This window comes from Coptis chinensis, chromosome 3 (assembly GCF_015680905.1).
Source record: "Coptis chinensis isolate HL-2020 chromosome 3, ASM1568090v1, whole genome shotgun sequence".
NCBI lineage: Eukaryota > Viridiplantae > Streptophyta > Magnoliopsida > Ranunculales > Ranunculaceae > Coptis > Coptis chinensis.
Window position 1 is genome coordinate 65217809 of NC_141458.1, and position 144179 is coordinate 65361987.

General features: G+C 36.9%; 6 protein-coding genes across 8 annotated transcripts; 5 read left to right on the forward strand and 1 right to left on the reverse strand.

Annotated features, from left to right (window-relative positions):
- The first annotated feature begins 20079 nt into the window (after positions 1-20079).
- LOC147510424 (Ribosomal protein L1p/L10e family) lies at positions 20080-25314 on the forward strand. Its single transcript, XM_086602400.1, has 10 exons — positions 20080-20703; positions 22133-22210; positions 23108-23149; positions 23228-23333; positions 23563-23624; positions 23712-23756; positions 23843-23950; positions 24091-24178; positions 24613-24659; positions 24755-25314. Exons 1-10 carry the CDS (start codon positions 20179-20181, stop codon positions 24830-24832), a joined length of 1179 nt encoding a protein of 392 aa, XP_086458526.1. The 5' UTR covers positions 20080-20178; the 3' UTR covers positions 24833-25314.
- A 7221-nt stretch (positions 25315-32535) lies between these two features.
- On the forward strand, positions 32536-35731 carry LOC147510425 (cytochrome P450 CYP736A12-like). Its single transcript, XM_086602402.1, is given in 3 exon segments — positions 32536-33267; positions 34626-34893; positions 34896-35731. Coding segments are annotated over 3 exon segments (1338 nt in total). The 5' UTR covers positions 32536-32751; the 3' UTR covers positions 35450-35731.
- Positions 35732-35856: 125 nt separating this feature from the next.
- On the forward strand, positions 35857-39896 carry LOC147510426 (uncharacterized). Its single transcript, XM_086602403.1, has 2 exons — positions 35857-38574; positions 38657-39896. Exon 2 carries the CDS (start codon positions 38816-38818, stop codon positions 39182-39184), a length of 369 nt encoding a protein of 122 aa, XP_086458529.1. The 5' UTR covers positions 35857-38574; positions 38657-38815; the 3' UTR covers positions 39185-39896.
- Positions 39897-45881: 5985 nt separating this feature from the next.
- On the forward strand, positions 45882-64809 carry LOC147510427 (Vps51/Vps67 family (components of vesicular transport) protein). 2 transcript variants are annotated; one of them, XM_086602404.1, is made up of 20 exons: positions 45882-46156; positions 46229-46368; positions 46450-46504; positions 46572-46679; positions 46758-46856; positions 46944-47021; positions 48611-48688; positions 49439-49606; positions 56358-56458; positions 56613-56680; positions 57674-57747; positions 58900-58966; positions 60097-60215; positions 60743-61009; positions 61140-61256; positions 62589-62660; positions 62759-62809; positions 63033-63263; positions 63366-63542; positions 64483-64809. In XM_086602404.1, the coding sequence occupies exons 1-20, from the start codon at positions 45914-45916 to the stop codon at positions 64597-64599; spliced, it is 2430 nt and encodes an 809-aa protein (XP_086458530.1). In that variant the 5' UTR covers positions 45882-45913; the 3' UTR covers positions 64600-64809. The 2 variants fall into 2 exon arrangements, with proteins under 2 accessions (XP_086458530.1, XP_086458531.1); XM_086602405.1 differs by having other exon boundaries at positions 49439-49513.
- A 2252-nt stretch (positions 64810-67061) lies between these two features.
- LOC147510428 (Cyclophilin-like peptidyl-prolyl cis-trans isomerase family protein) lies at positions 67062-78224 on the reverse strand. Of its 2 annotated transcripts, XM_086602406.1 has the most exons (14): positions 78098-78224; positions 77360-77485; positions 77077-77131; positions 76201-76289; positions 75858-75882; positions 74836-74874; positions 73266-73383; positions 72706-72833; positions 72249-72552; positions 70740-70855; positions 69969-70158; positions 69021-69878; positions 68845-68919; positions 67062-67901 (listed from the first exon to the last, which is right to left on the reverse strand). In XM_086602406.1, exons 2-14 carry the CDS (start codon positions 77435-77437, stop codon positions 67547-67549), a joined length of 2430 nt encoding a protein of 809 aa, XP_086458532.1. In that variant the 5' UTR covers positions 77438-77485; positions 78098-78224; the 3' UTR covers positions 67062-67546. The 2 variants fall into 2 exon arrangements, with proteins under 2 accessions (XP_086458532.1, XP_086458533.1); XM_086602407.1 differs by lacking the exons at positions 76201-76289; positions 77077-77131; positions 77360-77485; positions 78098-78224 and adding an exon at positions 76001-76044.
- Positions 77496-80785, forward strand: LOC147510429 (importin subunit alpha-1b-like). Its single transcript, XM_086598128.1, has 3 exons — positions 77496-77513; positions 80072-80199; positions 80283-80785. The coding sequence occupies exons 1-3, from the start codon at positions 77496-77498 to the stop codon at positions 80659-80661; spliced, it is 525 nt and encodes a 174-aa protein (XP_086454254.1). The 3' UTR covers positions 80662-80785.
- The last annotated feature ends 63394 nt before the right edge of the window (positions 80786-144179 follow it).

Consider the following 144179-nt stretch of genomic DNA (forward strand, 5'->3'; position numbering starts at 1 on the left):
GAACCAGCTTGTATAAAGAAATTTAATGTCTTGTTCATATAACAGAAAATACATCTTCCTTATCCCAAGGCTTTGCCATCCTTGCTTCCCCATCCAAACTAAATATGAAAACTGGACGTTGTAGTCCATGTTCAGTTAATCACAGTAATTTGGCTGACGGGGGTCATTCATGGCTTTACAAACTATCTATCACTGCATATGTACTCTTTGGGATGAACCCCTTCTTGTTTACCATACCAGGAATTTCCTCCACAGACAAAGACCGCTGCTTTCCAAACAACTGGTGTTCTTGCTCTGGGTAGGCAGAAGCCACACCAGCCACAAGTATTTGAATTGAAAGTGGATCAGAACACTGGGCATGCATCAAGTGGTAATGAACTTATAATACCCTGGGTTGCAATACCTTGCATTGGGTAATCAATTTTAATGTACTTGACATGCATCTGAGACCTTGATTTGCTTATGCTACATCAACTGATGTCGTGGCATATTTTGTGGAATTCCACATGCATTTGTGTCCGTTTGAAGTGCATGCAGTATTTGGCTCTGGTGGGGGTCTGGTATTATATTCTTTAGAACCACAACATTCGAAATTTGTTGCTAAGCATACCTTACAGGATGTGAGGAAACTGGACGATGGAAAGCTTGACCAAATTGAAGCTCTTGAGAGGCAAGCATATGTCCCACTGGTTCAGATGGGTGTGTAGCAGTGGATACAAGTGCACATCCCTCAAAACGGGCCAGCGGCATTGAATCTGGAGGACGGCTATCTTAGTTGCTAATAAACTAAGATCCTTGCTCAAAAGTTATAGCCCGCTCATTTCATAAACATAATAACTATGTAAGTTATTATGTGGCGGACGACAAATATGATAAGTTCTTTGATTCATTCCATACTCTTGCTGATTAATTGTCTTCTTCTTCAATAAACTATGGTTAATTTGAGAATGAGTATATGGCTTATGGATCGGCAATTAAAACGACCGGCAATTCAAAAGAGCGGCATCGGCAGTTCAAAGAATCGGCAATTGCAATTCATAGGATTGGCAATGCAACCGATGCGAGTGGGTTCTATGGGATCGGCAAAGCGAGCGCTGCGAGCGGCATTATGGGCTCGGCAATGCGACGATGCGAGCGGCATTATGGGATCGGCCATGCAAGCGGCATTTATGGGATTGCGATTGGCAACTCAAGCAGCAATTCAAATGATCGGCAACTTGAGCGGCAATTCTTTCCAGCGGTAATTCAAATACTAGAACATATTTTCTTGTGCTTTTATTGTTGAATAGGGTCGGCAAATGCTATATTATTGTTGGGTTGTAATATATAAGAGGATTGGAATTTGGTTCAAAATAAGAGCAGATAAATATTTATAATAAGGATCATTGAATATACACAAGTAGAAATCGGTTTTCACCAATAAAAGGCGAACTAGGAAACCAAGTGTTGGATATATTGGGCTTCAGTAGAGAGTAGAGAGTCCTATTGGTTTATTATTCTTTATTTAGAATCTTATAAATAAAAGGAACCTTGCGGGCTGGAATACTTATCAAACTTAAAAGATACAGATAGTTAGGTTTGAAAAGAGAAGAAATAAAAGTTCATATCTTCTGGTTCATGTTCTTGTTTTACTTGTGCAGTAAGGTATGTTTCTATTCACGTTAACACCTTTTTTTGTTTTATTCATTATTATCACAAAAAGTATGTTGCAATGTGTGCAGTAATGTTTTGTTGTTTTTGAGGAATGTATATTAGGATTTGGATCTCATTAAGTGATCGCGAGACAGTAAACCATGTTTAGATCTTATAATTCTGCAAAGAAATTCATCTTTGCTTTTAAGTGAAGGGTTAATTTGATATTATTCTATGTTTTTGATAGTATTAAAAATATTTGTTTAATGGAGAGGAATTATAACTTGAAAATGAGATGGGGTGATAAGGGGGATTTAGGGGTGCAAGTGGATATCCAAATATTCAAATCCGATTCGAATTCGTATTCGAAAAATCGGATATTATCCAAAAATTTCATATTCGGATTCGGATACGAATATTTTTTTTATGTCCGAACTGGTTTCGGATACTGACATATCCGCATCTGATAATATCCGATCCGATTTAAAAAATTAATAGTTATTATATATAATTTATTTATTTATTTTTTATTGTACAAAATATTATATAAAATCATAAACTAATAATATAAAACTATAATAACAAAATAATAATAATAAATGACAAATATAATATTTATACTAGTTTTTATAGTGGTAAAATGAATTATTCAAAACAAATAAAATTTTAATTAATTTTAATTTTTGGATCAGATATTATCCGATATCCGTTTCGGATATCTGAAATTGGATTCGGATAATTTTTTTAATATCCGTCGAATTCGGATTCGGATTCGGATATCGGTATAAATTTTCGGATTCGGATACAGCCATATCCGCATCCGAACCTATCCGTTTGCACCCCTAGGGGATTTTAATATGAATAGGGTGGCGAAGGGTATTGATGCAGATAGTTTGAAAGCACAATATGATATTGGAGATGATGTTTCTATTGAGTATGTTGGAAGTGATATCGACCAAAAGTGTGAAAATGATGAGATAATTTTATTGTTTTCACATTTTTGGCTTGGTTGTAATGTTCCATTTCAAAAATCAGTTTCCGAGTTATTAGCTCGATGGAGATTACATCCTTTACAATTATCTCCTGGCTATTGGGCTATCTTTGCCCGTATAGCGAGGATTTGTAAGGTTTATCAAAGGAGTACGTCTTCAGACCTTTTGTTTGAGTTATTGAAGCCTCTGCGTCAAAACAAGGCTTCTTTTAAAAGTTATGCGTTATGATATCATAACCATCACAACCAGAATTATCGGTTTTATGAGATGCCTTCAAACTACAAGAATGCAAAATTGTATCAGGTAATTGGAGGTTCGAAAATATTGATCAAAGGCAATTGGAGGTTTGAAAATATTGATTATCCTAACAATATATCAGGTAAGATGCTAACTCAATATTCTTATAATTATTATTTTAAATAGTTGGCATCACATTATGATTATTCTGTTCTTTTTTTTATAGGGGATATTCTGAAGTTTCCAAATATATCATTGTTTAGCAGTGAGAAGATAAAAAAAGAAATTTGTTAGTTTGTTTAGTCATAATGCATATGTCTATGATCTGTCATTTCCAGACGATATTGTAGATTATTATCATGATATAGAAACTGAGCTGCTTAATGAGCCTAGGAAATTAGCACCTTATTGTGGCTCAAAGAAGAGAAAAAATGTTATTGTAGATGATAGTAGTGAAGAAGATGAAGAAGTAGAAGGAGATGACTCTGAGGATAGTGGACAAGAAAATGTTAGAAAGAAGAAAAGAAACGTATGTCCAAAAAAGAAGGAAAAGAAAACAAGGGATAACTTAAGTAAAATTGAGGAAGGGATTGAGAGTCGAGAAATGGTATGTTATATAATATTTCTTTTAAAATAGCATATATGGTAATACCTTTAATATGTTTGGAATGACGTTTCATTATGACAGATTTTTTGTCTTCCTGCAAATAAAACTACTGATGTGCATGATATTGATGATGATGATGATATCGGTGGGGAAGCGATGACTAATAGTATATCTGAACTTGATGTTAGTGTTGATCTTGTTTCTGTGATTTAGATTTATATTCGTTATTGATTGTTTAATGGTTATTTTGGTAATGTAGATGGAAAAAGTTGACGATGGTGGAGATATAATGGGTTTAATTTCTGTTGTCAGGATCAATTTTGGAGTGCCAACTCCTTTTGGTGGAAGTAGTTTTGGAGTTCCAACACCTGTTGTTGGCACCAATACTGGTGTAGCAATTTATGCCGATGGCACCATTGCTGGTGTGTCGAGTTTAGTGTTTACTATTGTTTGCACTAATGCTGGATTGCCGACTTCTGTTGACACCGATGCAGGTGTGTCCACAGAAGTGTCAACGATTGTTGGTACAAATTCTGAAGTGTTTACTATTGTTGGTACTAATCTTTGGATTGCCGACTTACATTGTTGACAATGCGAGTGTGTCAACGAAGTGTCAATCGTGGTTAGTACCAACATCATTGTTGGCTCAACCTACCTTCTTCATTGCAGCCGAGGATGGCGGCGCTTCTGAACTTGTGCTTATCACTCGCACGTGCAAGCATTGGCAATTGAAGGTTAGATGTTGAATAGTTATTTTTATAGTATTTACTTATTATTATATATTATTATTTTAAATCATTTTGTCTAATATTTCAGATCCAGAGTTATTGTGTTTAGATTATCAACGAAGTGTAGATTTTGTAAAAACCGTTAATATGTTGAATTCAAAGCTTGCAGAGGTAATTTTGTGTGTCTGTGTGTGGCTTCTTTTTTTTTAGTAACACATTATTTTTGTTCTCTTAGGCGTCGAAGCTTGGGGATTGTGCTAAAGAAATCTTAGAAGCAAAAGAAAATTATAAGATTAAAATCAGTGAATATGCGAGATTGAGAAATATTTGGAAGGAGAGAGAGCTCATCTTTCAGGAGAATGAATGTATGAGAGGAGTACTTATGAGAAATGAAGTAGTTTTGCACGACTATAAGATGAAAATGAATATCATGAAAGCTGAATTGTAGAAACAGAATCAAGAAATTGTTGTTCTCAGGGAGTAGAAGGTTTTGAGTGATGAAGTTGAGATTTTAAAATGTGAGAAATTGGAATTGGCTAAACAAGTTTGCGAGGCTGAGGGGATTAGAGGAGACTACAAGGTACTATTGGAAGAGAATGCATTTTTGAAGAAGGAGTTAGATGAATATCATGAGAGGGTGGAAAATTTTAAGGTTGGGTGTGAAGAGAAGGATGATATAATTAAGAAGCATGCAGTTGAAACTAAGAAATCTGGGGCGTTGTTGCGTGAAGCATCAGCAAGTGTTGGACTTGGGAAATCGAGAGATTCTGAAGAATGGGAAAAATTGCAATAGCTGTCAGATTATTATACTATGTGTTATAGGAAGTTGGAAGATGTATCACCGTCGGATCTAAAAGGTGTTCCAGTTCCAGTGGAGGATAGCATTATGCCGCAACTTCTTGAGTGAAGTTTTTGTTTTTTTATTGTTAGGATGATGTGAGGTTAGGTTACGATTTTTTCTTTCTCGATTATGTTTATTTATTCTAGTGTCTTCATGATATTTGGATTTTATCTATTTTTTATTAGATTGGTAATCAGAATAGATCGAAATATATAAGAGTTGGGTAATCTAGCCTTGAGGTATAGTAGGTCGGCAAAATAGATATAAGTATTAAGGATAACGTAATTGGGGTGTCGCTGCCCCCATAATATAATGATAACGTAATGAAATTTGGGGAGTCGCCGCCCCCAAAGTGTAATGATAACATAATGAAATTTGGGGTGTTGCCGCCCCCATAACATAATAAAATTTGCGGTGTCGCCGCCCCCATAACATAATGAAATTTGGGGTGTCGCCGCCCCCAAAGTGTAATGATAATATAATTAAATTTGGGGTGTCGCCACCCCCAAAGTGTAATGATAACGTAATGAAATTTGGGGTGTCGCCGCCCCCATAGTTTAATAATAACATAATGAAATTTGGGGTGTCGCCGCCCCCATAGTATAATGATAACGTAATGAAATTTGGGGTGTTGCCGCCCCCAAAGTGTAATGATAATAAAATTTGGGATATTTGATACCTAATTAAAACGAAAGATGGATTGAATTTTATTGAATTATGAAATGATTACAATGAATGAAAAACAAAACATTCAACGATAAAACTTTTTCAAATGAAAAGCATTCCATGGATTGGCAAATTTTTCTCCGGTGATTCGACGAAGAAAATAAGACCCTTTTGATGCTGGGCTATCAATGATGAACGGTCCTTCCCAATTCTCTGACAGCTTATCAGATTCAATGAGCTTCTGTTTTCGGCTAAGTACCCAATCTTCTGGTTCAAAATTCTTGAGGCAAAACTTTCTATCATATTTGCGTTTCATGTCTGCCTGATATTTTATTAGACATTGTAAAGCTTCTTCTCGAGTTTTATCAATTGAGTCTGCCACCAAATTAAGTTAGAGCAGCATCATTGTTTCCAGTTTGTACTGCTTCTGTCCTTGTAGTTGGTGCAATTAATTCTGTCGGGAGGACAGCATCCATGCCATAAGCTAGGTTGAAAGGGGAAAGATTGGTAGAATGCTTTGGAGTGGTGCAATAAGCCCAAAGCACTGCTGGCAACTCTTTAACCCAATTTCCTTTTGCTTCATTAAGCTTCTTCTTCAAAGTCGAGAGAATTGTCTTATTGGTTGCTTTTGCTTGTCCATTTGCCTGTGGATAATATGGTGCGGAAAAATTATGCTGAATTTTTAGTGAGGCACAAAATTTGTGAATTTCTTCCGCATCAAATTGTTTACCATTGTCAGAGACGATGTTAGATGGAATTCCAAAGCGACAAACAATGTCTTTCCATAAGAAACAACGTACATCTGTTGTTGAGATGTTGACAAGCGGTTGAGCTTCTACCCATTTAGTGAAATAATCAGTCGCAACCAATAAGAATCGTACACTTCCAGGAGCCTTTGGTAAGGGTCCCACAATATCCAAGCCCCATTTTGCAAAAGGCCAAGGGCTTAGAATTGGATGGAGTTCCGTTGCTGGAAGTTTGCCTATATTTGCATGTTTTTGACATGGTATGCATTTTTGGGCAAATTCTGCTGAGTGTCTTTGCATGCTAGGCCACCAATATCCTTGAGTCATGACTTTATGTGCAAGATTACGTCCCCCAGAATGGTTTCCACGAAGTTCGGAGTGTATCTCTTTGAGAACTAGATGACCTTGATCTTTGGAAAGACATCTAAGAAGAGGACTGAAATTATTTGCTTTCCTATAAAGTAGGAGATTTCCTTTAGAATTTGGAATTATGACAAATTTCCAGGCATCTCTCGTAATTTTGTATGAAATCGACGAATCCTCAGGTAGAGTTCCATGTTGCAAAAATTATAAATAAGTAGGTCTCCAATCATCTGGTGAAGAATCACCGTCGATAGATTGGAGATCCAAATGTGGTACTTCTGGAAAATTATCTGCTTCGTGGGACTCATCTTCCATATCAACATTGCTTTGGTCGGCATCATGTGTGAGTGGAGAATCACTATCAACACGATGATCGACCAAACCTTGATGGTCGGCTAAATCTTCTTGAGCTGCTTCCTCTGAGTGAGATTCTGAACTTGTGCCGGCCGATTGAGCTAGCTCTTCTCTCTTTCTTTTCCTTGTTGTTACGGCATTGACTTGCTTGAATTCGAAATTCCAAGATGTCGTCTGGAAATAGCATAGATGAGCAATATATAAGTTTTGAACATGTTCTACTATGACAGTTATGCTTGGAAAAGGTTGGAAATCAATATAGATTTTCTTTCATTGTTAACAACAACTGCGGCAGAGAGATAGGCTAAGGCATCGGCGTGACGATTATCATTGCGAGAGCGCTGGTGAACTGCAATGGATAGCTCATGCATTTTTTTGACATATGCAGCCATCCTATCATTTCGAGCAACAAAAAATCCGCCAAATTGATTCGCAATAAGCTTTGAGTCAGTGAATAACTCGATCTTTGTTGCCCCCAGGTCAAGTGTTGTTCGCATTGCATAAAGAACCGCTTCATATTCAGCTTCATTGTTTGATGCGCAAAATCCGAGGCGAACAGATTTTTCAATTTTCTCACCATCAGGTCGGATCAAAACATAACCAAGGCCTGAACCTGATTTGTTCTTGGAGTCGTCCGTGTGTAAAATCCATAAGGAAGGGTCAGCACTTGTAGAAGGATCGGCTGATCCTTGTTGTGGATTAAGAGGAAGTTCCTCAAACTGCTCTTCCATGGTCGGTATGTCATCGACAGGGAAATTGGCCATAAGTGATGCCATTACGTGGCCTTTCTCAGATGATCGGGCTTTGTAGATAATTTCATAGGCACTCAAATATGTTTCCCATTCTGCTAATCAGCTCGAATCAGCATATCGAAAAACTTTTCTCAAGGGGTATTCAATGTAGACATTGGTGATATGCCCTTGGAAATAAGGCTTCAATCTTCGTGCACTATGAACAAGTGAGAGAGCTATTTTCTCAATCTATGAATACCTTGCTTCTAGAGCTGTAAGGGTCTTACTTATGAAGAATATTGGTTGTTTATTTTCATCATCAATTAATAAGACAGCACTCACAGCTATTTCTGATGCTGCCAAATAGATGCCAATTGTTAGTCCGGTGGTCGGACTAGCAAGAATTGGTGGCTGTACTAGGTATTCTTTCATTTTTTGAAAAGCTACGTCACACTCATCTGTCCATTGTGAGGATCCCTTAATGGCTTAAAAAGAAGGGTGGAGCCAATCTGAATATTTTGAGATAAATCTACCCAAAGCGACTATCTTACCCGTAAGTTGCTGGATTTGCTTCTTGGTTTTTGGCGAGGGCATTTCGGTAATTGCACGGATTTGATCAGGATTAGCTTCAATGCCTCGTTTGGTCATAAGAATCCAAGAAATTTACCCGATGCTAACCCAAATGCGCATTTTGATGGATTTAGACGCATTCGAATATACATTAGCCGATCAAAATATTTTTGCAAGTGATGAAGGTGTGAAGACTCTTCATGTGACTTGATGACCATATCATTAATATAAGCTTCCATAGACTTGCCTAAGAAGTCTGAAAATTATGTGTTTATGAATTTCTGATATGTTGTCGGTGCATTTTTTAGGCCGAAAGGCATTACCTTATAGCAAAATAAGCCTTGGTCTGTTATGAAAGTTGCAAGTTCTTCTTCATCTTTGGCTAATGCAATTTGATAAAATCCCATTGAGGCATCCATAAAAGAAATTTGTTTAAACCCTGAAGTGGCATCAACCATTTCATAAATACGAGGCAAGGGATACGGGTGAACAGGACATTTTTTTATTGACATCAGTAAAATTAACACAGATTCTAAGTTTCCCATTTTTCTTAGGGACTGCTACTACATTGGATATCCATTTCGGATATAGTATAGAGCTAATAAAATTAACACTTAGAAGTTTGTCGATCTCTTCTTTCACTTTGAGCTTTCGACCGGGAGCCATTTGGCGAGACTTCTGGTGCACTGGCTTTTGTGTTTTGTCGATATATAGCCTGTGACATGCAAGTGAAGGATCAATTCCAAGCATTTGTTCAACCGTCCACGCAAACACTGTGCAATTTTTCTTCAAAAGCTCAATGAGTTCATCCTGTTCCTTCTTGGAAATTTCTGCATAAATAAAAGTGGTTTCTTCTTCCTTGTTCCCGATCTGTACTTCGAGGAGCCTGTCAATTGTCGGGGGGCCACCTAAACGCTGCTCCATAGCGTTTACCCGACCAATGGAATTATGTAATTGTTATTTAACCCCATCGACATTTAGGATGGTGTTGCCCTTGACTTCCGAATCTTTATAATTTTCAAGTACATACTCATGGCACTTCAAAGCTGTTATCGGATCACTTCGAACTTTGCATACCATACCATCACACCAGAACTTGATAGCCTGATGGAAAGTAGAAACGACAGCTCCCATTGAGTGGATCCAATCTCTTCCCAAAATGACATTGTAGGAGGAGTTACAATCCATGAGAAGAAAATCAATTGTAACTTCCTTGTTCATTAATGTCACCGGAAGAGAGCATCTACCAATTGATTTTGCTACTGTCCCATCGAAGCCAATGATAGGATTTGGATCGGGAACTATTATTTTCTCGGGGAGATTGAGTCCTTTGTAACAACACTTGTAGATCACACTTGTCAAACTACCTATATCGATCATGATTTTCTGCGCACGATGAATTCCAACAAAAGCTTGTATTACAATAGCATCATAATGAGGATGGTGCACTCCTATCAGATCATTATCAGTCCAACAGAGATATAACACCCCGTCTTTTTTTTTTCATTTTCTATAATAATATTAATAGAAATAATAATAATAATAATGTAAATAGAAAACAGAAATATGATATCCAGTAGTTTTGGAAAAAAAAGCCCGTAAGTAAGTAGATAGGTTTAAAACCCTGGTTTTTCGGAGAGGTTTGAAAAACTAGAAAATAAGGGTTTCTCACGTAGAGTTTTAGGAAAGAAAAAAAAAAAGGTGAGAGTTTTACTTGAGAGAAAAAAAAAAAAGGGGTTTGAACAAGAAAGATCGCTGTGGACTTGATCTTTGGAGGTTTTCGATTTGGGGAGCTCGTTCGGATTATAACGGTGAGTAGATATTTTATCTTTCACGAACCAATATTTCCAAGTCCGTGTAAAAAAACTTTCTTGTTTGATATCCGCTAATCAGAAATTTCTTTACGCTCAATTATTAAATTGGTGTTATTCTAAATATTTTTATTCTACATATCGTGTTAGTTAGTTGCTCTTTGTGATCGACTTAGTCCAGATGCTTGTGTAAACAAACTTAAGTAATAAAAAGACGATGTTGAATCAAATTTAATTGTTGATATACGTTGGATATAAGCTTGTCCTGTTGGAGTTGGGTAAGCCGATTCTATTGGGTTTTGGATTAAGGTGGTGATGTAGATCAAGTTGGTATGGACTGTTGATTGAATTGGAGATTTGAACATAAGATGCATTTGAAGACAGTGATGCAGACGTTCCGGGAACATAAGTTGTATGCTAAGTTTAGCAAGTGCCATTTTTGGGAAGAAGAAATTCGTTTCTTGGGACATGTAGTATCTAGTGAAGGGATTGTTGTAGACCCTGAAAAGGTTGCTGCAGTGAAAGAATGGAAACAACCAACCACTGTCACAGAGATTAGAAGTTTCTTGGGGTTAATTTGGATATTATCGGAGATTTATTGAGAAGTTCTCACTTATTGCAGCTCGGCTCACCAAGTTAACTAGGAAAGATGTGAAGTTTATGTGGACTAATGATTGTGAGAAAAGCTTTCCTAGAATTGAAACAGAGGTTGACTCTGACTCAATTCTAGTAATCCCGACTAGAGGCGGAAAGCTAGTGGTTTTACAGATGCTAGTGGAACCTGGTTTGGGTTGCGTGTTAATGCAAGACCGGAAAGGTGGTGTCGTATGCTTCATGACGGTTGAAGATACACGAGAGGCGTTATCCTACTCATGACACGGAGTTAGCGGCGGTGGTTTTGCTTTGAAGGTGTGGAGACATTATTTATATGGTGAGAAGTTCGAGCTTTACACGGATCACAAGAGTTTGAAGTATCTTTATTCACGAAGGAGTTGAATATGAGACAAAGAGAGATGGATGGAGTTCATAAGTAGTTATGACTTGAGATTGATATCACCCGTGGCAAAGGGGCAATGTAGTTGCGGATGCACTTAGTCGATTATGCAGTGTTTTGACCACTCTTATGGTGCAAGAGTGGAAGAGTTTAGAGACTATAGCAGCTTATGATGTCCGGACTACACCAGATCTGAGATGAGGGGTATATATGCAGTTTGGAGGTTAGGCGGTGATTTTCAGTAGAGTGATAGCCATGCAACCACGAGAGACCGATTTCTTTTGAGTCGGTTGGATGATCCGGTCATTGATATTTTAGATGATTGTCCGTCTGATTGGGCGTGGATTCTGATGGAGGATTGAGATTCCATGAGAGATTATGTGTACGGATGATCAGAGTTAAAGAAGGAAATATTATATGAAGCTCATCGTTCTCGGTTTACAATTCATCCCGAGGAACGAAGATGTACCAAGACTTGAAGAGGACCTTTTGGTGGGAAGGAATGAAAAGAGATGTCGGAGAATATATTTCTCGTGTTTAACTTGTCGGCCGGGTTAAAGCGCAGAGCATCGAGGCCTTACGGATTATTGCGACCATTAGAGATACCGATGTGGAAATGGGAGCATATTTCTATGGATTTCATTGATGGTTTGCCTAAGTCTCGGAGGTAATGAATCTATTTGGGTTATTGTTGATCGCCTAACGAAATCTGCTCATTTCATCCCTATTGACGTGCGTAGAAATACTGAGATAAGTTAGTTTCCTTGTACATTAGGGAAGTGGTCGGGTTACATGGGATTCCAAAGGAGTATTGTTTGGATCGAGATCCTTTGTTCACTTCGAAGTTTTGGAAGAGTTTTCAGCGTGCTATGGGCACTAGTTTGGCGATGAGTACTGCTTATCATCCTCGCACGATGGACCATCGGGAGAGGGTGAATCGGATATTAGAAGATATGTTACGGTCTTGTGTAATGGATTTTGGTGGAGGATGGGAGGAGCATTTACCTTTGGTGGAGTTTGCATATAATAACAGTTTCCAGTCGAGCATCGGTATGGCACCCTTTGAGGCTTTGTATGGGCATCCATGTCGATCACCTGCTTGTTGGGCAGATGTGGGAGATCGAGTGTTGCTTGGGCCTGAGATAGTGAGAGAGACATCTGAACAGATTAAAGTCATTAGAGAAAGGATTAAGACAACCGCAGTAGTAGGCGAGAAAAAGTTATGCAGATTTGAAGAGAAAAACGGGTAGAGTTTTCTCAGAGGCGATTTTGTGTTTTTGAAGGTTTCCCCTATGAGAGGAGTTATGAGGTTTGGCATGAAAGGGAAGTTGAGTCCACGATATATTGGACCATATGAGATAGTAGCCTCCGTTGGTAGTTTGGCGTATCGTCTTGCTTTGCCGCCTAACTTAGCGATGATTCATGATGTCTTCCACGTGTCTATGCTACGGAAATGTGTGAAAGATCCTACTGAGGTTGTCCAGCCAGCAGAGCTAGAGTTGAACGATGATGTAACTTTTACAGTGAGGCCTATCATGATAGTAGATAGGGATGTGAAACACCTTAGGAGGAGGATTGTAAACTTGGTAAAAGTGCAGTGGAGTGAAAGGGAAAATGACGTGACCTGGGAACTTGAAGATAAGATAAGACAGATGCACCCTGAGCTCTTCTCTGACACTCTACCTTGAATCTCGGGACGAGATCCTTTTAAGGAGTGTATATTATAACACCCCGTCTTTTTATTTCATTTCCTATAATAATATTAATAGAAATAATAATAATAATAATAATGTAAATAGAAAACAGAAATATGATATCCAGTAGTTTTGGGAAAAAAAAAAACGTAAGTAGATAGGTTTAAAACCCTGGTTTTTCGGAGAGGTTTGAAAAACTAGAAAATAAGGGTTTCTCACGTAGAGTTTTTAGGAAAGAAAAAAAAAAGGTGAGAGTTTTACTGAGAGAAAAAAAAAGGGGGGGTTTGAACAAGAAAGATCGTTGTCGACTTCAGTCTTTGGAGGTTTTCGATTTCGGGGAGCTGTTCGGATTATAACGGTGAGTAGATATTTTATCTTTCACAGAACCAATATTTCCAAGTCTGTGTAAAAAAACTTTACTGTTTGATATCTGCTAATCTGTAAATTTCTTTCTGTTCAATTATTAAATCGGTGTTATTCTAAATACTTTTATTCTACATCTTGTTAGTTAGTTGCTACTGTGATCGACTTAGTCTGGGTACTGTGTAAACAAACTTAAGTAATAAAAAGACGATGTTGAATCAAATTTAATTGTTGATATACGTTGGATATAAGCTTGTCCTGTTGGAGTTGGGTAAGCCAATTCTATTGGGTTTTGGATTAAGGTGGTGATGTAGATCAAGTTGGTATGGACTGTTGATTGAATTGGAGATTTGAAACTGTGAGGGTGATAATTGATGTTAGAAGGGTTGTGTGTTGAGTGGAGGTGGGCTGCTGAAGCTCCTAATGGCGCCCAAATCAGCACCAAACCGTTCTGTCTCTGGATCGTTTGGATTAATGTTTTGATTAGTTTTGTTGTGAGTTTATGGTTGGAATTGAACATGGAGGATGTGGGGTAAGGTGTTGAGGGTTGTGTGTTGAGTGGAGGTGGCTCAGTGGTGCCGAGCGATACCTGTGGAAGCTCTGAGAGAGCTTTAATGGCGTCGGTCGTTTTTTTTCAGTATAACAGAATCATGCTTTGTTGATATGGGTAGATAGGGTTTTTCTCCCTGAACCAAACCGCTGGGTTTGTTTTACTGATGGGTGGCCGGTGGTGGCTACATCGGTGGTGGAGGGGCTGTAGAAGTTGAATGAGGGAAGGAGATGAACAGTGTTTCACGATTTGGGCTTGGGCCAAATCGTGATGGGCTTATGTTTTAACTGTTGGATTTTTAGTTTTTGGGCTTAATTTAGACTATGGGCCTTAGGATTTGAGCTTTTGGATTTTTGGAGTTTAGGCCGGGTTGACCAGAGTTGACTGTTGACTTTGACCAGAGTTGACTGTTGACTTTGACCAGGGTTGACTTTTACCAGTTGACCCGAAAATTTGACTTTTTCCTAAAATTACAATTCGGTCTAATAGGATAAGTCTAGGACTATTAACGTGTTTGATTTTAGGCTAAGACTTTTATAAATATACTTGTGTACGTGTATTTACTGCTTTGTGATTTTTCAGTCTTTTACGCTACACAACGTTATGACCCTTATACATTCATGAAATTAATAACGCGTAAACCAAAATTTATTGAATCAAGATATTCCTACGTTCTCTGAAATAATCTATTCAATAAAATACAATAATGCGTAAACAAAACTTACCGCACCCTTTTAGAACTCTCCACGCCTCAAGTTTTGGAACTGAGTTTTATGACTGATGATGTCATATGTTAGGTGGGCATTTATTGAATGTGCCATAAATGGCCCGTTAGTGTTATATAAGGGTATTCATTGAATGTGCTATGAATGACCAGATGGTTTGGACTGCCCTAAAGAGGAACTAAGGTATTCGCCTTGCGGGTTAGTTGTATTCCTTGAATGTACGGGAATGTAGGATTTGGGTATTCCTTGAATGTGGCAGGAATGACCCAGGGCATTCATTGAATGTGCCATGAATGGCCCGTTAATGATATGATAGGTATTCATTGAATGTGCCATGAATGACCTGAGTTTTGTGCCCAAAGAGGATGTGAAATATGTGTATGAAAGCCCAGAGATGGCTATGATATTGTGGTATTCGGTGGGAGAGAGGCACACAGGAATGTGTGATTTGGCAAATGTGTGGAGTGCAAATCGTGGAGTAGGTACTAAAGGGTGGGTGTACAAGAAAAGTAATCGAGTAATTGACAAGAGAAATTGATTTGTTTATACGAGCGTGCTTGGGTTTACTTTTGAATACATATAGAATATCTACATCTGTTATATATACAAGTTCTAACTTTCTTTTTTGGGAGGGTAGGACTTAATAATATTTTGTCTTGGAGGGGCGGTCCTACCCTTATCTGGCCGGATATCGGTAAGTGTAATTCAATTATTTAGATATTAAAAGGAGTTATTAGAATGAGTTAATACAATGGAAGTTAATAAAATGAAAGTTTTGCTTGGGAAGAAACTATGACCGGTTGAGATGACTGAACTAAGCGTCTTCCAAGCCGAGAATGATTAGGTTATGATAGATTTAAGGTGTTAGTTGAATAAGTAAAGTATGAAATGATTATATGTATTTAGTCTACTCATATACCAAAGAATTCAATTCTTGACCCATGTTTGCTTTGTTTTGGCAGCGTGGGTGTGTTCTTAGGGAACATAGGTGGAAGGCGATGGAACGCCAAGGCGTGTGATTAGGATTAGTGCGAGGCCCGTCCGTTAGTTTTCTTTTAGGTTTGATTTTCTTGGTTGGAAGAATGTAATAACGTAGTTTATTTTTTTCATGGCATAAGGACATGGTAGTGATGAATTTTATTTGGAGAGTTTGTTTTGATGTTTTATTTGGAAGGATGTTATCTTAATAAAGAGATTGCGGATAATTGTTGGGATTATTGTTATTTAAGTTGTTTCTTTTATGACATGGATATTAGGGTTTGTATGTGTAGTATTCTCCGTCATAGCATGGGTTTTAAACAAGTGAACCTAGTGATGTTTGAGATATTTATATTTCAAATATTCACTTTTGTTATTGTTTAGAAATTCGGGCTGTGACATTTTGGTATCAGAGCCAGGTTTGGTGCTGATTTGGGCGCCATTAGGAGCTTCAGCAGCCCACCTCCACTCAACACACAACCCTTCTAACATCAATTATCACCCTCACAGTTTCAAATCTCCAATTCAATCAACAGTCCATACCAACTTGATCTACATCACCACCTTAATCCAAAACCCAATAGAATTGGCTTACCCAACTCCAACAGGACAAGCTTATATCCAACGTATATCAACAATTAAATTTGATTCAACATCGTCTTTTTATTACTTAAGTTTGTTTACCGGTATTACCCGGACTAAGTCGATCACATGAGAGCAACTAACGAGCGGTATGTAGAATAAACGATATTTAGAATAACACCGGAATAATAATTGAACGAAAGAAATTCTGATTAGCAGATATCAAACAGTAAAGTTTTTTTACACAGACTTGGAAATATTGGTTCTGTGAAAGATAAAATATCTACTCACCGTTATAATCCGAACAGCTCCCCGAAATCGAAAACCTCCAAAGACTGAAGTCGACAACGATCTTTCTTGTTCAAACCCCTTTTTTTTTCTCTCAGTAAAACTCTCACCTTTTTTTTTTCTTTCCTAAAAACTCTACGTGAGAAACCCTTATTTTCTAGTTTTTCAAACCTCTCCGAAAAACCAGGGTTTTAAACCTATCTACTTACTTACGGGCTTTTTTTTCCAAAACTACTGGATATCATATTTCTGTTTTCTATTTACATTATTATTATTATTATTTCTATTAATATTATTATAGGAAATGAAATAAAAAGACGGGGTGTTATAAGAGAGGTCCTTCCTCATAAGTCTTAGTACCCATACCGTGGAGAAAATCGTATCCACTATAAATATAGTGGTGGCTGAGATCAGTGATCTTGGAGTGATTGAAATTCTTGCACTGGGTGTTAGATATTGAATCAACTCTGGCATGACCGACTTTGATTACATTGTGTGCGGTCACGACTATTTCGTTTTACCCAGCACGTAATCCTGGAGCATACCCTTCTCGATCAAACCTTGGATTCTACCCCTTAGAGATCGGCATTGTTCAGTTTCATAACCAAAATCATCGTGGAATTTGCACCACAGTGATTTGTCACGTGTAGCCTTGGTATCTTTGGAGAGAGGAAAAGGTGGAGATAAGATATTCTTTCCTTTAATCTTCTCATAGATAACAGCATACTTTTCGTGAAGGGTGGTAAGCTTTAACTCGGGAAGTTTCTTTTGTTCTTTGTCGTTCCATTGTTGTGGTCTACCATCACTCTTGGACTTTGGATCGGTTGTTTGTTGAAACTTCGGTTTTTGACTTTGTTCCTGCGGCTTGCTTATTCGATCCCTATCTCTGTGAACTCGTGCCGATGCATCATCCTTAACTCGAATAAACTGTTGAGTTCGAGCAAAAAGTTCATAACGAGTTGTTGGGACGTCTTTTACTATAGAGTTGTAAACGTCGTCCCTATCATAATTAATGCCTTCCTTGAAAGCATAAATGACAAGAATATCAGATGCATCTGAAATTTCAACAGCCGCTTTCCAAAATCTCGCAACAAACTTACTAAGCTTTTCGTCCTTTTATTGTTTAATGCTGAATAGAGAATCAATATTTTTCGGTTCTTTCCCGGTTATTTCCAGTTATGACGAAAATGCTTAGCAAACTTGTAAGCAAGATCAGTAAAATTGTGGATGGATCTTTCTGGAAGCATGTTAAACCATCTCATCGACTTAATTCCAATGAGTGTGGACGGGAATAACTTGCAAAGAAGAGCATCGTCGAAAGTCCATAAGATCATCTTGTTTCTGTAATTAACAAGATACATCAAAGGATCTCTATTAATCTCATCATACTTTTCGAATTCTGGCTACTTAAAGTCATTGTGATGAACGGTTGTTTGGATTTGGAGAGAGAAGGGAGAATCAATACCACTCTCTATAGCGAGATTTCAAATTTTGTTTTCTCGTGACTCCTTATCATTAACAGCCTTCAGTATCATCTCATGGAGACGTCGTTCAAAAAATGGAACATTCTCTCGACGATGGTCACGACCGAATTGTGGACGTTTTGGTCAAGATTTCTTCGGAGGAGGTGGAGTGAGTTCTCGTCGACCCGTCCATGCAGGTGAAGGTGACCGAGCTAGTAGTGGAGATCAATTCCTTCATCTCCTATGGTGAACATCGGGAGAATACGGACGGAGTGCTGGATTGTCACAACCATTTTCTTGACTTGTTGCAAGTGAGTCTCCATCTTCATCGCTACCATTGTCAACATACTTCGACCGACAATGAGCTCTTGGATTGAGACTATAACTTGAGCGATTAGGTTGTGAACTGGAACTGCTTGGTGAATAGTGTTGCTGTCGAGATTGGCGCATACTGCTGTTGCGACGAGGACTTACAGTAGCTTGCCTACCCCTTCTAGAGCTTGGGGTAGGAACTTCATTGGTTTTTCATTGGTTGGGTAGTCTACCTTGCCGACTTATATGGATATTTTGCCGATCTCCCTTAGTATGGTTCGAATCGGCTAAACCTATTTTCGTCATGAGATCTTTTGTGAGTTGGTGATCTCTCATAGGGTGGTCAGCATCAAGATTGGCAGAGGAGCTTGTGGATTCGCTTACGATTACACTGAAAAGTGTTGGCTTTTGGCGTTGCACATTCTGTTTGTGCGAAACCTTTCGTAAGCGACTCGCATACGATTTCTCTTGGTGCGGGTGCTTGTACTCAGAGTCTTTGACAGAGATGCTTCAGTGTTCAAACGATCCCAAACACTTTTTGCCATGGACCCTGAATCATCTTGAAGTTTGACGAATTGTTTCTTGATTGTTATTCTTGCTCTCCAATTGTCGAGAGGCGACGGTCGACTGAGTTGATGGATCGGTTACATGGATACCCACTCTCGATCACGGATGGCGAGGACCATCGGACTTGAAAAGTGAATTCCCAAATGAAGGGAGTCTTGAACTTGTCGCGGTAAAAGGGATACTTTCACCGTTGTTTGTTTTTCGAGAAGCCATTGGCGTAACTTTTGTTTTGTGGTTGAGGAAGGAGCACTGACGGCAATAAAATATGTTTCACAAAGATTTGCCAAAACACACCAGTTGAGGGTCGGAAGTAATGTTTTTGGAGATGGTGAAGGAGATGGTTGTTAGGGAAAGATGAGACTGGACTTCAGTGTGAAGTTGCCTACGTACCCAAATGTATTGCTTGGGATCAAGTCTCGATGGCGTAGTTCTGGAAAAATGACGAAAGTTATATTTTATAGGTAGGATTGGTGATAGTTACTTCCTCGTTCTCCAATATTCTAATCGTAGGATGAAGTTAGAGAATTAACGGGAGAACTGTCAAATCGTGGGATGAAGTTGGAGAACTAACGGGAAAACTGTCAAATCGTGGGATGAAGTTGGAGAATTGGCGGGAGAACTGTCCAATCGTGGGATGAAGTTGGAGAACTGGCGGGAGAACTGTCAAATCGTGAGACGAAGTTGGAGAACTGGCGGAAGAACTGTCTAATCGTGGAATGAAGTTGGAGAACTGGCGGGAGAACTGTCAAATCGTGAGATGAAGTTGGAGAACTAGCGGGAGAACTGTCAAATCGTGGGATGAAGTTGGAGAACTAGCAGAAGAACGTCTGTTACACAATATGAAGTTGATGGAAGTGAATCTTGAATGTGGACGAGGTTGTGAACGAAGTTGTGGAAGTTGTTTGACTCGCAAAATATGTGCGCAATTGATATTGATTTTACGTGTAGGTATGTAGGCTTTGAGCATGGGCTCTGAGCGTGGGATTTATTGTAGATAAGCTCTGAGCGTGGGCTTTTTGGTAAATAAACTCTGAGCGTGGGCTTTTTTGTAGATAAGCTCGCATGGGCTCTGAGCGTGGATTTGTATTGAATTAGGTTTTTATTGGGCTACATTTGTGGGGGGCGGAACAGTATTTATAGAGGACGTGGGGTGCAATTGGTTCACAAATGGGAGGGTCCAGAATGTTAATCGTTTAATTAAGCTATATATATCGTTTCTGATGGATCAGACTTTTGTTTGGGCTTTCTTATATTATATTATTATTAATCGGACTAGGCAAAGCCCACCAACTCACTCACTGAAACAGTATTTTGCCGACAGTGATACTCTCCTAAAACCCTTTCTCCTCCCCCTTCTCTAAAATCTCATTCCATTCCAATAATAATGGCGGCCTTTCTCATTAAACATTCCATCCATCCTCGCTCATTTTCCCACCTTGTTCAAAATCCACCACCTTTGACAGTTGGCACCTTCCAGAAACTTCTTTTCTCTTCCTCTTCACAAACCACCCCACCTCCACTAAATGAAGACCAAAATTCTCAATCTCGTATTCATATACCGATTATCAAACCAGTTTCTTACGCACCCAAACCCAAAATAATAAATCCCCACGAACCAACACAAAATGTGGAGCCGACTCAGCAGTCGTCGGCTTCGGCTTGGACACGTGAAGATTTTCGATATGTTAAAGGCGTGCCATCGATGCATCCAGTTAGAGTAGCCCCGCTTCCAGAGGATAAAGAAGAAGAAGAAGGTGAAAATGATGCGAATAAGATACAAATGAGAAGAAGAGTTATTAGTAGAACAGAACCGCTTCAGCCGGTACTTCCTTTTCCAACACTGATTAAAGTTGAAAAGAAGAAACCTAAGACGGTTCTTGATTTGCAAGAAGCTATTAAGGAAGTTAAGGTAACAATGGTTACATTTCTACTGATATTTTCTGCAAAAGTGGCCTTGCGATGTATTTGTTTTCTGCAAGTATGTAGGATTTTAGAAGCAAGGATAACTTGAAAATTCTATAGGGCAACAAGTAGACTAGTTGAGGGCGATCCACCTCTGATGGTGACCCTCGTTTTCTAAGAACCCTAATTTGCAATAATGTTCTTTTAATAACCAATAACATTATCTTCTAGAATGGTCTCATGGTCGCTGCCTTCTGGGTGTTGAGTTACGGGCATTCTAGACACACAGTTCAGCAACTTCCTGACTTTCATAACTTAAAATCAAAGAAGTTAGTTCGGTGATCCTATTACACTTAAGTGAAGTTATATTTTTACTCAAATGAGAAAATATCTTTTTTTCTTTCTCGACCTCAGAAGATTCTGATGTTAAAAGGCAAAATTATGTATTCTTTCTCTTTCTCTTTTGTTTAACTCAAATCATTGTGGCATTGTCATTGTCGCTCATGACAACCACAAGCCTCAATGGCTCTTATCTTCTACTCCAAAGGTGATTGGCACACCAAACTCACTGTGGTGGGTTCTGCTGATACACATTATCTTATCCTCGTGCTCCTTGAACTCATCTGTAACCTTTCCCAAAGATTTGCATAAAGTTTTTAAGACACTAGATGAGTTTTAACAAAATAGTCAATTTTTTTTACTTTCCGTAGTTGTTGAAATGCTTTCTGTTTTGAACCTGGATCTTCAAAAGCTATTTAAAGTTCAGTGACAAGCATTAGACCGTTCTGTTTCACGTATGCGTTGTTTGTATGAATATCCTTCTCAGGGCTTGTGCTTTCTATTTTGTTCTAAAAGGGGTGCTTCTTACCACCCCAATTCCCAGAGTGGGAGGCACTTCCTCTTGGAAAATACATTGATGCTTTGAGAGATTTATAAAGAGGCGGTTTCCATTTTTGCCGGTTTCTCATGCTCTGAGTGTGATGTCACCCAGGATAGGTATTCTGGTGATGATTTAAGTATAAACTTCTCATTAAACTTTCCAAACTACCTTTTCTACTCTAACTCTGTACTTCCAAAATTTTAGTAGTTTAGCGACCAAAGCATGAAAGGACCTGTGGTCAACCATGTTTTCTCAAAACGAGCCTTTAACCTCATTCTACTGTTTCCTTGGTTGTCCTTTTTGTATTGTGAGCTCATATGTCTGGGTAAAATGAAACTACATGTGCTACTTTGTGTCCTTAATGATATAGTATTTATCTTTTTGTATCTATCTTGTTTTGAATTTGAAATTTATGTGTCGATAGATTACAGTATACAAAAGAATCATCTGTGGACTTGTCAAAAGATATATTTGGCTATATTATTGTCCAGTCTTTATCTAATTTTGCAAAACTATAGACACCGTTAATTTCGTATCATTTCTTGTTATTGTTCAGGCCAATGCCGAGCGAAAATTTGATGAAACTGTTGAAGCACATGTGATCTTGGGTGTTGATCCACGTCGAGGTGATCAGGTATACTTTGGTATTCCTTTCTTTTATCACACCAGAAGTTTTTGTGGTGTGTAAACACTACTCAGTTTTGGCACTATAGGTAACGTGTGTGTGTGATTTTCTTTTTGTGAACCTAACTTACTGTAGGGTATAAGTGTATAACATACACTGATCTCATTGCTTCCTACTTTTGGTCTTCAAATCATTCGTTCGAATAAGGTTATTATTAGAACTGCCAACATCATGTAGGCAATGTGATGGCATCACTTCCATATAGGGCCTAAAATATCCATATCGGACGATATATTGGACCTCCCATTCTCCGATATATATCGGATATATCGGATATAGAAATATTGAGGATACATATCTTTTTGGTCACCAGTCAAAATATCTTTAGTTATTCAAAATATCACTATATATCGTCATTTATCCAAAATATCGAGGTATTAATAAAAAATATCGGTGAAAGGCCAAAGGATATACATTGAAAATATCGGCGATATAAAGATATATACCCAAAAATGGGATATATATCGCCTTGAAAAAGGTTCAATATTAGGCACCGATATATCGAAAATATCCATATCGGACCTCTCATTTTCCGATATATATCACGATATGTTCGGCCTTGTTTCCTTAAAGGTCAATGTAGCCAAGTAATCTTTTGTAACAAGTGAAATTAGTTAAAATCTGAGACTAAAGTGCACTTACTAACCATACACATTCACTGGTTGACAACTTAACATCACAGCCTCTGCAAAAAGCAATCTTATGTCATTCATAACTTACCAAAATTTTATCTGATGACCGTGATAATTGAAGTCTGATGATGAGACAGAACAGATCTGAAATGTATGGTACTGTTGGTTTATAACTTTAAATCTGTAATACTGTTGAAATGTGTCTGGATTGCAGATGGTGCGTGGTGCAGCGACTCTTCCTCATGGCACTGGAAAGGTAACATTGCTTAGTATTTGCAGCTCATGCATTTGCTATGCTTTTCAGGACTGATCATAATGTGTTACCATTTGTCAGACTGTCAGGATTGCCGTCTTTGCTGAAGGGGCAGCTGCAGAAGAAGCTCGAGCTGCAGGAGCTGATATCATTGGAGGAGATGAGCTTATTGAGGAAATCCGGAAGGGTAATCTGCTTAAATCTGTTACAGTTGACATGTAATTTGAGATGCAAAGTGATTATGGCTCACTGATCACAACTTCATACATTACAAACACTGAAAATATATTTCTGCATTTTCTTTAAATTTTAATTTGTTGTGGTGTTTATCTTAGGCTTTATTGTAAGCTGCTTCTTTATTAAGCATTAAGGTAAATCATGAATTTACTAGAACGCGTGGATTTGAAAACATGCAGGTGGGAAACTCAATTTTGACAAGTGCATATCGACCCCTATTTTCATGCCTCGTCTATCAAAGGTTTGACTAGAAAGAAATTTCTAAAGCATGATGGTTGATCTATACAGGGTTATTTGTATAAGTAGTTACTGTTTTGGCTTTTGTCAGATTGCGAGGATTCTTGGACCTCGTGGTTTGATGCCTAACAATAAGGTGATTTTGTTTTGCTTGCTTTCATTTTTGGCTTACTTATGTGAATGAACTTCTTTCCTCTGATAATTTTCGTACAACTTATATAGCTAGGTTCCTTGACCAATGATGTTGGTGGGGCAGTGCGAGCCGCTAAACGTGGACGTGTTGATTTTAAAATTGACAAAACTGCCATTGTACATGTTGGTTTAGGGAAGGTAAATTTGTTATTTCTCAAAATCTTGTGTAATGTGGAAATTGTGCTAGTTCATTTTTCGAATGAACGTGTATAAATTGATAGATTATCAATTTGAACGTTATATGTGACTACTTTCTTACATAAGATGTCAATTTATAGGTAAGTTTTACAGAGGATACTCTACGCGAAAATGTTGGTGCATTCGTGAATGCTCTTTTACTTGCAAAGCCTGTGGGCCTAAAGAAGAGTAAGTATTTAATTTATGTCTGTTTCTGGAAGAAGAAAAAATCATGTGTACACTAACAAAGGCATTCATGTACAGATGTACTAGCATAATTATTTTTGGCTATGTTGCATGGACACACCATATTTTAAAAATAATCCGTGTAAAGATAAACATAATAATAATCAATGAAAGTAGAACAAGTATATTAGCTTTAATTTTGGCCTCTATATTGCCGTTGTTGTGGGTGTTTATGTGCATAGAAGATGATGTACGTACACCTGAATAATCGTTGGAATTATTAGGGGGACTTTAGCTGTATTTGGTCCTAGCTCTTGGCTTCATATATATATATATATAACTACTGTAGGTTGTTATATGTAAAATCTACGAGAAGGAAGATGAGTTGCCAATCCATAGATTTCATTCAGTGCTTCTAACCATTCTGTTTGGTGCAGCTTCCAAATATGTTGGCTATGTAAAATCCTTCTCGTTATGTAGCACGGTAAGGTTGTGCATATATGTGTCTTTTTAATTCGATTTTTGTGATTATATTTTTGAAGAAAGTTTGTGTTCACGTTTGATGTTGTTCACCTGCAGATGGGTCCTGCTTTTCCAGTTTCAATACAGTCACTATCTTTGGCTGCAGATCATTACAACAAGATGCAACTAAAATAATATGGTGCTGTGAGTTGTGAGATCAATGATGCATGAGACTGCGTGTGAATTCACTGATATTAACGAAGCAGAGGTCAATGACAGAAAACATATCGCCTTCATTAAGTAGTCATTGCCATTTTTTTTTAGGTGGATAGTTGATTGATGCTTCTCCAAGGAACTTAATGCATTCTAAGATGCTATACTCATCTCCAAGATGGTAGAGGATCGTATGCGGTAGAGGATTCGGCACAAATTATTATTGTTTTCACAAGATTGGTGCCTTCTTGCTGCATTTTAAACCTTATGTAGGGAGAACATATAGCAGTCAGAAGTGGGTACAAACTTCCTTAACTATTTTCCGTTTGAAGACTTGCAGATTATTGCAACTTACATTGCTACAGTTGTTGAAATTAGCAGGCCGTGTTGCTCTGTTGCCTGAGTTTGTTTGTAATTTTTGGATGGATAATTTATATGAAGACTTCTTAAAGCGACTTCTTCCAGGATTAGTTGTCAATTGCGTTTGCAGCTACTCGTTTTGGCCCCGTTCTTACCCGAGAAAACTGCCAGCTATAGTTGCATTTCATTATTTTTACATTGATATATTAGTGGCTACTGACTAGCGAACATGACAAATGTTGGAGCTCTATGATCTCACTCATGAGTAACACATTAAGCTTGTTTAAAATATTGGGTTAAGGTCCATCTAGAGTGACCTCTTTGGTTGTGATTTATGTTGGGATAGCCCAGTGCAACTCTAAAGGTGTTACTTCACAGCAATTTTGTTTGGTTAATTGGAATATGTATGGTAACACATTTAGTTTGCCATGTGTATCCCCCCCTGTAGACTTTTACACATACAAATGCTGAATACCATCCGTTAGGCTTTCTCCAGTTGCAACATAATCACGGTTGTGTTCCTGTCCTGGAAGTTTTCGGTGAGCATCATGTCCTGTTTCGATTGACAAGAGATGTGATCGCTGGATTCTGGCAATGACACTTGGTGTTCATAAGAAAAGAACGTTTGCTTGTCATCTGCAAGGGTATTAGCGCTATGAATGATGGTTGCAAAGAAACCATGCATTCAAGAAGGTGTGAGGTTTGCAGGTGAAGGTTATTTCCGTCCTACTACTGCCGGACTCCAATTTGTTTTGGGCAGACTCCTAAAAAAAACAATTATTACAAGTGTCCATTGGTTTCAAAAAATCTAAAAAAAAAACAATTATTACAATTATCCCATTGCCCCAAAAAAAGTTGGATTCGAAAACTCCAAACTTAAACGACCCGGCTAGGTCGTTTGAACTAAGTCCAAACGACTTGGCCACACCGTTAAGAGCCTAAAAAACAGAATTTTATATTTTTCAAGTCCAAATCCCAAATGACACCGTTTGGACCGAGTCTAAAACGATGTGGCCATATCGTTAGGGATTTTTCTAAGTTCAAATCCCAAACGACATGGTCACATCGTTTTGGACTCAGTCCAAACGGTGTGGTTATATATTGTTTGACTTCATCCAAACAAACAGCCAGTATGCCGTTTGGGATTTGGATTTTGAAAAATATAAAGTTCTGTTTTTTAGGCTCTCGACCGGTGTGGGCACATCATTTGGACTAAGTCCCAAACGATATGGTCAAGTCGTTTGGAACTTAATCCAAACGACCTAGCCGGATCATTTAAGTTTGGGGTTTTCGAATCCAATTTTTTGTGACCAATGACATACTTTGAATAATTGTTTTTTTTTAGATTTTTTGAAACTAATAGCATATTTGTAATAATTTTTTTTAGTCTGCCCAATACAAATTGGAGTCTGTTAGTAACAAATACCTATTTCCATTTAGCCGATTCTTTATATCAACTTGGAGCACTTGATCTTCAGGTAATTTCTCCTCCCACATTTCCTGGGAGGCTTGATTGCTTGAACATGCAAGAACTAAAACATTATCTGAGGTTACTTCATGGAATAATCTAGCATGCCTATAAAGTGAACAGATAATGATGGCTGGCAAACTTATGAGACAGGGTAGCTGAATTCATGTCATATAGTCATACGTCATATGTAAGGATCAAATTTAGTAACTGGTTAGGAATTAAGCTCGAATTATTACGTATCTAACACTGTTTGCCTTAGCAGTCCAATAAAAAAAAAATTTGGCAACTAGCAGTCCAATAATTGCTCAGTCGTTTGGAGACTGGAATTTGTTTGGGGTCCGTGCGATAATGAGAGAAGAGTTGGTCAAGACCAAAGACTACGTAAGTAACGGACTGAAATTAATGTAGCGCTAAGGTCGAATCAAAATCTGCTCATCCAATAGGTTGTGAGTTTAGCTGGGCTTTAAATGTGTCGGTTTTTTTTTTTTTTTTTGGATTTCGTTTGGGTGTTGTTGACTTTTATTCTGGCCGAAATCTAATAGCGCGGAGGTTAACATTTGAACCTACGTGTTGTTTATATCTATATCTCTTAGTTGGAAACTTGGAATAACACATTATTATTATTATTATTAATTACCAAAAAAAAACTCATTATTATTATTGCATCATTACATGCGCAGAATATATGACTATATGTCCATACTAGCTTTCGAACCCGTCCTACGAACAGCTGTCGTTATATTAAATTATTATAAATAATATTAGGAACTATGCACAGCTATAAGATATGGAAATTATATTAATTACTCATTCAATTTTCTTACGCCACTCTCTATAAAAAGAAAGTACCAAATATTGACAAAACTCATCGATATATTTTTGTTATTGGGTTATTTAATAATATAAATTTTATTGAAATTTTATGAGAATGCATAATATGACGAAGATGATATTGAAGCTACTTGAATAGCAAGACATTCTCAATCATAATAAAATAATTGTAATAAACACTACTTAAAATGTAAAACTATACTTATCGAGATATTATATTCTCCCTACATATAATACAACTATGTTTCGGGATTAGTTCAATACATTTGCATCAAGTTTTCGATTTTACGTTAATTATTCTTTGATGCTAGTTCAATGTAGTTGCATCTAGTTTTCTATTTTCCATTAATTATTCTTTGAGGTTAATTAAATGTAATTGTATCAAGTTTTTGATTCCCCATTAATTATTAATTAAGGTTAATTCAGTGCAGTTGCATTTAGTTTTCATTGTTTCGTTATCACTATTTGAGGTTAATTCAATGTAGTTGTATCAAGTTTCTGATTTCCCGTTAATTATTCATTAAAGTTAATTCAGTGCAGTTGCATCTAGTTTTCAATGTTTCGTTAATTACTTTTTGAGATTAGTTCATTGCATTTGCATATATGTTTCAATTTTCCGTTAATTACTCTTTGAGGTTAGTTCAATACATCTGCAACCAGTTTCTGATTTTCCATTAATTATTTCTCGAGGTTAGTTCGCATCTAGCTTCCAATTTTTGATTATTTATGCTTTGAGGGTAGTTCGATGTAGTTACATCCGGTTTCTGATTTCCAGTTAACTATTCTTTGAGGTTATTTCAATACATTTGCATCCAGTTCTCGATTTTTCGTTAAATATTCATTAAGGATATTGTATCCAATTTTTGATTTATCAGCTTATTAGTTAATATATGATTTTAGTTTAATGCAGTTGCATCCAGTTTCCGATTTTTCGTTAATTATTCTTTGAGGTTAGTTCAATGCAGTTGCATCCAATTTTTGATTTTCCGTTAATTGTTCTTTGAGGTTAGTTCAATGCATTTGTAGCAAGTTTTCGATCTACCGTTAATTAGTTTTTTGAGGTTTGTTTATTAAATGCAGTTGTATCAAATTTATGATTTCCCGTTAATTATTCATTGAGGTTATTTCAGTGTAGTTGCATCTATTTTTCGATGTTTCGTTAATTAGTCTTTAGATTAGTTTATTATATTTGCATCTAATTTCCAATTTCTCATTAATAACTCTTTGAGGTTAGTTCAATACATCTGCATGTAGTTTATAATTTCTTATTATTTATGTTTTGAGGATAGTTCGATGTAATTTCATCTCGGTTTCTAATTTCCCGTTAACTATTCTTTGAGGTTATTTCAATGCATTTGTATTTAGTTTTTTAATTTCCCGCCAATTATTCTATGAGGTTAGTTCAATGCAGTTGCATTCCGTTTTTTATTTTCTGTTAATTATTTTTTGAGGTTAATTCAATGAATTTGCATCCAGTTTCTGATTCTCTGTTAATTATTATTTGAGGTTTGTTTGATGCATTTTTGCATATTGTTTCTGATTTTCCGTTAAATATTTTTCAAAAATTTGCATCCAATTTCTAATTTCCCGTTAGTTATTCTCTGACGTTAGTTTAATGTAGTTACAGTCAGTTTCCGGTTTATAATTAATTACTTTTTAAGTTGAGTTTATTGTATTTGCATAAAGTTTCCGATTTTCCGTTAATTACTCTTTGAGCTCAGTTCAATGTATTTGAATCCAGTTTTCAATTTCCTTTTAACTATCCAATGTGGTGTATAATATCAACTTTCTACTGATCCATCTATAGTGTATTTGCAAACATAACATAAAAATAAATTATGTTTGATTTACTATATGAGATCATCAAAGATTATTTAGTTATTGATTTTCCATTAATTATTTTTTAAATTACACCTAACTCACTATGTAAGATCTTCAAAGATTATCTATGAACGGGTCCTGTCACATTAATTATTCTGAAAAATATATGCAACTATATATGCAGAACTATTATATACAAATATTGTATTGATCACTCATCCAAATTTCTTATAACATGAAACCCCCACGAACTCTCTAGTAAAAAAAAAAAACTCGCCATTGATAAAACCTTTCAATTTTATTTTGTTATTTAATAATAGAAGTTTGATTGAAGGTTTGTGAGATTGTCTAATAAGACGAAGTTCATATTGAAGTTACTCGAATAGCAAGGTGTTCCCAATCATAAGAAGAAAGATAAGATAAACATTATTTTAAATGCAAAACTATATATGCTTATCGAGACATCCTCACAACATATAACACAACTATATTTTGAGGTTAGTTCAATGTATTTGCATCCAATTTTTGATTTTCTGTTATTTATTTTTTGAGGTTAGTTAGTTCAATGCAGTTGCATCCAGTTTTCGATTTATTGATAATTATTCTTTGCAGTTAGTTCAATGCATTTACATCCAATTTCCAATTTCATGTTAATTGTTATTTGAGGTCAGTTCAATGCATTTACATTCAGTCTTCGATTTCCTAACATTTTTTTTTTTTTTTTTTTTTTTTTATGTTAGTTTGATGTATTTACATCCAAGTTTTGATTTCCCGTTAATTATTCTTTGAGGTTAGTTTAATGCAGTTGTATCCATATTCCGATTGTCCATTAATTACTTTTTAAGATTAGTTTAATACTTGCATGTGCATCCAATTTCTGATTTCCCGTTAAATATTATTTGAGGTTAGTTCGATGCATTTATATCTAGTTTTATATTTCCCGTTAATTGTTCTTTGACGTTAGTTTCATGCAATATTATATATATTTTAAAATATTTGTCATTATTGGTTTGATGTTATTTTTTTTTCATTTTCTATTATATATTTTGTGATGTTATTTTTTGTATAATTTAGTTTTCCACATGTAATTTGTTTTAGTTTGGTTTGGTATATAATTTATTTAAGCCCAACGTCCACTTTAACTAAATCAATAGTTATATAATTTATTTAAGTCAACGTCCGCTTTAATTGAATCTCGTTATTACGCTAAAATTGAAAATTATAAAATTCATAAATTTAATTAGAATATGTCGTAATTATTGTTGCTGGAATTGTAGTTTTTGAAATTCTTAACTATGACTAAATGTCTAAATCTCACCGTGGATGATACATCAAATTGATCCAACTTTATTTGTTAGGCCCATATATATAGTGCATATAATACAATTTTATATGTTTTGGGTGTACACCCGTACTGTTACTTATTTTATTATTAGTTTAATTTTTTTTTCCTTTTTTCTCATTCACATGTGTGGTTAACAAATGCATAAAATAAATGTTCAAGCAACTTCATTTATTTTTTCCTTTGTTCTTTCATAGTTTTATTGTCATTTTCTATAAAGAAATTTTATTATGTTAAACTTCACATGAGATTAGTATGAAAACTACTCTTTGTGGCTTAAGAGTTTTAAGAAAATCGTTTTTGGCTAAAACTATTATTTTTAGCAATTTAGTTTTTTGTTTTTTTTTTTTTTTTTTTTTTTCGTAATTAGCTATATTGTTTAGGAAAAATTGAAGACTTTGTGAAACTCTAGATATAATTGGTTCTTTATTTATATCCTACTTGTTCGTAATTAGTAATAGAATTTAGAAAAAAAACTTGAATCTATATGAGTGCTTAGATTGGTGAGAGTATAACTATAATATATATCTAAGGATTTGATTTTTTTTTTTTCGTAATTAGTATTAGAATTTACAACAAATTGGAGACTATGTGAAGCCTTAAAAAATAGAGCCAAGAGGGTATAGCTATAATATATATCTAAAGATCTGTTATAAACTTATAGGGAGGAGAGGATAATCCTTTGATATAGTCAGATACTAAAGGCTATTTGTTTTTTAGGGTTAAGTTATAAGAGGGTCTTATAAGACCATGTGTTATAAGAGGGTCTTATAAAGTGGTTTGTTTTTCATTTTAAGTTCATTTTATAAGCACTTATAAAAATAGAAAAAACAAATACATAACATCTTATAGATGGTTATTTGACAAATATAATCCTACTTTACATCACATTTAACATGAATAGATTAATTTGAAACAAAGATATAGTTTGATTTTCGATTTCAAATCAATTTTGATAATTAGAATATCGATTTTAGGAAACTACTTTAATTGGCAGTGGTGGTAGTGGTCAACATGAATAGATTAATTTGAAACAAAGATATAGTTTGATTTTCGATTTCAAATCAATTTTGATAATTAGAATATCGATTTTAGGAAACTACTTTAATTGGCAGTGGTGGTAGTGGTCTTAATAGCACGGTGGTGGTGGTAGTGGAAGTGATGATATTGGTCTTAATAACACGGTGGTGGTAGTGGTAGTAGTAGTAGTAGAAGTAGTGGATATTTTAATAGCACGGTGGTGGTGGTGGTGATAGTCTTAATAGTACGGTGGTAGTAGTGATGCTGGTAGCGATAGTGGATGTAATGATATTGGTCTTAATAACACGGTGGTAGTAATGGTGGTGGTTGTGATAGTCTTAATAGTACGGTGATAGTGGTGGTGGAGATGATGATGGTGGTGGTAGTGGTGGTGGTGATGATGGTGGTGGTAGTGGCGGTAGTGGTGGTGGTGGTTTTAACAGTTTGGTGGTGGTGGTGATGGTAGTGGTAGTGGTGGTGATAATGGTGGTGGTAGTGGCGGCAGTGGTGGTGGTGGTTTTAATAGTTTGGTAGTGGTAGCCGGTGGTGGCTAGGGCAATGGAGTTATTTGGAGAAGAAGATAATGAAAAAGAAATAAGAGATAAATGAGGTTAGGGGTATATAGACAAGGGTGTTTGAGTCAATTTTCAAGTTATAAGACTTATAGAATTGAAATAGATTCAATTTTGGTACTTATAGAATTAGAGCATCTTATAAGACATTTCTAGTAGAATGCCTCTTATAAGAGGCAAAAAACAAACAAAAAAAATGTCAAAAATCACTGGACCACATCTTATAAGAGGTTATAAGACCTCAAGGTCTTATAAGAGGCAAAAACAAATGGCCCCTAACTTGTTTAAGTTTCCTCAACGTCTCCCTCGCCAGATGTATGAATGTATCAAATAATGGGATTTGAGATTCCTGCTCTCTTTTTTGGCTTTCTTTGCTTGTTTATGGTCTCTATCATATCTCTTTAGCTCATTAAGAGCTAAGAGAAATGGTTCATTGGGTTTTCCCCCTGGTCCATTTGGACTACCTCTACTTGGCCATCTTCATATGTTGGGTGATCTCCCTCACCATAGCCTACATAAGCTGGCTAAGAAATATGGTCCAATTGTGTTCATACGCCTTGGTCTTGTCCCAGTAATTGTTGCCTCATCTCCTGAATGGGCCGAATCAATCCTTAAGACTCACGATTCAGTTTTTGCTAGTCGGCCTAAAATACAAGCGTCTGAGTGCATGTCATATGGACAGAAAAATTTGGCGTTTGCGCAATATGGCCCGTACTGGCGAAATATTCGCAAACTATGCACCTTGGAACTGCTTAGGCCCATTAGGAGAGAAGAGTTGGTTATATTTGTTGAAACCATAAAGACTGCAGCTATATCACGCTCTGTGATTGATGTTAGTTCCAACGTTGAATCACTCATTGAAGACGTGACAGATCGAATGATTTTTGGACTTAAGGATGATAAGTTTAACCTCAGGTCAAGCCTCCAACAAGCTGTCATTATCATTGGAGCTTTCAATCTGGCTGATTTTATCCCTTACCTTAGAGCATTTGATCTTCAAGTAAGTATATCTTCATCAAATTAGAACAATACGTGAGATCTATTTTTCTTTGTTGTGGTAATGGTGGTCCTCTTCTCGATACTTATGAAGTATGAATTTGATTATGTACAGTTTCGCGATTTGTTAGTGAAACCAAGGCCCAAAATATAATATTTTGATTGGTGTGCCTGTTTTTAATTTATTGAGATCAGTAACTCATTGATGCTGGCGGGGTTTGAGCCCCCAGACCTCTGGTATCATCAGCGTTAACATATTGGTGGATACATATTGAAAATATATGTTTCTGTTATCCGGTGATATGGTCGTATTTGTAGGGCAGTGGTCCATGAACTTGTGCCTTCATCATTACAGAGGCACTGCTAAATGTACTTAATATCTTCCTGGTCCGTGGGAACTCCTTCTATTTGGCCACCTTCACCATTTGGGTGATCTACTGATCTCCCTCACCAAAATTTTCAAAAGTGGCCAAGAAATATGGACCTATTCTGTCTATATGCAACTTGGTTGTGTTCCAACCATCGATGTCTTATCCCTTGAATTGGCCATGTTGTTTGACTTGTTTCTCAAGACTCATCATTTGCTGTTCCCTAGTAGACCAAGGATCCATGCCACTGAGTACAAGCCTATGGGCGAGAAAACTTGGTGTTTGCAGTTTATGGTCCATACTGATCAAATGTACGCAAACTGAGCACCTTTTAGTTACTTAGTTACTCAAAGATCGAGTTGTTAAATCCCATGAGAAGAGACTAACTGATTACTATTGTATAGTCATTAAAAATCACAGCTCAGTCACTGTCCTTGATTCAATTGATTGATATTAGTATTGAGGTTGAAACGCTTTTCGAAGTCATGACCTATCGAATGATATTTGGAGTCAAGGAAGATAGATTCAACTTTAAACAATATCTTCAAGAAGAGGTGAGGTTGGCAGGTCTTTTTAACTTTGCTTATTATATACCTTATTTGGGAGTAAGGCTTCCAATTTTTCCCCTTTCAGTCAAGCAGAGATGCGGTTTCAGGTCTGAACTCTCGAAATGTTGCTTTAAAACCGGGTAACTTGACTGGAAGTTCCTGAATTTTGTAATGCAGTATTCTCAGTTAAAGGAACGCTAACTGTAGCATGTGATGCAAGTTTTTTAGCAATTGCCTGTTCAAATACGTTTGTGTTTTTATCCCATGAAAGATAGATGATACATGTATAGACATTTACATGTATAGATGTTATAACCATTTGTGCGATCCTTGAGCCAAAAAATGCCTCTAAACACCACAATATATCATCAAATTTGTGTTAGTGAGGTAATTAATATGGTTCAAATAAAAAAAACTTAATAAGAAGTACGTGTTCCTTCTTCCAGGGTTTTGGTCGCCGCATGAAGGCTATTAATATGGTGTTGGATGGAGTTTTGGAGAAGATCATCGATGACTATGTACAAGATGCTAAAGAACTACATGGAAGGCATAGGGACTTCATCGACGTGATGCTATCCTTGATGGAATCTAATAATAGATGGGAGTTGCACTTAGGGCGAGACTATATCAAAGCAATCATGTTGGACATGCTTGGCGCATCAATGGATACTTCAAGTACCACAATTGAATGGGTCATTACCGAACTTCTAAAGCACCGGGTGTGATGAAACAAGTTCAAGAAGAATTACAAAGTGTCATTGCCTTGGATAGAATGGTTGAGGAAGCAGATTTAATTAAATTGGACTATCTGAAAATGGTGATCAAGGAAAGCATGAGGCTTCATCCAGTAACCCCATTGCTTCTTCCTCATGAGTTCATTGAAGACATAACAATCAAAGGATACTTTATACCAAAGAGTTCTAGAGTGCTTGTAAATACTTGGGCAATTGGAAGGGACCCCAATGTATGGTCAAGTAATGCTGAAGAGTTCTTTCCTGAGAGGTTCATCGGTACCAACATTGATTTTCAAGGACATGATTTTCGTTTTCTACCGTTTGGATCAGGTCGTAGGAAATGCCCAGGGATGCAATTAGGATTAATGATGGTTGAATTAGTACTTGCTCAACTGGTTCATTGCTTTAATTTAGAGCTTCCGGATGGTATGTCACCTAATGATCTAGAGATGACTGAAAAATTTGGTCTAACATTGCCAAGAGCAAACCATCTTTTTGCAGTCCCAACTTATCGCCTATACGTACGTCAACTTTAGAGCCTAGGCCAGTCAAGTATGGCCTACAGAGTATACACTCTCACTCTGTTTTGACTCTTGTATATGAACTTGGTTACTTGGCTTCTAGATTCTGTTTCTGCATGTAATGTTTTATACAGACTATTGGTCAGAAGCCAAAATCATGTTGCTTTGATGTCTAAGAACACCTTTCTTAAATGTTCTAATATCACACAATCTTACTAATGAATTAGAATGAATGAAAAGAATGAAGAAGATGAATTGAATCAAAGTTTTATTGATTGGCGATATAAGTTTATAATCTCTCTTTCTCTCTATTTCTCTCTCCTGTTTTTACAATTTTTTTGTAATCTGGATTGAATGAAAACATGATCCTCTTTCTGATGCTCTTCCAGTCTTTATATAGTGTCCTGATTTGGCTTGGACCTTGTCAATCTTTGACACGTGTCTCTTGTCTTTCTTTCTCATTTCCCGCCTTCTATCTGCAACACAATTCAAACATCCATGAGATTTACCGAGATATTAGCCTTTATGCCAATATCTCGAGTTTTAAAATACTGAAATGAACATATTTACAGGTACGATATTTGCCCACTATATCGCCCACTCTCGAAATCTTGAAATTTTTATTTGAAATTTTAACTTTTCAAGAATGAACTATATCAGATAACGAATATGAAAAACTATCGAGCCCAGATAACAACCCGACCCAATTTTTCAATATTATAAATTTAAACCTGAATCGTTTTTTTCTCTTTAGCTTCTCCAATACGCTTCCCAACAAAAACCCTCTTTAGCTTCTTCAGTACACTTTCAAAGCAAAGAACACTGGTTTTCTTCTTCTTCTTTAACCTTCCCGAAAGTTAATCTCGTATTCTTGAAAACCCATAAGGTATGTTCTTTCACCCTGCACTTCGTTAATCTTTCTAAAACATGCATTGATATACTCATTTTAGCAATACTAGATAAGATATTTTATCTTAACTTTAGTTGTTTACATTTGAAACCCTTAATTCTGCATAAATTCTCGTGCTAGTGCTTGTGTACTGACATACATTACTACTTTAAGCTTCAAAACATGTAAAAGTTCGAATCTTTTTATTCATAACTTTGTTTTCATCTTTTTGTTTGTTCTGGTTTTACTATCGGCATGTATTACAATATTCCCGATATAAAAATATCCATTGGTATTTCCAATGATTCAACTTTTACATCGACATTGCCGATACTCTAATATCATGCTACTAATAAAACTTTATAAATATTGAATTGCCGATATTAAAAATACCTTTGTCATTTCTTCTTTGTGTTAGTCATTTCAATAGCCAGTGACGATACCTTTTCTGCTGCAAGGCTCCATTTTAAGGACACCATATCGGATGATATCCTTTCTGACAATATAATTCCTGACGATAGACCTTTCAGCCAAAATTTTGCTTCGACTTCGACCAATAAATCTCGGCCCCAGATTTCGTGAGACCTATCTTATGTTGTAAAAGGCGTTCCCTGCCATCTTTTTGAAACCACTGACTCTGAATCTGAGCGTGATACTATAGAAGACACCAGCCGATGGTGTGACGGTCTTTGCGGTTTTTTCATTAAACGACCCAACCTAGCTTTAGTTCAAATTGCCTATCAAATTCCCTCCACACTTTATTTACAACATTATGCTGGTACTCGGGATTTTACTCAATGTCAGAGTGGTACCAAGAATGGAATCATTGTTACTGTCGGCCAACTCGCCGCTGGACTGAGATTTCCTTTATCTAACCTCGATCATGAAGTACTAAACCATCTGAACATTTCCCCTGGTCAAGGTACAGATAACTTATGGAGATTACTGTTTGTCTGTAATTACTATAATAGTCACCTCGCTCCAAATAGATATGAAGCTAATCGAATTAGGCTATCCGATATTCTTATGCACAATAGATTTTGCGAAAAGATTATCGGATATTTTTATCCCAAAAATATACCCATAGAAACATTAAGGGTATTATTCGGAAAAACCGTAATAGTGACAAACAGTGGACCCAGTATCCAATTGTTGTTATAGGCCCATGGGAAAGTGCTGATAACCCAGCAAATCCTCCTTTGAAACATCAAGTCTTCAACACCACAGGTATGTCCTCCCTTTGATTTGTTTTCACTCTTTAGATCTCGGAAATCCCATATCTGATTTCACTCTCCTTTGCGTCTTTTCAGTACTTCTCGCTCATTTTGCCAAGGCTCGTGCGAATTCAAACAGAGTATTGAGGTTTTTAGAAGGGACTGAAGCCGATGTCAATATTAAAACGGGTGCCGATAAATAAGGGAATCCCAAAGTCACTGTTCCTCTTCCTGATATCTCAAACTATCGCGCACCTCTTTACGTTCTCAAACATTGAGCTCTTTAAAAAATGGGTCAACCGCCAACTCCCCCTCAATCTCCTTTAGACAATTCCTCAAACGATCTTCCCTTTCTCATATTCTCCTTTGCCTTGCATGGCTTGCCTCCTAAACTTCCCAAAAGTTTCTATGACTATCTAGATGACAATTGTACCATGACTCCCAATCTTTTCCCTGATATTAAAAAAGAGGTTCCTGATTTTTATGAATATCCGATATTGCAAAGTATATTTAATGAGCATCTTTTATTGTATACAGATATGGCTCCTCGAATGTCGATGAATGCAAACGCTGGTCGCTACTTATCTGAGAAAGGGAAAAAGAAAGCCTTGAATCCCTCCTTAACACCCACTGCTGCTGATAAACCACCTGCTCCTTCTTCCATTCCTACTAATCCTCCTAATGCTCCTAAAGATAAGCCTTTTTCTGCTTCTCAGCACAACACCACCATTCCCCCTCCAACTACTACTGTCCCTTCTAAAAGAAGAAAAGCTCACTCATAGGGTGAAAGTGGCCTTCCCGATGGTCAAAACCTTAACTTCGTCTCGTCAGCCGATGCCAATGAAGTCTTCAGACCTGAGTTTCGCCTTACTGATGGTAGTGATATCCCTTTAACAGCCTTGCTTTTCGAAAATACTCATAAAGATGAGTTAGGTGTTGCCTTAGCTAGCAGCTGTGTTCTTCCTAAAGACAAAATTGATGCTCTCAACATCAGCCCAACTTAGCGCCTTATCGAGTTTTACGATCATATGGAGAAGGTACTCTTGTCTTCTCTTTTCTCCTTTCATATCACTTTTGTCTTTTTACTTTGTGCTTATATGCCTTTTGATATTTTTATAGGCGAAAGTACTTGCCATGGCTCAATTCGATCTACTTCATAAGCAAGAATGTGAGATCGAGCATATTAGAAAAACTCTGACCACTCAGCAATCAGAATTCAACAAACTAACCTGAGAAAATAGCAACTTCAAGAAGGAAATCCATCAATTGAAAACTGATATGAAGCAGCAATCTGAAAAAGCCGAAAAGACTTTATCAGATAAAGAGGCTGAACATGCCGAACTCGTGAAGAAGATGCTTGAAGATTTTGCTGTCGAAAGACAGAAAAGTGTAGAAGCCTCTGAAGCTGCCGATGCTGAATTCAATACTGTCATGGCAGCTGTAAATTCTCTAGGTGATAAGTTGGATATCTGCAAGCCTTTTGTTCCACGTAACATTCTTGTGGAAAACAATATGATTTCTAATGATGAAGAAGGAGATACAACTATTGTGGCTGACACCACCTCGCAGTTTCCTCCTGATGCTGCTCAAAATACTGAGGCTACCCTATCTAATGTTGATGCCCTTCTCAACAATCCTCCTCTTTAAACTATCATATTTTTACTCCAAAGTTGTAATTTCCGAACAAGTTATATTTTTTGATTGCTATAAGTTCTAACTTCCATTGGTGTTTTGCTAGGACTATTTGTCATTATTTGTACTTTTCCCTTATTTACATTTACCACCATTGAAAATCAAAATTTTCGATCCCCTAAACAAGGAGAGAGTATCGCTGATACTTAGACTTGTATCAAAAAGAAAATATAATTTTTTATATCCTCAACCAAAAAGAGAGTATCTGCGTTACTTAGACTTGTATTAAAAAAAAAAAATCAGAAATCATTGCAACATACCTTTATTATCGAATGATCTCTACTGTCTCACCCTTTGTTGATATCTCGCCTAATATTATTTCTTATGTAATGCCTCCTCACCGATAGATTAATAATACGCCTAAGATCAACTTCTACGTCAATCTAAGGACTTTTTATGCCTGATATCTTCCACTATTTTTGATATCAGGACTTTTTGACAATATGTCTGATATCAACATCTTTGTTAACCTCAGGACTTTTTATGCCTGATATCTGTCACTGTTTTTGATATCAGGACTTTTTGACAATATGCATGATATCGACATCTCTGTTAACCTCAGGACTTTTTATGCCTGATATCTGCCACTGTTTTTTATATCATGACTTTTTGACAATATGCCTGATATCAACATCTCTGTTAACCTCAGGACTTTTGATGCCTGATATCTGCCACTGTTTTTTATATCAGGACTTTTTGACAATGTGCCCGATATCAACACGTCTATCGATATCAGGACTTCTTACGCCTAATATCAACATTTCTGCCAATACTAGGACTTTTGACAATATGCCTGATACCAACACGTCTGTTGATACCAGGACTTCTTAGGCCTGATATCTGCCATTGTTTATGATATCAGGACTTTTTGACGATACGCCTAATATCAATATTTATATCGATACCAGGACTTTTTATATCTGATATCTGCCACTGTTTCTGACATCAGGACTTTTTGACAATATGCCTGATATCAATATTTCTATCGATACCAGGACTTTTTATGTCCATCCCCCACAATGCAAATGGCCATGGGTTTGAGACACAATGTAACTCCTCTGCTGGCACATGAATGGCATGTCCATGCTTCTGACATTGGATACACTTCTTTGCATATCGCAAACAGTCCCTCCGCATTTGTGGCCAGAAATATCCCTACCTTGCAATCTTACTTGCCAACAATCTTCCTGTCAAATGATTCCCACATTCCCCTTCATGCATTTCTGCGATAATTTTTTGAGATTCTTCTGTCGATATACATTTTAAATGTAGTCCTCTTGGATTTTTCCGATACAGTTGATCGTTAATTAATAGATATCATTCAGCTCCTCTTTTTATCCTTCTAACCTCATTCTTATCTGATGACAATTTTCCTTCTAACAAAAACAACACATAATCATTCAACCATGACGCCCCCAACGTGTCTATTTCTATCACTTATGTATGTTTTGTATTAATACTTGGAGTTTGCTGAACACCGATATGCAACAGACGACTTTCCTCATTTTCAAGCATTGCCGCTACATATGCCAATGCATCGGCATGTCGGTTTTCTCCCCTGTCGAGATGCTGAAAAATAATCTTCCTGAAATCCTTGAGATTCATTCTTACCAAATTTAGATAATCTATCATGTTATCGCATTTTGCAGCATATCCTCTATTGATCTGGCTTATCACCAACTGTGAATCACTGAAGACCGATAAGTCTTTGACATTTAATGATTTAGCCATCTCCAAGCCTGTTATTAGAGCCTCATATTCAGCTTCATTGTTAGAAGCGTGAAAACCTAAAGTAATTGCTGTCTCGAGTTTTTGGTTTTCTGGAGTTATCAGAACAGCACCAATACCACATCCCTTTTGCCCTGATGATCTATCTACAAAAAGCCTCCATCCATTTGTACCAACCCAAGGATCATCCTCATCCATTGCATTATCCAGCTCTTGTAACAATAGAAGATTATCTTCTTCAGCTTTCCAATCTTCATCTTCAGCAGGAAAATCTACTAAGAAGTCAGCTAGAACTTGGCTTTTCTCCGATACTCTATTTTTATATTCAATCCCAAACTCATCAATAAGAACCGACCACTTCGCCATTCTCCCCGACTTAGCTGTCTTAGCTAAAGTTTGCTTCAAAGGAAGATTTGTCATTACTACTACTGAATGGGATTGAAAATAAGGCTTTAACCTTTGAGTAGAATATAGGAGAGCTAATGCATATTTATCTAATATTAAGTATTGAGTTTCAGCTTCGAGCATTGTTTTAGATTGAAAATACACAGGTCGCTCAGCTCCATCTTCCACTTTGACGAGTACTAAACTTATAGCGAAATCGAAGATGGCGAGGTATAAGAATAGCGTATCGCCTTCTTCTGGTTTTATCAGAGTTGGTACTTCTTGCAGATACTTTTTTAACTCGGTGAACGCGAGTTCACATTTCTCACCCCATACAAATTTTGTATTCTTCTTCAACAGCTTGAATAAAGGTTTATATCTATAAGAAGTTCGAGATATAAACCTATTCAACGTTGCAATTCTGCCTGTAAGCTTTTGAATTTGCTTCCTTGTACTGGGTGAAGGCATCTGTTGGATAGCTCGAATATGATCTGGGTTAACATCAATTCCTTGCTTTGTGACAATATATCCGAGGAATTTTCCTGAACTTACCCCAAAAGTATATTTTTCAGGGTTAAGTTTCATATTGAACTGTCGGAATGTTCGAAACACCGTATCTAAATCTTGTACATGATTACACGTCTTCTTTGATTTGATGACCATATCATCTATGTACACCTCCACAATATGCTTAATCAGATGTTTGAACATCTTTTCCACTAGTCGGTGATAGGTTGCCCATGCATTTTTCAAACCGAATGACATTCTAATGAAACAATAAAGACCCCCTTCAACCACAAATACTATCTTCAATTGATCTAATATTGACATAACTATCTGGAAATACCCGGAATGACCATCGCAGAAACTCAACAATTCGAATCTAGTTGTTCTATCCACCAGTTCATCAATTCTAGGCATCGGATAGTAGTCCTTCGGGCATTGTTTGTTAACGTCTGTGAAATCAACACATATCTTAACCTTATCATTCTTTTTCGGGACAACCACTATGTTTGCAACCCATTCTGAATTATCGATTTCTTTGATGATTTCACATTCTAGCATTTTCTGAATTTCATTTTGTACTGCTTACGCGTATATCGGCCTTACCCTTTTATGACGCTGTTGGACTGGGGTTGCTCCTTCTCACATATTCAACTTATGGGAACATATTTGAGGGTCGATACCAGGAAGATCAGCTATCGACCAAGCAAATACATCTTTATTTTTCTTTAGAAACTCGATTAAATCGCTCTTGATTTCTAAACTCATCTCTGTTCCAATGAAAGTGAAGCAATTTTCATTGTCTTGTCCGATATTGATCTTTTGAACTTCTTCCATTGTCTTACTTAAGATTATCTCGGGATCTAACTTCATCTCCGATGTGAATCTAACATCCTCCTGATGGTTTTTGCTATCGAATTTTGGAGATGAACTTTCCATTAATTGCTATCTGGTGACTTCCGAGACGCCCCCAGTGTCCCCTTTCTTCTCTTTCATCATACCCTTCACGGTAACAAAATTGCACTTTTCAGATTCTGACTGGTCGCCTCTTATCTCATGTGGCCCATACGCTGTTAGAAATCTTATAACTTGATAAAAAGTACTCGGAACTGCTCTCATAGTATGAATCCATTTTCTTCCCAAAATAGCATTATGATTTGAATGGTGCTTTATGACTATAAACTTAGTCATAATAGTCTATGGGCCTGCCCTTACTGGCAACTTGATTTTCCCCGCTGGCCTTGTTGAGGTTCCATTAAAACCATACAAATTAAACTGTGGTTCTTTTAAATGGGACTCATCAAATCCGATACCTATATATGTTTTCCAAAACAGAACCGAACTACCACAATCGACCAAAATCTTATGCACATCATATCATGATATTCTTAACGTAATCAACAGAGCATTATCATGAGGCAACATTACCTTTGACAAATCGTTAGGTACAAACATAATAGCTCCAAGTATACTTGCCGATATGAGAGCCAGGTCTACTGGTATCGGCTCCACATTTACTTCCAACACCTCCTTGATTGTCGATATCTTTCGAATTTTATCCCTTGTGATTTTCTTCTGTGGGATAACCCCCCTTATATATCACATTAATCACCCCTAACGGCTTATCATTCATCACCGCCGCTACTTTTAGTCTGGCATCAGCTTTAAACTCCCTGAGCTTTCTATCTTTCATTAATCGATCTACTTCCCTGAGCAATTGAAGACATTTGTTTGTCTCATGATTATTTACCTTGTGAAAATTACATAAGAGTTTTTATCTTCTATCTCCTGAGACTTATGAGTCGAATGTTGGAAATAAGACTCTTTCCCAACCCTTCTCAAGATGTCTTCCAATGTAATATTAATAGCGATATAATTGGATGGATCCAACTCCTCTCTTAACGACCTTTCGAATTTCTTCTTTTGTGAAGGTTGACCTTTGGATTTCGAATAAGAATCATTCGCCTTTTGCTTATCGGATTTATGATGGGTCTCTTCTTTGGCTAAGTTGCTTGCCTCAAACACTTGTAACATAGGTTGAACTAAAGCTGATAGAATACCCTCTTCAACTTGTACGTCTTTCTCGGCTTTATCATAGAGCTCTCTCAAAGTCTTAATATCATTTCGAGGCATATACTTGTGCATATCAGACGCAGGAATGAGCCCCGTTTGAAATGCCATTACTGCTGTCATCTCAGACTCATCCAAATGTTATACTAACTGCGCTTCTGCCTTGAATCGCGATAAGAAACCTTTCAGAGATTCTTTCTTTCCTTACTTCAGTTGGAACAAAGCCGACACCTGCTTTGGTTTCACTCGCTAATGCCCATAATTGGTCAGAAATTTTTCTTCAATCTCCCTATAACCTGATATTGATCTCTCTTGTAAAGAACATAACCATTTTAATGCCTCCCCCTTTAGACTTGAAGAAAAAGATTTGCATAGCAATGAATCCAGATATGCAGTTCCCTTATATATCGAAAACTGATGGCGGTATGCGAAGAGATGGTCCATCGGATCCGATGACCCATCATATTGAGTGAACTTAGGCAGTTTAAACTTCGACGGAACGGGCATCATCTCGATACTTTGATGTATCGGATTTCTACTAACATCATCCGCCAATTTTCTTATTAACGCTTAAGTCTTCTCGAGCACTTGATTTCCCATTTACTTTATCATCATTTCTTGTATCATCTCCTTGGTTATGGGTTGTGGTATCAGCATTTCAGCTACTGGCGATACTTTTGCCCCTTTCTCATTTCTTATGGATGCCTTGCCCATATGACGACTACCCAATTTGGAACTACATTCCTCCTCTTCTTCCTCCTGAAAATCCATAACTACATTATTTGGACCACCTTTCTTCATCTCTTGATTCTCCTTTAATAAAATAGCATTCTACCTCTCTAACTCTTTCAATTTTTTCAACACTTCCTGAAACGATACTTCCACATTTGTTTCCAACTCCCTTCGACTTACTGAAGCTCTTGTGTTTCTTGTATTCGACTGATTATCATTCTCCATTCTCTTATTATTTGTTTTCTTCCTCGGAGCCATTGTAGCCGAACTCAGATTCTTCTAACGCATTTCCTTCACTCAAATCTGTAGAAACCCTATGAATTCTTGATCTTAGAAGAAGAAAATCAAAAAAATTCTTGTTCTAGATACATAGACGGCGCCAATGTGATGTCTAAGAACACATTTCTTAAATGTTCTAAGATCACACAATCTTACTGATGAATCAGAATGAATGAAAAGAATGAATAAATGGAAAGAATGAAGAAGATGAATTGAATCAAAGTTTTATTGATTGGCGATAGAAGTTTACAATCTCTTTTTCTCTCTCCTATTTTTACAATTTTTTTGTAATCTGGATTGAATGAAAACATGATCCTCTTTCTAATGTTCTTCCAGTCTTTATATAGTGTCCTGATTTGGTTTGGACCCAGTCAGTCTTTGACACATGTCCCTTATATTTCTTTCTCATTTTCCGCCTTCTATCTGCAACACAATTCAAACACCCACGAGTTTATGCTAATATCTCGAGTTTTAAAATACTAAAATGAACATATTTACAGGTACCATATTTGCCCACTACAGTTGCTATTGGCGTTTTAATCATATATCTCACAAAATACTAAAAATAATTTAATAATTTTGAGATCAGTGTAGATATTTTGAATCATATATCATGCTTTTCTTGTGAAGTATGTTGGTATCAGTTTCTAAACGACTTAGGGAAGCAAGGTGTTTGCAGGGGGCGATCCAGGATTCCAGGATATATATCAAAGTGAATTCATTCATTCAATTTCAGATCAATCAATCAATTCACAAAGATGGGAGTAGAGAATGACCCAGTCACAAAATTTTCATGCATATACGTCGTAAAAGTCAACAGTCCGACCCTACTAACGAAGAATTACCTCCACATAGGCCCCACCACTTTTTCCAATAAACATAAAAATCACGGGTCTCATTTATAACTGGCGGGATCTCGGTCGTTATATATATATATATCGGACTATCGGTTAAAAGCCAAATTGATTCTTTCATTTTTGATTTCATATGAAAATGGGAGTAGCAGCGGAGAATGAGGTCGCGACTGGCGAAGTAATGGACGATAAAGCTAAAAGAATGAGAGATCTACTCTCCAGTTTCTACACTCCCGATCCTTCTTCAACTTCAACTTCTAACAATAATTACAACAACTCTTCTTCTTCTTTTAATTCCAACTCTGTCAAGTCTATTTCCTCTTTAGACTCCATCAACACTACTTCTTTCGATCCAGATCAATACATGAACCTTCTCGTGCGTATTTTTTTTTTTTTTTTTTAAAATTATTAATTATTATTAATTTATTGTTCTTTAAATAATATGCAGATTCATAGGTCTAATTTGGAAGGACTTCTTCAGAAACATGTTGAAATGGCTGCTGAGATTAAAAATCTTGATACGGATTTGCAAATGCTTGTTTACGAGAATTATAATAAGTTTATTAGTGCCACTGATACAATTAAAAGGTGAAGCAAATAATAAAATAATAATGAATTAGATATGACGAGCTTATTTATTCATGCTTTCATTTACCAAACTGCTGACAGGATGAATAATAAGATTGTGGGTATGGAGGCAAACATGGAGCAGCTCCTAGAGAAGGTGTTTATTTAATAAATCTTGGTTTTCTTGGTAAATGCATTCAGCTTATTATAATTTATTATTGCAGATTATGTCTGTGCAATCTAAAAGTGACGTGGTTAACACATCCCTTTTTGAGAAGAGAGAGCATGTAGAGAAATTGCATAGGACCCGAAACCTTCTACGTAAAGTTCAGGTATAAACCTTCTAGTGTTTGTGTTCCGGTGGCTGTGTTTTACCTTAACACAGATGTATCTGTTGTGGAAAAGAGCAGTTTATATATGATCTTCCTACTCGACTTGGAAAGTGTATCAAGACAGAAGCTTATGCTGATGCGGTCAGATATTTTACTGGAGCAATGCCAATTTTTAAGGTTATTTTGTTACTTGATTGTTCTTCTTTTTGACTGTATAGCATTCTTATTAAGATGAAGCCATGTTTCTTATGCTTCTACTTTTAGGCATATGGAGACTCATCCTTCCAGGACTGTAAACGTGAATCTGAAGAAGCAATTGCTATAATCATCAAAAACCTTCAGGTCAACTCTCTAATTTTTTAAACTCGTTCGTAATTAAAACAAATCCTTAATCCTTCTCTTGGATTAAAGTTTTCCAATCTCAAAGTTCGGCTCTCTAGTAAGCCATATCACTCCTTTTGCAAAGAGATCTGCAACTCATTGTATCTAATTTGAAAGTGAAATGGAGAGTTATTTCTCTTCCTACTTAGCAGATTTTGTATGTCAGTGACTCACTGTCAATTTCATGGTCGTTATGGACCAAAATCCTGTGATCTTAATTATCATTTTCGGACCATCTAGTTCACTAGTTGTGTACTTTTAAGTGTCTACTAGCATAACAGCATTCCCACTGTAAGGTGGGAAAACCCACCTTCAATTGGGCAACACGTAGTAACCACATCTGCGAAAATCACCCTCAATGCACCTCAGTGCTCTAGAAGGCGCTAGATAGAAGGTGGGCTATGGGCCACCTAGCCCCTAGGCACGCGATCGTTTGTCTAATCTATCTAATATAGAAGGTTGTTGTGTACCCTACCATCCCTTGAACTCATGGCTCCCATCTGTTCTTGCATCTTATGATGTGGTGCATCCGACTCCGTCTGGGTTGTATGTTTCTTACATTACTTAGATACATCCCCATGGCATCTCATTCAACACACCCATCTTATCTAAAAGTTTACAAAAACTCCAATTACTTATCTTTATTTTCTTTTTCAATGCTTGAATACTTGAATAAAGACAACAATGTCAAAACATTTCAAATAAAGATTAAGGGCCACAGCATAATCATATTTTTGTGTTTGCGACATTCTCTTTTGATTCGTAAGTCGGTGTCGGGGTTTTTTTTTTTTTTTTTTTTTATAACGAGACGTTCCCAATGAGACTACACGCAAACACCGAATTATGAGAGTCCAAAAACTTAAACTGTGGTGCTTTACAAGTGAGGCAGATTGCACTGAAGCACAACTTTGTAGGCAAGCCGGAGGCATGACAAGTTGTTCATAGTCATGGCTTTAGTAGGCATGGTGCCATCAAATAAATTGGAGTCCCATGATTCTAGTAGAAAAATAAATAGTTTTAATTAAAATATTTCTCAAATAGGAAAGATGGATTCACTCCCACACATTTTAGATGTTTACTATTTTGTTTACTTATTGAACTAATGATTAAAGTGTAAGGACTCCAAATGGGGATTAACTTTTGGCAGAAGCAACAATTGTATCAAAATCCACACTTTAATTGAACAAATCAATAACCCCAAATATCTCTCATTTAATCTCTATCAATATCATAATAAACATCAACCAACTGAAAAACATGATAAAAGCCTATGGGCTCACACAATGTACATCATGTGCTGCATGCTCCGCATCAACTCCTACCACAAATTTTGAAGTAGGAGATTAAACCTCACCCGTCACTTGTCCTGTGTGGGATATCTTAGGCTCAGTGACTAGTTTAACCAAACATTGCTCGAGATACTAACCATTTATTTTACTACACACACTACTGGCTTTATTGTGGAAAGTGCTCATAGTACTTGATTTTAATCAGTCAAGAAGGTATATCATATTTTCCTTTTTTTTAGTATTACTAAATACCCTTTTCAGGCAAAGCTTTTTTCAGATTCTGAACACATAGAAACAAGAGCAGAAGCAGCAAAGCTTCTTAAGCAATTGGATGTCCCGGTCAGTACTGCAACTTTTCACCTTTTCTTCTTCTTTCACCTTATTAACAATGCTTTCTTGTTTGCTTTTTGGTTTCTTATTAACATGTTAAAGTTGTACATAGGTTGTGCAAAGTTTTCAAAACGCTACAATCTATCGATTTGTAATAGGGGAGGGTTATTATGACACACTAAAATGACACTTTAAGATGGCACACGCTTTTTGTCGCTCATATGGAGAAGACTTAAGTGCTGTTTTTTGTGGGTATGTTATCCACATCATGGAGATCATCCTCACAAAAAGTTAACCCATTTCGATGTGTCTAACATTGCCAAAGGCTGTATTTATGTTTAGGATTTATCTAACGTCTCACCATTATTCGCTTTTGCAACGCTCTTTAGGCAACTTATTCAAACGGGCTGAATTTTTGTGAAGATCATCATGAGAACATCCTCACAGATAATCAGCCCTTAACTCATCTCCATATGCACCCAACAACGCTGGTCATTTTTGCCAAGAATTTTGCCAAGAATTTATTGGAAATTCTTTAAAGTCATATCACAAGATATGATTTATTCTTTATATCAACGAAATATTCTTATGCACTTTCTTTTGAGTTGCCTATATTTTCTTCTACTATCCTACGTTTAATTTTATCTGCTCAAGGGTGGAATCTACTAAGTGTTAGTACGTGTGTGAAACTCTGCAGTCTAATTACTTAGTTTGTGATTTTTTGTTGTGTAATATGAATGTGCTATGTGTTGTTTACAGGTGGATTCATTAAAGGATAAGCTACTTGAGAATTTAGAGCACTTCCTTGTGGACCTTCAGATAAAAGATAGTAAGGTAGAAGCCGATTCTGATGAACTTACTAAACAAGGAAGATTTTCCAATTCAGTTCCAGTTATACCATCTGAAACAGAAAGTAGTAAAAACATGGTAGGTTTCGCACTAATTTATTTTTAAGCTTCACTTAAGGCCCAGAATTTGGTTTGATCTCTTGGATATCTAGCTACCATTTCTTACCCCCTTAGATTTCGTTATTATTACTTTACATTCTGTTTGTATGTAAAACTGGAAATGGCAAGAGGTGGAATTAGAAGGCCTGTAGCGAAAAAAAAATACTAACGTGAAGGACCTCGTGAAAAGGGGGACCTAACAAAGACTCAGTAATGCATTCTAGGGTTTACAAATCCTCAGTTTCCAGTCCAAAGAAGTTACTATTCTTATTTTATTCTTATGGATTTTAATTAATAATTTTAGGTTATTTAGACTAATTATTTTTCTAGGTTATTTTTAAATTTGGAATTCATGTTTATATTTTCATTAGAATCTTTTATGTTTAGGCTTATAGTTTCAAAGCTGTCGGGGATGTTTATGGCCAAATTTAGAGTTGTTGATAGCTTTTCTCTTAGAGTTCTTGTGTGAGAAACTCTGAATTTTGATCTTCCTTCTTGGTTTTGGTATTTTGTCCTGTTTCTAGTTGAACTTTTTTGGCTTCTTTCAGGCCTTTTTGGGCTACTTAAAATTCTCCTTTTTCTTGCTTCTTCCTTGTTTTGGCATGGGTTGATCGGGTGCACTTGGGTATTTTGGGTTTGGTCCTTGACCGATAGTTGTTGATGTAATGTTAAAAATTACATTTATTCATCTCTTATATATGTGTATATATTTAAAGTTGTCAAAACCTCAAAACCGAGATAGATATCTGGAATTAGGTCCCAAGATCATATCTTTGCTTATTTGTGCATCATTCATATTTAGATTTAGGTCACACAAAGGGGAAAGATCGTTCGCCTACAAAAAAAAATCTAACAAAAGTTGCAGGCTCACCAAACAGACCATGCAGGCATAACTGCTCATCTGAATCAATATACTCACGCTGTCTTCAACAACAAAGTGAGGGAAATTTAGTCTTTTCAAAGGCTCATCCATGAATATGATGGAGTTGCCACAAGACTGATATTCTTCCTCAATCTGAGATCTTTGCTCTTGTGGTTGCTCTTTTCCCTTTTTCCCACTTTCAGACACGGTCTACCCTATTGTTCAAGTCCGACCACTTTGGCGCCACATCCAAAAGTCCTTATTCAGTTGTAGTTAATGTTCCAACAACACTGTGATGTTAGAAGAGAACTAAGGCTTGGTGAAAGAGATGCGAGGGACATGCAGCTAATGTGGTTCGCAGACCCTAAGCTACTCGACAGAAGCAGAGAATGGTGGTGATAGGGTGAGTATTTGTTTTCCCACTAAGTTACGACATCTGAAAGATAGAATCAAGGATAAAATAAACATGAATTTGGGAGGCAAAAAGAAAAGCTTCTGAGTGAGATAAGAACCCTAGATTTGAAGGAAGAAGAGGGTATTCTTGCAAGGGAGGACAGGTTTCATCCTCAGGAGTTGAAAGGGAAATTTGAGAAGGTTTCTTATCTCGAGGAAATGTCTTGGAGATGTAAGTCTGGAGTTGGGGCATCACCAATGTAGGCCCTCAAAATAGAGGGTCATGTCAGCATTTTAGAGGTTAGGTTGAAGGAGAATGTGATATGAAGGACCTCTAAATGAGGGGTGCTACAATGCAACCTCTAAAATCAAGAATTAAGCCCTGAGATGGTTAACAATCCAAGAGGCATTGGACTGGTGGTAATGGTCGAGACTTGGATTAGCTTGAGGCTATGATGCACGGATACAGGTACAGGTACCGATACGGCGACACCAGTACGGGGTACGATATGACTTTTCTGAAATATTAGGATACGGGTACGGCTAATTATTAGGAATATTTTAAAATGTGTATTCTAAAAAATCTCTTAGTAGTTCTTTGAGTAAAGTAAGTCAGGAACATGCGAAAAATTATTATAACACATGCCAAATTCAATACAGCTTGAAGCCTCAAGAAACAATTTACATTTTCAATAGAGCAGAACTATCGGATCAGGTCTATTTCAGGGATTCTAGCTGGAATCCATTTAGAGAGGTTCAATCTCTTTCGAGAAAGAAGAGAGATTTGGAAATTTTGGTCATTCAAGTGAAAGAATTTTGCTAAATCTCCTCCGCCAGCCTCTCTCTCAAAATTTATTGGGATTCTTTTTTGTTTTTGGGTAAGGAACAAGTATCCTAGAAGTATCCGGTACCCGTATCGGTATCGTACAGGACCGATACGAGTGCAATGATATTTTAGGAGTATCCGTGCATCATAGGCTTGAGGAATGGTAGGTTGCATGTTCGAGTCTCCCAAATAACAAAGTTTTAAAATTATGATTTCAGTGTTTTATATCATAAACAGTTTTCAAAAATTGCAAATTGTTGGGGTGGGGCCTCGAACCCAGGATATTGGCCATCTTAAGTACGTCCTTGACCAACTAAACTAGTTTCTAGTCGGTTGAAATCTATATGGGTATATTTTTCCTTATTTCGTGAAACGGCCCGGGTACTTCAAAATTGTAATAGAAATGAAGATCATTTTCAAGGATGGTAACTATAGAGGTTCATATAGGGACTGCATTGGAAGCCCATTTTTGTATTTGGTCCCTCAATTTTGAAGATAGAGGGCCATATAAAGGCCCCATTGGTGATGCCCTTAGATGGCTTAAAGAGAGAGAACATAACACTAATTTTTTTCATAATTGTGCCAAAGCCTAATGAGAGAATCATCTTGATAGATTTGTTATAGAGGAGGAGGAGATGATCAGGGAAGATGATCGCAGAGATAAGGTTGTTGATTACTAATCAAAATTGTATACTAAACCAAATCCCATCAGACCGCTTGTTGATAGCCCTGACGTTGTTCGTACTTCGGATGAGGAAAGAGGTTTTTTGGAGGATAGCATGGAGGAAGAGGTTTGGGGAGCCATAAAAAGTTTCAAAAGTGATAGATCCCTAGGTCTTGATGGCTTTCCCATTGAGTTCTTTAGAAAAGTTTGGGATGTGGTGCTTGTTGACTTTATGGTGATGGTAATGGATTTTCATGAAACCAGTCTTTTAGCTTATAGTCCTAACATTATTTTTGTGAAACTTATCCCTAAAAAGAAAGGTGTTGAACATATCGGTGATTTGCGCCCTTTTAGTCTCTTTGGTAGTACCTATAAGGTAATTTCTAAGGTACTCTAGATTCGGTTAAAGAAAGTGTTATCCCGGGTGATTGGGAACAAAGGGCTTTTGTTTTGGGTGGCAAATTTTGGATGTGGTGTTAGATGGCAAATGAAGCTTGATGATAGAGTTACAAGTAAAATTCATTGGATGTTAGTTGGGACTTTCTTAATTATATCATGAAGCGTATGGCTTTTGGAGCGCGTTGGAGGGGTTGGGTGAGAAGGTGTGTCCGATTGGCTTGGTTGCAAGCCTTAGAGCAGTATGATTTCTTTCAATTCTTATTATTGTTCTCCTGCTTTTTTCCAAAAGTTCCAAAGGTAGAGGTACCATACAAAAAAATTCCATTATCTATGTTCCTTCCGGTTGTGGAAGTTTTTGGTAAGAGGATTGATAGAGTGACTCAACTGGGTCTTATGGATGGTTTTTAAGCTGGTGAGGGGCAAGTTTTAATTTTTCATCTCTAGTTTGTGGACGATACAATGGTTTTTTTCATGGATCAACTTAGATTATGAGGGGTATCTTGTGTTGTTTTGAAACAGTGTCTAGTGTTAAGGTGAACATGGTAAGAGTACGATCTGTGGTGTTAGTAAGAGGTACAATCTGAATCATCTTGCTTTCTCTGTTGATTGTGTTGTGGGCACCTTGCCTTCTAGACACCTAGATCCTCCTCCCTTGGGGCATAGTATAGGGAGAGAGGCATTTTGGGTGACGCAATTGAGAGATATAGCAACAAACTAGTGGGGTGGAAAGTGTGTTTTCTTTCCTATAGTGGTAACTGGTAAGATCATTTGGATCAAGAGCACGATGTCTAGCCTTACTGTTTACTCTATGTCTCTCTTTCATATGCCAATTAGTGTAGCTCATAGGGTGGCGGCTATCATCATATCTTTTCTTTGGGATGATACCGAGGAAAGGCATAGATACCACATTGTTGCTTGGAACTCAATGTGTCAATCTAAAAGGAATGGAGGCCTAGGTATCAGGAGCTTCCATGAGTTTAACATGCCGCTGTTAGGTTTGGTGAGAGCCATCTATGGTGGTTGAATTGCCCGGTTACTAGTCTATACGGGATCGGGGTTTGGAAAGGCATTTTAAAAGTTTGGGAAGAGTTTTATAAGGATTGATAATGCTAAAATTGTTTGGAACATGGGTATTGATACAACTCTCCCCAACAAGGATATAGTGAGTGTGGTAGCTCTAACAAACGTGCTGGATTCCATCACACTTGTGAGACCGGTCAAAGATAAATGTCTCTGGTCAATCGACAATAAGGGGAAATCTTTTACTAGCTCTTGGTATTATGTCCTTTGTGTTTGAGAGAAGGCGAGTCGATGAATCATATCCTCCTTCGTTGTCCTTTTCTTGGCGAATTTTGTGCTCTCTCATTCAGGGTTATAAATTATTTGGGCTGGTCAAGATTCGGTGAGAGGTGTGTTAACCTCATGGTCTTTGTATTTGCAGTCTAAAATTGGAAGACACATGCATATGGAGTATGATACCCTGTGCAGTCGTTGGGGCCTATGGCTGGAAAGGAATAATGGGGTTTTGAGGGGAGGTTAATGCTTCTTTGGAGGAAGTGATAATATCCATTAAAGACCTATTCTTCAATGCCAAAGTTCATGAGGAAACTAGTAGCATTCCATTTTAGCCCTTTGTATGTAGATGGAAAGACACTTTGACTTGAGGCTTTTATCTTTCGGATAGCTCAGGGAATTGCAGGATAGCTCTAGCTGCAGGCACTAGCCATAAAGATTTTACCATAAAACCATTTATCGTGCCAAAAATTAGTACTTGCACCATCGGCAATTATGCATCTTATGAACTTGCTACTTTGTCTCCAGTTCTATCCTCCATGTAGATGTAAAGAGACAAGTGCTTTACAAGAGAAGTTCCTCATAAATGAGATGAACTTTATTCTTTTGTAAGTCTGGTCTTCCATTTTAGACGAGTTAAGGTCGTGTTAAACAATTCTCAAAGCTGGGAAAAAAACTCTAAAACAAACATAAAGTGATAATCTCCATTATTACTAATAATAATTATTTAAGAGAGTTGGATAGTCTTAAGAGTCCTGATCAGAATAAAAAATGATCTTAAGGGTACCTTTGAGGGGTGAAAAAGCAACAAAGGCATGCCATGCTGAGCCCTTAGTCTGTGCGCCATTATCTAAGGTGGTTGCGCTTATCCAGCGCATTGCAATAGTGTTCTCCATGGAGATCGCCATGACAACACTGTTCAGAAGAAGTTCCACATAATGATAACAACGTTTATTGTTGTTTGTGCTGGTCAATTAGTTAGATAGTTCTATACTGGTATTACTTTGTTTCTTTCCCTTTATAGTAAGACACTCCCCTTATAGCTGCCTTACTGTTCATACACATATATGAACCCATCGTGATTCTCAACAATGACCATAATAACATGTAGTTGTTGTGACATTGTATTCATAGACTTCCAACAGAAGTGACTTTCGGAACAGGATTGCTGTAACAACAAACTCCACAAACTTTTGGTTGAATTGTTATACAACCGTGGGTTTGTTGCAAAAAGTTATGTTTTCAAATTTTGGTGTATGTGAATATTTCTCTACTAATTCTATGGAAAAAACAAAACATACTTACCAATCAAAAAAAAAGAAAGAAAAACAGTTCGTAGAGACAACAGCTAATCTTTTGGGCATTTGGGTGGTCTAAGTTTAATCTTTCTAGTCAAGTTGCATTGTTTGATGGATTTGATAAATTAGTTACATCCTGTGATAATGTTGGTCAACTACTTGGATTATGGTTCACCAATTTCACCCCCTTATTGAGCTAACATCTTAGAGATTTTGCAATCTATGGATGTTTTCAAATTTTGGTGTATGTGAATATTTCTCTTACTAATTCTCTGGAAAAACAAAACATACTTATCAATCACAAAAACAAGGAAGAAAAACAGTTCATAGAGGCAACAGCTAATCTTTTGGGCATTTGGGTGGTCTAAGTTTAATCTTTCTAGTCAAGTTGCACTGTTTGATGGATTTGATAAATTAGTTCCATCCTGTGCTAATGGTGGTCGACTATTTGGATTATGGTTCACCCATTTCACCCCCTTATTGAGCTAACATCTTAGAGATTTTGCGATCTATGCACGCCTCTCCCATGTATTATTATTATTATTATTATTATTTTTCGATAAATATCTCCCCTGTATTTGATATGGCTAATGGACTAGTGGTGCTTTCTGCTTCTACTTTTGCTGACTTGTATTGGTACTTCTCTGGTTTCCATACAATTAAATTATTAAATAGGTAACATTGCTACATTTTGTTTGAGAACCTTCAATCTTTCTCAGTTGCATGAGCAAATAGTTTCTTCCTCAATTGCTTGAAGAATAGTTTGCTAAATCTTTTCCTGTTTGTAGCATTGATAGGGAATGATAACGACTCTTGGATGCCAATTTTTTGCTCGGTATTCAAAAGGTTTCTTGATATCTTATTATGGGTCGCAGATAACTCCTTTACGCTCGATGGCTATTTTGTGATTATGCTTGCTGCCACCTTATAATTTCACATAGTTAAATATTATATTGATCAGACTAATGAACCATAGTGTTTTTAAAAATTACCTAGGCTTCCGTTCGTAATTTCGTGGAGGCTGTACGTGCTTATCGAGTAATATTTCCTGAATCAGAAAAACAGCTCGTTGAACTTGCGGTAGTCCTGTTTACCAAGTATGTGTGCAACTCGATTCTTTTCACCGTGTTGACTTTAGTAAAGTTTTTTTTCCCCCAAGCATCTGAAAAGATGTACCATTGTATTTTTATTTTTATTTATTTGCTGGAATACCATTGTATTTATTACTATTATTTGATTGTTTTATTGAAGGCATTTTGAAACAATTCAGCAGCACATTAAGGAAAAAGTTTCTGCTGGAAGTCTTTTGGAAATGCTCCGTAAGCCTCTGTTTTTTACCATATAGTTGTTTCCACTGAAGTTGCTCTTCCAACTATAATTTGGTGGCTCTGTTCTCATCTTATGCTGTTGTCATTCGCCTAATCCTTGCATGCACATGATTTTGACATCATCTACATTTTTGAAAACTTTTAAAAACTTGTTTTTCATCTCTGCTTTATGTTAAGAATCGATATGTGATTCGTATAAGCTATATATATGCCTATACGTGCTTGATTACTGGATCTATGGGCTGGACCTTTGTACTAGTTGGAAAGTTCAACTTTGTTATCCATATTTGTTTGTTAACTTGTAACTAGCTGTTGAGATAGGGCATAAGCAGTAGTAATAAAACACTTGAGATGTATTTGATATAGTTTCTCTCGGAAACTGCTAGGAAGGCCTTCAATAAAATAAAATAAAAAAATAAATAATAAGGCGAGATGCAAAAATGTGGTAGGCTTGGTCTTCAGCTTGGATTCCACGCTGGCCTACACTTGGCTTGCAACTACAAGCACATTGAGTATGCAAACCAACTCCTGAAAATGGTATTTTGTGTACCCTTTTCCCTACCTCCTATACTGACTTTTCCTACTCGTACAAACATGCCACACTTTCTGAGAAGAATAATAATTAGAGATTTGGAGAACAACAATAATATACTGGAAGTAACTTATGGAAGGGTATAAAAGATGTCAAATAGATCATGACATGTCAATAAAAATTGATTACTTAATGGCTTGACGCACTAGTATGTACTTGTTATTTAACAAAAAAGTAGTCTAGCCAAGTGTGACCAAGAAAATGCTACCGTCTCTGTTAATTTGAAGATATAATTGAAGGTTGTCATTATTTGTAAAAAATCTTCGTTAATCAGATCTTTCGTTTTAATAAGACCTAATAATATGGAATTACTATTTCTTTTCCCTTTTTAAGGGCTTGGATTTTCTGTACGGTTTCTTGAAAGTACAAATGTCTATTTGGACTCATTGCAGGAGTTACTTGGAAAGACGTAAAAGCAATGGACGAGGTGTTGCCTGAGGCTGCTCTCCCTAGTTTTTCTCTTGAGGTATTCCCCTTTGTTTCAGTTGATATGATCTATAACTGATGGCACTGTCATGATGAATTTCAGAATGTAATTGTTATGAAAAAAGGAGGATAATTTTTTTTTGTTATGCTAGCTGTAGGCTAGTATTATGTTTTCCCTTCCCTTTTAGTAGACGGTCTTACAAGGGCAAGGAGGTGGTGGCCACAATTCAGATTTAAGTTAGCAAGTTAACCAAGAATGCAAAAAAATTCAATTATATGGAGGAGGAGCAATTTCTGGACTTTGGTAAATGTGGGTGCACAAGTTGATACTTCTAGGGGCAAGATATTGAGGTTTCGGATGAAAGAGACGCAAGAAACTAACAAAAGAACTAGTAAGTGGAGGTGGACAGATCATAGTAGATACAGTAAAATTATATGTTTGCTAATGAAGAAGAAAGTTTAGAGAGAAAGGAGAGAGTCCGGCTTAATTAGTTTCGGCCTTCTCTTACACTTCTTATATAGGAAAATTACAATAAGGAAAACCTCAAAAAAATCCAGGCTGTGGGGATTAAGGGACCCCAGACGACCTGGGGAACACTTCCCCATGAAGTGTCCCACCTATCTAATGACTCACGCAAATCTCTCACAGATACTACGATGATCTAATTGATGTCGAGGATGAAGTACACATCCAACCCTAACCTTTGGGGGCGGGGGTTCTCCTGAGTTCCCGGGAAAATGGGGATGAACAAGTCTTCATTGCAAGTGGATGGGACAGGGTGGTGCCACTTCTAGATTGGGACTTTGGTAGTTCCACCATGGTGGTGGTGCTTGAGTTTCTGCCTTTTTTTTTTTTTTTTTTTTTAACCTTTTCTATATTTGCTTTTGGTTTTGCTTTCCGTTGTCTCTGTTTTGCTTTTCCCTTCTTTTGTTTTTGGTCTGCTTGGTTGGGGTACATGGGTGTATTGTGATCTTAGGATCGTTCCTTGGCGTAGTCAGTGGCCATTTTCTTTGGTGTTGATGTCATCTTTTAGTTATATCACTATATTACCTTTTACCAATAAAATCTAAATTTTAATAGAAAATAAACGGTCTTACACTCTTACGTGCACATTTCTTTTGCAGTAAATTACAAATCTTCATGTGGAAGTATGAAGTACGAAAATAATGTTACTTTCTTACGTGGTTTCAGGCTGCACATGGTTCTATGAAGCAGTATATTGCAAACACATTCTCTCATCTACTACACGATGTCTCAGGTGATTAAATTGCTAAGTGTACCAAATAATTTGCTGATTGCCTTGATGCATATATACTTTGAGTGAGATTTTGGTAGCGTCTAATAATTATTTTTAGGTTATTGCTAGAGAAAGCAGAAGTCATTTAGAATTGAAGATTTAAGTACAAGCATGGATACCCAAAATGAGGGAGATCCTCACATAACCTAACAAAGAACATCAATCAAGTGATAAAAGAAAAATAATATCATAATCAACATTGTTGTACAACCAGATCTCCTTCAGCATATTAAACCAGTTGACAGTTAATCTTAAAACTGTCTGCCTCTTCTCTTTACCCTAGGAGCCGTGCGGTCTTTTCCTTAAGCTCGAAATTACTAGTTCTTGATTTGAAAAGATAACCTGGTTTGTGTATTTCATAATCATCGAGGATTCGAAAGTCAAGATAAACAAAAATATAACACGACACATAAAAGAACAATGTTTTCTTATAGTAAATGGAAGTAAATGTAAATCCAATAAAATATACACAAAGTGTGTGACTCAAATTAAAAGCAAATCCTATGTTTCGTGTATATGGTGGGATTCTTTGTATGAAATCTTTAGGAAGCAGCGATAGCATAAGTCAACAAGAGTTATCTTGATTCAAAATCTAGAGATTTCGGGCTTGAGAGGTCAAAAGCTACAGGACTGAAGTGTTTAAAGAGCACCTTCTAGAGATTTTGGCATATACTATATTGGAGTGGCAAACACTGAGAAGAAGTTAGTAAAGCAAAATAAAACACAATAAAAATCAAGAAAATCCCTCACAAGGTTTCGTTTCTAGCACGGGATAAGGAGGCGTACACCTCGACTCTTTGAGGCGTTGGCCTCGTGGAGCTCTTCAAAAACTGTAAGCCTCGAGCCGTACTCTGATTGCACTTCGAGGTTAATGGCGCCTCACACTGCCTTTTTAAATGTGGATGCTCAAAAAAATCATTTTAGACTAATGGCATAGTTTGAATTGAAGAAGCATGCCTACTTATTTATAAATGATTTGCATGAAAACACTTTTGCCAATTATCCAATTCCACTCCAGCATGTCTGCAAGTTACCCTCTTGTTCCTAAATTGGCTTTATGTTCTGAGGTGGATTTGTTGTGGAATTGACAGAAACCCTCATTAGAGCCCAAAAGAAGCCAAAGGAAGCGGGGGAAGGAGAAAGTTCTTTGCAGGTTGCTTTGGAGGGCAGTAAAAAAGCAGTGATTCAAGGAAGCATGGATGTCTTACTGGTAAGATAAGCAATGCCATAGATTATATTGGTATGTTGGAGTATCTAATTAAGACTATGATTGTAGGAGCCAATCCCCCTCTCCATTACCATTTTCTTGCTTCGCATGCAATATCTCATGAAATGCAACACTAGTATCAAGTTCAACTGATATTCTTTCTCCTCAACAAACCTATGAGACAAGGGGTCAAGGGCATTCCATATTCTAGGTAGCCTGAGTTGAACAACACGTTTGTACCCCGTTACTGCCACTTGCAATTATATTTCAATAGCATTTATGCATTAGTTTTATGTTGTGAAATGTGTATTAGTATGACATTTCTACATAATTATTTGACGGCTTAGAACATTAATTCCAAAACTCTTATGTTTAACTGCTGTCATAACTTCAGGGCCTTCTGGTTCATTTTATTCACCTTCAGACAGGAAGTGCTTGTTCAAATATCTTAAAGTTATTTTTCGTATATTTCTTATTGATGTTTGTGCTATCCTTTGCTTTTCCTTTATTTACTCTCCTGCCCGTTCCAGGACTTCCGCAAGCTTCTAGATGATAATCTAGGGCTATTAGTGAAGATAAGAGACTTCATTATTGATTGGGTGCAAGAAGGTTTCCAGAACTTCTTCAGGACACTTGACGATCACTTCAATTTGCTTACGGGAAGCAGTAGTGTGACTAGTCAAGATCAACGTGTGCTGGAAGGGATACAAGGGGAAAAAGTTTCTGCTGGACTTGTTCTTGTGCTCGCCCAGCTTTCTGTTTTCATTGAACAAAGTGCCATTCCTAGAATTACTGAGGTATAAGACTGCTGGGTAGTTGAAGTTTAAGTTACTCTGAGTTATCATTGCCAGTGTATTTCTGATGAAAGATCCCTTGGTACTGATTTCTCTGGTACTTTTTACAATAATTTAAGTTTTCAATGTGTAGGAAATAGCCACTTCCTTTTCTGGTGGTGGGGTCCGTGGCTATGAATATGGACCTGCATTTGTTCCGGGGGAGATATGTCGAATGTTCCGGTCAGCTGGTGAAAAGTTTCTCCAACTTGTATGTGTACATACAAATTCCTAACACTCTTTGCTAATCTTTGACTCATTAAATTATAAGGTGTCTACAGCAGGGAGGAGGATTAACACTCCACTCCCCCCCCTTTTTTTTATTATATGGCACACAAACGTCTGACAGTAGTTGTCACCTTACTTGCCATTCGTTGATTATTAGGGGCATCCTGAAAACAAAATACAGAAGAAAATTGCTGATTTTTAGGAGGAAGGGCCACAAATTGCCTAAGGAGGTGTCGAAATTGGCCCTCTGCCTGGCCTGACCCACCTGACACATTTGTCGAAAAAGCCCTCAAATTCAAGCCATCATGAATTTCAGGGCTGGGCCCGGCACTCAAAAGCTTGAGGGACCTAGAGAAGCTTCAGCCCGGCCCTCTAAGGCCCACATTAAAGCCCTTATAGTTTAGTTATTTTATACCAAAATACATGCAATGCCCTTAGGATTTCGAAGCTTTACTTATATGATGATAGGGTAAAATATGTATATTCAATGCTGGTTCTTACTGACACTAATTTTAGTACTGCCCTTTTGTTATTTTGGAAACATGTTATCTTGTAATGAATGTTAGTTGAGACCAACAGATTGTAGCCTTGTAGGACCTTTTGCATTATGTGTTTCTTTACCTTCTTCGAATTCAGTTGTCATCAGTGAGACGGTGACTGTTGGGTAAGGCATGGTGCTGATATATAGCATAAAGGTTGAACTTTTGTTTTGTCAAATGTCAAGTTATGTGTTAATGTATGGGATTCTTGTTCTTCCAGAGAGAACTTATCTAAAATAAAATATAATAAACAAAATGAAATGAAGAATAATAAATATATTTTTGCAATGTAAACTAAACAGAGGGTAATCAAATAAAGTAGGCCCGGGTCTCGTACCCAACCCTCAGTCCTAAAAAGAGGGCTGAGGGGGTGAGTAACGGCTTCACATTTTCAGTACTGGCCCGGCCCTCAGTGTACATAAGGGTAGGCCTAGCCTGTCCCTCAATTGTGAGGCTCTATGGTTTGGGGGCCAGGCTAGCCCAACCCGGCCCATTTGACATCACTATAAGAGGGCTCAAAGATTTCTCCTCTCTGGTATAGGGGGGAACACCCATGGCTTATTTGACTAAAAGAGTCTCGTACTTTTCTGGGAATAGGAAGAGTTGTGTCCTGTTAGTGCATTTCATGTAGACAGTAGAACTCTTTATCCAGTTTGCATTTGTTTGGAATTGTATTTGTTAATCTGATTTCGGTTATTGAGTCTCTGGTCGTAGTTTGCAGCACCTTTACCCAAATTTTAGTCAGAAACTCATTTGAAAGGACCATTTCAATGCAGTATGTAAATATGAAAAGTCAAAAACTATCCAATCTTCTCAGAAAGAGGTTTACAGCACCTAATTGGGTCAAGGTTAGTGACTAACTCTATATTTATTTGGATTTTAAAGAAGGATTTAGGAGAAGATGGTGAGAGGCCTGGTCTGACTACTTTACTGAATGATTTAACAGCACAAGGAGCCAAGAGAAGTTCATATGTCTGTTGATATACTTCTTCAAGAGGTATGTAAATCTTTAAATCTTGCTCTTCTATCTTGACGAGGAGAGGTATGGGTGGAGAGAGAGGGACAAGAAAGGAGGGGGGAGGGGGTTACTGCTGCATTTGTATTACTTTTAGTTTCTTCGAATTTAATGTTCCACCATGGTTTAAAAACCATAACAATACTAGGTTAATTCAATGCAAGTGTCAATAACACGACCCTTCTGATTCTCATGTTTTTTATAGCTAGAAGCCGTAGGAACAGAAGCAAAGCAGATTTTACCCCGTGGAGTTCTCAGGAAGCATCGTCGATCTGACAGCAATGGGAGCACCACTTCCTCCCGAAGCAATCCAATGCGTGAAGATAAAAGTAGTCGTTCCAATACTCAACGTGCCAGGAGCCAACTTTTAGAGAACCACCTTGCAAAACTGTTTGAGCAAAAAATGGAGATTTTTACCAAAATAGAATACACACAGGTATTTATTTTCCTGCTATTGGTAAATTTAATTGTTTTATGAACTATAAATTACTGTGTGATTTGTGGGGTTTGAATTCACAAGTGATATAATAATTTCCAGGAATCGGTGATATCGACTATCGTAAAACTTTGCCTTAAGAGCATGCAAGAATTTGTTCGTCTCCAAACATTTAATCGGAGTGGATTTCAGCAAATTCAGTTGGATATCCAATTTCTTCGGACTCCTTTAAAAGAAATTGCTGAAGATGAAGCTGCCATCGACTTCTTGTTGGATGAGGTAAAAAAACCAGATTGTTTTCACTGGGGAGGGAGGGGTTTAGCTGTCAAATGAATCAAGGTGTATATAGGACCATTTTTCAATGGGTTCTGGTATGCATGGTCGAAAGTAGACGATGATGCTAACTTGGTTACAAATACCGTGAGTCGCAGCTCGATCTCTGTGGAGCCAAGAAAACCAGAAATATTATAGCAAGGAAGAAAGTAAAACTGGACTAGGAACAGCGAGATTAGGAAATCGAACCCCTTGACTTAAAGTATGAGGTTACGGCGAGATTCAAATATATCAAGTGATATGAGTGTTACCGTTGCCATCTTCTTGCATTTCTCCCAGCAACTCTGTTTGGTTACTTAATCTGGTTTTCCACTCGGTTGGCGCATAACTCGAGTAAAGAAGTGAACCAGAAGGTGCACTGTGTCTACTTCTATACTCTATGGCCTTACATCATATACCTCTTCCAAACTTTCGTGGGGTGGGGTTCATCTTTTTTAATCATACTGGCTGATCTTGTAATTGCTGCTGATCTTGTCCTTGTGGTGGTAAATATTCCAGTATATAGGGAAATTTGACAATATATAGCAGAATCTTAGGAGATTGATTCTGATATTTCCAATCTGTATCAATCAATATTATCTCCAGATTGTGCTAATATTTGTTAATATCTATATTACAGGACACGTCATATTTTGAAAATAATCCGCGTCAGATACATATCCAAGTGTCTGTCGGACAGTGTATATGATATACCTCAATTTTTGATAGTTCGTTGTGTCAAACACTTTGTATATGTGTTGGGTACGAACACGCCTCGATGTAAATTAGGTTAAACATATAGAGGAGCTTCATGGTCAGACGTATTGGACTATATGGATACTTTGGCTTTTTTTGCCCCTGCGTTATGCAACTGTAAATTTTTACTCTAATTTTTGTTTGTTTGCAGGTAATTATTACATGTGCGGAGCGGTGTCTTGATCCTATTCCATTGGAGCCTGCCATCTTGGACAAATTGATACAACTGAAGTTCACCAAGAGTAGGGAGCAGGATCCAAGCTCGTAAAAGTATGGACTCTGGAGGTGATGTGTTTTAAATGCTCCACCCAATTCTTCAATTTGATTAATGATTATGTTATTGATATGTGCTGATCACTTGTAAATTACAAGCTTGATTACAAAGCTACTTTGGTTACCCAAAGGACACGCACACCAAAACTTATCCTACGATTGTTTATCTTGGATAAGTCTCAGTTGCACGCACATCATTTCACAATGACGCTTCCCTTGTCCATATTTGCTTCTCCCGTTAAATGCAAGCCCACAGCTTAATACATATGTTTTATCAAGCACTGGTGTCCATAACATAAGACCTGACAAGATGATGCCCAATTCGACTCTAAAAATTTGTGATTACTGCGTGTATGGTACCACTTACTAAGCAAAAGTGGCGTGGTGGGACTTGCAAATACCAGCAGTCCAGCACCTTCGGATGTTCATGACCAACCTAAAACCCCCTACCTACCAGTAGGAATTAGTAAGATGGTTTCCGTATCAAAGAAATGCAACGAAAGTGTTTGGACCATTGTTCAATGTCCTAAACTCCTAATCAGTTACCTATTGGCATGATCAAAGTCGATGATAGTAAGCTTTGTCTTTAATCACAATGTTGGTATGAAACCATCCCTGGAATTGTGCATTGCGAAATGTTTAAGAGGGTTAAGCTCTCCCTCTGAAACTCTCGGGTTAGGAGTAATAAAGCTGTCTCGATCCGTTGGGTAAGGATTAGAGCATATTATTGAGGTTGGTGCATATCGTTGGGCATAAGAATAAGCATTTGGGAACCCAGGCTTCTTTCTTTCGAGCTGTTTCTTTCTTCGTCACGCCAGCATGGTTCTGAAATCTCGCGTTGGTGTTCTAGAGTGAATGAAACAGTTAACTACAACTCTTTTGTCTTCTACAACAGAAAGTGTGAAACAAATTATCCATGAAGAGGAACAATGTATTACAAACAAAGTGAACACATCCATGCAGAAGTTCGGACTCAACCACTAAGGTACTGAAAATATGAACTTTCCATAAAATCAACAGGGATTTTCATAATATATCCTACTAACCCAACACGCACATTATAATTTCATTGGTATTATTTACATTTTCCATGAAACAATCGTAGCTATACTAATTAGTACGTGTGAATATACTAATTACTAATTTGTTTTCTTTTGTTTCCTTTATGTCAAAAACTCAAAATTAGCAAATGGGAGAAGTCTGGGCCTCCGGCCTTGGTGAGTTGTCAACTAACTGACCAGATGCATTGCGCTTCTGGCATGATGTTTGTCCGCGCGGAACCATAACAAGACCTAAGAGCACGACAAATGCATGTGCTAGAATCTTCTATTTGCATCTGCATAATGGAAGCCGAAAGCACAAAAATGACATGAAGCCCACATGAGACGAGAAGAGCTCATCTTGTGTACCAACAATCGCATATGAGGACAGAAGGACAAATTCATGTGGATAGCAAGGAAGATCTCAATCCAACTCTTAAAAGCCTTCTCAGTATAGCACCCCCAAACCAATTGACAAGTTTTGAGTTGTGACTCAAGCCCAATGGAAGTTGAGCGCGGGTAGTATATGCTAGTGAGATATACTGGGTGTAAGCGGAAGGGGCCGAACCAAACTACACGTCTACAAGAGTACGAACACATCCGGCATGTAGTGCAATGCAAGCCAAGAGGCCAAGGGTACCTCACTTTCAATGTAGAAACTGTTAGGTTTACTGCATAAATTGAAAGAATTCCAATTGACAAATAACAATATTGACAAATAACAAAATTGACAAATAACAAATTCTGCATTACGCACGTAAGAGCACTTCCAATGCATTTGCATGTGGTAAAAAGTATTCGGAAAAAATAAAATTGCCAAAGAGGTCAAGAGTACCGCACTTACCAGTTAGGTGTTAGCTATATTGCAGAACTTAGAAAAATCCCAATCGACGAACAGCTCAATACCAGCTTGAAGCGGACATGATTAATTCACGATCCCTCCCAACATATAAATCGTGCAACAATCGTGCTTGTCAGCATGGCTCCCTAGTGTTAAACTAGCTGGTTGTATGGGACAGGCTCTAATAATAAGTTCAATCAGCACTTCTATCACATACACAAGGACAAGTAGATGAATCACACAACCTTGAATCCGTGATAGACACAGACACCTCCCTTACGCTCCAAAGACAAAGTGAATCCCTTAAACGTTTTTTTTTCTTCCCAGATATCCTAATATCCATGGCAGATGAAAGCTGAATGACTCCCAAATCCCAATACACGTTCGATTTCAGGTTTACCATGCATTCTAAAAAAGCTTCCGGCACTTCATCCCCATTGGGCAAAGAACCCGTTGCTCACGGTTTAGCTTATATGTTACTACTGCTAGTCTACTAGTATCCCGCTAAAATTGTTAAATCACTATTATGATATCTGCTATTATCATCTCTGATAAAACCACAAGCAAAGCATATCATTAATCTTATAAAACTCACTTAATTAAGAAATGGTCAAGAATAATCTGGCAAGACCGATGAAAAATCGGATGGTCTACAGAACCCTGCAGATCACCAAACATGGTAATGCATACTTCCAAAGTGGGTAAAATGTAATAAAACAGTAATTATCCTTGACGCTTAAACCGCAAAGGTCTACATGCTGTCAGGTTTCGGCCATAACATTCTCAGGACATTATAAAGCACCAAGGACAATATCAAAATTCTACCCCGTCTAAATATTATAACATCGGTAGTAAAATCATTAATCTAAGTACACCAAATACAATTTAACTAAACTATATCAAAGAGATGAGCCTCACAGGCAGCAAACCGAAAACCTCTACGGCTCTACCTCATTAACAAAGAGCCACAGAAACAACAACCTATAAAGCACCAGTACCTCTTAATCCATCCTGACTGAATTTTCCTCTGGGTCCCACTGATCAAACAATACTAACATTTTCTACTTATCGCTGGAATCAGGAGAACCGTCCCCATAAGAAACCAGGCCCTTCGCAGCAGGACTACCGGAAACTGATCTTGAATTGTCCTTGCTAGTGTGCTGTGGAGATGGTGAGTCTGCTGAGGACCTTGAATCTGATGGGCTCCGGCTCCGGCTCTGGCTCTGGCTCCGGCTCTTGCTCCTAGTAAGTGAACTTCGCTTCTCGGCTCTCAAGCTACCACGAGATCTAGATTTTTCAAGAGGTGAATGACTGCGCATGGGGCTACGGCTATAGGTCCCTTTCCCGCGGCTTCGATGGCGATTTGGGCTTCGCGACACACTACGACTCCGTGACCAGCTTCTCCTGCTTCTGTACCTACAGAGCACGGAATATGATTCAACAAGTTTATAGTATTATGTACTTCCTACACTATTATGATTATTATCATAAAATCAGACAGGCAAGAGAAGAACGTTTCTTGTCCACAAAACATTAGGAAACAAAAAGTTCCATGAGAATTAAGCAGAACAATACACCCATCCATATAAGCTAGCAACAAACACACCCCAACTTCTGGCTCTAATCACATCACATCTAATTAAATTGCAGTGATTTACAAAGACGCGAGAGGCAGGAGTAATTTTTACATTATTCAAAAGCTCAACAAGCTACAGAGAGTTCAAGAGAAGTTGGGTGCATAGGTACACAGTTATCACACATATTCATGTCAAAGCAGGACACAAAGGAAATAGGGCAATCACAATCTCCTAAAGAGAGCATTCCTGCATGTCACAAACTGTGAACGCGCTAGCCTGGCCGCTGGGAGAGGGGCACATATAAGGCATTCTGGGTAATTTATACAAGCACAGGACAATTTCACAAATTTAAAATGCCTAAGAATTGCATGAAGAAACCAGTCTATACGTTGCACATCAAGAATGCACCAAAATCTTTCACTGCATGGGATCATATGGTATCTCCATTTTAAAATGAAAATCAAGATCCAAGTTCATTCTGCAGACTGCACTCAGACGAGCTTTTATATATAATCAGAGAGGTGGACACCTACTTGTGACGGGTTTAAAACTTAAAAGTAATTCTAACAATGTCACAGCAATAAACATGAAAGACTGCCACTTAGCGGATCAACTCAAGTCCTCCGACAATTTAAAAATACTCTTTGATATGCTGATCAATAAATGGGATGCAAATGAGATACCTATTTACAATAAAAATACTAATAAAAATATGGGGCCGGATATATTGTCTAGCGATTTTTTATTTAAAAGTACCAAGTGAGAAATATAAAGAATCCAACCTTGGAGGAGTTCGGCCTCTCAGTGGGCTCCTATTATACCTAGAACGATCATTGTAGCTCCTGTAACTTGAATATCTGTTGTGTAAGCTATCACTTAGTAAGAAAAAGTGTGTAACATGGTAATAATTGTCAATAAAATAATGGGAAAAAAGGAATCGAATGAGCTACAGTCATACCTGTCACGGTCGCTCCTTCCACTATAACGGCGCAACTTAAGAGGAGAACGATCTGCAGATGGAGTCCGGTAACGTCGAGCATACGCGTATCTTTGGCTGAAACCACGACCTCTTCTTACTCGCTTAGGTGAGCCATCGGGGGATACACTTCTCGACGGACTTCTCCCTCGACTGGGAATAGGTGACCGGCCCCTGCGCAATGGACTGACAGGACTCCTTGAATAGCCGCGTCGACGACTCCTGCTTGGTGGCCTTATTGGACTCCGAGAAACACTCCTCCTTGAGCGAGCTACAACTGGGCTTCTGCTTAAGCTTCTTCGTGATGCTCTCCTTATTGGACTTCTGCTTATGCTCCTTCTTGAGGCCCTCACAGGGCTTCTACTTACACTCCTACAAGCCTTCACAGGAGTCCTACTAATAGTTCTTCCATGTGAGGATCTTAGCAAACTGCGGCTTCTGCTTCTTCTAGAAATGGACCTTACTGGAGTTTGGCTACGACTTCGTAACGGCATATCTGGGCTCATACTAATACTTCTCCGAGGTTTATTCCTTGGGCTTACTGGACTTGGGCTTCTACTGATACTTCTAGCCAGGCTTCTGCTTCTGCTTCTGCTCCAGCTCCGGCTCTGGCTCTGGCTCTGGCTCCGGCTTCTGCTACTAACACTTTTTCTGCCAGGGCTTTCACTGATACTCCTGCTCTGCTGTGGTACACGTTCAGGGCTTCTAACAGCACTTCTTGGCGTTAGACTCTTGCTCATGCTTCTTTCACGCCTCACACTCGGGCTTTTGCTCAAACTCCTCCTGGGACTAATACTCATACTCTTACTCATGGCCTTTTTAGGACTCATGCTTCGGCTCCTGCTCATCAACTTTTAATAAAATACCGAATCTTAAAAGGATCGGTGAGCATAAACAATAACTCAGGTGTGAAAAGAAGAATATAAAGACCTAGATTTGCCTGGGAGATCTACTAAATCTGGTTGTCTATCTGCACTACTGTTCGATCGATCCATTTTTACCCCATTGCTCTGCAAATTTCCATTTTCTTGTGGTGATTTACCAACCATATCGGCCGTAACCCCTTTTGGCAGAGGGGCAATAGCATCTTTCTCCACCACAATTGGAGATTGTTTTCCAGCTGCAAAAGGATGTAACAAACAAATCAAGATGATTTTCCCATAGTATATTAAGTTACCAAAAGGTGAAACAATCTCTGAGGAGTCCACAATAAAATACAAAAAAGGTACCAAAAAATTGTAAACTTTGAAATATAATCAGCACACAACAAACTGAAGAATGTAAGAATCTACAGTTAATTCTATGAATTTATACTTCATGAAATAGGGCAACTGTTCAGGTATCCAAAGCTTGCAATGGAATGAATGTAAATCACTAGATTGATATTAAGTTCACGAACAGATAAGAAGGATATGAAGTATAGCAATAAACAAGGAAAGACCACATGATATCAGATGAAAAGATATTTTCCAGACACGTAATAAAAAAAATGTAATGGCGTAACCTATACAACCTACAAAATGCTGCAGATTTTATCCCTGGTGAGGGGAACACCAAAATGCATCAACAATGAAACTAAAAAAAATATATCAGATAGAGGATACAGCAAAATACATAACCAGATAACAATCCATATTGAAGTTCTAAAATAATCTCAAAGGAAAGAAGTCCAGGGGAACAATTTTAAGGATTAAAACTTACCCAATGTATGAGAGGAATGTTTGGGCTTGGAAGGTCCATGACCCCCAACTTGATCGTCCTCGGAACTACTTGCACTGGTATTTTCACTTTCAGTATCACTGGAACTTTCCAAACTCCTTACAAAACACAAAACAAAGGTCTCAGCATTATCCAATCGGAAAGCAAAAGTCAGAAAGTGAATGACATTCATCCAAAATGCAGGTATCCCACATTGTATGTAGTTATATATACCCATGCAATTGATTTTACAAAATGTGATCTCGTTGAAAAAGCATTACTAAGAAAAGTTGTCAAAGTAAACGTATTAACAAAAGGAAGAAAATAAAAAACAAAAACGATAATCAACACAGTAAAAAAACAAAAAGCCTATTAACCAATCAAAATACAAGAGTGGTGGGGATTCAAAATTGGTAAAAAGTAAGCGGTGGACATGCTGAATAATTTTGAGTATTTTAAAATAATTAGATAGATAATTAAATATAGATATGACTAATCTAATCTTCCCCATGTTCTATTAAGCTCTTTAATAACAACTTCTCCTTTCAAGGCTTAGATGGGAAAAAAACAAACAAGGTTACAGATACAGAGAGAAGTTCGATAACATGTTCTCGAGGGGAATTTTCACCCCATGGTGAAAAAAACATGGGCAGCAATTACAAGGTGCAAATACAGAGAGCCTATGTAAATAAATATTTTAATGTTTGACGTTGGCCAAGATACATTCTTATTACACCTAAAAAGTTGCGAGAAAATTATACTTCACTATGTAACAATTTCCTGATTTAAAAACACTAGGTATATCTCAACCTTAATCAACTTTCCACAAATTTACATCAAACAAAAACTAACCAGAATCAAATGAATAAATTCATGCCGTTTAATAAAAAATATCATTAAAGGAGAGGGTGCGCTAGGGACCAGTAGTTTTGCATTGAAATGCAGTCAAACGCGCATCTCAAAGTTTAGATGAAAACTGAAGCCTTAATGCTTAGTGCAGCTCACATTGGCATATTGTGCAAAACTGATGAGTTAATAGTGCAACTCACGTTGATTTATTTTGAGGGTTCCCATATTGAATCCTAATTCTTCCAAAACTACATCTGTTCTTATTTTAACGGATCTTGGATTGTAAAATTCTTACCTGAAACTAAAAGTCCTTAAAAAAACAATGTCAATCGAAGAATGAAAATTTTCAAAAAATAAAAAAAAGAGATCCACATCATGCTATCGCCAACGCAGATCCAGTAAATGGTTTCCCAACAAGCCCCTAACACAACTAGCAATACCAGGGATGAGTATGGTTTCATCTTCTGACACTGGCATGTCAGAGACTCCTTTTCAAAAATTAAATACCATAGAATTTTTCTTTCCAAATTTCTTTGGTATTGGTGTAATTTTAATTGATTATATCAATCAATTATCTTTTATCTATTGACAAAGTAAGAAAATATGAATAAAAAACTTGTTGAAATATGTTGCATTATTGATCTAAGAAGAATTCATAATAACCTTTTTGATTTGCGCCTTGATCTTTTATCACGTCTCCTGCGCTTCTTTTCACGGCGTCTCTCTCTTCTTCTTTTACCACGTTTATATTTGTCTCTTTTGTAGGACCTTCTTCTCTTCCTACGACGGTCTTCACTTGAAGAACTAATGTCAGATGATGACGAAGAATACGAATCAGAGTCGCTATCGGACTCAGACGACTCGCTAGAAGAATCAGATGAACTATCTGACTCAGAACTAGAATATCTTCGTCTTTTCCTCCTTCCTCTTGAAGGCTTCTTAGATTTTCCTTTTCTACGCACAGCACCTAAAAACATTCAGTTGTAACTCATAAGAAAATCTATTATACCACAAATTATCTAGAAACTGAAAAGCTCTATATCTTTAGTGATAAACAATAAAGCTCTATCAGCCAAGCTGACTGACTCCCTCTCCAAAGCAGCTACTGCGCGTATCTTACCTTCAAGAAGTTCACCACAATTGACAATTTTCACAAAAAACGTAGGTTCCCCCTGCTTGGAACCTGCGCTTTCAATCTTCTTCAATGTCCGATGGCCTTGCACAAGCTTCCCAAAGACAACATGCAACCTGTTGAAATCAAAAGGGAAACACAAAAAAAATGCACATATGAGCAACAAACAATACACACGTATAGGATGGGATCTATACAGAAAGGGTTTCGTACAACGGGCACCTACAAGATAAACTGCAGGCAGATATTTGGAACAAATCATTATCAGCTCATCTGGACAGTTCTAACCTTTTTAAAAGTTGTCTATACCTTAAACAACTTTTGAAAGTGGAGCCAGTATTTCTCAAAATAGGATCCTCTTTTGACAAGGTTAGAAATGTCCAAATGAATTGAAAGCTTATGGGGACATCTCTACGATGAGGAGACCATATCCACCAAAAACCAGCACCTAAGTCAATTTGTAAGTTCACCAACTCACACTTTGTACAAAACCATATGAATATACATCACGTCCCAGTATATATATAGAGTGGGGTACTGAAACTAACCCATCAAGATGGTGTGCAGCTCTGAAGGTAATGAAGAACTGAGAGTTATTGCTGTTGGGACCAGTATTTGACATAGACAGATAGCCACGACCATCATGTTTCAAAGTGAAGGACTCATCTGGAAGAATGTCAAAGCAACCACTTGTTAACAAGAAGATAAATATACTGAAAAACCCAGTAGCCTGTTAGAGACTTAAGAGTAACATATGAAAGACGCACACCAGGTGCAGTCACCTAGCCAATTAAGGAAGTGAGCATCCACATATCAATACACCGTCTGATACGGAAGTGACAGGTTTGAATCATACAGACCCAACAAGGAGCACACATTTATTTTCACATTTTACATCCACAGAGAGCGACAATAAAATTTCATGGTAGACCTCTTGGAACAACCTCCAAGAGTCTTGCCAGCTGAAGGAGCACATATTTATTTTCACATTTTACATCCACGGAGAGCGACAATAAAGTTTCATGGTAGACCTCTTGGAACAACCTCCAAGAGTCTTGCCAGCTGACCAGCTGGGTGCCGTCCACCCTCAAAACGGTCTCTACCTTTCTCTGTTACTACGTTCCGCAATGGTATCCTAGTGAGAATCAAAGGTAACATACATGGCAACCTTAAACTGTCACTTTTAAAGGTAACTAGTCTTTGTACACGTGCGTTACGCAATTTTTTCGGTTTGTGCGTTATTGTTCCCCTACTATAATGTAATTACATTTAGATCATGGTGATTTTGTAAATATATTTAGTCATTTATAGAAATTTCAGATTAAAATTCAATATATATATATATATATATATATATTTTGCTCAAAATTCAATAGATTTTACCTAGATTTTATTTAGAGTAAATTTTGGATTAAAAAATAAAATGGAGATGGGATTGTCATAGGCCCAATAGAATGCCTTTTGAAAGAGATAAAGTCAATCAGTATGCCCCACTCTCCAGAATTTATAAAGAAAGTAAAATGTAATCATTTCATGGACCCCACGTCCATGAAAATTAAAAATATATAAAAAAACCTTTTAATTTACCATTGTGTCCCTAATGCATATAGCTTAATTTTGTTTTGTAGTTAAGAGTGTAAACGTCATTTCACCTGTCAAAGTTACTTACAGCTAAGGTCACCCGAGCCGTCGCTCCCAGCTGTCACTATTTGCTATCTTTTTTGTGTCTAAAAAAATTGTTGGCTGGCTTAGCTTTTGGGGCGACTCCAGGGGGTTGCAAGCCTCATTAATATTTAAAGGTAATGATCACAGACGCATCATACAGAAGTCATTACAATCAGGATTCCCAGTACCAATTCAGTTAGAGATCAAATTTCCTAGCCCACAGGTTATAGCCACGCCTTATTTTCAAACAGAGTGTAAAAATAAACACAGCGAGACAAACAAGACACTACTTGCATAGCGATGCTAATAAAGTAATAAGTAATAACAACACAATGAACTCTTCATAAACTAATACATGCTTGAACTAACAACTTACAGACTTCAGCCACGTAGCTGCAGCAAATATTAGAAGTTAATACGCGGGAAAAGAAAAGAACTAAATCGTAATTCTACCTTCAAAATTCCCACCATATATGCTCTCTCCACCAGATCCTACCAAAAAGTGGAGGGGAAAGAGCTCTGTCAGTATTTTCATTGTCAGAAATTGTCAAATATTTATATGTGAAAACACTAATAAAGCGTGAAGAATTCTATAAGAACCAGTCAAAGAAATTAAGATGAGATAAACACAGCTGCTCCAGCATTCCCTATTTCCCTAACCAATTAAATGTTGACTGGTATAACAGTTGATAAACGATTACTTAATTAACAAAAAGAGAAAGCTCATCTGTGAGTCGAAAGTTTTATGAAAGTTTCATTGACCACGATTATCATATTGGCAACTGGCAAGGACAATGAGTATACTAACCAACCCAACAGATTAGTAAATGGCAAATCTTTTTAAAATTAAAATTCCTGGCATTAATATGAATGGCCGCTTCCTCATTGTGGGTTGGCTCATCCAATAATACATTAATACTACGATAATCCAAGAGAAAGACCAGGTGTTAAATGGTCCTCTAGCACCAGAACAATCAAGCCAGACGGATACGACATACCCACGTCCAAATCTCACATTGATCTAGTGCAGGGTATGTGCACGCACATTAAAAGTTCCATTACAGATTATGACGCGTCAGCTTTCCTCTTTGAAACAATTAAGTAACGTGTATCATAAGATACTGATAGTATGAAGGGACAATTTGAAATGAACATGATAACCACACTTGATTTCCACATCAAGAGGTGCACCCTAACCATATTTTTCACATGCTTAGAAACATTGACCAACACCAATTTTCCAATCTTGCTAAAATGACAGAAACTATATATTAAACAATGTAAGCTGCCATCAATTGGAATCAAGTGTCAAGAAGTAACACATAGATAAAGATTGCAAGGAAATATTATTCAACCGGAGCATTAAAGATTGATATAATCACTCATAGAAGGTATTCACAATCTAGTTTATGTTCCAAAGATAAAGGGGTAAAGTACACTTCACAAAAAGCAAAAGCTGCAAGACTGATACATACCATCTCGACTAGTAACATCGCCAGCCTGCAGGATAAATTTCAATCGTTAGTTACTAAGAGAGAGCACAAATTATCCAAATAACTGGCTTGGGTAGGGTCAAGTTCAGTAAAATTATGAGGATGGACAACTTAGTAAGTACAACCTTAAAATCTACATCACAAGAAAAGCAGTCGTGACCATCAGCCCTGTATCCTACAGCATAAACAAGTAACTGGCTAAAGGACAAAGGCCATCACTTCTAACTCAGTTCAACCATATAACATAAGCATAGAGACAATGAACGACAGCCAATTTTATCATGCGATTTACACAAGAAAAAGATAGTAGTAGTCAAGGGCTTACCTGAGCCATCAATCCTTTAGCAATTCGAGTGAATGGACATCCCTTGTAGTGTAGTGGTTTTCCTGATACAGGTCCTTTTCCGTGCTCACCTGTAAACGCAAATGTCCTTGAGCGAATTGCAGTAATTTATTACATCTCTAACAATAATTAGACAAGAACATAACATGAATGCCAGCAATATATAATCAAAGATCATGGTTTTTCTCTTGCTATAGAAAAAAACAAGTGACAAACATCAAATAATGAGTGATAAATCTATGTTAGCAATTTTCAAATAGAAATAACAAAAACAGCTGTGGAACTAGGCATAGCACCCCATTCGTGTGATAATGCCTAAAGCCTACTACACTGTTATTATGGCTATATGGTAATAATGGCACGCTACTCTGTGCAGCTTAGTTAAGGCTCATTTGCATGTAATAACAAGATAATTATTATCGTTTCTCACACTGCTCACTTGATGATAAATGGATATGACTTTGAATTGGGACTTAATCGTCTTAAATTTTTAATTCACTCATTTCAAAAAAGAAATCTTGTAAAATGACTTTGTAAGAGCTTTTAAATATTTTGAAGAGCTGTGTGCTCATGTTTTTCAACATTATTACTAATTTTATACAAAAAAATATAAATAATAACATTTATATTTTATGCCTCAACTGGGACACGCAATATTTTTGCAGCATGCGTCAGCAGGTCAATGCACATTAGGCGACATGATGCGTCGATATCATGTAACAATATTAAGTCTGCAACACAACGTAAAGCGTTTAATGCCGTTAATTACGCCAACACCACACAGATGTTTCAATTTTTAAAAATATTGGAGATCAAGGTGTAGAAACATAGTCATTGTCACTGAACACAATATATTACCTGTGCAAAGAGCTCGAAAGTTCTCTGCGGTCTTGGGAACAACATCGTGGAAAAGCTGCAGAGAACAAAAACTAACAGATTAGGATACCATGCAGGTCTTCACATAGTTAAAATTTTATATAAAATAATAGTAGTAGAAGTAGTAGTAATATTAATATTAATAACAATAACAGTAATAATAATATACGAGGCCACTGAGGAGTAAAAATGGCAATGTAGACAAGTACACAGGGACAGATAAAGAGTAGGACTAATTTGGTTAGAGAAGCAATACAAATAATACCTCGAAAATCATTCTTTCAGCAGGATCTCCATCAACAGATACATCCAAGAATACCTGAGGCAGCCTATTATTGGTCATCCTTTGCTATCTCCCGGATAAATAAAATCAAACAGGTATCACAATGATCTGATAGAACATGAACACCAACACAACAGTAAGCAAACACATTGATTTCCTAATAACCAACAGAATGCAACAACAACAACTTCAAACATACAGATTCTTATAATCAATGAACAATTTATACCCACAAAAACATATTTCCAAATAAGTAAACAAACTCATAGAAACATAGCGTAATGTATCCCATTCACATGCCTAGTTATCAGTTCAAATCTAGCTACCCTAAATCATTCCCCCAACAAATTCCTCCATCCCACCATCCAAGAACGTAAATCAATCACTAAAGAATAAAACCCTAGGTGAAATTACACAAAAAGAAACCATTTCGAAAACTCCTTTCTCCCCATTATTTGGTTACCTTAAAACTCAATTTGAATGAAGCTTGTATAGATCTAAATTATTATCATCATCTTAAAGACTTATATTTACACATCAGATAACAAATCAATAAAATTTAATACCTCAAAACTAAAATTCCAGCTCTACTTACACTCAAATTCAAAAACAAAACAGCCATTAAGTTTTAAATATTAAAGGAGTTGAGATTAATAAGATAAGATTTGAGGGAGTTGACTGATAAATTAAGAAATTTGAGGTTTTTTATTATATTTATACCTGAGCTGACTGCTGCTGCTCCACAGAAAATGAAAATGAAAATGAGATGAGAGAAAAATAAAAAGAGCTCTAATTTATATAACCTAATGCTGGTTCCCTTTTATACTTAAAGCCCATTAACTTCCACAGCTTTCTGGTAATTTACCTAAATGTCCTCATATTCCTTTGTTACAGTGCCATTTGTCGTCCATCTCAAATATACTACTAGCGATTCCACGTGCGATGTGTATGTCTATGCGGAGTAGTATCATTCCCAGGAACAAACTAGTTTTCGAACCCGTACTCGAACTGGTTGCGTTTAACGATATTTATTAGAAAAAGTTTAATTATTATTGGTTAATTAATTATCATTAATATAATCTTATTTGAATTTATCATGTATATTAGCAACTGTGTGTGCACAACAATGAGATATAAATATTATATTGATCACTCATCCAAATTTGTAAAAGCCCGACTCTCCGTAAAAAGTAATAATCCACACTTAATAAAAAAATTTGACTTCTTTTTGTTGTTTAATAATAAAAGTTTGATTGAATTTTTGTGATAATGTCCAATGAGATAAATATTATATTGATGCTACTTGAATAGCAAAGTGTTTCCAATTATACGAAAAAAGATATAATAAACGTCATTTTAAATGCAAAACTATATTTGTCGAGACATTCCCACTACACATAATATAAATATGTTTCGACGTTAGTTTAATGCATTTGCATTCAGTTTTTTACTTTATATAAGTATATATTTTTTTAATAATTCAAAAAATATTTTGTAATGATATCATAAATATATTGAAGTGCATCCAGTTGTCGATTTCCTATTAATGATTATTTGAGGTTAGTTCGATGCATTTACTTCTACCTGTCAATTTCTCCTTAATTATTCTTTGAGGTTAATTCGGTGCTTTTGCATCCAGTTTTCGATTTTCCGTTAATTATTCTTTAAGATTTGTTCTATGCAATTGCATCCATAATTTCCCGTTAATTATTATTTGCGGTTAATTAGTTCATCCTCTTGATCCAAACCTGACGAAGTAGTTGTTTTTGCTACCGGTGTTTTTAGTGTCAGTTATCATAGTGGTTTTTTAGGAGGTGTGAAGAAGAGAAGAAGAATTTGGGTTTTGAAGGGTGTCAAAGGTTGCAATTTTAGTAAAAATAATTGTAGATTGTGTCAAAGGCGCTCCAAATGTGGCCTTTGATAGCCATAGGGGAGGGTTTCTCTTCAGTCTACTCTAGATGAAATGCGAAAAGGACCTATACTGAAATTTGATATATTTATACATTAGTGACATAACAAAGTGGGCAATAGTTATATTGTGTTTTACATAAGCACAATATATTGGGTAAGGTACTTTATATATTAGGTAATAGCTTTACTAGTTTATATATTGGTACTTTAGTGAGCAACCATGTTTTACACTTATTCTTATGAAAGTTGCTCATTTGAGTTGTCACACCTTGATACTGTTTGGTTGCATTGTGTTTTAATTTTTTTAATTTATATTTTTTCCCCAGTTCATCATCAATCAGCAAGCTCTTTCATGTCTTCTGAAACTGTTGACGCACAATCATAAGAAAAGTATTAAAAAAGAAGCTTGATGGACCATCTCCAACATCACAGCTGGAAATAAAGAATAGATACAGGTTTACTGCATTCCTTGTCTTGAATGCCATTTCTTTGGCCTCTTTGGATCTTGTGACTGATTAGTGGCCTAGTGCATGGAGGGTGTCAAATGAAGTATTTATCTTTAGGAATTGGCACGTCCTTGTGACAGATCTATTAAACCATTAAGTATAAATGGATAAAAGAAATTAACTCACTTGATATAAAAGCATGTTAAAAATTTAAGGAACACTTGTGTTTTTTATTACCACCGTTGATGCCCTTACTAATCTTTGTAGGCTGTGCCGCTTACTATACGTAGTATATGGATTGATCATGAGATTAATCTCAACTTTATAATTTGTGCAGGCTGTGATTGCGGCTGATATTATTATACCTCTTGTCCATCTTCTGCAAACTGCTGAGTTTGATATCAAGAAAGAAGTTGCTTGGGCAATCTCAAATGCTACTTCTGGTGGCGATAATGAGCAAACTAAGTATGATTCTTTTCATTTTCTTTTTCCTCTTTAATTATTGTAGTTTGAATGTGCATTTAGCTGTTTGTCGTCCTGGATGTTAGGTACCTTGTGAGCCAGGGTTTTATAAGACCATTATGTGATCTACTTGTCTGCCCTGATCCAAGAATAGTTACTGTTTGTCTGGAAGGGCTTGAGAATATTTTGAAGGTTGGAGAAGTTGAGAAAAACGCAGGCCACACTGAAGGCATGAATGTCTTTGCTCAACTTATTGACAAGGCAGAGGGCTTGGAGAAGATTGAGAACCTCCAAAGCCATGACAACATTGATATTTATGAGAAAGCATTGAAGATCCTTGAGACTTATTGGTTGGAGGATGATGAGGAGGCAGCAGCAGATCCTCCTGGTGGAGCTGCACAACCTGGCTTCAACTTTGGAGGAAGTGAGCATCCAGTCCCTTCTAGTGGATTCAACTTTGGTTGAATGTAAGATTATTAGCTGCTTTGTGGATTGTATGCTCTCTTTATTCAGTTCTTTTGCAAAACAAAATGTTTCCTTTAATTTTCCTTTACTGGTGCTAGTATTACTGGTTGGACATCGTTTAACTTAAACCTTAAAAAGTAGTCCTGAACCAATTTCAGTCTAAATTTTCATATAACCACTATCAATGCATGAAATTTTGATTTTTATTTGAGCATGATTTTGCTGTTGTAGATATTTTCTTGACTGCTTGGTGAAGCATAAACTTCCATGGCTCGTTAAACACATTAAGTTCACTATACCACAAAATTCCCGTTGCAAAGTTTTACTATTGTGTGTTACTAATAAAGGATTTGTGCTCTTCTGTTTACTGTTTTGCATTTCCATTGATTAATTTTGACGACCATAGTTTATTTTGTGCTCTTGGATGTTTTCAGGAACAACACTATCCAATATCTAAAAAAAGAAAATGCTGCAAATTTTCTACCACTCTTGAAGCAAGTACTTATCGTAAGCATGACCAACTGAAACCTATAATATATGCTATGTTTATCATCGTCTTTTCCAATAATGATAATTGTATGTTATCACCACTTTATGCTGGGTTGCCTATATATAAATAAATAATCAATTGCAACTCTTTATATTAGCATACAACAACCAAAAATGAAAGTAGCTAGTTTTCTTGTTTGCAGAGTGATGTAGTCATAATTGTATTTCACTGTAGAGATCGTAGTGAGCAGAAGTTTATTTATCAGTTTGCCAGTTGTTCCATGAGATGAAGTGTCACACCCCGAATTTTCGACAGAATTCGGAAAAACATTATTTGTTCCCGACTCTTCGATCTCCGAGGTGTGACGCACTCTCAACTTCCAAAAACCAATAAACAGTTTAAATATACGGATAATAAAAACCCATAAAAATTTTAACTTAAACAAAAGTATTCTTCATGACAAAGATTCACAAATAAGATTAGGTTACAACTCTCATTTCAATAACTCTTTAATAAAATTTACAAATGAAATACAAAAAACATTGTCTAGACTGAAATTCTATATCACCTCAAGGGAAAACAAAACAAATCCTGAGATGCAACGCTAACGCAAACCACAAGCAGCAACCACTCTTCTTCAACACTAAACCCGTCAAAACTTATCAACTATGTTCATTGAATGAACACACCCGATAAGCAAACATGCAAATCGGTTGACATTATAAAATGCTTTGGTGTGAGTAGCTCTAAAACAACATATATTTATACAAATATATACATAATCCATCAATCGACAGTTAGTTCCTCCACCGAAGCCTTAACTTTCAACGACTAATATAACATACTCAAATACAATAATTAAGGCAGGTAGTTCCTCCACGAGGCCTTAAGTTCCCACTAACCACACAACAAACTACTATAATGCATCATAAATAAGGCATGTAGTTCCTCCATCGAGGCCTTTTAGTTCTAACTAAAACAAATAACCAACCAAACATATTACCATAATTAGATTATTTCGGGCTTTCTTTGTGTGTCCCTAAAATCACGTCAGATCTATGTCTTTACCTAGTTTCCGGCTACCACAATCGCTACTCAACGCCCGAACATGTACATCCACATGCCTCCCCTTATATAATGTACCACTCCGTGCGTAACCACCCGAAATGGGATGTCAAGACACTGTAAATCCTCACACGGAAGCCATTATATAAGTAATGCCCCTATTCGGCATAAAATATTAAGCGGCTCGCTCCAATATTTTTGCGAACGGAATAATCAAGCCACTATTCATTTCGATTGCCCAACACATGGGTCAATCAACATCTCATATATATACAACATCTTATATATCAACATCTTATATATCAAGCCACTATTAAATTTCGATTGCCCAACACACATGGGTCAATCAACATCTCATATATATACAACATCTTATATATACAACATCTTATATATCAACATCTTATATTATTTATATTATTGCAGACTAAGCCACAATCCCGTAGGCAAATATTCACCAATCATATACTACCTCATAGTAGCATCTCACATATATAATAATGGAGTGTTTATACATTTATTTCTCCCAAACATATTGCATTATATATATATATATATATATATATATATATATATTATATAATATATATATATATATATATATATATATATATATATATATATATATATATATATAATATATATATATATATATATATAACATTTATATAATGTCACAATATCAATTCCACAATTAGATTTTTATACAAACTTGGGATTTGTCCATACAATATACAACATAAAACGTAAGCACAATTAGGCATCCCACATCCACAATCAAAGCCCAATATATATATATTTATATATATATATATATATATATAAATCATATATATATATATATGATATGTTTTACACTACTAAACCACGTTATATAATGTTCGACAACATTTTATTATTATAATAGTCCATAAAATCAAATATGAGAAAAACTGGAAAAAGTCAACAGTCAATGGTCAACGATCAAAGTCAATGGCCAACGGTCAAAGTCAAAATCAACATGTCATGGTCAAAGTCAACACATCATGGTCGAAGTCAAAGTCAACACATCATGGTCAAAGTCAAAGTCAACCCATCATGGTCAAAGTCAAAATCAACACATCATGGTCGAAGTCAAAGTCAACACATCATGGTCAAAATCAAAGTCAACCCATCATGGTCAAAGTCAACACATCATGGTCAAAGTCAAAATCAACACATCATGGTCGAAGTCAAACTGTCATTGTCAAAGTCAAACTGTCATTTCCATGTTCGACCGGTTCAGGTCATAGCCATGGTTCATGGCTAAAGTCAAAGTCTCGTGGCTCGTGGGCTCATGACTAAGGTAATGGTTCGGACCTAACCGCCGAGCCCAAACCTTAGAACCCGAAAAGTCTAAAACCAACTTATTAATTCTACCCGACCCAAATGGGATCTATATTAAATTATATGGATCGCCCAAGCAATATTAGAAAACGGGCCCAAAACTTATATCTTGACTGCCCAAAAACATAATTGGATTCGGCCCGAAAATTAAACTGAAACCGGCCCAACAAAACAATCTAGGTTCTGGCCCAAAGACTTAAAAGAAAATGGACCAAACCAACTAAAACAAACCGGGCCCAAGTAGCTAAAAGAATTTGGCCCAAACCAAATAGAAATGAACTGGCCCAACACAACTCAAAATTTGCTAAGGCCCAAGGCCCAACTAAACAAATCAATTTCAGCCCAAAGAAATCGACCCAGGCCCAAGCCTACTAAGATGAAACGATTAATAAATCTTCTCCAACTCTCTTCCACCACCGCCACCAAATCGCGCCGCCACAATCTCACCTTTTCATCAAGTCGGTTCGACTCCAAATCCAAACAACATTAGTTAAAACAAAAACCCCAAATCATACAATCCAACCCTCACCCAAAACTAGATCTAAAAGATTTTACTGCCGCCATTAATGGTGCTTCAAGCTCCACTCGACAGCCTCATACGCCCTACACTACCCCACTTCAACCCATCATCACTCAACCCAATGAAACCAACCCAAAAACAGCCCAACCGCCGGCGCCATTAACGCCTCCAAGCTTCACGGCAAAGATCTTACTTACCAATGACAAATCCAAAGATCAAACCACCAACCCTCAATACACCAAAACAGTTCAAACATTACATAAATACAAAACAATCAAATTCCTAGTATCACAGTAACATAAACTATCACTGGCGATTCCTTGGCTGCCATTGACGAACCGGGCAAGCTTTACAGAGCTTCGACAGTTTTTAAGGCACAGTTCAACAGTGTTTTCTAAAGACAGTCCAAACACATTTTAACAACTACAGAACTACCAAACGATTAACAATAACCGAATAAATGAACAGTAAAATCTAGTGAAAACATTGGACAGTAAAACGGTTTCTGTATTCCGGTGAAATAGCAAAATAGCTACTCACCTATGATGAACTCCTACTTAATTTCTTCGAGTCCCGAAGTCGTCTCCCACGCTCCAAAGAAACCAAATTTCTAGCTCTGCCTCCATTTTTAATATTTTATTTTTCTCTGAACCCTATTTTCTAGAACAATATGTTTATATACTTGGGTCCGAAACCCAAGCCCAACACCGACTCGGGCCCAAAACCAGGCCCACGTATTCCGAATCCAATCCGACGAATTTTGAAAATAAATAATTAAATTAATTAATAAATAAATAGAAAAATACGTATTTAAAAATACGGGCGTTACATGAAGCATTCAAATTGGTCATGATTACATCATAAACCAAGTGACCAAAAAAAGAGACTTAATGCATTTAAATGAAAACATACATATACCATCAACATATGTACCATTAGCATAAAGATATAATCATCACAATCAAGAACTTATTACTCACATGATAATCCTCAAATATAGAGAAAGCTTATGAATTAAATATCAGATCAATCAGCCCTTGTAACTTTGATTGCTAGGAACAATTTTAGTAGTGACTTGTCAATATATACCTAGAATCTTTATTTCATATCAAAGAAAAAAATGCTTCAAATGCCAACTATTATCTCTACTAAAATAGAGATAAATGTATATTATCTATCATAATAGGAATCATTGGCAAACTGGTCCAAAATAATACATGTAACATGGTAGCTTAATAAAATTGTATGTTTATTTATTAACCAAGTCTTAACCATAGAATATGACCAATAATGGTAGTACAAAAATGAAACAACATATTGGAAAAAGATGGCATGACTTACATAATTGACAGTTTATTCAATGAATCGACTACCATCTCCTCCTTGACAATAAATGCATCAAAAAGCCATGACATATTTTGCACCTAACGGTCTTGCATTCTCACTAAACCTCACAACCTGCATGCTCGTTAATTAACATAATCTGAAATATAACCTAAAAAGACTTTACATTTGCAGATGTTAGTCAATCTCCAACTTGTTAACTCCATGGGGGTTATCTCCATTTAGTCTAAGTGTAATGCATGAGAGTCACACTCAATTCATAAGTTCTTCTTGTTGCTCTGCACAACACATTTTATTGCTAATATGATTGCCAAATACTCAGCTTCGTAGATGCTGGAAATGTGTAGAACTTGTGTGAAGACACAAAGTATTTGATTGTCTCTAAAACCAAAATTTAGATAAATGTGTCTTCTTTTATATGTTTTTTTTTTGGTATTCTTTTTTGTAACCTAAACCCTAAGCCCTAGCCTTTAAGCCTGACTGGGGCTTGCTACATTGATAGGTGATGAACAACTAATTAAGGACCCAACTATTTTTATAAAAAAAAAACGCCCATTCATTTTAATCTGCTTATGCCTATTATTCAAGTGTATTGGGTTTTAAAATTAATTTGGGCCTATCAATTACTTTTTTATTATTTTTTTTTGATAATCATATCAATAATTTTAGTTGGCAGAGTTTTTTTTCATTGAGAAGCCCATTGTTTGATAGTAGTTGGGTTTAAAATTTACAAAAGGACATCCGAATCCATTAGTTTTTTTTGTGCATAATCATATGATACAGTCTTGTTGTAATGAAAATGTGTCCTTCCGAGAAGCAAGAAACAAAATACATTTCACAACATGTGCAGAAGTGTAAATTCCTTGCCCTAAATTGTTGAAAAGCTCCAATGCTATCACTATGCTACCTTCAATTGGCATAGTATGTGTTTTGTACCTATGTTAAGCAAGCTGCTCCTTAAGATTACACTATAAATCATCATACATTGAAAATTAGGTAGTATTGAAGTAATAAAATCATTAAGGAAAACTGGCATACTAATTATAGAAATTTTCTCAAATTTGTATAACACGTTGACTGCATTGGATAAATAGATGCTTGATTGATCACGACGACACCAAAAAACTAATATGTCAATATGTGCCTAATTACCTTTGTACACCAACATTTGTATCCTCCTTCGTATCAAATTGCACTTAAGGAGTAGATGAGCTCTCGCCTTCTAACAATAGCCCTTTCACATTACATTAAATGATGTAACATATTCAGCCACATGAAAGTCTATATATTGTTCACTGATTCCTGCTTCTGGGATGGCTCTTTGTTACTGTACCTTTATTCCATGCCACTGCTGGTTCTAGTACTTTTTCAATAAGTGCTTGCTCTTCTTCTGCCTCTGTGACATGATCCCCATTAAGCTGAAGAACTCCTTGATAAACTATTTTAACAACAATTGGTATCACATTGATGTGTTCTTCATTGACCTGTTTAGCAAATTATAAAGCAAATAAATAGAAGAGCAACACTTAAATTTTTTGGAAATAATCAATACTATATGAAAAAATAAAATGAAGAAAGTTCAGACCTTTTGTTGGAACGTCAAATCTTTTTTTTCTTGCCTTTTCGACGATTATTGACAAATATCAGCTCATATGGCCCCAATTTCGCTTTCTGGTTGCGAACAAATTGAATAACACCCTCTCGTGTTAGCCTAATTATAAGAACTTTCATCTTCAAAAAATACTCCTGACATCAAAATTCGCATATAGGATGTGGGAATGATTTCAACTATGTTGAATAACAAAATTATTTTGTAGACCTGATAGACATACAAACAATCAGATGATTCATTGATTTTGAAACGTGTAACAACAACTTGAGTAGCAGGTCTGCATTGATTGAAGTGCAATATTAAAGTTTAGCATGTTAATCATTCTAAGAGATACTCCATTGCAAAATCTTCTAATACTTATGGTTTAGCACTTTTGCTAGGAAAAAAATACTCCTAACATACAAATAACAACAACTTGAAAAGCAGGTCTGCACTGATCAAAGTCCAATATTAAAGTTTAGGGCTCTTATGGAGATGATAAAGAGTTGTATTGGGTCTCCCTAAATGGTGATAAGGTGTATATATTAGGAATGACCAAATGACTAACAATTTACCTCATACTTTAGTTAACATTCAAAAGCCATTCATATAAACCTTGACACCATCTAACCAACTTCCATTCCTCATCTCACAAATTTTCTTTTACATCTTTAGCTACAACACTTGAATAACTAATTACTCTTGAATCACCAACTAATATCAGTTGGTCATACAGACACTCATTTACATCAGTGAAGCACTTCAACATCTCACCTTCGAACCATACCTCTTGGTCTCAACCGATGATATTGATACTCATCAACATAAGTCAACCACTTCAACATAGCAATTAATACCTTTCACCATCTCTAAACTACCTCGTCATTGTAATTATTCCAATGCTAACATGCATCCAGTGGGCAATTGCCAACAGATCTTAAATGGGAATTCGAAAACTAAGCTTTATCAGTAAATAAAATTGAGTTGGCTAATTCCAATTTCAGAACTAAATTATGGGTGGTACAGTTGACACATCACACGATATTGTATTTAACATTTTATATACAAAAAAAAAAAAAAAATACGCTAGCTTAACTTAATACAATTTAATAACATGGGCTGAATCTTTATCATATGTTCAAAAGGCTAGCCTGATTCATTTTAGTTGAATGAGAACGACATGTCATAATCTCCCTTTAGATGACTCAATTCTTGATTCTTCCACCATTGCACCCAATGGATAAGTAGGATTTAATTTCAAATATATCTTATACATTACCAGTTTCTCTCCTCCTCATCACTTCTTATCGCTTCTTAATAATTGGGCAACTTTTACATGACTTGTTCATTTGGGAAATTACCATGAACATTTCCAAGTTCCATCCAATGTACCATAAAAGGCATGACCACATCAAATACGAAAAACATTTAAAAAATCTCATTAGGCAGACGTTGAATTCTATTCAATATGTCCCTGAGCATAACTAAGAATCCAGGTGAAGATCAAACAACAACAAAGTGGTGACATAAATAATTTTAAGTTGTTTTGTTCATGTATGATGTGGTTGCATTATTTGAGGTTATGTTTCATAGATTTTGGTCCTTCAGGTCACTACAACAAAAGGGCTCAGTTGCAACGCCATTAGGCGTTGCTATAAGGGTGAAAAAGTGCTGCAAATGAACAATGGTGATGCTAATGCAGGCGTCACAAAGGCGCTGCAAAAAATTGGGTCACAAAAACTAAATGGAGACGAAGCAATTGGCATCGCAAAAGCTTGAAGGCTATTGCAACGCCTTGACTGTTGTTATTACTAGATTAGCGTTGCAAAAGTATTTTCCCAAACTGAAATGATTTTGAAAATATTTTAAATTGTTTGCAACGGTGGGTGTTGCAAAAGGTTGATTGTAACCACACATCCTAGCATTGCAAAAGGGTTTCTTTTAGCTGCACCCTCTGGCATCACAAATAAAGAAGAGCATTAGCTGCAGCATCTTTGTCATTGTCACAAAATGTTTAAACCATTAGTCGCACCAGAAGCATTGCAAAAAGCGTGCTTTTAGCTACCCCACTGTTGGCGTCACAAAAGAGTGATTTTAGCCGCACCAAATTTGTTGCTGATGGTGTAAACACATTTGTAGCATCCTAATTCGGTTACATCGAGCTCGACATTGCAAATAGTTTTATTCAGATATATATTAGGTATTACACATTATTTTGAATCATTTCAATTTATATAAACCTGCTCAATACAATTTATGATAAAACTCAAAAACCCTAATCAGAGATATTCACAATAAATCAATGCAAAATATATTTCATTAATTAAGATCATCCATAAAATTATTTGAGCATCCACAAAATTAGTCTTTGCCAATACACTGAATTACATAATCTTCAAAGCTATAAGTCATCAACTAAATAAGATTAGTTCTTCAAAATAAGATTTTAGCCCCAAATTCCTATAGTCCACCGATTCAAATAGCATCCACCCAAGTTTTCCTTATCAATCTACCACTAACCAATCGGTCAATCTGGTACAAACAACAAATTAAAAATGAAAAAAGACATAAGTATACTTATCTAAAAGAAGACTGAAGGAAAATGCAAGTAAGCAATGCATGTGAATATTTTAAGAAGTCAAAATATGGTCCCATCAACGACATAGAGATACCTCACACAAAGAATACTTTTTAAAAAATAAAGCTTAAAACCATAATAACTATCACAAGTTTTCTTAGTTGAAGATCTTGACTCGCTTTCATATTGCAGATAAAAAAAAAGGTAAGAAAGAGTTGTAAGAAAGATTTGTCTAACTTGTTTTATATTCTTGAAGCACAGTGCAGACTTCCCTCGCACCTGGATAGTACAAATCAAATACCGAGTAGTCCACCAATAGGGAAAACCAAACTTAAAAAGTAAACAAATAATGATAAATTGCGAAGACATTGACACGTGGTCGAGCCACATGTCCTTGTAGAGTTAGTATAGCTGGTTATAAAGAACAATGAGGGTTATGTGCTCCATTGCTCCTAATATATGTAAAGTATTCATTCCATGACTAGCTATATATGTCTGTACTAGTGCAACTGTGCAAGCTATGAATGAAACAAAACTTATGTGCCTGTGTACTTAGTCAAATATGCACAATATATTACTTCCCAATAAGTGGAAGCTCAAACAGAATTAATTGTGTGGAAGAAACAAACAAGATCTTAATAGTATTTAGCTTCATTTGCAGCTTTAACACAAACAAGATCTCAATAAATAAGCTTAACACTCATAGTCAGTGAGTTCATTAACGTTACATCATTTAATCAGTTGTAGACATTCTAACTAAATGAACATTCTACCCCTAAATTAACATAATAGAAATTGGACAGTGAACTGAGCTACAAACCATAATAAGCTTGGGTGAACATTGAAACACTTTCAAAGGCATACCTAGGAGCGTTGTAGGCCTAAAAAGATTTGAAGTATTAAAACATATATGCAAATGTTGAGCCTTGTAAAGAATATGCTAAGAAATAAAAACTAAAGTTGCAAACATGTAGGTGAATAAAGTTTTCCACACAAGAAAAACAAAACAAAGTCAAACAAAATAGAAAAGCAACGACTGGAGTGGGAGAGTCAGAGTCGAAAAAAGGATTCCTCACTTCTTTCTCTCATTCCAAACTGTGCATGAGACTTTCATCTCGCATGACTCCTAAGTGATAAAAGAAGAAGAACTCATCTTCTTTCTTTTTTGATTACCTTCCTCGCGTATGTATATGTCCGACTTCGTTTGATTTCTAAAAAGTATTACTAATCCTTAACTTTTCGAACAAAGGCAACTAGAAATTATGTAAGATACAAAATAGCACCTCCCTCTCGCCCGTGTGATTCATCTCTTCTGCTCCCTGATTTGTGATATCAAAATGTGGATAAGGCGTATAACCAACCCCTTATTGTGTTTTTAAGGACACCCGAACCATCGATATAAGAACATGCAATATAAGCAAAGATGAATGTTGTAATCTGTAATAGCAAAGAAGAAGCGATTTAAGTGAACAATATCTAACTAAGATTGATAACTAATGGATTAACCCAATCTCTAATGAACATGGGAAAGCGAATTTGCATACTAGCTAGGATTAGGATGACCTTACCTGTTTTGAACCATATGCCCGGCTGCAAAGATTGAGATTCTTGTTCCGCCTAAGAAAGAGTATAGCGGCGCAAGCTTTGATTAATGAGAAGCAATCCCCCTCCTAAATACATATAGCCGGTCGGATTCAACAATTTCTTCTTCGGTGCGTGCTTTCTTTTCACTTCGTAATCAGACTTTTTTCTTCGTTACGTTCTAACGAGTTCTAGTGCGCCAATCCACTGATTTTCTTCACTTTGAAAGGTCAAAGCGAACCTGTTTCATTTAGTGTTCATTGCGGTGATCTTTACTATTCTCTTAGTTTGAGTTTTGTAGGTCAAGCGCAACCATTGGTAAACACTTAACCTGTATCAACAAGGTATGGTGAGGGGGTACCTGATTAGGCTCTTGACCCCTTAATTCCTCTCGAGCTGACTTCGACCCCTCACAAGAAGTCATTTAAAGCAAGCAGGCGTATCACTATAAGTAAGATGATGAACCACAAAACCAATACTAATAAAGCAGACAAGCACACCAATACATTGGTTGTAATATAATGTATGTTCACGCGATTAAGGAAATTATTCCCAAACAAGCTATCTATACGAATGAGAAATATGACTTAACAAGACTAACTAAGAAATTGAAAGGGGAACAGAAAGAATTGCTTTCTTGCTCGGAGTAGGATGTACTAGAACAACGGGGCCCAGCCTGATCGTACACATTGCACATGACCATAATAGTGAGGGCGCTATGGGGGCTATCTCTTCGATCCGCGAGTAAACCGATTGAAACTGTGAATCCTAAATCCTATATTACCTATTTATAGGATTCGATACCAGCCTTCCCTGACTCATCGTCTTATCTTAAAGCTGGGAATGGAAATACATAGTAAATGAGCCGTGAAGTCGGCGGAACAACAAGATTTAAGCATATGTTCCTACCAAAGCTTTATGGTTAGTGGCTCAGTGCTTACTTCCTAGTTGAAATCCTGAAATGACAATGACGCATAATGTGGCCAAAAATATCAGGACACATATTAAATTATATACTAAATTTTAGAATATTAAGTGCCAAACAAAACTGATATGAAGAAACAACCCAAGTGCTAAAAAAGAAAATCACAACACATAATAATAAGAGCACAACCAATAATACTCATACTAATATGAACAAACAACCAATCCTCGATACTAACAATTAATATGAACTATCCGGAAAACGGTTCAACTAAACTACTCAAAACTCAAAACCCATAAGTTAGACTCCAGCAATTCGATAGTATTTTGACCCAATACAAGTAAAAGTTTTCTTTGACGCTCTAGGATGACATGACTTACTAGTCTTACTACCAATCTAAAAAACCACCTATCTAAAATCTGGTTAGGAATATTATCAAACACAATCAAGACCCAACCAGTAGCACACATAAGAAAACCAGAAACACATTATATTCTAAAAAGAGGCACTGTTTGCAAACATAGGGACTTTTGCCGATGCAGTTGACATATCAAACTCACAACTATCATTCACCTAAAGTTTCAAGTCTAAAAATGAAAGAACAAACCTTCAAATCTTGGTGCCCATGTATACTCCCGTCTTTCTCGAATAAATAGTTCAAATCAACATGTTCAAATCAAAACTATCTTCGACAAAACCTACTTCTTCTTTCTTACTAACTGCACATTCCATTCACTAAAAAAAAATAATTAATAACCATTTCACTAATATATTGCACTGGAACAGATGAACTTTATCTAGAAACCACTTTTTTTAAAAAAATAGTCAATAAAACCATAACCCCAACCATAAAACCCAAGTACATGCTACATAGGCCTTTACCAAAACAATTGCGGAGCTACATCATGAATATTTTGCATATAAAAGTCAATAAGTGCAAACAATGACATTAGATAAGTACTGAAAATTAAGAGAACTCTGAAAAGGAAGCATCTAGAGTACAAAACACACAACCATTCAACAACTGAGACCCTTAACAGCTAGTACAAATTGCGAATGTGGTTTTTTACACATGAATTTAATGGGTAGAGAGGTCAAAAGGCAATAATAGGTACTTTGCACATTTAAAACAGCTACGTTCACTATATTACATGCATTTACTACATTCTGCAACAAAATATGATAGGTTGCATAGAAAAATTCATATGAATCTTAAAAATTGTACCTTCCATTAAGGAAAAAAAAACCCTCGAAGCGATAGTTCCTAGGTAGAGAGTGGAAGAGAGATGAATGTTAGTAAATAGAACAAAAAGGATCCATATATAAAAATAACCACAAAGTTGCAATAACTAGAAATAGAATGCCACCCACCAATAAAAAACCACGCAGCTAAAGCAAATAATCTTGTATGCTCACAATCTACAAACTTAAGTGCACCTCTCAATAAATTGAATAGACAAATAAACCTAATTTCAATCAAAATCGATCTGAAGATCAAACAAACAAAAATAATCATAAAAACGACCCTTTGAGTCGAAACTAAGCGATAGAAACTCTAGAAAGGGAACTGAAACCAAAAAATTCGAAAGAGAGTGAAAGAGAAAGCTAAGAGATAGTGGAAACCGAAAATTCGAAGGAGAGTGAAGGTGAATGGGTACTTACTGATCAGCAATAGTGAGAGTGACCGAGCAGAATGGTAACTTGAAAAGTGGAGACAAAGAAGAGGCGCTAACCCTAGTTTTGTGAGAAGATGAAATACAAGAAAGAAATATGGACTTTAATTTTGGATGAATTATTAGATGAGCACGACTATTTTTTTCTTTTCCCTCTTTCCCCAAATTTCCAATATAGGGTTTTAATTTGTTTATTCTTTCTAATTTTGTTTTTTTTTTTTTTTTTTTTTTATGGTATTTCAAATTTTGTTATGACTTGCCGGCGGTAACATGAAAACTGGGGCGCGAAAAATATTTGCAGCCAAAAAGAATATATCCGCCCAAACCAAAGCCCATTGGTAACACCGAGAACGTCGCAACAAGGACATACACATAGTCTATTCTGGAATTACCAGTGACGGCAAGGGGGTTGCAATAGATATTTAATTTATAGCAGCACCGCACTCGTTGCCAATAATAAACATTTTCAATTTAATTATTTTTCATAAATTTAAGCGAACACTTTTGCAACGCTTAAGGCGTTGCTATAGGTATTTCCCAAAATGAAAATTCTATTAAGACGGATGACCTTTAGCAACGCTACACAGTGTTGTAAAATATGACTTGTTGCAACAAATTTTAGGCATGGCAAAAGAGTGCGTTGCAACAAACCCCTTTTGTTGTAGTGGGTTATATCTAATCTAAACGCAGCTTTCTAGCAGTGAAGACATAGCTACACCAAAAAAAGCAAACTTGATGAGAAAAGTAAAGAAAGTACAAACTTTAGAAGTTTAGATACTATATATATATATATATATTGTTTGAACATACATGCAGTTGAAGTTATATATTTGATTCCTACATTAATTAGTATAAATTACTTGTTTTAACTAATTAATGTAGCAAGCCCACACTCAATATTTGGAGATAAGTGGAGATAAGGATGCAGTGTCAAAGATAGAAACCTTACTTGTTTGCCAATAGAACACCCAGTCACGATGGTGAGCCAATCTTAAGTTGGAGGACATGGGCTCCCTTTCTTCGTCTTTGCCCATACTTCCTCCATTGACATAAATAATTCCGACTAATTAGACGACAATAGAAATACATCGAAATGATAGTTTTGAAATTAAAGTTTCCTATGTGTTACTGATGAAAAAAAGAAAGAAAGAAAAAACTTACTATTGGTGCTTCATAGTGTTCTCTTGTGAAGACTTGAGTCTTGCTCATTGTAGCATTGACAGCTTTATTGTTAGTCTTTGCTCCATTCATTTTCAAAATTCTTTAGGGAACCCAACCTTGTAACCCATGACCTATTCCCTGTAAATCCTTCTTCCATAATGATCAAAGGGTGAAATATCACTATTGCTACCATTATTTTGGTGTCCATATTTCTTTGAGCCGAGCGGGCCGAAACAAATAAAGAAAAAATTGGTCATACCTCTGTCCCTTTGAATCTTCCTTTAACACCTTGGGAGAGGAATGAAGGTGCTTCTACAAAAAATTACCAAAATGACACAAATGTGCTACATTCACACCATAGGAAGGAAATTCAAACAAAATTAAATACAAAAAGAAATGTGCATACCGAGTGTGAAAGGGACGATATAAAGGAGAGCTGGTTGACCATGTCCATCCATCAAGTTTAGTGTGACATATGTGATGAGGAGAACTGGACATAAACAATGAATTTCATATGACGCATAATGTATTATTGTACAACAGTAGCATTGGAGGAAGAGATCCAGTCACCGACCATACAATTTATTAATCGAGAATGAAACATTGAATTTAATGATGAATATATAATACTATCGTTGGACCAAAATCTTGAATCTTGGTTTTACATCAGACTTGATTACAAAGATCAATTACAATTTGAAAAGGTTTTATATTAACACTTTGCAACATTCTTTGGAGTCAATACTTACAAAAGAAATGGTTATGAGGAACAGTCTAATGGACTACCACAGAGACATTCATATTAGCAAGGCACATATTCTTGAGGTACACATTACAGTGTCTATTTTTTCCATCTAGTTTAATTTATAGCATACTTTTCCATCTAATTGAGTGCCAGAGCCATACCTAAACCATAAGACGCCATTGCCCTCAGGAAGTATCCAGCTTGAAGGCTCTTTTTTGAAAGCCAATCATACTTGCAAATGTGATAGAAATTATGGAATCGAAGTTGGGAAGATACCAAATTTTACCTTGACTTTATTTTACAGAAATAAGGATTTTAAGATAGTGTGAAAATATTGTGTGTGTGCGTCGTGAGGTGAGGTGAGGTGAGGTGGGGTGAGGGATTTGGTGGTTATGTAAATATAAGGGTCTTTTTAATTCAAAACTACAATGAAAACTAAGAAAGAAGGGTTGAACTGTCAATATGCAATATCAACTAATAACTTAGTTCAATGTCTTCACCATACAAATTATTGATTAGTTCAGGCACTCTGACTCTAGTACTTACCAAATCGTTAAATATTCTCAGAGTTCAAATTATTAAGGATAGACATTCAAAGATTAAGAAAGAATAGGCATCATAGATATCAATGAACCTGAATAATATTTGCTCCAAGAAGAATAAATTCAGCTGCGTCACTACCAGTCTCCACTCCACTCCACCAATACCAGAAACATAATAATGCTTGTCGTCAAATTCAGATTTCATCATTTGTGCAATGTTTATCACTTTTGCAAGTGCAATAGGATAGACAACCTTGTAGGAATAGCCTCCAGGTGTGGAGTAGCTGTGCACAATAGCCGTAAAACTTTAGAAACTTGGTAATTGGTTTACACCTATTCAGATTTGTAACTGTGATCAGGTAAACATCGCTTACCCTTCAACACAGGGTTCAAGCCGTAAGGTATTGAGATTGATTCCCATTACACTCATGATTGTGTTAATAGCAACGATTCCTTTGCATCCTGATTTTAATGGTTTCCAAAAACAATAAGAACCAATTTGATATGATAATTCATGAAACATGGGCAAGTGCCTTTACCTTCTTGAGATCTTCTTGCCTACCCTCCTCCGACACCTTTTCCTTTATGAACTCAATTTGTTCATCCCCCATTGTGCAATTTCAGCAACTTCCTTATCAGGGCTACCCAAAAATTATGTTTGTGTTAGCTTTGAAATATCAACCACGTTGCGCAAGACGAAGAGGTTTTGGGGTTTTGAATGAGTGAGCGGAGAAGAAAGAGGGTCTGGGGTTTTCGTTTTAATTTCGTGCGACATGCGACTCTTCTTAGTTTTCACAGTTTTTTTCTCCTGATTTATCGTAATTAGTATGGACATGTGGACACTCTAGCAATGCTTCCTCAATTGAGGAGGATGAGGAGGAGGAGGAGGAGGAGGAGGAGGAGGAGGAGAGAGAGAGAGAGAGAGAGAGAGAGAGAGAGAGAGAGAGAGATTTGCTTAGAGTTTCCTGTTATATCTCCTTGCCTTAACAGGTTATTAGTCAAGAGAGTGGACCTCCTTCATCAGATACGTGTGTGGCATCTCACGTCAGAGGTGTTGCTTCTATTACAGGTATGTGTTCTCATTGCATTGACATTAAGAGTATCATGCATGGGTAATTTATGGCAATTAAACAAATGAGAATCTTGCGCAGACATGATAAGGAAGCCAGCTTTTGTGAGATTGGGGACAGCTGAAACAACCACAAATGAGGATGTGAGTGAATATATGAAGACAAAGGGGTGGGAGGTGAAACACTACCAGAAGAGCACATTCCACTTTCAGGGAGGTTTTCAATCACTACCAATAGCAGCAGCCACCAACGCTTTATTGAGCGGGTGAAACATTTGGTGAGAACGGGAGTAGCCAAAGAAGCCATGATAGAGCAAAGTAAAGGAGATGACAACGGTAAAGACCAGGGGATCACGACTGATTATGACATGCAACCCAAAGGCATTCCATAAGGAATTATAATTTGCAGTAGGAATGGAACACAAGTACACAACATGCTTTTTCTGTAGCAAAACCAACTGACAACCTCCTTGATGATAGTGAAATCAATAGGACAAGTAGAGTTCTGAAAGAGAGGCCACATACGATATCGAAAACTATACTTCCACAGTGGACGGATGAACATCTAGATGAGTTGTTTGCTGATGGTGTTGATGATTGGTAAGATTTTGGGAAGAGAAGAAACTGGTCAATGTTTTGAGATTTAGAATACGTAGGGTTTTCCAAAAAAATTCAATGTTTTAAAAAGCCGAAAATTTATAATATTTCTTCGAATATTTTTAAATTGGGCGACATTTCCTTGTATCGGGGAGGTGATTATAATTTGAAAATAGATTAAGGAGAATTAAACAAATGTGGGGAGGTGTTTCTAATTATTAACCCCTCATTTGTTTTTAGGAGCCTCTAATATTGCTTGGTTGTTTGGAAAATAGAGCGATATAGTGAGGAGAGAGAATATGCCACGAGCTTATATATATATATATATATATATATTGTTTGGTGTGTGCAAGTTTAATTAGGTTTGACCCAAAATTAGGGTCTCGTCTCCCAGAAAATTACTACACTATTAGTATATTTGTGCATTTAGTTAGCATTTTTACCCATTTAAATCACATTCTCCTCAAATATATTTTGCAAGATCAATTAATTATACTAGCCTCTTGCCACGTGACTTATTTACGTTTTTCTCATACTCTAGCCTACAAACATATCCTAGCCTTACACATACTCAACTCCTCATAGTTTGGAGGCCCACCCACCAACGTTCAAATGATGACAAATGGCAAAAAATACAATTTTTAAAATACCATAATTATGATTTTGCCCCGAGACACATACAAATTATTGTTCAATTAATCCCATATTTTTCTAAGTGGTATAGTAACATAAGATTTGCTAAAGTCGTCATATAGGGGCCCTGCCTTGTGAAGTTTGACTTGGGCCCCTAAAACCTCATAGCCGCCCATTTTTAATTACCTAATGAAATTATTTATTTTTGTTACGTAAATGGTAAAACTAATATGTGATTTCAACATAACCTCAAATACATTTTATATCAACGAAATTTAAACAGGAAGTTATTAATTAAGTTAAGATTTGACAAAATAATAAATGTGACATTTAATATCAATATATCAAACACGCAAAATGAACTAGTATAACAATTTTATATGTAATCTATATTAAAGCCAACAAACTTGCTCCTCAGTTTGAATTGTTGGGATGAAAACTGTTATTTTATTTTATTTTATTTTTTGAAATGTTTTTGGCCATGATGTGATGATGTTTGGGGTTTCTTGTTTAAAATGATCCAACGCCAATGCATGATAGCAATTAAATGCAAGGGTGTAGGAACCAGTAAATGTATGTATTTTTGCTGCCACATTAACAATAAATTTAGTTTGTTTGACCAAATTTTGTATAGAATATGTTTCATTTTGTTTGAATCAATAGTAAAAACATACCAAATACAACAATGGTTATAAAGTAATCAACTAGACATGTGCATTTGATCCACACTAAAAACATACCAAATACAAAAAAATTTAAATGTTATGTCTTGGCTATAAAAATATAGCGTGTGATTTCATCCACACTAACAAACAAAACAACTCGTGTTAGTGGATCACATGCTTTCCAGATGTATACCACAATTATGCACTCACAATACATAAGATAGATTTAGTTGAGTATATCTGTATAGACCCCCCATTTTGTGGCTCATTAAGCCCACGGATCCAACCCAAATCAATTAAGCCCAAGGGCTTAATCCTAGCTACACCCAATAACTGGCCTATGTAAGAATATGTCCAGGTTCATTATTGTAGAATATAAGGATAGAGGTTCAAAGGGATAAAAATTCTTTTGACAAAAACAAACACAGTCCTCGTAGGACTCAATCTCTTCATTCATATAAAACTTACTTATTCTAATAATGTGAACGATGTTGAAACTTGATCCCTGGAGAATAGATCTTGGGTACGTAGGCAGCCATTATCTTGGTTCAGTTTCATCTTCCCCAACATCAAATTCCTCTGTTTCTTAGTGCGTTATTTACTATTGCTCTCGTTGTGTTGAAGCAGGTTACTGTCGAAACATAATTGGCGTCGTATGTGGGGAATTTAGAATCCATTATCACGTGAAACAATCAAGATGGTAAGCATAAGAAGCAAACCAAATAGTCAACATATTCCTCCTGCTAATAGGAATCGCAATCCTCGAAATTCAAATCGGCCAATGCAAGAACCGTTGAACAATCGAGTGGCTCCTAGTGGTAGGATAAATTCTAAACATCCAACTGCAGCAGCATTGCCGCCACTGCCACCGCAAACGGAAGTACAAATGCCGTCGCCACCACCCCTAACAGTCTTGTAACAAGAAAACCTGCAAGTCGGTAATCCCTCATGTGGTCCGCCGTCCGTCCGTGTCAATCCTTCAGTTGACATTGATATGGATGTGGACATTACTCTCACACCAACTAACGAAAAAGGGGATAGTAACAGCCAATACACCCCTAATACGGTTGAGCGTGAGTTAAGACGAGTTAAAAATTTAAATAGGAACTTGAGAAGGAAGTTAGCAAAGAGGCAAAAGCCGGTGGACGATGTTGCCAATTCAACTACATCAAGGCGACCACGTAGGGACGTAGACCATTCTAGTGTATGAGACAGTCTTGAAGATCAACTTCATCGTCCTTAGCAACGTGTTACTTCTCAAGCACAGTCAAACAGTGCACGCTCTAAGAGTAATGACCCTATTACCCGTATTTATGGGGAGAATCGGATTGGCAAGGATAACTACTACCCTAGACATGTCCGATCTTAAAGGGAAGATTTACCTCTGAGAAGCAATTTCAGGGAAGACCGCCATCCGAGATATGTCCGACATGACTGGGAAGGCAGGCATCCCAGACAAGAGCAACAAAACATGGAGAAACGGTATAATTATACCGACTACCCTGCCAAGGGTGACTACCGGCCTAGACAGGCTAGTTACAGGGATAGACAAAGACAATCACCGGTCGGAGCTGATCGTGCGTACCACCAAAGATCTCTAACTCTAATAAGAGATAATGAAAGGTATCTTTCTCTACATGGGCACGACCGGGGGCGTCCAGTTGTTCGAGCTAATATTTTAACTCTAACAGAACAACAGTTGAAAGAGTTGATTACAAAAGAACTTAACGATAGAGAGTCAAGGGATGTTAGAATGAAAAACTTGACAGTCAATGATGGCATACTTGATAAGTTTTCGCTCGACATTCAGGAAGCTTACCACCATCCCGACTTCAAACAATCTGATTTTGAACTTTATGATGAGTCGGAAGGAGATCCTAGCTTGCATGTTCTATCGTTCAAAAATAAGTTGGTGTTATGGGGTGGAGATGATCCGCTCATGTGTAAGCTCTTTCCATCAACTCTAAAGGGAGAAGCGTTACGCTGGTTTAGTGAGTTGCCTTCAAGATCAATTCATCAATACAATGAACTAGAAAATCAATTTGTTAATCATTTCTGCCACAATTGCAAGACGCCAAAGGATGTCGAATCACTTCTGAATACCAAGCAACAACGTGACAAAAAGTTACGTACTTTTGTTACTAGGTTCCGAAAGGCAGCAGCAGATGTTCCAGAAGTTTCTGATAGAATGCTTCTTTTCGCCTTTAAAGAAGCATTATATTATAATAGAGACAGAAGTTCGAATTTCATTGTAAGGGATCTTTATCACTCTCTAATTAAAGATGTCCCTAAAACTCGGTACGATCTGTATGTTATGACTAAACAACACATCCGTATCGAAGAGAACCTATCGGCGAAAGCAACAAGAGACAAAGATATTCGGAGTAAAGATTTTTCTGATAGCAAGAATTCTAAGCCAAAGCAAGGACAGTCAAATCAACAACATAACGATGGAAAGAATGACAATCAGAACCAAGTCAATTTCAATTGTGATGGAAAGACTCTACTTGAGCTAAAACTGACCCCACTCAATGCCAAGTACTATGTTATATATGAGAAGTTGAAAAGTGGGAATCTTCTTTTCTCACCTTATCCACTTTCAGAAGATACCAAAGGTACAAGGGACAAATCTTTGCGGTGTAATTTCCATAATGACTATGTCCATGAGACATAACTTTGTCGCTCTCTCCAGGGTCGGATTTAGACATTAGTGGAGAAAATGTAGGAACCGTTATTTCAGAATGACTATTTCTACAAACCGCGAACACCACGTGCAGCGGAATCAATGGGTGTCCACGATTTGGATAGATAAAACATACCTTTGAATCCGATTTAGATAACTCTGAGAATCCAATCTTTATCAAATCCGAAATCAACAATCAACCCCTTGATCTTTTGTTGTATTCCTTTAGAATAGATTGGACGTTGTGTGGACAACGATCTACCAATCCCCTTCTTTCTCTCAAGATCAGAAATGAATTCAGATCTACTTTTCTTGCCTCTTTTTCAGAACCAGTGAATAGTGAATTTTGGCCAGAGAAAGATTGTTCTATTTATAGGCTATAACAGGGACCATGAGGAGAAATTAGGGTTGGGCCTCCTGACGGGCTTGGGCTTCCCATGTTCGCCCCAAACACACGACCCAAGTCCGTCAACAAATGGCTTATTCCACTAAAGGCCATTGTTGCACTACCGCCTTAATCCCAAATTACGTGTCAGCGTTTATGGGCTCCATATTATATGCTCGTTGATCTCCCCGTGTTTAAGATATCGAATGTCCGTTGATTAAGTCAAGTTACTGACAACTACATTAATCAACTTCTTATGTCCTTGAGTAGCACCACTCAACCTCATTGTCATGTCGGAATAAATCCACCTGCAGGGTTTACATGAGAATCTTTTTGAGCTCCTCAAGGGGACATCATCAACCCGACTTCTTGCGGGACACAGATTCCTTTTATAATCAACAACACACCTTACATACAATGTCATTACCCAATCCATCGAGTTTGTTGATTCACCAATGAATCTCACTCATTGATGATTTAAAGTAATGTACAATGCACATAAGTGCCCATTATTATATCCAGATTAAGAGGACAATCATCCATAATAACAGAGGTGTTTGTTCTCTTATATAGTCAGTATAAGGAGAAACAACCTCACTTGGTCCTGTTCAATACACACAAAGTGTACTAGTGTAATCATATAGTCAAGATAGACTAATACCAGATTATACTACAACCGTACCAATGGTTTGTCCAAATCCATCTAGGTTGTGAACGATTACTTATACTTTATAAGGTACTGATGATATGATCTTCTGTGTGTTCACATAATATCATCTATAACATAAAGTATTAGACATATGTATATAACTAATAACATATATAATATGCATAACATTTGCCCATATTATTCTCATTCAAAATATAAAGAATTAGAGTTAATACAAAAGTAATGCTTTTAGTATATAACCCTATCAGAAAGGACTTTTAAACGAATATCACACTAAAAACTCTCAACAGGCAGTTGTTGCAACTTATGAGCATGTCATTAATGTTTCCCATTCTCATGTTGAGTCTCTTTCCAAAAGTCAGAGTAAGAATCAAAAGCATTTGAAAGTTAGTTATGTTGGTGAGTTTAACCGTGTCAACAAAGTCGATTTTGTCAAAGGAATCTAGACCGAAACTTTTGAAGAAGAGCCCCTCCGATTCACTGATGACAATCTCTTTGGTGTATACACCCTCACTATGACGCAGTCATAATTACTGTATCTATAGGTGCTTCTCATGTTCAACGGGTAATGATCGACACAGGGGCCACTTCCAGCGTCATTTTCAGTGGATGTTATTCTCAGATGCAACTTCGCGAGGGTATGATCATCGCTAAAGACAATCCTATTATCGGTTTTGACGGGACAACATCTTCAACAATTGGAAGAATTACCTTACCAATCAAATTAATGAACAAAGAAGTTGAGCTCGATTTCTTATTGATGGACTGTCGTTCCCACTATAATGCAATTTTGGGCAGAGATTGGATACATTCCATGGGGGCTGTAGTCTCCACATTTCATCAGTGTGTCAAGTTCCCATTCTCTGGGAATATTTGCAAGGTTCGTAGTGACCAAGTGTCTGCCCATGCCTGTCATGACAAAGCAATGGATGACTATAAAAAATCTGAAGTTTATGGTAATACCATCCTTGTAAGTGCCCTGCCCAAGTTGCAGTTACCTAGTGGCGTGCCCTCCGTCTATAATATTGAGACTCATGTGAAAGTGTCACCTACAGTGGATCGCCTTTTGGAAGTGCAAGTAGGAGATTCAACAGAAGAAACCACTTTTATTTCTACCAAACTTTTGAGCGTGGAGCAAAAAGAGTTGGCTTCCCTTTTACAACAAAATAAGCGTATCTTCGCTTGGAAAATTGAGGAAATGCCGGGAATAGATCCTTCTGTTGCCTGTCATAAACTTGACATTGATCCAAGTTTCAGGCCAGTTTGCCAAAACCAAGAAGAATGGCACCTGATCGGAAGCTCAAAGTTAAGGAGGAGATTGATAAGTTACTTGCGGTTAACTTTATCCGACGAGTTACTTACCCAAAATGGTTTGCTAATGTCGTCGTAGTGCCGAAAAAGAACGGACAAATCAGAATTTGTATTGACTTTACAAACCTTTACGTAGCTTGTCCGATTCATCCGTATCCATTGCCATGAATTTCCGAACTGGTGGACGCCACTTCGGGCTTCCAACGCCTATCTTTCATGGATGCTTTTTCAGAGTACTACCAGATATCTTTGAATGTGGATGACCAAGAGTTTACCGCCTTCATCACCAACCAAGGCATTTTCTGCTACACTGTTATGCCTTTTGGTCTGAAAAATGCCGGTGCAACGTACCAAAAGCTTGTCAATAAATTTTTTTCCGATCTGCTGGGAAAAATAATGGAGGCTTATATCGATGATATAGTCGTTAAATTGAAGCTTACAGGTGATCATCTTTCCGATCTTTAACTTGTTTTTGATAGGCTTAACAAGTATAACATGAGACTCAATCCCGCCAAATGTTCTTTTGGCCTATTTTCTAGAAAATTTCTGGGATACCTCATGACTCGTAGAGGTATTGAGGCTAATCCTGATCAGATATGCACCATTATTGATATGCCATCACCAAAAAATAAGAAGGAAATTCAACAGCTTACTGGTCGGCTTGCCGCTATTCATAGATTTATTTCTAAATATTCTGATCGTTGTCATCCCTTCTTCCAGACTTTAAAGGGGGTGGGAACTTGGAACGTTGATTGTGAGATGGCATTGCAACAACTGAAGAAATACTTGGTCAGCTCTCCTATATTGACAAGTCCTTCAACGGGTCAACCTATTGGCATATACCTAGCGGCTACAACTCAAGCTGTTAGTGCTGTTCTTTTTGTTGACGATGGTAGACCCGTCTTTTTTATGAGTAAGACTTTAACTGGAGCTGAGTCTCGTTATTCAAAGATGGAAAAAATTGCGCTTGCATTGGTTCATGCCGCTCGCCGATTGAAACCATACTTCTAGGGGAGGTTGGTCAGGGTTTATACTGAGTATCCCTTATGCAAGATCTTTCGTAACGCACAGGAATCAAGCAGATTAGCCGAATGGGAAAGTTATCTTAGTGCATATAGCATTGTCTTTGAAAGTCATACTGCTGAAAAAGGACATGCTCTGGCTTATTTGATAGCTGATTTTCCGATTGATGATTTTCCTATTGACGATTTCTTGTGCTAGGAAGAATCTATGGAAGACATTCTGCCGCCAATAACTGGGGGCGACGAAGACCAACATGAAAATGCAATTCCTAATACCATTGACCTATGGATTGTTTACTCAGATGACTCCCATAATAAATCTGGGTCTGGAATTGGATGCGTTTTTGTTACACCCAACGGAGAGAAGATTGAGAAATCTGTTCGACTTGGCTTCGCTGCTTCAAATAATGAAGCCGAATATGAGGCTGCCATTTGTGCCTTGAGAACAGCTTTGAAATTGGGGGCGCAAAAGCTCTAGTTATACATGGATTCTCGCCTTGTGGCCAATCAGTTTGGCGGGTCTTTTGAAGCAAGAGATGAGCCTATGGTGACTTATCTTAGTTTGATACATAGCCTTGCCCGACAATTTGATAGCATCTCTATCACTCAAAGACCCCGGAATGACATACGTCATGCAGATTCGTTGGCTTATCTCTCCACCGCAATTAGAAGCGAAGAGTCAAGACACATCACTGTGGAGTTCCAGAAAGAGCCAAGCATTGCCTTTACCGAAAAAGAGTTGCATGATTTGTATATACATGAAAGCAATTACCTCTTTTGCTTGTACGCACTAGCGAAATACGACCCACGTATAATCGCACCAATTATGACTCGAAAGCGGAAAAGGGAGATGGAAAATTCACAACATGACCGTACTTTGGATCTTCCATCTGAGTCTATAGATCCATTTGTTCCTCCTGAGTTCGCTCCAGAAACAGATAGTGACTTGGTACATGAAGCAGATGATAGTCCTGAAGTTCCTGATATGATACTATCAGAGCCAGTGATGATCTCCGATGAGCATGATTGGCGTCTCCCTTATATTCAATACTTGCAAGTTTCTTCACTTTCGCTAGAACCAAAACTTGCTGAAAGAATCTAACGCGATTCATGGAAATTTTTGGTGATATCTGCTACTGATGGAGGTTTGCAATTATATCGGAAAGGCTATGACTTAAACCCTATGTTGCGATGCTTATCAAAACATGAAGGACTTCAAGTTTTGGAAGAGATTCACTCTGGCTTATGCGGAAGCCACTCCAAGGGACGGAGTTTAGCTCATAATAAGGCTATGACACAGGGCTATTGGTGGCCAGAGATGCAAAAGGATGCAAAACACCTATCTGAGAGGTGTGAGCCATGCCAAAAGCACGACAATATGAGTAAACTCCCTATTATTGAGTTACATCCCATGCTTAGCCCATGGCCATTTGCCAAATGGGGATTAGACATTATTGGCCCTTTACCTAAAGCTCCAGGTAGTATACGATTCCTTCTTGTGGCAACCGATTACTTTACCAAATAGGTAGAAGCAAAGCCTTTGGTCCAAATCCATGCTTCCAATGTCAAAGTATTTTTATGGAGAGATATTGTCTGTCGTTTTAGCATCCCTGCGGCACTTGTATCAGACAATGGTAAACAATTTGATGCTGAAGAAATTAAATGGGTTATTGTATAATTTGAAGATACGGCATAACTTCTCCGCACCTTATCATCCATAAGCCAATGGGCAAGCCGAAGCCACCAATAAGGTGATTTTGGCTAACCTAAAGAGACGTTTGACTAGCGCCAAAGGAAATTGGGTTAATGAGTTACTAGCTGTCTTGTGGGCTTATAGGACAACACCAAAATATTCAACTGTATTATCACCTTTTAACCTTGCATATGGTGTCAAGCGCCTTTACCTACGAGCTGATTTCCAAGACATCTTGGTCGATTCTTTGTTGAAACAAGTTCCAATGACAATACTTTGGCTCAGTCAAAAGCTCTTATTGATGAGGTTCGCTCTGAGGGACTACAACAGCTTATTAAGTATCAAGCTGACATGAAACGGAACTACGACAAGAAGATCCGTCCCAAGTCTTTTGCTCATGAGGACTGGGTTCTCTGTAGAAACCCAAAGCTTATAGAATCAGAAAAGTTTGGAGAAAATTGGCAAGGACCCTACATCATAGATCATCCAACATCTAAGGGGTCATATTTTCTCCGTACAATATCTGGAAGAATGATAAAGAAGCTATGGAATGCTTACCACCTTCGCAAGTTTTATCGTTAGGAAATCTTTTGTATTTTACATTACTCCATCAATAACAAATCTATCCATCTATGTAGTTCATTCTATTTTATCCATCAATAAAGTCATTCAAATTCCATTCTCATATGTTTGGTTGTCATTTTATATTACTCTATTAGTCTATACTTTTCCTTTCAACAATGCCATTCATTAACGTTAATTCCGGAGAGGTCATCCATATTATGCCTTCTTCGGTCCGAGTAAGTCGCATTCATGCCTACTTGAAAGAAATCCGAGTCAATAAGATGGTTATTCTTACTCGGTACAATTATTGCAATACTCCCAAATTATAATATCCGTGCAAATTCCACTACTAAGGCAACGGCGTTGTGTTTTAGTTTGGTCCCAGTGCACGGGTGACGACCTTGCACCTGTGATAACTCCAACAGTTGTCAGGCCTTGCCTAACGTTCGGTACAAATATTTTGACACCTGAATAGCTAGGTTCATGGAGGACGATCATGGCCCCTTTGCTTTTCAATCACACTTTCTCCAATGGATTTTATATTGGGGGCGTCTGCTTTCCCCTCGTTATATCGCTACCATATTTTTCTATCCATACTACATATCGACATGCAGCACAGCACGCAAGATCAACAGCGAGATGATATATTATTATTAAGTTATTGCCGACAATGCATGTTCATTCAAAGTTGGTAATATTTTTACTACATTTATTTCAAAATCAACTGTCTATTAAGTTCCCTCTGGAAAAGGCACACCTTTCGGAGCAACTTTAACAATCTCCATATACATAGGTCTTCTTTCTCTCTTCATTCTCTTCCAGAATATCTGCCTTTTGCATAACTGCTTGCATCCTTTCCATCTCCTTATTTCCTATCTCTAGGGAAGCTTGTGTTAACAATTTCTTGTTTTCCACATTCTCTTTCTTAGCAGCATTAATTCTTTTTCTAACCCTAACACTTTTGCAGTCATCTTTTCATTTTCTTCATCTTGTGTTTTCACCCGGGATTTCAAATCTTCTAATTTTTCAGTCCTTATAGTGGCGTTCCGCTCCTGTTCTTCCATCTCATTTAATTCTTCCATTATTCTCACTACCTGAAACATTAACATAACCGTAAAACGCATGTTACAGTTAAATAAATAAACAAATAAACAAATAATTTACCTCGTTCCTTTTCTCCCGTTGCATGCTAGTTCTCACTTGGATTAAATTGTTGGATTCACCTTGCGTTTTGTGATTTTCCTTCAGTGCTAAAATGCCAAATCCAACCTGTGCAGTATCGTCTTTCTTCTCTACAATTTTATCCACAGTTTTCTCCTTTTCTTTTACGCTCTCTTCTCTCCCATAACCATCTTCTAAAAATTTATAAGTTTGATCGTCTTCCTTCAACGGTAACTCATAATCTTTTCTTCTTAACGTTCTCCTCTTTTTTGAAGTATTCACTCCTTCCTCTGTATCATTATTACTATCTTTATCTTCTACGATTATTCGTTTATTCCTAATAATATTGTTTTGATCTTTGATCTTATTTTGTCTAATTAATTGTCCACTCATCACTTCAAATTCTTTAGTTCACTTTTTCTCCACACCTCTTTTATTATTTTTCCTTCCTACAACTTTACAACTCTCAACTTCATCCTCTCCTTCAACACTTCCTTCTTCTTCTCCCTCATCACTTTCTTCTTCACTCTCTTGCCCTTCACCCTCATCCTCTTTTTCCGTCTCTTCCTCCACCTCACATAGAAAGTCCACAATATCATCTGGGAAACTTAGATCAAATACTTCAGATGGTATTTTTCCATGGAAGTAAAATTTCAAGTTATCCTGTGTTTTGCTATCCATGTCTACCATATCAATCAACGGAATTTCATCTACAAATACAGCCACCAACAAAAACACAATTAGTAATTAAGTTATTACAAAATCTTCCTTTCCTAACTCAAATATAGTATCAACCTATGCGTAAACACAATACAGTTTCTTACCAGTAAAATTGTTTGGAATGTCCCTTCCTGTCGTGTTCCACTTCCCTCGTATGCGATACGGATAATCTTCCCAATGCTTGTCGCTATCAGGAAGACCACTAAATCTCTCCCTTCTTTTTTTAAAGTGCACTCCAAGCATTATGAAATTGTCTTTCGGAGTGACACGAGGCCTTACTATTGAGTAAAGCTCTTGACACCCAAATCTTCGCTTGTACCGTAGTTGTAATCTTCGCATCCTTGAAACTATTAACCAAAACGGAACTGACATCTGTGTAGGTGTAACATGCCACCATTCTAAGATCCTTGCAACGGTATTATCCAAAGGAAATTTTAACCCATATGATAATTGGTGCCATGTTGCTACTACTTCATCTTCTTTGGCTTTTTGTAAAACACTTTTCACACTGTCCACATTGAATTCTTGTAATGCAAACCGTTTCTTCATCTCCGTTATTGAAGTCTTCCTTGGTTGACCTCGTATGTATAGAGTATTTTTTGTTTTGGTCCATCTTCATTGAAGTTGAATTCTCGCCATTATCGTATCAAATTCTCGCTTCTAATTTGTTAAATCAGATTGCCTATTCTCGCCTTCCTGTTATTTTTTTTTGTTCTTTCCTTCAATATGTTTTATCCATGTATCGTACCTTGTTATTTATAATGATGAAGTCTTTTATTTCAGTTGGACTGGAACTGCAAGTCTATTTCCCTCGTGCAATGGGACTCTAATTTCGCCCACTTCTAAAACCTCTTTATGGTTTTCTAATTGAAATATAATTTGTCATCTTCTCACATATACCTTCTCACATATGGGTCCTCCTACTTCCACTTTTTTCGAAAAGTAAAACCGCCCACACATTCCTTATACTACTGTATTGGCTCTTTGACTTTTCTCAAAAATGGGAATCGCAAGTTTGTTTCGGTTTCGTAAAGGTAGTGAGTTTTGTCTCTTCCTTAAACAAAAAAAAAACCAAAATAGATAAAGCCGGCCCTACCTATTCACATATCAACTTTTATTCGTATCTATTATGATCCAAGTCCCAAAACAGAAATTATATTACCCAATACTTTTAGCCGGTCATATCAATCATCCCTCCCAATACCAATTTCTTTTTTATATTTCACATTAAACTTGTCGCTCCAACTTTTTGTTAGTGGGTCCTATTGTTATTCTATTTTTGGGCAAACATACTTACTTCATTTAAACCGACCAAATCCCATGTGTTTTTCCAAGTTCAATTTGGCTGGTCCTATCTTGTTATTACTTTTACTACTATTGTTTTTAACCTTTTAGCCAACCCCACACAATCTATTAAATTTTCGTCAATAAGTTTTGTCAATAACTTCCGCCAATTATTTTCACTAATAACTTCCGCCATTCCGCCAATAATTTTCGCAAATTATTTCCGCCTACTTTCGCAAATATCTTCCGCCAATAATTTTCGCCAATTATTTCTGCCAATAAACTTATGCTAATAGTTTTCGCAAATAACTTCCGCCAATAATTTTTGCTAATTATTTGCTCCAATATTTTTTGCCAATTATTTTCATCCTTTGTCACCAATAATTTTCGCCTACTGTCATCGCCTATTGTCGCCTTTGACAATGCAATTACACACGCCAATACTTGGTAACATTTATTCTATTTTATGTTTTTTTATTTTAAATCGATGTTCTTCTATTCTTTTTTCTATATTAACTTCTTTGCCACATGGGCTTTGCCCATCCACCAAAGAGAGGGCAATGTATTGGCTCATTAAGCCCACGGATCCAGCCCAAATCAATTAAGGCCAAGGGCTTAATCCTAGCTACACCCAATAACTGGTCTATGTAAGAATATGTCCAGGTTCATTATTGTAGAATATAAGGATAGAGGTTCAAGGGGATAAGAATTCTTTTGACAAAAACAAACACAGTCTTCGTAGGACTCAATCTCTTCATTCATATAAAACTTACTTATTCTAATAATGTGAACGACGTTGAAACTTGATCCTTGGAGAATAGATCTTGGGTACGTAGGCAGCCATTATCTTGGTTCAGTTTCATCTCTCCCAACATCAAATTCCTCTATTTCTTAGTGCGTTCTTTACCATTGCTCTCGTTGTGTTGAAGCAGGTTAATGTCAAAACAATATCATTCGCTAAAACTAATTTCGAGGAGGAACCATGACACCCTTATTGCAAAATGTCTTCTCCTAATCGGCTTATAAATAAAAAATAATGATAATTTATTACCATCTGTCTACCCATTAAAATTTTATTAAAGTATTCACAACGATCATCTAATTGTTGTGTAGAGTTGTATCAATTATTACACTAGATAAGCTTTTGTTTTACATTAGATGCCAATTAATATATTGAGTCCCTTCAAGTGAGAATATAAAAATATGCACGCCGAGTTGATCCTCCCTCTATAGTTGGCTAGATAGTTTCATTAAATGATTTTCCAAAAATACAAGCCAAAGGTGAATTAAGTTACAAGAGTATCCTAATTATATAGAAAATCTACATAACCCACTAAACTATTTTGAATGTTATTCATGTATTCGCCCTAAATCTAAATTAGTTTACCCATAAACATTCAAGTCTCAATTGTTAGACATGCAACTTGTTGTGAACAACCATGTCCCAACATAAAATACAATCATAGTTGTGTCATTTATTCTTCAGTATGGACGATCAAGAGTCCTTAACCATCGAGGGAAACAAAATGGTTTCTCTTTGTAAGTATACTTTTTGATTAATATAAAGGTAAAACCCCTGTGACTTTTGAAAGAAAACAAAAGTTTGCAATCAAGAATATATATCTTGAAATTCAAATGATTAGAAATGAAATAACAAATTACTAATAAAAAACAAGAAAAACATAATAGGGTTTGTGAAAGCATAACTTTTGAAAAGCTCAACAAAAACAAAAATTCTCTACAATGTTCGTTACGCTTATAAGCCCTAACAAAAACAAATTAATATTTTAAAGAAGTATAACAAAATCTAACTTATTTAGGGAACAATTTCTTTGTCAAGAAAAAACTTAATTATAAAAAATGGTTACCAAATAAATGATGGGAATGCATAATACCTTCCCCTAATTAATGTCAATTTGAGTAGTTTTTCCCTAATTGTATCTATACTTGGAGTTCAAATTCATATTGCTGAAAACTACCACTTTATTGCAGTGTACTTGCAGCTGCAAACTTCATTCGCTAACACCTTCTTACTTTACACTAGCAAGTAAATATCACAAAATTTTCCAATTAATCACATTTTAGCGTAGCATAATAGCATAACACTAGCTTAAAGAATTCGGTTTGGAATGGAAAGTAAAACAAGGATTTAATGGCTTCCCTTCCGTCTCCTGCAAGGTAAAACATCTCCTCTCCACCCTTCTCCCTCTCGTGCGAGGGCACAACAACATCACTCTCCTTCATGGTAAAGTTGTTTCTTCAACACCCTCCTCCTTCAATTTTTCATTCTCTTCTCTCCACACACCCAAATCTCACAATTTTTCTCATTCACAAAGTTTCTCCATTTCTCGGATGTTATTTAGTTTTTTATTATTCCAAATCTATGGATCTGACATTTTAATTAGAGATTTAGTGAAGAGATTTGCTCACACAACTTTTCTCATTTCAGATCTCTCATATGGTTTTGATAGTTTTGGGTTTTGGTGTTTTAAATATGGTATTAGTTGCAGCGGTTCAAAGTTTATTCCCAAGAGTTTGATTCCTCAAATTTAATTATGGAAGCATGTTATGTCAGCTTGGTTGTGTTTGCTGAGCTATCATTTCCATCTTTTAATGTTTAAATCTCATGTTTCGTTTCCTCCTCTCCTAACACCATGGTGTATCTATGCATTGGCAATGACTAATGTTAAGCAAGCATCACACTAGTGATGTAGTGCACTTGGTGGGGTGCTTATTTTTGGATGTGGTAAGATGGGGATTAGGACCTTCGGGTCTTAGTTTTTGACCTTTGGGTCTTTGTTTTGGAAGATGTGGGTTGGAGATTTGCACATCAAATGGGATGAGAGTGGCAGTAGCAAGGTGGATACAAGTAGATTGGAGATGATGATTGTGAGGGACATATATTGTTTACCAATATATTGTGACACATGTCATTGTCATTGATCAATTATCTTATGACTGAACTACTGGATCATAGCAACCATGCAACCCAAGAGCCAAGAGTTACGTTTGTGGTTACATATACACATGAAGCACCAAAAGTCACCTCATCAATGGAGCACTTAATAATGTCATTCAATTGCTATTAATATGAGCACTAAAGAAAGCTATAAGGGGAGAATTCTATTCATCTTCTCCATTCCATATCTTCTACATTATTCAATACAATTAAAAGCATGAACTACGTGTGACTTGATTTGAGTTCGCCAGAGAACTCGATACGTAGGCAACTCAATCGACATAACTGAGTTCAGTCAATTTTATAATATACTCTCATTGTCATTCTTGTAAAACTAAATGAGTCCCGATGTAAACATATCGATCTGTTAGTAATAGAGAACAATCAACACCGTTTGATTTGCTAGAGATATCCAATCTAGTGGGGGCCACCAACTGTCTCTTGATAAGACAAAAACATGTGGGACAGACTATGTTGTCATCTCTTATTGACCAAATAAAACATACTAATAATAAAAAGGTACAAAACAAAAAAGGAAATAATAAAAGAAAAGTTAAATAAGAAGATAAAAAAGTTAAATAATAAGAAACGAAAGAAAGAGGAACGAACTTTGGGAGAAAAGAAAAGTGTTATGAAAATACATAAATACAACGAAGAAGATGTACTAGTGTACTGTCCTCAAAAGAAATAAATAAGAAATATCTAGTCACTCTCTCCTCTCTCTTTCTCTATGATTCTTTTGTCTTCAAAGAATTTGTTGATTTCTGTAAGTACCCTCCGTTCTACATTCATATCACTACAGCATACGTGTCCACAACCCAGGTCGTATCTCCATCAGCTCGTACCACATGACCAGTACGTCATAATGACCCAGACTAAGGTCGTCCCAAATCTCAGTTACAACCATATATGGAAGCAAATCATCTAGCACAATCCTGGAGCTCAGCCAAACACACCAATAAAGGAGACATTTACTTTGTAACATCAGGAGTCATGGCGAATCATCAAGATAGCACACAATGTGGATCTACACTTGATAACGGGCTGAAGCAAATAAGGAAAGTCAGCTCAAACATCTATAATTAGAGAGAGATGATCTACGTAAGGCTTGATTCAAGTTTACCCGGAGAAACTTGATATGTAGGCAACTCTTATCCTAAGAAAGAGTGCAACCACTTCCTATCAATCTTAACCTCAGGTCGTAAACCCTAAAATACCAAACCTCTACATTGACGTCGTCTGCCGGTTAGTTTCCTTGAGAAAACACACAAACCATTTTCTCAAGCCCACGAAGCTGGTCATAAAACCACCATGGAAGTACAACTACAAGCCTTAGCGGATCAGATGAAGACTCTCCAAGATTCGTTCATAGCCCTTCAACAAGAAAACCAAACGATGCACGAGCAAACCACTTCCAACACCAACAACAGCACTCCAGACGCAGTGGAGAACAACGCAATCACAACCCTCACCACTACCACCAATCAACGACTAGAAGACTTCTCCCAGAGGTTGGAGAAGTCAAATGACAAAACTAGCGCAATCCAGATCGCTCAAAAGATGCTCCAGTCATACAAGGCATCACCATTCACCATTGAAATCAGAGACAAGCAGCTTCCCTCGGAATTCATATCTCTAAAGTTCCTGCTGTACGACAGTAGCTCGTGTCCAGGCCATCATGTAGCTCGTTTTAGCCAGATCCTCGCACTCTACAGTGCTCCAAACTATGATTACCTGAAGTGCAAACTCTTTCCAGCCAGCTTGAAGGATAGAGCACTAGACTGGTTTTACACGCTCACCCTAGATTCAATCAACAACTTCGACAAGCTGGCTGAGTCGTTTGTAGTGGAGTTCGTCCACAACAGGAAGAAACAAGCCGACCTAGACTCCTTGTTTCAACTTAAGCAAGCACACGGCGAGACGATCCGCGCTTTCCTAGGATGTTTCAAAAAGGAACTCCTATCAATGAAACCAGGCCTCAAGGACAACTTCGCAACTTCTGCATTCACCAACGCCCTCTTGGACGACTCCGACCTAGCAGGGTCTCTAATGGGCAACAAACCAGAACGCTTAGACGACTTGTACCATAGAATTGACAAGTACGAAGAATGGATGTCCCAGCGCAAGGGGCAGAGAAGTCCTCGCAGTAATCGACAAACGAGGACCTAAGGAAAACAATCACTACTCAGGCAACAACAACAACACCAACAACAACAAAGGCTCCAGCTCCCACAAGCCCTCATACACCAAAAGAGAATTCTCCAACTTCTTCAGGACGCCAAGCCATATCCTGAAGAAGATATATACAACACCATACTTCAAGCCCAACATCAACAAAGTCATAGCAATCCAAGAACGACCATACTGCCACTTCCACAAACTTCACAACCATGACACAGATGAGTGTTGGAGCCTCAAGCACTACCTCCAAGACTTAGTCGAAGAGGAAAAACTGAAAGAGTTCCTGCCAGAAAGTGACCTCAGGCATAAGCTGAATGCCAATCGCAACAGAAGTAGGAGCCAGAGCCATGAACGACTTGCTCGCAGAAGGAGCAGAAGCAAGACAGCCCGATGATTTAAATCCCTAGGTCGGTCGAGGCACAACAAAAGACAACACTCCTCCGATCACGATGAGGAAAAGGTAATCCACATGATTACAAATACCACTAACAACGAGACCTCAGGTCGTGAAAAACGTAGGCGTGTACGAGCGTTGCAAGAAATCTACCACCTCTTCCATAAAGCTGAGGTGATCACTCCTACCAACTCTCAATCTAGGATCTCCATATCATTTACCGAGGAAGATCTCGACAAGGTGTGCCTACCCCACAATGATGCCCTGGTAGTGCACGTCAAAATCAAAAGGTGGACAGTCAAAAGGGTCTTAATCGACCCAGGAAGCTCCTATGACATCCTCTTCTACCAAACATACAAGGATATGCACCTGCCAGACTCAGTGATGATAGAATAAAATGCACCACTCTATGGATTCAATGGAGACCGCACAAATGCCATTGGAGACGTAATCCTACCAGTCTCCATTGGAAACTTTCACTCATATTTCAAAAAGCCATCAACGAAGAGATAGAAATGCTCAAAAATATTGGATTCATCAGAGAAGTCAAGTACCCGACCTGGCTAGCTAATATAGTAGCCGTTCTTAAGAAAAATGGCCAGGTACGACTCTGCATAGACTTTACCAACGTCAACAAACATTGCCCCAAGTACAACTTCCCTACTAAGGATTGACATACTGTTAGATCAAACTTGCGGGCATGAACTCCTATCGTTCATGGACGCATACAGTGGGTACAATCAGATACCATTTGCAGAAGAAGACCAGGAGAAGACGTCTTTCATAACCAAACAAAGAATATTCTCCAAAATTGGGATAGAGAGAAGTGGGTTTGCACGTACGAGTTTTCCCCCTTTTTTTTTACTTACTTTTTTTTTTCAGAACCGCCTTTATACACGGAAGTGTAATTTTCTCCAAAATATAAACCGCCATTTTCAGGGAACAATGGGGTATATGAATACAAAAAATAAATTAGGTTCTATTTAATAGTACTGTGGTATATGGCATGTTATATACCACTATTTTACAAAATTAGTGGTATTTGGTTCCTCCTAAACTTGAAAAATGTTTTGTACCAAGGTAAATGACTTTAAGCCACTGTTATTATGGGAACAGTGGTATATGCTAGATGGCCAACCGTGGCTAATGTGCCTTTTTGTAGTAGTGTCAGCTTGTTCAAAACATTCTCCTTGGAACACATTTCCTGGGAGGATAAGAGACATACCGACAGCCTGACTTTCTTAGCCTCGAAAACTCAAGAGACATGTCCCAGCATGATAAGAGCCTAGAACTGTAGTTTTAACCCCTTAATAATATTATATTTAGACCAATTATGTGTATAATAAATAAGAGTTAGTATTGTTTATATGTTTTTGTGTATTTCAGGTCTTGAAGTTAAATATGTGAAGAAATATGTCAATTTTGTAATAGAAAGAAGCAAAGGTTGGTTGCTAAAAAGTTCTACGATTAAAGCCCTAGTTTCAAGGAGAAAAAACCTTTTTAAAGCCCGGTCAAAGATGAAAAGTCAAAGTCAACGTGGGAATAAATAGAGTATAAAAGTCAATAGAACTTCTGTAGGCCGTATCTTTGGACTAAGACCTCGGAATTGGGCCTACTATATGTCAAAAAGGCCGGCTCAGAAAGAACTTTTTAATAGTCCACGCATTGATCCAATCAGAAAAGTAAAAGTGGACAAAAAGGCTATTACAGTAATTTCCAATAGAGAAACCCTTTTTAGACTTAAATAATTAGGTTTTGGGCTTGATTGAATGACCCAAAACATAGCTCCAAAGCCCATACACAAAATTGTAAACCTAGCCCTCTCCTATATAAAGAGGACTAAGGCATAACTCTCTAGTACTTAGTTTTTAATCCATAAATCCCTTCTTAGTTAATAAATTAGATAATAATTAGTTTTTCTTCTTTAATCAAAACCATAATTATTGTTTTATTTAGCTTAATCACTATTAATAAAGCCAAGTTATTTATATTGTTTCAATTATGTCTTATTCTTATTATTATTCTTCTATTGATGATAGTCTAATGAATCTTAGCTAAACCTCCATTAGAGGGGTTGGATGAAGCTTTGATGAAAACTTGATGTGTTAGTGTAGAATAAGTTGTAGTAATCTATTCCACTCTATAAGGTAGTTAATTCACCATGAGAATATATGGGTTTAAATTGCCTCACATGCTAATTATTAGTTGGTAGAGATTGCCATGAATAATTAGAGATTAAAAAGACCCAACCTTTATGTGAAAACATAAAGATGAGGATCACAATAGCCGTTTCGTCCACTTTTACTCTTCTTATTGGATCAACATCTAAACCATTATAAATCTCTTTCCGAGCCAGTCGTTTTAACATATAATAGGCCCAATTCCGAGGTCTGAGTCCAAAGATAGGGATGTCCAAATAGGTACCCGACTTGGCCCGAACCCGACTTTTCGGGTTTTGAACGGGTATTGGGTTACCTAAACCCGGACCAGTTTTTAGCAGGTCGGGTATTTTGTTGAGAAGTGTGACCAAACCCTATATTTTGGGTACCCATCGGGCTCGGGTTTCGGGTAGGATAATACTCGATATAAATGAAGAAAGAAGATATTAAGGAACTTTATTTGAAATATATATCTACATTTTATTCCTTCTTCGGCTATCCACCAATTCTTTAAACAAAATAAAACTTCTAATAAATTTGGATGTAATTATCACCTATACTGGGATATAATTATTTGATATGATTTAAAAATAGATGGACTCGGAATGAACTATAGACACATGATCACGTGCAGTTACTGAAAAAATTAGAAATCTCGACATAATTTTTTTCATAATCTAATATATTAAATAACTCATCATTGTAAATATGAATGAGATCATAATCCAAATATTTATCTAACTCATTCTTTTATATGGGATTAGTAGTATGCAATTGAAACCGGATTTGGGGTTCGATTTCGGTCTGGGTTTGGTTTCGGGTTTTTTAGCCCTTTTAACGGGTTTAGGGATAAACTATCGGGTCAGACTCGGGTCGGTCTAGGTTTAGAGAGTGTGACCAAACCTGACCCTATGTATTTTGGTTTGGGTTTGGGTTCAGGTTTTGTCAGGTTCGGACAGGGTTCAATGCGGGTATTTTGTTTGGGTTTTGGGCGGGTTTCGGGTTTCAGGCAAGATGGACATCCCTATCCAAAGATACAACCTGCATAAGTTCTGTTGACTTTTATGCTCTATTTCTGCCCGCGTTTACTTTGACTTTTCAGCTTTGACCGGACTTTAAAAATGTTTTTTCTCCTTGAAACTAGGGCTTTAATCATAGAACTTCTTAGGAACCAACATTTGCTCATTTCTCTTGTAAAAGTGACATATTTCTTCACATATGTAACTCCAAGACCTGAAATATACAAAAGCACGTAAACAGTACTAACTCTTATTTATTATACACATAATTGGTCTAAATGTAATATTATTAAGGGGTTAAAACTACAATTTTGGGCTTTTATCAAACCACCCCCAAATAGCAATTTGCTTGTCCTCAAGCAAATATGAGAAATTAAAATAAGTGACCAAAAATGGAGTTCTAACTAATCTCGTTTTGCCGAGTGCGATTGCATTGACTATATGCAATAAGGCCTTAAACCACTAGGAATTCCTTAGTGGACGAGTTATAGCCTCGTGAGAGTTTTCTAGAAAAGGTACTCACAAACTTCATCTATACTACAACGACTAAGAAATAAAAATTATTGTTTTCTTATTTATTCTCAGATATCTATACATCTCACTAGCAATGAATACAGAATAATCAATTAGAAACCTAAGCTAATACGTGCATAATAATCAATCATCTACGGATAAACATATATATATATATATATATATATATATATATATATATATATATATATATATATATATATATATATATATATATATATAATGAACTATGCTATGAAATGCAATAACAGGTCTATTTCTTAAACTTTGGAATAGGGTCCTTAAGTAGGTCCTAACATATATGTCAAGACAAAAACACTCTGATTTTTCCACTCAAGTTTCGCTCACCCCAGTGCGTAGTGGGAACACTTTACCTTACAATCTTAATGACGTACAAAGAAACCGAAGTTGATCAAACACATCTGCCACTTACTATCACACTAATGTATTCCTAATTGAGCTAGAGGTTTTATTAGGTGTTATGGGGATTAGGTGATGGTTTAAGAATGAAGGAAATGGATATTGAAAAGGACAAGTCTAAGATAATAGAGTCTTCAAAAATATGTAACTAGAGAAAACCTTATTTTACTTTGCTTTTACACTTTGTTTCCATCCTTAGCCATATTTTTCTTTTTCTTTTGGCTTTTAACTTCTTTGATTCTGTTTTTGGAGTTCTAACTTTTTATTTTATTTATTTATTATTATTTTTTTTCTTTTCCTTGGATGGAAACTTTTTTTTTTTTTTCTTATTTGAAGCAACTAACAAATTCTTGGTTTTCCACAGGTCTTTCTCTTTTCTTTTCTTCATTTCATCTATATTCTTAGACTCATTCAAAAATGGGTAGGCTGATTTTATTTTTATTTTGTTTTTATATAAGGGTAAAGGATTTGTGGTTTATGAAAATGCTAAAGAAAGGCTCAGAGGGGCGATTAGCGGAAAATAATTTCATATAGGTTTGAATTTCTAGCTATATCGATAAAAAAGGGCCTAAATTCTCGCTTAGGATATGGTATAGTGATCAAGCAGGTGGACGTGTGATTTCTCTATTCGGAATTTACTTCTCTCTTGTGTCATTACTCAGATATTTCACTCATATAAGGCTTTAAGGCTATATTCTCACAGGATTTGTAGAATAAGTATTCTAGCCTAGATTTCAGAAACTTACTGCCAATACAAACATAGATGCTCATGCAATATATTTATGGAAAGATACAATGACTATTACCTATATATTAACCTAAATTTATAAAAACTATTCTAATTTTAGAGCTAACATGAAACTTCTAGATTAATATCATCATGGGGAAAGAAACAATATCAATATTCCTAAGTGCATAGTATAAATACTTATTATTTATATATATTTTTATTTTTTACTAGAAAACAAATGCATATTATTATACATATATATCCTAATAGGTGTCTTAAATTACGCGTGTTTCTATGCCACCCCCAAACAAAAACATGCTTTGTCCTCGAAGTATAGAAATAAAAAGGATAGGAAATACCATGAAAACGCGTGAAAAATTTAAGAACACCTGCAAAACAAATTTAGAACATACTAATATAGATAAATAAAAACAGACGCAACTTTATATGAGTTTCACCCGTTATGGGAATAACAAAAATTAAATTGCTTGGGACATAAGCAGACATTAACAAAAAGTTAAACTTACCTCCAATCCATCATTTAAGAGTTGTCCTCCTCTTCTATAAAGAAGTGAGGTTCCTTTGCATCTTGCCATGCCATGACAATTTGCCAGGCCTTACGCCATGTATCATCAACCCGTGCTAATTTGTTAATTAAGCGTTACTCGGTCTGATAGGGTGTAAGGGGCAACCCAATTAGGTTGTAGCCTCCATCCCGGCCAAGTCATTGCACGAAAAGAACGTACAATGCAATTTGTGGGTCGCATAATATCAACCCCAATCCAATCCGTATAGCAAAATGCGAAATCAGGGAAGAAACATACCGTGATGCGACAAACCAAGATAGGCATAAGAAGGTACTTATGCTTCATACTATGGGCTCGTGCTAAGCTGGACACTAAGGTCTGGGGAATGTCATATAGCATACTTCCCTCAGCTAAAGCAAGGAAGACGTCACCAGCGGCGTTATTCGTAGAAGAAAACCGCCATTCCCTTAAGATATTCAGCATAATAAAGAACATGATAGTGCCTACCTTAAGGGACAGGCTACCAAGGGCTACATTAAGATTCCCTCGGTCCTCTACAAGAAAAATCCCCTCCCCATAAGTCTCTTGGAAATACTCATAGTTATATAGGTATATATTATCAGACATATAACCCCATGAGTTTCAAAGGGGGGGGGGGCAGGCATATGCATCCCAACAGCAAAGGCTACCAAAAACTTGCTGAAATCCATTGTTATATCATTAATGGTGACAGAGAACACTTGTTTCCCATCCGGTCGATAAAAGAACTTACAATGATCATAGCAATAAGAAGTAAGGGCAGGAGAATAAGAGTCATTGGCACTTACCAGTAGATTCTGCCGTCCTGATTGCACAATCCTATCGTGGAACTAGTATCCATAAGCGTCACTATTAAGCAATTCATCAAAGGACTGCTCCGGTATGATTTGAGGAGATTTCATAGCAACCAAACACACTCTTGAACTCCCGGAAGTAACCTCGGAAAACCCTAGAAAAAATTAAAAACTGGAGGTTTTGTTAAGGTAAGGGCGTGGGCGTGCTCAGAATAGCCTTTGGAAGGGCGTGGGCGCGCTCAACTTTGACTCTGCGTTCCAGTAACTTGGGTGCGGGTGTGCTCTGTGTATAGGCAAAAAGGAAGCGCGGGCGCGCTCCGAGTGCTGTTGCTGGTGTGGAGCTTAGAGGTGAAAGTGAGAAGATTAGAGCTGACCATGTATTTATTGAGGACTAGTTTCTTAATCTAAGTTCCACAAGTTGCCTAAATTGTTAAGGCAGGATGATGGAAAAAGAAAATTTCTAAATCCAAAATAGAAACAGATAAGGTGCAGACTCCAAAATCAAACTAATAGCTTTTAGGCTGGAAATAAAAATAACAATCATCCAATTTATAATCCTTGAGGTTGCACAAACCAAGAGTAGCTCATTATAGCTACACCACATTAGTAACATGCTCACATAAACCATATTCTCACAACCTTGCAATATTAACTTCCAAAAACAAGTGGATAGGGAAAAATACAATGCTAAACAAATAATACCACCTCCAAACAAGTCAGGAAGGTGGGATTCATGAAAAATAGAAAACAGTCTCGGACAAAATTTAAATTAACTTGAAATTTAGATAACAACCAAATATAGAATTCAATATTAACTACTTAACTAACAACTCAGAAAAAAAATTATTCTACTAAAAACAGGGAAATTTCCTAAAACAAAAATAATCCAATCAACAAACTAGCCACGAGAGGAAGATGGGTCAGAACCATCCATCCTGCGTCGACGACGCTCATGCCTCTCAGAGTCAGCAGAAGAAGAAGTCTCATGAGGTGGCAATCGTCGTAGAACTTCTACTTGAAATGTGCGTTGTTGCTCCATAAAAACATCCATGACTTCCCAACACGCATTATTACTCTGGACGAGAGTCTCTATGTTAGCCTGGAAGTCTGCTTGGTTACGGACAATACTATCTTGCCTAGTTTGAATAGTCTCACAGAGGTCACGCAGAGAATGTTGGTCCGTGCGTATCGTCTCATTCTCGTTATGGAGAGTTCGCAGGCCACGATGAAGTAATGAGATGCGGGCTACATCCATTGTAGCCCTTTCCAAAGCATCTGTATCAAAACACGTTGTGTCGTCCTCATCTTCCTCATTCGGTGCTGTCTCAAAACACCTAACTTCCGGCAAATGCCAATCCCTCTTAATACATTCCTGATAGATACGTGCATTTTCATGCAACTTCAAATTAATCTTACCAGTCTTTGGAACACCTCCCAATACAACATAACCTTTGTAATCAAAGTAGGGAAGGTTGCGGTCGATTTACCAACTGCCTTAATCTCATTCAACAAAAATTCAAGGATGCAAAACCCATACCTCCTGTTCTGAAGGGTTCAGAGAACGTGCAGACAACTCAAATTGATGTCACTGGCTTTCGTGGTGGTAATAACATTCCTACCAACCTACTTAGCCACAGCCAGCTGGTTTCTTCACAGAGACGTCTGACAAACACAATGCGAGTTCGGATTGTAAACTCCTTCCAAGACAGTCTCTTTCATCAAAGGACCGATTCCACCCAGCTGAGATTCCTGCATTGTGACTACAATGGGTCTTTGGTCAATGCCAGTAATCTCAAACAATACTGCTGTAGTCAATTCCCTCTGACTACCATTCACCTTAACAAAAACCCGACCACCATCAATCTCCTTCTTTTTATAAAAGGCATACACCAAATCAATGTGATAAAAATCCTCTGGAGAATACCACAATCCATGCCACTTCCTAATAACCATTTCGGCACCGAAAAAGGTGAAAATTGTGTTTGAGTAAAAACTTGTTCCGGAAGAATCTTTGGTGGTTGAGGAGCCATTGGGTTTTGGATTTTGAATTTGGGGTGAATGTAAGGTGGGGAAGAGTGAATTAAAACTCTATCGAAATTTGGAGTGAGTTCGGGTGGAGGTTAGGTCGCGGGGTTTGTTTGTTTGTTTTTTTTTTTTTTTTTTTTTTGGTCAATGTTCTTGGAGGCGGAGAAGAAGCAGACTTGCGAGGGGTTTTCTCTCTCTCTCTCTCTCTCTCTCTCTCTCTCTCTCTCTCTCTCTAGTTTTTGGAAATCACGTGCGAGTCACGTGACCACGTAGGGTAAACCGGTTCGGGCCTATCCTGTCCTATGCCTTATAAAATTTAAAACTAAAATTTCCGATTCGTTAACGGTCCGATTTTTGCGAATGAGCTATGAAAACAATCAGCAGAGAAAATACAATCCAATGATCTATAGAAAACTCAAATTTAACTATGGTTGACATATAAAAAGATGGGAAATGCCTTGAAACGCGTAAATGACATAAGTTATATGATCACAAGAAATCTAAATTCATAGATAGTGTCAACCAGAATCACAATACGGCTAAACGGCATAAAAAACAAGAATATGAAGTTGAGCAATCAAGAAAGGAAAGACCAAACACCCCACCCCCAAACAAATTTTTGAAAACATAGTCTAGAAAATTTGTTTTAAAAACGTGGGTCTTTTAAAGTCAGATTCCCGAGACTTGCTAGATTACTGTTTATAGGGTTTTAATTTTTAATTTTTAATTTTTATGAATAAGTTTAATATAAAGGAAAACAATAAAACAATAAAGACATAAATCACTCCATAGAGAAACATGACTAAAAAACCGAGAAAACATGTAAGAGTGGAAAGCGTGAATTATGTTAAACGTGAACTTAGGATCCGGTACTTACAACCACACACTCCAAAGGAGGGCCCTATTACTTGAATGGTGCACCCACCAATATATGGAAATGAAAAGAAGTACACACAACAACAAAGGTCAGTCCTCATAGACAGGGTCCTGTAAAAGGACCTCCTCCACATTTGGGGACATTAACTCATGAAAATGTTTTAATCATTGGCCATTAAATTGAAAAGTACTATTATCTTTGGGATTTACCAAGGTGATTTCCTCGTAAGGGTTGACTTCAGTAACCAGAAAAGGACCAGACCAACGGGTTTTTAATTTTCCTAGGAAAATATGCAAACGGGAGTTGTAAAGTAAAACTTTTTGACCAACCACAAACTCTTTACACAAAATTTGTTTATCATGAACACGTTTTATGTTAGCTTTATAATCCTTTATGAGATCATAAGAATTGCTACGGATTTCTTCAAGCTCATTTAATTGTAATTTGCGCTTAACACTCGCCTCATCAATATTGAAGTTAAGGCTCTTTATAGCCCCCATAGCACGGTGCTCCAATTCAACGAGCAAGTGGCAAGGTTTTCCAAACACAAGTCTAAAGGGAGACATTCCTATAGGAGTTTTAAAAGTTGTCCTATACGCCCATTAGGCATCTGTTAGTCGCTTAGACCAATCTTTTCAATCAGGATCACTACTAAAAAAAAGGTTTTTATCTCGGTTCTAAAATTATCCTTATCTCAGTTATACTGATGAGCGAGATAATATGTCCCATCAACTAGTTATTAACTATGAGTTGAAATATGTTATCTCGATTCTTACATATCCGAGATAAACCAAAATATTATTATCTCTTATATCTGGCATGGTGTGGCACTGATATAATAGGAAATTTCAGTTATCTCACACTCAATCGAAATAATTGAAATTATACCAAATATCTCGGCACTCAACCAATATAATTAAACTTAAACCAAATATCTCGGAATAGATAGGCAAAATAGAAAACAGAAATTGCAGAAAAGGAGGACATGATTAGATAATGGTAACCGCCCTCTTCACACTCTCTCGCACGAACTCAGGATGGCAACCGCGCCCCCCGTTGTGCTCCCAGCCTCCCAAGTATCTCGCTTCTCCACTCTCCAACTTAACTCACTTTCATCTATATTGCCCTCTCCAACTCAACTCTTTCTTCATCTGTATTGCCCTCTCCATCTCAAAAACAATTCCCACTCCTTTCAGGTACAAAAATTTACTCCATCTTAATAGTAATGAGTTAGATCAGATAGAAAAGAGGAATGTAACAAATAGTAGTAGTAGCAGTAATAGTGATCCAAAAGAAGACATTTTGCTGACATAATTGATCGTGATTTGGAAAAAGAGTTTCCTGAAAATGAACAGAATGGAGGTCCATCGATCTCGCCATTTAACTTTTATTATATTAGTATTCATTTTGAAATTTGATCTAGGGTTTTTGAAAATTATATTGACAGTTTGAGTTGTAACCTAGTCTGAACTATTGGTTAGAAATGAAAATATAGAGAGTAAAGAAAGATAGTTTAGAAGAATGTGGTGCATTGGCGATTTGACATTAACTACTTTTTTTTTGTGTGGCAGAATCTGATTCTGGAAGTTTCAATAATAATGTTGCTGATCAACAGGTTAGTTGTGGGTTATAGTTTGTACTCTGTGTTTGTTTTAACTGATTCATTATTTATTTTGTTAAATATGTATATACGATAGATAAAGCAACCATTTGATTGGAATTTCCAGATAAAGACAATGTTGGTCTTTTACTAGGTTTTTGATTTTTGGATGTTTCTATTTTTCCCATTTAACAGAAATTGATACCTTGATTCTTTAGGAGAGATTCATAGGGCTTTACCAACTCACCAATGAACTACTTACTAGTTCACAGAAAGGATGAGCGTGTTATTTTTTTTCCGAAGAGGAGCAATAATGCATGCACACACACATATGTACCCTTTTTTTTTGGAGTGGGGAGAAAGACTACCAAGCCAGGGTTGAATTTGAGATTAAACTTCTTTATGTGTTTGATTGAGGAGGCATTTTGAGGGAGATTTTCGTACAGAACCTAGTATCTTTCCAATTTACTAATTTGCATTCTTATTTTTAATCTCTTGTGTGTTTCGTCAGTTTTTTTGTATGATCAAAGACGTTATACTCACATTCAACACTAGTTGGTGAATACTCTACTTCCCAACTCTAAGCACCTAGGAATTGGTTTAAGCGCAATTTACTTCTAGCATGATAATTTCCTATAACTTTGCTTATAAGTTGTGACATGGGAATGCAACGGATTGAATGATAATTGTATTTTTTTTTTATCTTATAGCCATCTGTTTCCAGTTAATTTCTTTATTGAGTTTTTTCTTTAAATCAGTAGGAAACAATTGAGTGTGATGTTAGGGGCCTCAAATAGCTATCCAATATAATTGACTAGCTCCATCACACTTATGCACTTCTAGAAAAAATTAAAAATTTGATAGACCAACTTGACTTGTTAGGCCAGAATCATATACTAATTTTCAATGTTCATTTTTGTTTTTCCATAGCACAATCCTAAAGACATATGTCCAGTGCATATCTTTTTGGTTTACATTGTTTCCTCCACTGAATTGAACTGTTGATCTGCTCTGCTAAAGGTATAGTTTGAAAGCTTTTGTTTTTTTTATTAATGTTGATTGTCTTTTGGAGAACCGAAATTTGTGGACTGAAAACATGTTCTCAAACAACATCAACTTTTTTTGCTTCATCTTATACATTCATATTTTACCGTGTTTCATACATCTTTAAATTCTATCGCTCATGTTCCTTATAATGTTGACCTCTAGTTAGCAAATGATCATTCTACATCGTGATGAACCCAGTTGTAATTCTAATCTATAGCCATTGGCTATCTTATGGATGTAGGACAAGTTTATAACTAGTTGATAAATCAATGGCTACGCATAGGTGGTAGTTTTCCTATTATACCTATTTCAGTAGACATTTTGCCGGATGGTATGTACGACTTCTTATGGCAGACTTCTCAAAGAAATCTCTTGAGGGTTGTAGAAATTTCTTTATGAGCTTTTGCCTTTTTATATTCCATGAAATTTTTTTAGTAAGAAGTGGGCCAGATGCATATACTAATTGACTAGTACCATCATATCTTCCGTTTCTCTCTGTCGTTGTACACTTCTAGTAATCTAGTCTCAGTGAAGAGGCTAAACTCATTTTCAACACTAGTAGATTCACACTTGCAGACATCACTTGTTCTAACCTATGAACTAAGCAACAATGGAGTGATCTTAGTGTAGTGAATCACATCACTTGTGTATCCATAATAATAAAACAGAGTAACTGGTGGCTTTTCTAGTCTTTGCCGATTTTATTTACTATAATTGATTTTAAAATTGTTCTCGAGACCTTTCTCGACTTTCAGATTTTAATTGATATTTCAAGAATCACGCTTTGAAACTTTAGCTCTAATGTTTTTCACCAAATAACAGCTTAAAGCATTTAACTCTAGTGATAGGCTTTGCACTTATATGTGAAATTAGTAATTAATAAGAGAATGTCTTACAAAGAGAAGCTCCTCTTACAACTTATATTAAGGTGGAGAGGTGTTGGATTGCGTGCATGTCTTTAATTGATAGTAGAGAAGTATTTTCTTTTGAAGATATATTAAAGTTTTTGTAGTGGGATCAACGAGAGATTTCTAAAGTTGTTGGCAGTAACATATTGCATGGCATGCTATAGTCTGTCCTGAAAATATTTATTTATCTATTTGCAGATCTTTTATCACTTCCCATCCTTGTTACTTTGTTAGAATCAAATTGGACCAGAGGAAGTCCTAATTTCTTTGCTCCAACTTGGTTTGCTTTTAAAGCTGGTACACTTCTGTCTTTTTAATTTGTTTGTGTTTAATCTTTTTAGGTTAACATTTGTTCTTGTGTGTATTACTATATCAATTTGGTTTCGTGTACATGAGGCTGGGGAGACATGTTTTCTGTTCAGAAACTTTGTTTTGGGTAGTACAACCATTTGATATTGTTCAATAGTCCATTTATTTATAGACTTAGTTGTTACATACTCGCTTGAAATGTTACAATTGAATTCAAGCATTTTATCACTGAAGGTAATTGCATCCCCGCATATGCATTTACCGTATAGGCATGAATATCTATTAATTTAGTAATATATGTGTTGTTCATATGTCAAGGGCTGGTAAGGTTTTGTCATGTATCGAACGTGTTTTAGTTGGTTCACTTAATGGTGCTAGCGATTGAATCAAGTGGATGGATCGAACTTAAGCTCGCTCTAGTTTGTTATTTTTGTGATTCCAAATGCTAACTGGTGGTCTTTCAAAAGAAGGTATGGGACCATCAGGATGGCTTGATAAGGATAATGCAAAGGTTTTTAAGTTTATTGCAGTTTTGAGGTTCAATTTTCTAATAGTGAATGCTTGTTTACCTTTATAGGTGGATCGAAGTTCAATCTAAACAAGCATATTTAGATTATCTAGGGTTAGGTCATTGTACCTGTACCTGTAAGGTTATAACAGTGAAGGAATGTTTCTTTAGAAGTTGATTACATGCAAATGTTTGGGTATGTTTGTCTGCTTCAGTTGTATACACATTTGTTAATGCTTATGCAGGACATATAGTCTCAACTGTTGTGCATAATGGACTGGATTATTGCTAAGACAGTGAAGGAATGCTCCTTTAGAAGTTTATTACGTGCAAATGTCTGCTGATAGTGACCATTTATTCACCTTTGGGTATGTTTGTCTGTTTCAGTTGTATACACATTTGTTAATGTTTTTGTAGAACATATAGTCTCGACTGTTGTGCATAATAGATTGGATTATTGCTAAGCATAACAAACAGATGGAATGGAGTCCAACAGAAAAGGGAAACCCATACTAATGTCATTGTATACGAGTAGGTGCTATACTGACAAATATTACAAGTGGCAGTGAACTTTTTTTCAGTATTTTTGGAGCAAGTGCTTTCCATATCCTTGGCGCACTTCCTGGATTCAGGATTCTTGGAGCAGGTATTTCTTTTCAATTATTTTAAATAGCTTTATATACATGGTCTAAGATTCATTTAGGTTTGAATCTACTCGATCTTCACATATTTGACCGATCTAAATTGTTGCTTCAAAAGCTGGCCTAGGCTACTCTAGTTTGATCAGAGTGAAGGGGCATAAGGTATCGATCGGAAGGTTGGCTTACATGAATAGGACATCATTATCTTTTTGTTGGTGGGATCCATTGTTGTTGTAGTCCATGGCTCTGTCCTATATTTAGAATCTTGCTATCCATTGCAATCGAAGCATTTTTTTGAGAGCCCACACGAGCTCCATAAGGATTCCAAGTTTTGGTCCTTTGCAGTTGTAGGCCTCGATGGCATTGGTCTACATTTTATACCAGTACAATAATGCCTTTTCGGAGTCACAGGAAGTAAACTTATCGAACTCATTCGTTCCATGTGTTTTGAGATGGTGGTGTACCAAGAAAGTAGTTGGTTCGATGAGCCTTCATATTCAAGGTTTGCTAATTAAATTTTAAATCCTGGTCTGCTTCAAGCCTTCAACATCTTGGCTATATGCTGAACTTTATTCTTTTATTTCAGTAGGTATATTGGTGTGAGGTTATCAACTGATGCATCAAACTTGAAAGTTCTGGTTGGTGACCATTTGGTCTTGTTGGTTCAGAACATGTCAACAATTACAGCACGCAACAATGATCATAGCATTTATAGCTAATTGGCGACTAGCTTTTGTGGTCCTAGCTTTGTTATAGTTGCTTGGATTACAAGCTCATGGTCAACAAAATTTTTTTTGCAGTGTCTCGATGCTAATATCAAGGTGCGTGTTTCCATCTTTCACATAGAACCTCATATCTTCATCATTATGAAAAGATAAAGTGCATGTTGTACTCTATATTTTATATATCAAAAGTGAGTCTTGGTGTAGGTGATGTATGAAGAAGCAAGTCAAGTTGCAAATGATGCTGTCACGAACATTCGGACAGTCACTTCCTTCAATGCAAAACAAAAGGTTATGGATCTTTATCAAGGAAAATGTGAAAGCCCCATGAAACATGGGGTTCGGCTAGGCATCATTAATGGTTTAGGTTTGTTTTTGCGAATTCTGTTCTCTATTCAACTCTTGCTACCATTTTCTATATTGGAGCTCGTCTTGTGAAAGATAAAATATCCACATTTAATAAATTTTTCACGGTAGAATGTTAATTGATTGCTGTTTTTCTTCCATATCGATTAGATATAGTTCTAATCTACATTTGTTGCAGGTTTTCTTTGCTCTGACCATTAGGCCATGAACATTTCTCAAGCCAATGCAATGGCTGAAAAGTAACAAAGCCAAGGACTCCGCTGCGTCTATTTTCAACATTCTTGATAGTAAACCAAAAATAGATTCAAGAAATGATGAAGATGACACACTAGCCAGTGTGAGAGGTGATATTGACTTACATCATGTCCGCTTAAAATACCCAACATGCATGGATGTGCAGATCTTCCAAGACGTGTCTGAGTATTCTATATGGAAAGGTTAAAAACATGTCTTACCATAGTTCAAAGATTAGTTGATATATATAATATTTGAGTTATTATCAATGATTGGTTAGTAGTATTCTTTGGAAGTTATGTTCATGTTTGACATTGTTCATTCAATAAAATGAGATTCTTCAAAGAAAATGACTTATGTTGGGTTGCTTTTGTTGATTGGTGTTGATGTTTATGAATATAAAGGGTAATGTGGTGGTTGTTCGGGAGAGTGGTTTCTATTTGCAGGTTGTCATAACAATAACAAAACATTAAAATGAAAAAAAAAAAAAAATGACAAACGATGTCGGCCAAAAAAAGAGGTGAGATAAAAGGTTGTAGATGTGATCACCTTTTCCAAAAGAATTTATCACGGTTTACTTTTATTATCTCGGTTTCAATAAAAGAACATCTTAATTTTATTTTATACTAATTGGTTTCAATCATAATTTATCTCGGTTTTATTCCATATAATCTCTATTAGATTGATAAAACTGAGATAATAGATTTAGATAAGATGTCAGACTTCTGAGATAATTTAGTAGCTTATTATCTCGGTTTTATAGAACTCTATTATCTCAGTGGTTTTTACCTCGATTTGTTTTCCTAGAAAACCAAGGTAAAAGCTATAACATCTCACTTTTTAGCTGAGCTTAGAAGCCTTTTTTTTAGTAGTGGATTGACTGTTGTTTCTAATATTTTCTTAATTTCCCTATTAGAGACTTCTACTTGGCCACTAGTCTATGGATGATAAGGAGTAGCCACCTTATGGGTAACTCTGTACTTCTTAACTAACGAAGCAACAACTCTATTGGAAAAATGCATTCTGCCAGCCATCACTGATAATGGCTTTAGGGATGCCAAAACGACAAAAAATGTATTCCTTAACAAAAAACACAACTGTCTTATGGTCATAGTACGACAAGCCATGGACTCTATCCATTTGGAAACGTAGTCCACGACAACAAGAATATAAATAAAACCGTGGGAAACAGGAAAAGGACCTATGAAATCAATGCCCCATACATCAAAAATATCTACTACCATAATGGGATTGAAAGGCATAATATTACGTTTAGTGATACACATAAGTTGTTGGCAATGGACACACGTCTTGCAGTGAACTTGGGCATCTTTAAAAATGGTATGCCAATAAAAACCACATTGAAGAACTTTAGCTGTAGTTTTCATACCACTAAAATGGCCACCACACTCTTTGTCATGGCAGAAGGATAAACCTCATTATATTCCCATTAGGGAATACAACGACGAATAATCTGATCCGCACAATACTTAAAAAGGTAGGGCTGATCCCAGTAGTATAGCTTAACTTTGGCCAAAAATCTTTTACGTTCATTTCTTGACCAAACATTAGGAATAATATCAAAAGCTAAATAATTCACAATGTCAGCATACCAAGGTGCAAAAAAAATAAAATAAAGATGCTCATCAAGAAAATAATCAGGTATGGACTTAGAATCACTATCACTGTCATTGGTTAGTCTAGATAAGTGATCAACAACTACATTTTTGACCCCTCGTTTATCTTTAATTTCGAGGGTAAACTCTTGTAGGAGAAGAATCCATCGGATCAATCTCTGTTTAACATCCTTCTTGGCGAGAAGGTACCTAAGAGCTGCATGGTCAGTGTAGACTAAGGTCTTTGATAAACCAACCAAATAAGGGCGGAACTTATCTAAAGCATAAACCACAGCTAAAAATTCCTTTTCCGTAGTAGTGTAATTTCTTTGAGCATCGTTTAAAGTTTTGCTAGCATAATAAATAACGGTGGACTTATCATCTAGTTTCTGGCCTAACACAGCACCAACAGCATAATCGCTAGCGTCACACATAAGCTCAAAAGGTCTAGACCAATCGGGAAGCTATATAATTAGTGCAGATGTTAAAGCGGCTTTTAAAGTTTCAAAAGCATATTTGCAATCATAATTAAAATCAAATATGACATCTTTTAAAAGCAGATTACTTAAAGGCCTAACTAATTTGGAAAAATCCTTGATAAAACGTCTATAAAAACCTGCATGGCCTAACAAGACTCTAATGTCACAGATAGTCCGTGGTATAGGTAGAGACACTATTTTATCTAATTTGGCCTTATCTACTTCTATGTCGTCACTAGATACAATATGACCTAGCACTATTTCTCGTTTTACCATAAAATGACATTTTTCCCAATTTAAAACTAGATTCTTTTCCTCACACCTTGGAAAGGTTAGACAGACATTCACTAAAAGAGTCTCCATAGAGAGAAATATCATCCATGAAAACTTCCATGAAGCGCCCCACCATGCCACTAAAGATATGAAGCATACACCGCTGGAAGGTACCAGGAGCATTACAAAGTCCGAAAGGCATATGTTCCAAAAGGACATGTGAAAGTAGTCTTGTCTTGGTCGTCGGGATCAATAATGATATAAAAATAGCCAGAATAGCCATCTAAAAAACAATAATAAGCATGACCAGCTAGACGTTCGAGCATCTGATCTATAAAAGGTAAAGGAAAATGATCCTTTCGTGTCATGGCGTTTAAGCGTCTGTAGTCAATACAGATCCTCCATTTCATAGAAACTCGTGTGGAAACATATTCACCCACAACATTACGCACAAAGGTAACCCCTGGTTTTTTAGGAACTATGTGAATAGGGCTTACCCATTCTCTTTCGGAGATGGGATATATGATACCCGCATTGAATAACCGTAAGACTTCTTCCCTGACCACCTCTTTCATGGCAGGGTTCAAGCAACGTTGAGGTTCGCATGAAGTCTTTGCATAATCCTCCAAATGTATGCGATGTGTGCATACACTAGGGTCAATCCCCTTAATGTCGTCTAGGGACCATCCGATCGTAGAACGATGTTTCCTAATCACCCTAATTAAATGTGCCTCTTCATCAGCAGATAACTGAGAAGTAATGATCACCGGATGTTTCCCATCCAGATCAAGCTGGATATATTTCAACTCAGTAGGAAGAGGTTTAAACACAGGGGTGGGAGAAATGGGTAAAAAAAGATTCCAGAGGGTCCTCGTCTTGAGTAGTGAAGACTTGTTTAGGTAAGAGGTCTTCAAACTCGGAAGATGGAGCTACAAAAGGATCTAAGTTAGGAGTAGACTTGAAAAGAGCATTGACTTCCTCTAAGTAGGAGTCATCGTTGAAGTCAGAACTTCCGAAGGAAAAGAATTGGTGCATCTGATTCTCGGGAAACGTGTTGTTGAAATAATCTTGAGCTAAGCTCTTGATCATGCAAATTTTCCATCGATAGTCTTATCGGGTAACTGTTGCATCATTTTGAAAACATTTACCTCAACAGAAAGATAGCCAAAAGACATGGACATCGACCCATCGTGGCAGTTTATGAGCGCGTTGGCAGTTGCCAAGAAAGGATGCCCTAAGATGATAGGAACAGAGTCGTTAGCAATTTCTGTGTTGAGGATAACGAAGTTTGCGGGGTAGTAAAAACCTTGAACTTTAACCAGCACGTTTTCAACCTCACCCGTAGGATACTTAATAGAACGATCAGCTAATTACAATGTCATTTTAGTTGGTTGCATCTCTTGGAAACCTATTTGTTTATATAGATAATAAGGGAGTAAGTTAACACTCGCCCCAAGGTCTAATAGCGTAGTCATCGTGTGGGTATCCCCTAAGGTGCATTGTATAGTAGGACAACCAGGGTCCTTGTACTTAACGATTCCATTATGTTTAGATAGAGTGGGAAACTGTTTAGTTAAAAAGGCGTCTTTTGGAATGTTCGTTTTCCACCTAGTAGTGCACAACTCCTTTAGAAACTTAGCATGTTGTGATAATTTTTTAATAACATCAAGAAAATGTAAGACCTCTATTTTATTTTTACATTATTTTCGTAACAATATTTAGTATGTCTGTATTTGATTTTATTTTCTAGTCAACGTGCTAGTATGTGGGTTTGACTTTTGATAGAAAGAGAAATGAGGGAATACCAAATAGTAATTTCGAATAATGTTAATATAGGAAACTAGCATTTGAATTTTGAATGTTGGGTATAGATTATCTTTAATTTTCGGAAAGTTTTAAATAAAAAGGAAACAAGATATTAACCTAAGGAACATAATATATATATATATATACTTTTAATAGAAATAATATTCCATAGTTATGATATAAGAATATTTGTAAAATAGGAAGTTGAGCTAAATATATGGTGTCTATGGAGAAAGGAGGTTTTTCTCAAAAACACAAACAGCACACTCAAGCAAAAACGAAGAAGAACGATGGATTTTGCGAGCTAGCTGGGATTGGTTCTCGCGTTGTCGTATTCGATATTTCTTTTTCCCGATAACACAGGAGGTGAGTAGTTTAGTTTCATTTTTTCTCGTATATACAAAGAGATAACTTTACTGTAGTACCATATTTCATTCATTTTTTTTTCTGCTCTTTTCTCTTCAGCCATTATTCATCTTGTTAGTGTTTAAAACTTGTTAGATTATAGGACTGTCAAAACTCTTAGGTGATTATTAATGGAGGTGCGACCAGTTGGGATGACCACCGATCAGGACTGTTGACTGTTGGGTTTGACTGTTGACCCATTGATTGTTGACTTTTTTTTCCAAAATGTTATAGATTGAATTTTACGGACCAATCTGACGATAGGATGTTGGTGACACTTGTATAAACTTGTTTGTCAGTATCTAATATAGATTTGATGTTGATATTGTGTGAATATTAACACGTGAAGAGAGGGAAATTTTAAGATGCATAAATGTATACATTTGAATAAATTACGTAATGAAAATCCTAGAACCTAGCTACCACAACTTATGTGATTTGCCCTGTGTAGGGCGTGTGCAATTTGATTGGCCCTTCTGGCGTTTCAGTGAATCTGAATGGCCCTTCTGGCATAGCCGAATAGTGGCTTGACTATCTCGTTCGCCAACTTTAGAACGAGACGCGCGTTATTTTTATGCCGAATAGTGGCATTACTCACATAATGGCTTCCGTGTGAGGGTTACCCAGTATGCGATATCCCGCTTAGGGTAGTTATGCAAGGAGTGGTCCAGTATGTGAGGGGAGGTATGTGGATGTACATGTTCGGCGTTGGGTAGCGATTGTGGTAGCCAGGGAAACTAGGTAAAACATAGAGACGACGTGTTATTAGGGACACTTGATAAATGTTACTGATATGATACTTTCCTTCGGTGTGGTTATTGATTTAAGACTGTCAAGTTAAGCTTCATTTTATGCTATGATTATTACAAATTGCTTTGCAGGAGAGTGGGTTAAACTAATTATTCTTGCAGAGAGGACCCACTCTGCGATAGAGCATGCATAAAGGTAAGTACTAGGATACCATATGTTTGATTTACTCTTAGATAGAAGCTAAAGTGCCTTTATGAAAGAACTGACTACCTTAAGCTAAGGCGCCTCGGTGGAGGAACTACCTGCCATATAAAGAACGAAATTTTATGTATATCTAAATGGTTTTTCTAAGGCTACTCATACCAGTATTATTTATAATGCTGACCCAATTTGCAAGTTTGCTAATCGGGTGTGTTCTTATATGAACATAGTCGATCAGCCTGGACATGGTTAACTGATGTTCGAGAAGGTGGCGTGCTGCTCGTGATTGATGTTAGCATTTATTTTTAATAAGATGTCGTTTCATTTTCCTCAGAGATGTAGTGAAATTTGTTGGGGACATATGTTTTAATTTATTTTTCCGAATTCTTAAGTGAAGAAGTTTGTAACTTAATTTTGATCGCAAGTTTTCATAATGATGAGTTGATTGTTTTGAGTATTTTATTATTTAGATTTTTTTTCCGCATGTGTTATTATTCATTAGGGTTATGAAATAGATTGGGTTTTGAGGTTGTTGTCACATCTTGGATATCGAGGAGTCGGATATCATTTATATTATTTGATTTATTGAAATTCGGGGTGTGACAGAAAAGGTAGGTTTATCGTTAGATTTTTAAAAACTTCCCTAATCTCGTCAAAATTTGTATCCTTGTTTAACATGGCTAGTCTCTGGGGAAACGATGATTTCTCTCTATATTTAGCATATGGATCAATATGAGTTTTAACCTTGGCTGCTTTCCTATTCGGTTGTGGTTTAACTGATACTTCTACAGGAGTAGGATGGCTAGACCTTAATCTCATGCAAGACTAAGGCTAATATGAATACAAACCACTAACAGCAGTCAAACAACCCTGATATGCTAGAATGAAAAATCCTCTAACAAAAAAGACGAGGAGTGAAGGAAAGAGTACCAGAAGGCCTCCTTGCATTGTGTATGAATAGCGTCTTGTATACGCAATCCCAGCGTATTTAAGAAGTTGAAAACACTGAATAGTAAAAATAATTTGAACAAAACGAGAGAAAGGGACTAACCTGTGAAAATTGGGTTATTCTCTAGAAGGGTGCGGGCGCGCTCAATGTACTGTTCGCAAATTGTTTTCCAGTAACAAGAGGGCGGGCGAGCTCAAATGATAGAGTTAAGAGGGCGTGAGCATGCTCTGAGTACTATGTTGAGAAAAAAAATTCTGAAGAAAAAACCAACACAGTTAGAACCAAACAAACGGGTGGGTGGGTGAAATGGGATATTGGTAGAATTTTAAACACAATGAGAAACTAGACTAACAAAACTAAGATGGCAGCGGCACCATTTGATAAAAGTGAAAATTGGCTTTACTCTATCTTAACTAATTTGATTTATGCTAAGAATAAGAAAGCTTGTGGATTTACTCTAGATCAAAGTTTCTACTCTCGATTATCTTGCGATATGGTGGAGTAAAGAATTTGTTCCACTCCTAGTTTCTTAGACGTAATAGTTTCACTAATTTAAACAATTATATAATATCAATGAGTGAAATAATTGAATTATACTAATATGGTGAAAATAGCTAATTACGATATGTTAACTTAAACTATGGCAATTTGATTATAAGGTGTGAAAAAGAAGAGAGGTATTAGGGGGATTTGATTTCACCTTGATTAATACTTAATAAGCTAGCATAGATTTGTTGTAATCCTCATCTTTATGTTTTCACATAAAGGTTGGGTCTTTTTAATCCCTAATTATTCATGGCAATTTCTACCAACTAATAATTAGCATATGAGACAATTTAAACCCATATATTCTCATGGTGAATTAATTGCCTTCTAGAGTGGAATAGATTACTACAACTTATTCTACACTAACACATCAAGTCTTCATCAAAGCTTCATCCAACCACTCTAATGGAGGTTTAGCTAAGATTCATTAGACTATCATCAATAGAAGAATAAGAATAAGACATAATTGAAATAATATAAATAACTTGGCTTTATTAATAGTGATTAGGCTAAATAAAACAATAACTAGGGTTTTGATTAAAGAAGAAAAACTAATTATTATCTAATTTATTAACTAAGAAGGGATTTATGGATTAAAAACTAAGTACTAGAGAGTTATACCTTAGTCCTCTTTATATAGGACATGGCTAGGTTTACAATTTCGTGCATGGGCTTTGGAGCTATGTTTTGGGCCATTAAATTAAGCCCAAAACCTAATTATTCAAGCTATTAGAAATTACTGCAATAGCCTTTTTATCAACTTTTACTCTTCTGATTGGATCAACGCATGAACTATTAAAAAGCTCTTTCTGAGCCGGTCTTTTTGACATATAGTAGGCCCAATTTCGAGGTCTGAGTTCAAAGATACGGCCTGCAGAAGTTCTGTTGACTTTTATGCTCTATTTCTGCCCGCGTTGATTTTGACTTTTCAGCTTTGGCTAGGCTTTAAAAAGGTTTTTTCTCCTTGAAACTAGGGATTTAATCATAGAACTTTTTAGCAACCAACCTTTGCTCCTTTCTATTGCAAAATTGACATATTTCTTCACATATTTAACTTCAAGACTTGAAATACACAAAAGCATATAAACAGTACTAACTCTTATTTATTATACACATAATTGGTCTAAATGTAATATTATTAAGGGGGTTAAAACTACAATTATGGGCTCTTATCATGCTGGGACATGCCTCTTGGGTTTTCGAGGCTAAGAAAGTCAGGCTGTCGGCATGTCTGTTATCCTCCCTAGGAATGTGTTCCAAGGAGAATGTTTTGAATGAGCTAATGATATCATTAATGACCTAAGCGTACTTAGCTAGGTTTCCTCCGTTTGTCGTATACTCTTTGGTAATCTGTTTGACGATTAGCTGTGAGTCCACTATAAGCTTTGAGCTTTTAGACTTGTAGTTATTGTGCCATGCGGAGGCCTGTGAGCAATGCTTCATATTTCGCTTCATTGTTTGATATTACGAAATCGATCTTGATTAACTTCTGTAGCTATGTTCTTTCTGGTGAAGTTAACACAGCCCCCAGTCCACTACCGCTATTGTTACATGCTCCATCTACGTAGAGGTGCCATGTGTCTGGGGTGGTTGGTTGATGGAATGTAGTGATGGGCTCCAGTTCCCAGTTGATATCTTCAACAGGGAAGTCAGCAGCGACAAAGCCTTTGCGAGACGTTCTGGGAACAAATTCGATGTGATGCTCTCCAAGTTCTTCAGCCCATTTGGCCATGCAAGCTATTTTGTTGTTAGAACTCAAGACTTGCTTGATTGGTACATCTGTTATGACCTTGATGCTGTGAGCCTGAAAGTAAGGTCGGAACTTCCGAGCAGAGTATAACAAAGACATCATTGTTTTCTCTATTGCTGAGTAATGTTTTTTTGCATCTGCCAATGTCTTGCTGGTGAAGTAGACTTGCTTTTCGATTCCCTCGCTTTCGCGAAAGAGGACTGAGTTGATGGCAAAGTCGGTAGTTGCAAGGTAAAACCCCAATGTTTCTCCTTCATTTGGTTTGAACAGGACGGGCAGAGTTGATAGGCAAGCCTTCAGGTCGTTGAAGCCTTTGTGGCATTCGTCTGTCCAAGTGAATGTTGCCACTTTCTTAAGTATTTGCAAGAATGGCCTACATTTGTCTGATGCGTGTGAGATGAACCTGTTGAAAGCTGAGACCATGCCAGATAACTTGTAAATTTGTTGCTTGTAAGTTAGCTCTGGCATTTCAAGGAGAGCTCATATTTGTTCTGGGTTTGCTTCAATTCGTCTTTGTGAAATAAGGTACCCTAAGAATTTCCCTGAGGCTACTCTAAATACGTATTTTGTTAGGTTGAGCTTCATCTTGTTTTGGCGTAATCTTTCAAAGGCTTCTTGTAGGTGAGAAATGTGATTGCCAGCCTTTTCACTTTTGACTACCATGTCGTCTATGTAGACTTTCATAGTGTTGCCCAACAAGTCTTTGAACATTTTTGTGACAATTTTTTGGTAGGTCGCACAGGCGTTTTTCAAGCCGAATGGTAGGACGTTGTAGCAAAACGTTCCTTGTTTGGTCATGAAAGACATCTTCTCCTGGTCTTCCTCTGCAAATGTTATATGATTGTACCCACTGTATGCGTCCATGAACGATAGGAGTTCATGCCCGCAAGTTTGATCTACCAGTATGTCAATCCTTGGTAGGGGGAAGTTGTCCTTGGGGCAATGCTTGTTGACGTTGGTGAAGTCTATGCAGAGTCGTCCTGGCCGTTTTTCTTAAAAATGGCTACGATGTTAGCTAGCCAGGTCGGGTACTCAACTTCTTTGATGAATCCAATATTTTTGAGTTTTTCTATCTCTTCATTGATGGCTTTTTGAAATATGAGTAAAGTTTTCTAGGTCGTTGTTTGATAGGCTTTACATTTGGATTTACATTTAATTTGTGGCAAGCGACCTGAGGGTCGATTCCTGGCATATCAATATACGACCAAGCAAAAACATCTTTATTGAGAGATAAAAATTTGACAAGTTGCTTCTTGAGCTTGGGGTCTAAATTAGCCCCTACATAAACAAATTTTGGGTCATCTTCTGTGCCCAGATTGACTTTTTCTCCTAGTTCAATTTGCGCTTGCTTTTCCTTGAACTTTTCTGCTGCTGATGTTGGAGGGCTAGAAGCTTGAGGATCTTGCTGCTTTGGGACATCTTTATCTTGGACGACCTGAGTTTTGGTCATGGTTGTTGCGCTGACGTGGTTGCATCGATGAGCTTCTAGTTGGTTGCTTCTGAGCACCATGATGCTTTCGGGTCCGGGGAACCATAGGACTTGGTGTAAGTTTGATGGAACTGCTTGGATCTTGTGAATCCACCTGCGTCCTAAGATGGCAGTGTAGGATGACTTGACATCAATCACACTGAAGCGTGTTGATGTTTTGACTATGTCATCTTTTTCTCCAATGGAGACTGGTAGGATTATGTCTCCAATGGCATCTGTGCGGTCTCCGTTGAATCCATAGAGTAGTGCATTTTATTCAATCATCACCAAGTCTGGCAGGTGCATATCCTTGTATGTTTGGTAGAAGAGGATGTCATAGGAGCTTCCTGGGTCGATTAAGACCCTTTTGACTGTCCACCTGTTGATTTTGACGTGCACTACCAGGGCATCATTGTGGGGGGTAGGCACATCTTGTTGAGATCTTCCTCGATAAATGATATGGAGGTCATAGATTGAGAGTTGGTAGGAGTGATCACCTCAGCCTTATGGGAGAGGTGGTAGATTTCTTGCAGGGTTCATACACGCCTACGCTTTTCACGATCTGAGGTCTCATTGTTGGAGGTATTTGTAATCATGTGGATTACCTTTTCCTCATCATGATCAGAGGAGTGTTGTCCTCTGTTGTGCCTCGACCGACCTAGGGATTTAAATCGTCGGGCTATCCTGCTTCTGCGAGCAGGTCGTTCGTTGCTCTAGCTCCTGCTTCAGTTGCGATTGGAATTCAGCTTATGCCTGAGGTCGCTTTCTGGCAGGAACTCTTTCAGTTTTCCCTCTTCGACCAAGTCTTGGAGGTAGTGCTTGAGGCTCCAACACTCATCTGTGTCGTGGTGGTGAAGTTTGTGGAAGTGGCAGTATGGACGTTCTTGGATTGCTATGACTTTGTTGATGTTGGGCTTTAAGCATGGTGCTGTATATATCTTCTTCAGGATATGGCTTGGCGTCCTGGAGAAGTTGGAGAATTCTCTTTCGGTGTATGAGGGCTTGTGGGAGCTGGAGCCCTTGTTGTTGTTGCTATTGTTGTTATTGCCTGAGTAGTGATTGTTCTCTTTGGGTCCTCTTTTGTCGATTACTGCGAGGACTTCTTTTGCCCATTGCGCTGGGCCATCCATTCTTCGTACTTGACATACTTGTCGATTCTATGGTACAGGTCGTCTAAGCGTTCTGGTTTGTTGCACATTAGAGACCCTGCTAGGTTAGAGTCGTCCAAGAGGGCGTTGGTGAATGCAGAAGTTACAAAGTTGTCTTTGAGGCTTGGCTCCATTGATAGAAGTTCCTTTTTGAAACGTCCTAGGAAAGCGTGGATCGTCTCGTTGTGTGCTTGCTTAAGTTGAAACAAGGAGTCTAGGTCGGCTTGTTTCTTCCTGTTGTGGACGAACTTCACTGCGAACAACTCAGCCAGCTTGTTGAAGTTATTGATTGAATCTGGGGTGAGTGTGTAGAACCAGTCTAGCGCTTTGTCCTTCAAGCTGGCTGGAAAGAGTTTGCACTTCAGGTAATCATAGTTTGGAGCGCTGTAGAGTGCGAGGATCTGGTTGAAATGAGCTACATGATGGCTTGGACACGAGCTACTGTCGTACAGCAGGAACTTTGGAGATATGAATTCTGAGAGGGGCTGTTTACCTCTGATTTCAGTGGTGAATGGTGAGCATCTTTTGAGCAATCTGGATTGTGCTAGCTTTGTCGTTTGACTTCTCCAGCCTCTGGGCGAAGTCTTCTAGTCGTTCATTGGTGGTAGTGGTGAGGGCAGTGACTGCATTGTTCGCCACTGCATCTGGAGTGCGGTTGTTGGTGTTAGAAGTGGTTTGCTCGTGCATCATTTGGTTTTCTTGTTGAAGGGCTATGAACGAATCTTGGAGACTCTTCATTTGATTTGCTAAGGCTTTTAGTTGTGCTTCCATGGTGGTTTTATGACCAGCTTCGTGGGCCTGAGAAAATGGTTTGTGTGTTTTCTCAAGGAAACTAACCGGCAGATGACGCCAATGTAGAGGTTTGGTATTTTAGGGTCTACGACCTGAGGTTGAGATTGATAGGAAGTGGCTGCACTCTTTCTTGGGATAATAGTTGTCTACATATCAAGTTTCTCCGGGAAACTTGAATCAAGCCTTACGTAGTTCATCTCTCTCTACTTATAGATATTTGAGCCGACTTTTCTTATTTGCTTCAGGCCGTTATCAAGTGTAGATCCACATTGTGTGCAATCTTGGTGATTCGTCATTACTCCTAA

Coding starts and splice junctions, on each gene's coding strand:
- LOC147510426 (XM_086602403.1), top strand. CDS start 38,816: ATGAAGCAGCAATCTGAAAAAGCCGAAAAGACTTTATCAGATAAAGAG.
- LOC147510424 (XM_086602400.1), top strand. CDS start 20,179: ATGGCGGCCTTTCTCATTAAACATTCCATCCATCCTCGCTCATTTTCC. Junction 20,704..22,132: donor AAGCTATTAAGGAAGTTAAG/GTAACAATGGTT, acceptor GTTATTGTTCAG/GCCAATGCCGAGCGAAAATT. Junction 23,150..23,227: donor TTCCTCATGGCACTGGAAAG/GTAACATTGCTT, acceptor ACCATTTGTCAG/ACTGTCAGGATTGCCGTCTT.
- LOC147510429 (XM_086598128.1), top strand. Junction 80,200..80,282: donor GGCGATAATGAGCAAACTAA/GTATGATTCTTT, acceptor CCTGGATGTTAG/GTACCTTGTGAGCCAGGGTT.
- LOC147510428 (XM_086602406.1), bottom strand. CDS start 77,437: ATGACCAATAATAGGCTGCCTCAGGTATTCTTGGATGTATCTGTTGAT. Junction 74,875..75,857: donor CGATGTTACTAGTCGAGATG/GTATGTATCAGT, acceptor ACTTTTTGGTAG/GATCTGGTGGAGAGAGCATA. Junction 72,834..73,265: donor GCTGCACACCATCTTGATGG/GTTAGTTTCAGT, acceptor TGATTTCAACAG/GTTGCATGTTGTCTTTGGGA.
- LOC147510427 (XM_086602404.1), top strand. CDS start 45,914: ATGAAAATGGGAGTAGCAGCGGAGAATGAGGTCGCGACTGGCGAAGTA. Junction 61,257..62,588: donor GTGAAAAGTTTCTCCAACTT/GTATGTGTACAT, acceptor ATTTCAATGCAG/TATGTAAATATGAAAAGTCA. Junction 62,661..62,758: donor CAGCACCTAATTGGGTCAAG/GTTAGTGACTAA, acceptor ATGATTTAACAG/CACAAGGAGCCAAGAGAAGT.